Source organism: Chelon labrosus (assembly GCF_963514085.1).
Source record: "Chelon labrosus genome assembly, chromosome: 7".
NCBI lineage: Eukaryota > Metazoa > Chordata > Actinopteri > Mugiliformes > Mugilidae > Chelon > Chelon labrosus.
The window spans coordinates 9,619,626-9,730,639 of record NC_140343.1 but is presented as its reverse complement, the minus strand read 5'-3'; the positions used below and the strand labels follow the sequence as shown (position 1 = coordinate 9,730,639).

The 111,014-nt window shown below is 42.1% G+C and overlaps 3 protein-coding genes across 5 annotated transcripts; 2 read left to right on the top strand and 1 right to left on the bottom strand.

The window, feature by feature from the left end:
• Window positions 1-28,451: 28,451 nt before the first annotated feature.
• Window positions 28,452-36,638, top strand: ccdc17 (coiled-coil domain containing 17; the record flags this gene model as incomplete). Its single annotated transcript, XM_084548993.1, has 14 exons — window positions 28,452-28,649; window positions 29,718-29,849; window positions 30,516-30,639; window positions 31,371-31,509; window positions 32,188-32,301; window positions 32,424-32,557; window positions 32,890-33,012; window positions 34,131-34,303; window positions 34,456-34,541; window positions 34,676-34,891; window positions 35,141-35,276; window positions 35,925-36,011; window positions 36,153-36,263; window positions 36,410-36,638. 14 exons carry the CDS (start codon window positions 28,452-28,454, stop codon window positions 36,575-36,577), a joined length of 1,941 nt encoding a protein of 646 aa, XP_084405119.1. The 3' UTR covers window positions 36,578-36,638.
• Window positions 36,639-37,283: 645 nt separating this feature from the next.
• Window positions 37,284-42,372, bottom strand: nasp (nuclear autoantigenic sperm protein (histone-binding)). Of its 3 annotated transcripts, XM_084548356.1 has the most exons (15): window positions 42,114-42,367; window positions 41,682-41,738; window positions 41,489-41,602; window positions 41,274-41,354; window positions 41,050-41,156; window positions 40,469-40,870; window positions 40,142-40,206; window positions 39,991-40,061; window positions 39,802-39,875; window positions 39,536-39,724; window positions 39,208-39,371; window positions 38,986-39,075; window positions 38,821-38,895; window positions 38,159-38,290; window positions 37,284-37,501 (listed from the first exon to the last, which is right to left on the bottom strand). In XM_084548356.1, exons 1-15 carry the CDS (start codon window positions 42,149-42,151, stop codon window positions 37,463-37,465), a joined length of 1,698 nt encoding a protein of 565 aa, XP_084404482.1. In that variant the 5' UTR covers window positions 42,152-42,367; the 3' UTR covers window positions 37,284-37,462. The 3 variants fall into 3 exon arrangements, with proteins under 3 accessions (XP_084404482.1, XP_084404484.1, XP_084404483.1); XM_084548358.1 differs by lacking the exon at window positions 40,469-40,870 and having other exon boundaries at window positions 42,114-42,372; XM_084548357.1 differs by lacking the exon at window positions 38,159-38,290 and having other exon boundaries at window positions 42,114-42,363.
• A 2,974-nt stretch (window positions 42,373-45,346) lies between these two features.
• On the top strand, window positions 45,347-100,779 carry LOC311490839 (glypican-5-like; the record flags this gene model as incomplete). The annotated part of the gene is made up of 11 exons (XM_084548564.1): window positions 45,347-45,524; window positions 47,432-47,593; window positions 51,503-52,050; window positions 54,734-54,916; window positions 57,569-57,750; window positions 57,877-57,936; window positions 58,592-58,714; window positions 69,096-69,216; window positions 78,698-78,839; window positions 96,381-96,487; window positions 97,746-100,779. The coding sequence occupies 11 exons, from the start codon at window positions 45,347-45,349 to the stop codon at window positions 97,839-97,841; spliced, it is 1,902 nt and encodes a 633-aa protein (XP_084404690.1). The 3' UTR covers window positions 97,842-100,779.
• Window positions 100,780-111,014: the final 10,235 nt, after the last annotated feature.

Here is a 111,014-nt window from a genome sequence, read left to right as displayed (position 1 = left end):
TCATCTCGACGGGATTCGCTACACGCGTCTGAGATGCCACCTAGTGACTCTGATAGGACCGGCCCCGTCAAACTACGCCCTCCTTTTCCTGACTCAGCGAAGAGAGATGAGTAGGACAGGTTTCCATGGGAACAGCAGACGGAGAGAAAGAAACAGATAGATAGAGAGAAAGGAGGAGAGAGGAAGGACGGGGGGGGGACACAATGAAGCTTCCACACGTAACTTGGCCAACGCACGCCCACGCAAACACCCACTCAGAAATATACAAATACACACCGAACAAAGGACGTTACAAGGACACAAAGGTCACATTCTAACAGTTACTATGCATTTAATTGCTCGTTGGGAGTCTGTAACAACATTCAGGTGAGCTGTACTTTAATGAATGTTTAACTGATGGTTGTTTAGCTATCAAAGCAGTTTGCTCTGAAGGATTTAGAATCAGGAACATGACAAACAACCACTCATTAGTTAGAGATTTGACTGTGGATGGGTCAAATGAAGGCGCTGCTGTGCTGTTGTCATGTCAGGTCTATTGGGAAGGGTAACTGCACCAAAAATATGAGATAAATTCAATAAAAATCCTCAAAGGATATGAAGAATTTTGTTTGGAGAAACCAACCAACTTTTGTCCAAATTTGAACACAATCCACTGAAACGTAGCAAACGCCTCTGATTCTGTAGATGACTAAAAGCCAGATTTGTGCTTGTGCATCAGTGTAACAGCTAAGATCTGTCCAAAATGTATTTCCAGGTCACTTGTTTCTCAGCGGCCAGACAGCCACAGAAAAGTCCTCCCTCTTCCACCTACACACCATCTACCCAGAGGTACTCTCTCTTTTCTCTGCTGCAGTGATTTTTTTTAGTAAAAGTAACCGCGGTTCAACATTTCTTGGCTCCAACACGAGGCGCTCACTTCCAATCTTTTCTCGTTTCCTCAAAAACCATTATTGTTTCATTTCATCTTCTGTCGCTTTGCACCCGTTTGAGATAGCTTGTGATGTGTGTTTTCTGGGACAAGTTCAGTAGCAACCAAGCTAGTGGTTACGCAAGCTATCTGACGCTTATAGAAGAGTCCTCCGACCCGAAAAAACACACACACACACCTGTGTCACTGGTTTGTGCAGGTGGCTGCTACCACACCTACAGTAAGCACAAAGCTACAGTAGGACAAAGCCATGTGGATCAACTGGATACAACTCAGTCTCCTTGGTGCTGGTGATGTTTTACAAAAATATAATTAAAATTTGTGTTTGAAGTAGGTGGTGTCCTATTCATAGATCTTTCTTTTTACAATGGTGGGAATTTGGCTGCTGGGGGATATTGTTGCATGCGACCACTAAACCACTAAACTGTCCATTAATATGTTTGTGAATTTAGTTTTCTAATGTACTGTAGGTGCTAAGAACATTTTTTTTCCCAGCTGATTTTCATGATATCTAATTCATTTGGTTTGATTTTCAACAGCTTCTATATGCTTCCAGCAAAATAAAGGGCAGATGCTGTCTTTAACCTATTATCCTTCAAACAAAGTGTTTGTCAAAACCAACTCCCCTCATACCTTTACAACATCACAGTTGGAATAATTTTTTATAACTTTCCAAAGATCACACCCTTTTATACGCAAAAACTGGCCAGAAAATACACAGGATTTTAAATGGAACTCATTTTGTAGAATCTACACACAACAACATCATCATTCACCTTCTGTGTACAATAGCTTCAAAACATCCTATTTAACCCCAGTAAAAAAAAAAACATTGACACTTCCATTAATCTCCACCCATTTCTTTCCATCGACACTTCAACTTCCTCACACGTCAGCTCCCCTTTTCGCCTCCCGTCCTCTGCTTCCACAAAGTCGTAGTGACAGTTGGAAAAGCTGCTGACCAATACAACTCCTACCTTAGTGTGGGCCAATTAGAATTCAGAAGCCGGTGTATGAGGCGTCGATCTGTCCGTCAGTCACCCTGGAGATCACTGGTGGGTGGAGCTTATATCCCCGGGTGACGGCCTGTGGTTGGTCAGGTTCATCTCTGCCTCCCTGTAACCCCGCCCACTGGGCCTGTGCAAAGGCCTTATGGGTACCAAGTTCTGCTGAACATCTTTGTGTTTGCCGTTCAGTTGAGGTGTCTCTGAGCTGGTTCTTTTCGTCCTTGTATCGTCTTCATATAGTTTTCCTGTGTGAACGGAAAGAAAATGACAAAAATGCACAAAAAATTAGCCTACAGGTAAAATTAGGCGCCATCTTGGAATGTGACATCTAGTTTTCCTTCATACTTCGATGGCGTTGGTCGATGTTAAAAATTTCTTTGTCAGCTAATATTTATGGTATTTTCTTTAAGGACATTGGCCAAGTGTTGAGAAAACTACAGGTAAGCAACTAGCAATCTACATGCGATCTAGAAGCCACCATGGCTAACAATTTAAGAAGCCAACCAAAGCATAATGCAGGAAATGCAAAGGCATAATAAAAACATGAGGCTGTTGGGGATATCAACGTTTTCCTCAGACATGTTGTATAATTATCTAAAACAAACCCTTACACAACTAAATTACCACATATCTGGAGACAAATGAACTTTCAAAGCCTCTGCCAAAATGTCCAACTGACGGCAGCATTATCTCAGATACCGGCTAAAATGACAACTGTCCTAAGCTAATGTCAGCTAGTTAATTAAACGCTAACTACATGGTGTGCTTGAAAATATTTCCATTTCGGCTTGTATTTTCAAAACAGGAGCTTTCACTTTCGCAAAAGAAATCAAGGAGGACGATATTTGAGGTAGCGAGTTTGGCTGCAGTCAAACGCTAGTTTGATTTTGACATCTCAGTGGTCAAGCTGAAGTCCTGAATTGGATCTTTTTGGTAACGTAATATGTTATCTCAAAAAATAATGTAGTTACTGTAGGTAATGACATTATGTCTGGATTTGAAAGTAATGCTTCATTGGTGCAGTGGGTTGTGTAAGTAATAAGCTGGCTAGCTTGAAATTCTAATTTTAAAAGCTTATGCCGTCAAACACATTGTTAAATTCATTCCTTAGACTCTGCTGTTAAGTGTCGAGTAAAAGTATACGACTATAGTCCCATATGCGTGGGATGTCCATGGCGTATATAAGATAAGATAGCATAATCCTCGGATTTATCCCACAGTGGGGACATTTGCAGACAGTGGGGTATATAGAGTATATATGTGTATTACCCAACCTGATGATGTATTATGAGATGAGATGTTTTTAACAAGAAAAAAAAAAATCTTTTTTTTTTTTTTGATCACTTTGAAGAAACTGAACTGTCAAAACACTGAGAGGATGTATTAAAGCCCAATAATCCCAGGACTACAATGAAAGCCTTGTGTTTACTCCAAAGCCCGTTTCTCTTGTCACTTAAAATAAAAAAATAAAAACAATACTTTGTCTCTCATCTCCATTAACACAATCAGTTAAGCTAAAACATCTCGGTGTGACAACGCCGGGACGGTGTTCTGTCAGATCCGTGTAAAAACAAAGTGACTGTTTTGGCACTGAAGGAAGACAATAGCAGTTTCAGTCAAGAGTGAAATGAAGGGTTATAAACACTGATGCCCCTGCAGCTTCTGATTTCTTTCATCAGCCTTCTGCCTTCACACTGCTTTGGATAGGATAGGTCGGTATTGCGGATACTAATAACTCGGCCGATGCCACTAATCACTTAACTAAACAGTAGTAAATTTAATCAGTGTTCCTGTCTTCAGTTTATCAGGTTTTCTGCTATAATTTATTACTCAGGAATTGCAAAACTAATCAATTAAGCTAATAATCCTACTATAAAAGAGACTACACGTGCTTCCTCTAATCTGCTCTTCCTGGCCTGATTGCTGCCGCTAATATTTGTGACTTGCACATGTAATTTAGACTTTGAGACAAACATGGTACAATATGTCTCCTTCCAGAGATGCTGTCAGTCAGTATTTAAATCCTCATGTGTACTGGAGTCTGTTCTCCTTTTCTGGATAGAACAAATGTGCTGGATGAGGAACACATGAAGTACATTATAAGGAATTACATGATAATTTCCTTTAAAAACTGGAACATTTGTTTCCTGTAGCGCATCATGGTGATTAAACCTGAGGACTGCTTGTGCCCACCACACACAAACTTGTAAATGATTCTTCTTTGTTTACAGTGACTTCATTAACCCATAAACTAAACCTCCACCGACTATAAGTGCGCCGTTAAGTGCTGTTCCGCAAACTAAAATTAATTTTTCATTGGTGGCGTGATGAACAGTGAGTCGAACCAAAGAGATAATGGCGGCAGCCTGCGCGTGTGTCAGTCCAAACGACATCCAATAATGAAGGACGCTCGTTGTCATGGAGATGCCGCACAAAGGCCTGTGTCGAACGTATTATTATCATTAGAGAGAGAGAGAGGATTAGCCTAGATACCAGCGCACACAATCACAACCGTATTGTACTGTATATATTTAAATGTACTCCACCATACAGAGACGGGGGGGGGGGGGGGGGGGGGGGGGCTTCTGTGGATCATCCCACAGATACTTGATCAGTTTGGGATCTAGTTTGGAGGCCATGTCAACACCTTGTGCTGTTCTTCATGTTTTTTGAGTTGTTCCTAAACCATTTTTGCATCCTGCTGGGGATGGCTGCTGCCATCAAGGAGTGTCATTGCTATGGGGTAGGGTGCATGGTCTGGTCAAGGTGGGTTGTACATGTCTAAGTAACATCCACACGAAAACCAGGTCCAATAGTTTCCCAGCAGAACATTGTATTGTTACAAGATGGTCAATGTTATTTACTTCACCTGTCAGTGGTTTTAATGTTGTGGCAAGCGGAAACATTTAATGGAAAACCCATGCACAAGTTAAAGGACATCCCCAAAAAGCATGCAGTTCCAACGTGGAACATCTCTGCAGATATCTGGAGATTTTACACCAAAATATTAGACGAGAAAGTGTTCAGTGGTCTTCCCATCAGTTCTTTAAAATTCTCACGCAAAGTCTTTTTTTCTTCTCTAAATACTCCGAATGCTGACTCCACTGCCCACCCACAGTCTGTTGGCTGCTTCACCCTGTTCTTATATGTGATAGAAACGAAGCCTGTTGGATAAAAGTCTGCAGTTTTCTAATGATTTCGGGAGTGATTGTTGATAAAAATTGGTTTCTTTAAAAAAAAACAAAAACAATCATACACCATACTCTAATGTCTTTATTTCTACTTGATATAATATAATTGTCTTAGGGATGGACCGATATACAAGTATTTGGGACTGGTTTGATACTGCGCTCATGTAAAATGGTGCAGATACAACAAACCTACTCCACTTATACTCATAGAATCTAAAGTTGCAATACGTAACCAATGTTAGCTGCTCTAGTAGGTGGTGGTAGGTACAGGTTTTCATGCTGAAAAATAGAGTTTCTGCCTCAGATAGGTGTTGTTGATGTGGTGGCAGTTGGACATACCACACGTTCGTAGCATATACTGTAGTACTAATGCTATAGTCTCTCATCAAGCAGAACGGGGCTCTGGGAACATTTGATCCAACTATGAGTTCCCCGACAACCTCACTGCTCACCATTGGACACTTCTGGGAAAAGATATTGGATGTTCTGGCTCAGTTTGAGGAGTTGGCCAGGAAAGTGAGCTCCTTTGATGCAATAGATGTGATTCCTGCCTGCTGTGACCGTGCTTCAGAGAGTTCAGACTAAAGAAACCAGCCGGGATCACGGCTTCAAAACAAAGAAGAACACCTTAGCTGGAGCTGTCAAAAGTAAGTCCACTGCACTTCGACTATACAGCTTTAGGATGCTTATAATGTACAGTATTTCCGAAGAACTTTTCCATAAATGGAGTCTATCCCCGCTGTCATTGGGCGAGAGGCGGGGTACACCCTGGACAGGTCACACAGAGAGACGGACAACCATTCACACTCACACCTACGGCCAGTTTAGAATCACCAGTGAACCTAAAGAGCATGTCTTTGCATGGTGGGAGGAAGCCGGAGTACCCAGAGATAACCCACACAGACACAGGGGCATCCCATATTTTTTTTTTTTTTTTTTAATGTAAACGCCAAAAAAGTGTATTTGTCTGTCTGACTGGACTCTCCTCTGAACTCACTGACTTTTGTCTGTTTGTCCTCCCTCCCTCCCTCCCTCTCACGCCCTCTTTCTCTCCCTCCCTCCAGCCCGTCCATCCTGGCAAACAGAGAGGGAGCGAAGGGTGAATTAATAAAGGAGTGAAAGTGGAGCACAACTCCCTGAGGTCCGCCTTTTCTGGGACGCTCACACAGAGAAAGAGATACACACACACACACAAACACACAAACCATTAACGTAAGGCCTGCACGGCTTTGCTGCGGTGATAAAAATGAGGCGAGGTGAAAACACAGAGGGACAACAATCCATACATCCCATCGTCTGCATGCATATGGCAGCAAGTCGAGGAGGGAGGAGAAGGGGGAGTGAAGAGAGGAGGGGACCGAGGAAGAGAAATGAGGAGGAGGAGGAAGAGGAGGGAGGGCAAAAAGCCACGTGAGGAGGGATGCATGGAGAGTGTGGCCCAAGGCGGTGGTACTCACAGTGGTCCCACATTCTCTGTGAGTCCTCCACTGTCTTTCATTCTTTTCTTGTCATGTCTTCCTTACCTTCCTTTACCTTTTGTGTCATTTTATTTCTTCTCCACTCCTCAGCTTCCCTTTCATTTGTTTCCCACTTCTTTTTCATTTTTCACCCTCGTCTTTCCTCTCCAGTTCTTTCCCTGAGCCTCTCTGTAAGTTTTCCTCCTTTCTTCTATTAATTTCATCTCCTCTCCTTCATATTGCCTCCTTTCTTCTCCGTTCTACTTTATTCTACTCTTGTTTTCTGCCCCCCCCCCCCCCCACTTTCTCTAATTCTTTCACCATTTCTTTCTCATTTGCTCCTTTTATGTCCTTTTTTTCCTCCTTTCTTCTCCTCTCTTTGTCCATTTCTCCTTTTTCCTGCCTTTTCCTCGCTTCCCCTAATGCTACCGTAGAGTGTGACGTCTAGGTATCTTCCCAGGCCGACGAAAAAAAAAACAGCATCAGCAAAAACCAGGCGGTGAGTCACTTTTTCTGGTTCAGCTGAAAACGCAGAACAAGTGATTTGTATTGACAGGTTGCTTCACACTCAGGAAGCCAGGTATTGTTTATTAATGGCTTACAACAATAAAACCTGTTAACACTTAAACCTCTTTCGGTGAGGAAAACAAAGGGTCCCCGAGGAGTTTCGTTGTAATTTAAAGCGTTGTAGTGGGCACAGCCGAGCACTGGGGATCAAGCCAGCAACTCTTCCACTACTCCCTGGATCTGCCAGCCAGCGGGCTTCTCCTCCCTCTACTCCATCCATCTTTCCTTCCTGTCTGCCCATCACTTTCTTTTCATCTCTTCTTCCGTGCAATATGTTCACGACAACAAAGACGAAAAAAAAAAAAGAAGTAGTGAATGAATTAAATTAACTGAATGGAACGGCGAGTGCAACTAGCAAATGTATGAATGATTGACGACATTGTGGGTTACAAAAGCTGCAAAATTTAATTATTGTTTCCTTCTGTTTTTTTATATCTCCAAGAAGTGATAGGTGTATTTTCCCTTGAATAATCTGCTGTGAATTGCTGATAGATGTCGACACATGCTAATGTAGGCAAAGCTACATCAAGATGAAAGACAAAGCAGCTTTGTATTTTGAACTTTCACTTGTGCCACTGTGAAAGTCACCGGACACCAGAACCAAGTCCAATTAAAGGGACCACCTACCTCTTGAATAGGTTGGCACGTCTCACTAAGGCTGGTTATGTGACGGACAAACTCGATCCCCTAGTTACAAAAGCGACTGGTGGAAACCTTGTGAAGCGAGACACACATACAACAAACCCTGACTGTTACTGGGAACATGAACACACGGAGGGCATTTTAAAAAGTGAGTCACAGAGAGGGATTTAAAACGGACATGTGTGCTCAAAGATATGTTCACATAATGAAGCTCAAACGTAATGCCTGAGTGAACATGGGGCTCAAACTCCATTCCCTTGAACGTTTGAATACTATGTACAGTATAACCTGCATACTGTTGCCATGGCGACATGCCTTACTTATGAATAGTATGCAAACTGCGTATTAACTGTCTAACTAATTTTGACACCTTGGACGTCCAAAATGTACCAGATGTCATGCCGGACTGACCAACTCACACCAGAACCACATGGTTAGGCTACTACAGATATCTACAGCCATATTTGTCGGTCTGAAACTGTTTCAACACCATTAAATATCAGTGGGATGTTGTGTTGAACAAAACATTAACAAAAACTTATGATCATTACGGGGTAAGTCCGATCAGCAGATGAAGGCTGCATGATATGATCCAAAGCTACAGAACCAGTAAAGGTTTAAGGTCTGGTGTGTAGAGTTTCGATAAACCTATGGGCATATTTTTAACCAGCAATACACTACAAAGGAATGGACCCTGGAGTTGATCCCTTAATTGAACACAAGAGCCAGCCCAACAGCCACGCAACACGACAACCGTCAATGTGCTTGATACGGTGCAATAACAGGAAGTGACAGCACAATAGTCATCGCTCAGTTCAGCCGTGAACCCTGAGTAATTTAAGTGTGTGACTGAAATCCGGGGATTAACAATGATGATTAACAATGATGAACAGTACAATATGAGGATGACAGCAACCTAGCATGTGATAGATGGTTCTAGGACTGGCAGACTCAACGACAGACATGAGCAAATGGTCCAGCCTCTTCCTGGCTTTCTGAATATGCATAATATTGCTTTTTAAATATTGCCAGTCATAAGTTTAGGGATGTGTGTGTGTATACCATAGGGAGGTGAGCCCTTAAAATTAGTTTTCATTTGTGAATTTTTATTTTTAAAATTTTTTATTTTGCCTCTATTTAACCTGGTTTCATAACAAAGAAATGCTTTTTTCTAAGTTTTGAAGTTTGAGAGTTGAATGTAGGTTGTTCCATGCAGCGGAAGCAGAAAACCTAAAAGCTGTCTTTCCCAATTCAATTCCTTAGAAACCACAAAGTATAATAAACTCAAAAGAAGAAGAAATATTGTTTTTTTTGTGTAGAATGAACCCTTCATATCCTCATAGGGAGACATGTCCATTTTGCACTGCCAAGTTTCGACAGCAGCAGCCCAGAACAAACAAACGAAACAGTTACCACTGTAGAGATTTTTGCTTTTTTGAAGTTACCATAGCTTCTCCTACACGCTTGGAAAGACAGGGGTGAGGGAAGGCGAGGGATGGCTATTATTTAGTTGGTTGCAATCTACAATGTCACCACTATCCGTCCATCCGTTATCCATTATCTACAACCGCTTAACCTTAGAGGGCTCTTGAGTTTGGATTGAGTAGGAGAGGACGACACTGATGACAGGAATTTACGGATTAACTGAACTAAGCAGTTGCTGACAGTGGAGGCCGGAGAAAAGAACTCTGTGAACCGTGTGTCCTTCTCTGTGTGGACTGACCTAAAAGTTTAGCAGTTTTTAGATCCACCTGGATGTTCTTAGTGTCCATGCAGCGGGCACCTCCTGTTCTCCTTAATCTATGATCATTCCTAAGGGGATCTTCAGTTGTCAAGTTTTTGGGAAACAGATCTTAAGCTTTCGGACGTTTGGGAAACGAGGGTCAGGTTTGTGATGTTAAGTATTTCACCCTACCTTTTAAAACATGGACTTGCAACTGTAAAGAAACATAAAGTGCCTAACACTTTTTTTCAAGAGAGTTGATTTGAAATGCTGAAAATACTAGAGATTAAACACTCATTAAAAATATCAAGGTATGAGCTTTCCATCCAGAAACGGACTGAACGTGTGCCTCGACTCCACATAGTGGCAGAAAGCGGAAAAGTGGAAGAATCTGAATGCAATGCTGCCAAAGACAGGATGAAAGCTCATCTACAACATGAAAAAAAAAGCTCAAGAGAGTGTGAGATGATCTAACAGACTCAAATATTAAACTTTAAACCTCCGATAACTTCATCTCACGCACATGCACACAAGCAGAACTTAATAAAGAAAGACAAACACCGGCCAAAAAGCAGAAAGACAGAGATGTAATCGAAGGCAAAAGAGAGAAGGAAAACATGTGGATAGAAAGTGAAAGAAAGAAAAAAAAAGGAGTCTCAGCTACAAGCGGCGAGAGGGAGAAGGAAAGAGAGCCTCTTGCAGAAGCCCAGGGGGTATCCTGCTATCCCAGAATGCTTTGCTCTAACCTACTTTGGTATTTCTGTGTCTGTCTTTGTCTCTGCAGCGCTCTGAGTGGGCTAGCTACTCCATACGAGCCATATCCGAACGAGCGTGTGTTCTCCCGTCCTTCAGGAAGCCTCCCCGGTTTAACAGAAAAAAGCATGTGTGCAAAGTTTGTGCACCCACACACTTGCAACCATACAGTCAATGCATTTGACGTAGCTATTTCTATACATTCCTATTTTCACTTGTATGAGTGCAGCTCTGCATGTGTGTGTGTGTGTGTGTGCATTTCGCTATATGTAACTGTCATTAGAGTGAGTCAGTCCAGCTGTATATACTTATGTGTGTGTGTGTGTGTGTGTGTGTGTGAGTATCTACGGGTGAATGAGTGTGTGTACTGTAGAAGTATGTGTGCGAGGTTGTGTGAGTACGTGTTTGAGAGAAGTGAGGGCTGAGTGGGCAGCCTGACGACCAGCTCAGCAACACTGTGTTACCATGGAAACTAATGAGCGGAGAATGGAAGGGAGAAGTGCGATGGAGAGATCTATCTATCTATCTATCTATCTATCTATCTATCTATCTATCTAGTCATTGATTTTGCATTAGGTTGTAACAGGAGATATGTAAAAATGAGTTTGGAGTTTTCTTATTGTCTACTAAAACTGGATTAAGAGAACCAAACTCTCTTATTTTTATATCGTCATAAAGGACAAACACTTAATAAATACAAAATGCCATCTCAAACTCTGGGCCCCGATCTGATATAACATTGTTAGACGCACGACAAAGAGCCAAAACATCCACCCAGAGTCAGTCAAGACATTTATCCACTGTACGATTAGAAAGACCACTTCAACAGGTATGTGACTGCAGTCTAAATTTCATCTCATCAATTACAGATTGTGTTAAATATTAAAGGAGGTTTGTTAAAACATCTTGCTTTGCATTATAGTGTGCTGACTTCTGTAGAAGTGAGATTATCCTCCGCACAGCGTCAAAGCCATGTTAAATGTGAGGCCTCTGGACATTAATTCATTTCCTAAATGTTTTAATCTCCACTGCCTTGCAACATTTACGCCCATACTTAGTTTTATTAAATCTAAAATGAACGTTGGAGACGGAAATCTGGCCCCCGCGCTGTGATCGCTAATACAGGTGCAGGCGCACATGTGGCCTCCAATACTGGAACCAGGGCTCCACCGGCTGCATGCTCCAGAACACACACACACACACACACACACACACACACACACACCCGTACGCCTATCCTTGTGAGAACTCTCATTGACATAATGCATTCCCTCTCCTATTGCACAATCAAAATGCCTGAGCTCTCCACTCTTGCCGACCGAACAGGAAGTCAGTTTTCTGACAGGAGGCCATTGCACTGTAAATCCCTGTGGTGAGAGATGGCATACACATGGCAAACACACAACCCACACACAGTTTAAAGGCTTGATGGAACATGTTACGCTTCTCCTCAGTCCTTTACTAATGACTCGTTAACATACAAATTCACAATACAAGTTCTCCGTACACGCATGTGCAGTAAGTTTTAGTAAGGCCATGGTGTTGTCAGCATGTCTTCTGTCTTCCAACCCAAACCTGAGAGAAACTCCATAACGTTTCTTAAATAACTAAAAATGTGTGTATCCAGGTGTAAAGTACTTAGACTGACTCCAAAGTGCAAGTGAATATGCAAAATTAAAATGCAGCAAAGAAAAATGAATTCATTCATTTTGAACATTTCTTTTAAAAACTCTTGTTGGATTAAAGGAGCTCTACTTCCCTCTGGAGGAAGCCTACAAACAATGTGGTGGCAAAAAAGCAGCGAAGTAGACGACTGACGGCACAATTTAGTTTTGAAACTATTTTTTTTTGGGTAAAGGAAACCCATTCAACAATTTTTAAAACTTGTGCTTTGGGAGACATGTTCCCAAAGCACAGATTATTTAATACACTTAATACTGAATGGAGCAGACAGCAGATGGTACTCTACAGCAAGCTGGCCTCAGCTCATCTACCTCATGTCCTCCAGACTTTTTTCCTATTTCCCCCCCCTCACTTCGATTCTGTTTCATTTTTTGCATGATATTTTAAGTTTGTATATTAGCGTGTTTCTCCCATTCAAATGTCAAAACGTTGAGACAGAAGTAAGACAGAAGTAGTGTGATTTTCCTGTCCCTAAATCTCATAGGCAGAAGGTCAGCAAAGTAGGTTTCATAATCTTTAACTAAACCAAGAAGGCGATCTGTGATTTCCTGTTTCAAGTATGGACACATTTCCAGGCATATGTACAGTCGTTTCCATGTAAACTGTCTTTTGCATGTAATAAGCACAGGCTGTCGTCCACTGGCAACCCCAAACCACCCCGTTTAATTGGCTAATGTTTGGGAAGACTCTTCGAATGACTCACTCTCTCTCTCTCTCTCAAACGCAATCTCGCAAACAATGACGCGCACACATTTCCAGTGAAAGCTCAGTTAGCATTTATGCAGCAGCACTTACCAACATTTGACTGGTAAGAGCGAGACAGAAGGGAAAACACACAGAGGAGGCAGAAGACGTGACACATGTTAGTGACCTGCGCTACCTGGCCTCCATGGCGGACAGTCACCTCAATCAGAGCCCACTCTCCACTGTGGATCTCTGCGAGTGCGTGTCCATGGGCATCCTGTGTGTGTGGGCGGACAGTGAGGCTGAGCTGTCACATCGGGCAGAACATATCTGCATATTCATAACCGAGCATTTACAGCGTGCGAGCCTCCACACAAACACACTCAGGTGGACTTAACGAAATGACATTTAACCATTAACCATGTCAATATACCGAAAAAAAAACAAAAAACACAACAGCAACAGCAACAATAGTGCTGAGGGGAACAGCAGGAGGCAAGAGGTAACGATGAGACGGGCCGAAAGCAAGAGCAAAGAGGAAAGACAAAGGCGGAATAGAAGCAGAGAGAGTGAAAGAGGAAGAGAATGAGTGGTAGGCAAGAGACTCTGTGTGGGCTGACTTTTTCTCTCTCCCGGGTGCTATGGTAACCTACAGAGCTGCAGCTAATCATAGGAAAGGAAAGGAAAGGAAAGGAAAGGAAAGGAAAGAGGAGGGAAGAAGAGGGAAGAGGGGAAAGGATAGGAAAGGAAGGAAAGGAAATGGGGAAAAGGAGAAAAGGAGAAAAGGAGAAAAGGAAAGGAAAGGTGAAACTAGGAGGGAAGAGGGGAAGGAAAGGAAAGGAAGGAAAGAAAAGGAAAAACTAGGAAGGATGAAGGTAAAGAATAAGAAAGAAATGAAATGAAAGGAAAGGAAAGGAAAGGAGAAACTAGGGAAGAGGGGAAATGAAAGGAAAGGAAAGGAAGGAAAGGAAAGGAAAAACAAGGAAGGATGAGGGTAAAGAATAGGAAAGGAAAGGAGAAACTAGGAGGGAAAGGGGAAAGGAACGGAAAGGAGAGGAGAAACTAGTGAAGAGAGGAAAGGAAAGGAAAAACTAGGAATGAAGAGGGTAAAGAAAAGGAAAGTAAAGTAAAGGAGAAACTGGGAGGGAAGAGGGGAAAGGAAAGCAAAGCAAAGCAATGGAAAGGAAAGTAAAATACATTCAGCTGCATCTGAAACTACGACCTTCAACTGGTTATGAAAGCCTTAAATTTAAAGGCATTCGTTTTCTGATTAGAACTCCTGAGGATTGGGGACTGCAAATGTATTTCTAAATGAAAACATTTCCAACAGCCTCAAACCAAACCGAAACTCAAATAAACCATATTACTAATGCGGAAAGTTCTTACATTTGTTTTGGTAGAAACATTTGTCCCGATGTCTTTGGCGTTCCGTTGACTCTCATTTACGCACACACACCATAACGCACACCAACATCGAGGTCCACCAAAGGATCATTAACTCGTCCAATAGTTTAAGACCCGGAAAAGCTAATGCTAGGATGCTAACAAACTAACATGGTGGCATCTTGTCAAGGCATTCCTCTGCCACATAAGGGCAAATCAAACATGAATAAACTGTAATAATGGAGCAGTTTTAACATCTGATCAGTCATCTTTAGTTGCTCCACTCTTCTCTAAACAGCAGTCACTGTAAGTGGGTTTTGTGCTGTTGGAAGCTGGTATTAGACGCAGAGGCACACACGCATGCATAAGGTGTAGTTCCACCCCTGCAGCTATATTTTTATGTCTACAGTGAAGCATTTTGATGGCTTGTTCTTCTCTAAAATGTACCGACTCTGAGCGTTTGGTTGTCTCTTGTTATCTAACAGCAAACTGATAATTAATGTATATCCCTGCAAGCTTTTATCCTTTACTTCTTGATATCTTTTTTTTAAAAATGTATTAATTCAAACACACACAAAAACTAAAACTGTTTGCGAGCAGACTCCTGTTTTGTTTCTTGTGCTGACAGCTGCTGACGATATAAACAAGGAACTACAAGGCTGCAAACACAACAGCTCTTTGTATCAGGAATTAATCGCAACACGATTCAGCCTCATGGACTAAAGGTGAGCACTGTGACGGGCAGAGTTTTAAACAGTTTTAAAGGGGAATAAAAAAGAAGAGGAGATGATAGACTGTGCATCATTAATAGTTACTTAGTCTGTTCAGTATTGGAGATACCAAATCTACAACTCTACAACCATAATTGCTCACGAGTCTTCCACCACTCCCACACATGAGCAAGACATCCAGACTGAAGGAGTTACAAAACTACTGACAATCATCATCAGGCAGATCGTTGTGGTTTATCTCTTTCTGCTGCGTCTTTGTAGTGCTTTTTGTGTCTATTTCTTCTTGTGTTGTCTATTTCTAGCATAGACAAGATTGACGGTGGAACAGCTCCTCAAAATTGAAGCCAAAGCAAGTAGAGCTCCCCCTGGTGACTGGCTGCAGTATAGGTCATAAGCTCCACCTCCTCTATGTTAATGGATGGGACTTGGATGGGACTTGTTTCTCTGTGGTCGTTTTAATTGTCATTTTCTGTTACACTTTAGTCAGATATGTGTATCTATGACAGATGTATGTTTATCTTGCTGTTCTCTTCTCTTCTCTCTTTGCTGTTCTCTTCTCTCTTTCTTCTGTCTGTACCCGGCTGGCCTTAGGCAGATGGGTCCCTCCATATGAGCTGGGTTCTGCTTGAGGTTTCTTCCTGTTAAAAGGGAGTTTTTCCTTGCCACCGTTGCCTTCAGGCTTGCTCTGGGGGTTTCAGGCCGGGTTTTTGTAAAGCGTCTTGAGACGATTTGTATTGTTATTGACGCTATATAAATAAAATTGAATTGAATTGAAAATTGAATTGGGGGCCAAACTAAAACACTAAAATACATAATTTTTATCAAGGACGATTTCTGTCATTTTAGGCAGTTAATATAATGTTGATGAATGTTCAAGTGTCAATTGTTTCGTTTTAGTTAGTTATCTACTTCGGTGACTACCAGTTGACATGCCAACCGTAAAGCGGTCCTGTGTGACCGTGAGAGTTGTAAAAACAAAAATTAAAAAAAAAGTACAGTATACAGTGTACATTTCCTTGTAACTGGTGGAGGCAGAGCAGAGCGCAGTATTAATTAACGAAAACATGAGTGAGTCTGGCAGAACTGTGGTCGTACTACGCAAACTCTGGCTCCAAAGTCGCAAGATGGCGCTGCCCGCATACCCGGGAAAATTAGCGTCAGTTTGGCCAATGCCAGGAAGTGGCGACACATTGTCCATATTTATATACAGTCTATGATTTCTAATTGTTTTTGTAGTTGTTTTACTCCTTTTTGTATTTGTTTTGTATCAAGGGCTCAATGCACTGCAACTTTTCATGCATTTGACAACAGGTACACTGGCAAATACTTTGTGGTTTTATTCTTCTTTTGTGTCTGGTTTGTGTATTTCTGTCGTGCGTTTGTAGTAGTTTCATTGCTCTTTGTGGTAGTTTTTGCCACTTTGAAGTTGTTTTGTGTCTCTTTGTGCTTTTATTATGTGTCTCTTAAAAGTTTGTCTATTTTTGTGTTATCAGTGTGTGTACTGCGTAGTTGTTTAATTTCTCTTTGCGTGTATTTGTGTTTCTCTTGTTTCTTGTTTGGAGTCGTGTTAGATCTCTTTGCAGAAATGTTGTGGTTTGTTCCTTTTGCGCTTTGTTTTGTGTCTCTGTGTTTAGTTTCTGTCACTGTTTTGTGTCCATTTAGTCACTTCTGTGTCTCTTTAGTGGTGTGTTGTGTGTCTTTGTTTATCTCTTTGTTTGTGGTTCAGCTGAATTTGTGTTTCTGGGTCGTATTTTGTGTTTATGTGGTTATTTTTGTCATATAATTGTTTCTCTGTGGTCGTTTTAATTGTCATTTTCTGTTATGAAATGTTATGTCACACGGTGACCCAGGGGCTTCTTCGGTAACACAGACGTGCAATTGCAATTTCAATTGCAATGCAATTTTATTTATACAGCATCAATAACACGCATGCAAATTGTCAAGACACTCATGACTCTAAAAGGCCAACTCCATATCATCTTCTGACTCTGGTGGTGGTAGTGGTGTCCCTGTGAACTACACTCAGTCCAGGTAATTTCCCCCTAGCTATAATGGCACACAGAACCTGTTGGAAAGTGAAAAAATAACACATTTTCTGGTGTGGACAGGTGCTGAGATAATGAAGGCAACTGGTCCCAAAAGCTTGCAGTCGAGAAGAAGCAAGTACAAATTTGCTCAAAAGAGAGTGAGGTGGGAAAAAGACGAAGGAACTAAAGGATATAAAATGATTCTATATATGCGAGATTCATCGCTATTGAATATACTGGAAAATGCGGCTTTTTATTATTTTATGTCCAGAGCAGAAGATGTTAAACATTAGTCACACAGCGATTCTGTTACCTATGACTGTATTGATTCTTTAACCTGGAACAACAAAGACATCTGACAGACACTGGCTTTCTGAAGCTGGAGGACAATCAGACACATTGATTATGGGGCTGCTGTTTGTTGATCGCAGATTAACGTGCTCACATGTTGCTCTGCGATGGAAACAGCTGAAAGCTCATCATTTGAATGAGTCATTCTCTCCCAGCTCTCCTTAAGTTGCCTCATCATTTCTTTATGCTGTTTTCATGACTTGTGACAGAAGAATTAAATATCTCTCATTGTGGAAACCTGACAAGCTTTGTTTTTCTCGTCTGCCCCTCTCAGTCTGCATCCTCCTTTGTGACTCTCCCTCTCTCTCTCTTCCCCCCCATCTATGCTCATTTCTCACAGTTTCATAATCCTGCTGAGAATGATGCAATTATACAGTAACTGTATAGGCAGACAAGTGAACACCAGACTACTTTGGAAATATTGCATTCACACTCAGTCATTCACAAATGAAAAATCTCATATTTTAAGCAGTTTTTCTCTTTGTGTCGTATTTTTGGTCCATTTATGTTGGTCAGGAAGTAGTAACTGGACTTGACTGGGTTATAAATGTTTCGTTATTCTGGCTGGATGCTTGCTGATGGTCACAACACTACAGGGGGTTGTGAAAATTTTATTTTTTTATATATACACACATTTTCAGATTTGAATCTCTTTACATACACATTAACATAAATCCAACAAATTGTAGCGAAAGGATTAATGGAGGCAGAAGACGTTGTCTTTCAGTCAGAAATGCTCACATTCAGCGAACCACAGTAGCTCTCTCAAGCTGGGCACCAGTTCACCCACAGCACAAGACAAGCCTGGACCTGTCCCTCCAAGACTCCTGGACACAAAGAGGGGGAACCGCCCCATATCGCTGCTGTGCCCATCACGATGTCGCATGTTACATGCCGGCTCTGTCAGGTGATTGGCAGAGAGCCTATTCAGTCCCCACCTGACTAAGATCCGAGACAAAGGGCCGCACACTGCAATATTATTTGGAAAGAAGATACCTTTGTAAAAAAATGACAAAATAGAACAACTATATGAAAAAAACAACAACGTTTACTTCATTTTTGCAGCTCCTATCTACAACAGCCACCTAGTGAGGACAGTATATAATTATGCCAAGTGTATGGACATTGTTATGAGCCAAAATGGATCGTTTTGTGATTCAACAAAAAAACTACAAAAATGATTAAAAACATGAGTGTATGAACCTGTGTATTATTTGAATAGTACTGAATGCATGATAACAAGGTGCATTTATACATTGCACTAGGCCCAATTTATTAATTCATTCATTCATCTTCTGTAACCGTTTGTCCTGTGAAGGGGTGCTGGAGTCTACCCCAGCTGCAATCGGGCGAGAGGCGGGCTACACCCTGGACAGGTCAGTCACCAGTCTATCGCAGGGCTTACACAGAGAGACAGACAAACATTCAAACTCACATGCAGACCTACGGCCAATTTAGAATCACCAATTAACCTAACTAGCATGTCTTTGGACGGTGGTACCAGGAGAGAACCCACGCAGACACAGGGAGAATATGCAAACCACACAGAAAGGCCCAGTCGGCCCATGGATTCAAACCCGGAACCTTCTCGCTGTGAGGCATCAGTGCTAACCACCATTCCACTGTGCCGTCACCCAATTTATTATAAAACACAATTTCATACAATACATATAGCAGGAGGTCCCTGCTCCATCTCTCTATTGGCCTAAAAAACGTTGAAGACCCCTGGTCTAACAGGTCCAACAGCAGAGTCAGTGAAGCTCTGGCCTCTATTTGTTACATTCAGTCAATACATCTTATTTTAAATTTAACAAGACTTGTGACTTTTAATGTATTTCCATGATAACAATTAATAAATGACCCGTTTCCAATGCTACAATGGCTTGGTTCCAATATGAGATGAGTAGGAGAGCCACAGAGTCTCTGGTTTACTGCATGTCAGCTTTGTTAAATTATTTTATGAAGTTAGAATATCATCTTGGGGCTCAACAGCTTTAAAGCACAATATACAATGTCATTTTGATCCTTTTTTATACCTGGCCATGTTCCAAATTCCGTCCAGTGCTGAAAAGTTCAGTGTTTTAGCTTTTATTTTGCTCACAAAAACCTATACCTATCATCTAGCAGGGGACTACTGGTTGCATTGGTCTCTTAGAACTATTTCCTACGGTTATAGTCAAGATTGCTGCTTATCAAATGTCCAAGAGAAATGCTGGCTATCATAGAGAGGAGGGAGTGAAAGAGGGCAAGATTGCATTGTTTAAAAATGTGGGAAATGGCACGTATTTTCAGATTATCTCTCCATGGACACACTGATAGCGCTGCATTGTCCAAATGGAAACTGCCACAAAGTGTTGAATAAGGAGTTAAAAAAGAGAACTAGAAATCCACACAGAGTGCCGTTATCTGATGTGGGGAGACAGAAGAACTTGTTCCTGCCCTCACATTTCAATCAGTAAAAAACAGAGCTTCACAGAGGGTTTTTTTTATTTATCAGAAATCTTTAGTTTTACAAGAAAAAAGGATTCAGTTTCCCCTGAGAAAGGGAGTTTTTCGTTTTGTTCTGGGGGAAATGACCTTTACTTGAACATGTGTGGGATGATATCAACTGTCCAACGCATTTACATAAGAACATATTCTCTAGGCTATGGTAGTGACGCCTGCTGCTATTGTTCTGAAGAATCTGGACCTTTTTGGAAATTTGTGAAGCAACAAACAGAGATTAATCATCATGATTTCTTGTGTAAGGACTGCACTGATCTCAATGCATTTTTTCAAACTGGTTGATGCTGTCAGTGCCGGACTGTTTTTAATGTGCAGAAGAAACCAGACTTCAAACTAAATGTGCCAATTTCCACCATCAAGGAAGTCAATAGGAAAAATGGATCTCCGCTAATTTAATTAACACCTTCCTCAAGCAAACCAAGAAAATCTAATTCCTTCAGCTGTCCAAATATTAGACTTACCAGTATACTGTATATCTACACCAAACAGGCATAACATTATGACCATCTTCCTAATGTTGTGTAGGTCTCCCTTGTGCCTCCAAAACAGTTGTGACTCATCAGAGAATGGACATGGGCCTTCTGAGGGTGTCCTGTGGTGTCTGGCAACAGAATCTTGTTAGTGGGGGGCTTTGTATCCTACGGATTGAGGGGAGGGACCTATGGAGATCAGGCTTGTTCCAGCGCATCCCACAGATACTTGATCAGTTTAGGATCTAGTGAATTTTGAGGCCAGGTCAACACCTTGTGCTGTTTTTCATATTTTTTAAGTTGTTCCAAAACCGTTTTTGTGTCTGTGCCTGCACCAGGCTGCATCCTGCTGGGGATGGCTGCTGCCATCAAGGAGTGTCATTGCTATGGGGTGGGGGTGTCTGGTCTGGTCTAGCAGGGTGGTAAATGTCTAAGTAAAATCCAAAAGTTTCTCAGCAGAACACTGTATTGTCACAAGATGGTCAATGTTATTCACTTTGCTGTGGCTGGTCCGTGTATATCCCTACAGCAATTAAACCACTGATGTTTCACTAGGATGTTTGATAAGCAACAGATACCGCTCCAGCCTTCATGCTGACATTGTTTAGCAGCTACATTTGCTCATAAGATATTAAAAGTGAGCCCCACAGTGCAGTATGACTGTGATATGGTTTGGACAAAGGGCGCATCATCATGGCCAGATTGTCTTCAGAAAGACTGTGCAACCTTGAAAGCAGACAGGATAATCATCTGGATATAAATACTTGCACACAGACAGTAACACCAGAGGCCTGTTCCAGAAAGTCAGTTTGGCTTCACCCTGAATGGATGACCAAGTTATTTCAGATGACCAATTCCAGGATAGAAGCTTCTAAAAAGCTGGACAGAAAATTATACTACAATTCAACATGGCAGCATTTAAATAAAGAGCAGAGCCACTATCTTAACCCACAGTAGAAGAAATGTCAAGGTGTGACAACGGATGAGTGCTGTTTAAACAAAATTATATTTTATACTAATACCAATAAATTCCAAGAGGAATTTTGACTTCTTCTCTTCATGTACATTTCTGCAGATGAAGAAACACCGATATTCACTTTGATGCCAACTGTATAAATGTGGACATGAAATGTTGCAGCTTCTTCGGGTACAACAGAAATAGGAGGGGACAGAGAAGAGTTTGTCGGAGAAAAGATGCCAGAGAAAAGATTGGGTTCATGGAGTAAGTCACCACAGTGTTAGTGCCCCAGAGTTAAAGAATAAGAAATAAAAACGTAAGTGTTTCCCTCGCCTCAGGGTTAACAAACTGGGTTTTCACTTTTACTGGTTTTCTGGATATAGAATCCAAACCACACAGGATGATCTACTTGAAACAGAATCTACTGCATGTATGGAACATAAAAAAAGTATTTCTTCTAACATTGACACTTTATTGTAAGTGGAAGTACGAGTGATCCACAAGAAACTCTCCCTGACTTTGGACACAGTAATGTCTCAACTCATCTAAAACCAGAAGCACCTCTCCCATGACTCAGTCTGTCACTGCTTGAAAATCACACATGGCCAGGTACAGTATGAAAGTGAATACTTCCAGTCAAGCTGGAACCATCAATGAAACAATCCATCCCTCCATGTCATGCACAAACAGACTCTAAGATGAGTGGTGAAACATCTTCAAGACCAGAGCAGCAGGTCAAAACTATCATCTTTCCTCAGATATGATAGTAGGTCCAAAATAGAGTGTTCCTATCCACCAACGCTCCTCTTGTCCTTGAATTAACAAGTTCAACAACACCCAAGTGGCTTACCCTCAACTGAGGATTGGCAGCTGATACCATCATTTGGAACGGAACCAAAAGGCCTATACACCATGGCGATGTGTATATTTTTGCTTTTGTATTGTCTTTGAGAGGCCCAGCCCAAGTTGACGAGTTATCGGGGAAAAAAAACTTGGCTGACACGAAGTGGGCTGGTTCCAAGTAGGACTACTGGCTTTGACGCAATTGAGGCAAAGACCAGTGGTAGCGATTGATACAGATGGTTGAGATTTGATGCAAACATGTATTTCCCCAGACGTTTCCCAATGGGAAACACTTTCCATCACTTTGTATTACCACTAAATTCACCAAGCTGACAGCAGGCTTGGAACGTTGACTGAACAGAAATGTAAAAGCCCCGTCCATACACTCTCAATATCTTTATATTCTTCTCATTTCACTCAGAAACATTTGGGGTGATAAACAAACAAGGGGGTTACCAGAGCCTAGAACAACCACAAGCAATGGCTGATTAATCATAACATATATGGAGTTACATTCACCAGGTAACCAGAAACAGGGGCGACTGTAGCTCAGTAGGTAGACCAGGTTGCCAATGAACCATAAAGGGTTAGTGGTTCAATACATGGACCACATGCTGAAGTGTCCTTGAGCAAGAAACTGAACCCCACTGGTTGGTAAAGGGTAGATGCTTCACTGTGACTGTAAAGTGCTTTGAGTACCAATAGGTAGGTAAGCAAGAAGACAAAACCATATACAAAGACAGACTAAGCACATCTCCAAATGAATGACAGACTTGGGCTGTGACTGCCAGATGTCTAAAAAACTGTTTGCGAACAAAATCACAATATTCAAAATTATTTCAGAATTAAATATGAAAAGCCTGTTTAGCTTAGCTAATTATAAACAATGCAAGCTTGGGGGGCACAGCTAGCTTTGTACAACTTTCATTAGCAATATTTGGCTAGTAGCTTCCACCCATTTCAAACCTTTGCGGCTTCATAATTAATATGCAAAAATCAGATCAGCAGGAAGGCCAACCCTGTCACGGCGATAGCTAGCATTACATTCATGGATGTATTGCACTGTAGCATCTTTCCACCTTATTTTCTAAGGTATTACACAGACAAACATTATTTTAGCATGGATTGTCAGTGGAATATCAGTGCAGTATTGGTTGGGTTTTCAGAAGTTATTCCATTATCTCTCAACAATGGGCTTAAACATTGATTAGTATTTTGCACCTTCTGTTGGCTCTTTGGCACTTACATACAGTCACTGACACATTGTCATCCTGTGATCTGACAGGCTGGCTAAAACACGACGGATTTCAGCCAAACCTTTACCAATCAGGAGGTACAAGTCGGGAGAAATACTGAGATTTATCAGGGCTCAAACTGTAATTGAAGGAGTATTAACTGATGTTACTGTCTGGTAGGCTTTAAAAAAAATCTCTTAGCCGTGGGGCTTCTCCATGAATCTGTGAGCTAAGGTGGTTATCATGTAGTTTGTGATGTTGAGGGCACAAATCTGGCTTTTGTCCTGTCTCATCCACCTTTCTCTTTCTGCCATTCTCCTTTCACTGCCCAGCATACATTGTAATGAAGCAGAAACGATTTCCAGAGCTTTATATCTGCAGTAGACCGAACTGTGAAGATGAGATGTTTCCTCCTACGCAGGCAGGCAGGCAGACAGGCAGCAGCTCTAGAGACTTTAACACCTTCAACTGTAGCTACTGCAATGCTATGGGATATCTGATTAACTCTCAGTGATAACAAACAGGAAGCCTGCAGAAGACTGCATCTGCACTGATAGACTTATTCTTTGTATTTGTATCTGCGGGGAGGATCTGAACTCACTGTGTGGACCGATATCACACCTGCAGTCAAAAAGATAACACAATACAGCTTCATGAGAAATATCAGGTACCATTATCGCTAAAGGCTGCCGGTGATAAACTGAAAAACCTGTTAGGCTGCCATGTTAGTGGGATGACGAGATGGAATTTTATGAGCAGCGTGAGTCAGCTAACATCAAGATGGTTGGAATAAAAATGTCTCTATTCAGGAGGAGGAGGATGCGAACCAGAGGAAGTCTATCTGTAAAAGGGTTTTTAAATATTTTAAACTGAGGCTGCAAATTGACATATTATCAGGATTTTAGTACGGTGTAAATAAATTGTTTTTCCAAAGTTCATGATGAAAACTTCTCATGTTGGTGATGGATTAACTAAAGCATTATGTTTTGACAGTCGTCTGTTGTCGGTGGTGGAAACTGTAAAGGTGAAATAATAGCAAATACAGATTGAAAGTTACTGTTGCATGTAAATGTGTCAACAGTAAAAATGTCCAAAGACAAAATCTTTCAAATTTTTTAGGATAAATGTCTTACTAAATCTGCAGTTTGACAGTATTTAGGTGGAGGTAGATATACAACGTTTAAAATGCTAAAATCTGGAATCTGGAAGATCTCTGTTTGGTTCTCTTTGACGTAACCTATGACTGTAAACGGTATTTGCTGGTACGCTTTTGTACATCACTTCCGAGACACCCAAACCGTCACCTGTCATTTGAACATTAGTGCCACCTACTCTTTCTAGTTGAAACTGAGCATTGTGAGTGAGATTTACACTAAGTGCTGTTGCTTCGGCATCATACTTCAAACGATTGGAACTGAGGGGTTCATGTTGGAGTTCACTGCCACGTAGAAAAGAAAGAGTACACTTGAACAGGTGGGGTGTGTGACCATCGAACCCGACTGAGGTGGGATTGTCTGGAAATGCAGAAGGACATCAGGCTACCTTGGAAGTAAGGCATAGTCTGGTGCAGAAGCATTCCCAATAAAAAGCTTCAGAAAGTGACTTCCTGACGATGAAACTTTTCACAGCTGGTCTGAAACTGCCTTCAAGTGTTTGGTATCCTCAGGTGGCAGAGGAGCGAACTCTTGCCAGGAGAGCAGGCAAGCATGAAACACCACTGGTGCAGAGATGAGTCTTGAGGGCACTTAGGAGCCATCTGTAGCCTGACCCCAGGATACTAATGGAGATTTTAAGGAGTCCTGGTGACACTGAGGTCTGGCACCACACACATGCCGGGCACTTAAGACCAATTTGAACTCCATGTATGCCCTGTGTCTTGTTCTGATCGTTCAAATTCCAGCGGGGCATGCAGGATCAGGTGTCTTTTTGACCTTTCCACATGCGAAGGTCTGTTTAAAGTGACACTCCAGTGATACATATGCATAGATAAGTTGAGGAGTCTGCCCCATTAGAAGCTGCCTCTGTGTCTTTCTAGGTTACAGTAGGAAAGAAGACAGCCACACAGCATTTAAGATTTTCTGGACTAGTGGGACAGAATGATGCTGCACAGCACTGATACAAGAGTATAGATGAAGTGTTATGTAATTAATACTCCCCCTCCTATGCAGATACAGTAGACACGCATAGAAATCCCTGCCTCAGCTGTAACTGTATACCTGAAACGACTCACATAGCTCACATATGCGATGTCGTTTTAATCCCTGTGTCTTCTACATTCTCATATAGACCGGCAGCTCTTGACTCAGCTAAACCCTGTGCATAACTGTCAAACAGGCTTCATATGTAATGTAGGTTTCGTACAGTAACATCAAAGCCCTTCTACAGCCACGCAGCATGCAGAAAATCTGTCTCACCATCCCACACACTTAACATAAAGCCCAAAGACCCATCTCTTTACCTGCTATCCTATCATTCCCAGTGCTGGCAAGGACAGGTGCCTGGTAAAGCCAAGAAAGACAGAGAAAAGTGGTGTGGGGTTTCTCTTACCAACAAATCCCCCTTCTTCGTAAATCCTTCCTTTCCTCTCCGTTCAGCCGGCTTCCTCCAGCGCTCTGGCTTTCATCTTTCCAGTAACGGGAGCAGGAGGGGAAGAGACTTTAAATAATTATCATTCCTCTTGCTCTTGCGTTTTCTCTCCGTCTCTCCTCTCTTCCAGATTTCTCCACAGTCTCCGGGGGGAAGCAGGAGCATCAGTGATACACTGCCGTGCGCTCCGCTGCAGGAGGCTGAATGTCAATCAAACAGGTAACCTAGGGAACAGCTAAGCCCGCCCAGCAGCCTGCGCCGATTGGTCGGCGGACGAGAACCAGAAGTCACAAGTCCTCGCAGATCCACAGATGGGTACCGAGAGCTGTGGTGGGATCATGTACAGAGCCAAACAAACAGTAGTGGATTGCAGTACTTGTGAACTCTCTTTCTCCTCTCTTGGTCTCTCTCTCCCTCTCTCTCTCTCTCTTTCCCTCTTTCTCTGTATTGCTTTATTATGCAGTTGCTTAGCAACAGCCTGGTATGTGTGAGTATGTGTTGCAGGGCAGGAGGAGAGATGTGGGAGAGAGAAAGGAGTTCAAGTCCTCAACTCTGTCTTTCTCTCTCTCTCAGAAGTGTGGATGGATGTTGAATATTTCAGCTCTCAGCTGCAGTAGTCTGTCTCAGTATTATGGAGGACGAATTTGCTTGAGAGCAGCCAAGAGTATTACTGTATATACAGCTCTGGAAACTAGTTAACGGAGGAGGAGAGAGACAAAACTCATCATCAGAGCACTTTAGATTTTAAGGGCTGATTGGGATTTTTATGCCTAGTATATCAAATTTAAATGAAGAATAAATATCATGATAAGTCATTTTTAATCACTTTTAGTCATTCAACAATGTTTTTGCATCAAAAGATACAAGGTACAACCCTACGCTGTAATTTATACTTCTATGAAAAGCACTGATGATATGGAAGGCATAGTAGATTCATTATTATAGATATAGAGGCTAAGGATACTTATAGCTACTATGTGCATTCTGCCACCGATCAGCCACAACATTAAAAACACTGACGGGAGAAGTAAATATCATTGACCATCTTGTGACAATACAATGTTCTGCTGGAAAACTTTTGGACCTGGCATTCGTGTGGATGTTACTTGACATGCAGCACCCACCTAGACCAGACCAGGCACCCCCACCCCATAGCAATGACACTCCTTGATGGCAGCAGCCATCCCCAGCAGGATGCAGCCTGACACAGACAAACACACAAAAAATGTAACAGCACAAGGTGTTGACCTGGCCTCCAAATTCACTAGATCCCAAACTGATCAAGTATCTGTGGGATGATCCACAGAGGCCCCTCCCCTCAACGCATAGGACCCAAAGGCCCCCACTAACATCATTCTGTTACCAGACACCACAGGACACTCTCAGATGAGTCACAACTGTTTTGGAGGCACAAGGGAGACCTACCCGATATTAGGAAGGTGGTCATGATATTATGCCTGATTGTTGTGTGTAAGGAAAACCATGAAATGAAATATCCAACAAAGGTTCAAAAAAGGCAACTGGACCTGGATGACTGAGAACCTTCACAGGCATATTGCAACATGAAATGAATCTTCTGCCCTCTTGAATAAAAATAAACAGCAGTAGCGGTGTATTCTTCAAAAGGCTGTTTTATAGCGATAGGAACACAATTCTGGTGAAGAAATACTCAGCTCTTTATTTTTTCAGTGCATACAAGATATTACTAATTATGAAAGTCACTTACACATAATCTATTTGAATTATGTGTATTCTAAACTACTCAGTGTTTGCTTGGATAATTTACTAGTCATATAAATACACTCGCTGTGTAAAATAACTGCACTCAAGTCTGCACTGAAGCACTCAAAGCAGCATCACACTCTCTGATGGATTGTTTGTATGAGAGGAAAAAGAAGAAACTATTTAATCTTTAACTAGGATGTCTGCAGATTCTCAATCATCTAGGCCATGGTGCATCTAAAACAAAGCTAAAACAAAAGGCAGCTGAACTGTGGCACCAAAACGTTTCTGAGGAGAAATACTCCAATGAAAATACACAACAGTCCAGCCTGACTCCTGTATTTGCACTTATTTTAGAAGTGCATCTTCTCTGTAGTTTTGGTTCTGTGGAGAAGTGTATGTTGCACATGTGAAGCTACACTGCTTACAAATAATTTACTCAAGACAAAAATCTTAAATGAAATTTGCCTCACTGTCTACACAACTGCCAGTAGGGGGCACCATTTCACTGACTGAGCAGGGGGAAAAAATGAAAAGAAAGTTGAGGATTGACCATTAGGTTTGATGGTACCACCCTTCACAGGACAAGTGGTTACAGAAGATGAATGAATGAATGAAGAATATTTATATGTAGAAAATAAAAGCATATGTAGAGTTCAATGTGGCTGGAGTAGAAAGTGCAGAAAAAAAGTTTAGTTTCTAATACAGACTCAAACATCTTGACCTCCAGCTTTACAGCTTCATATATCAGCAAATTGACACAATTAGATTAACACAAAATGTGGTCAGGGAAGCGTAAAGTCTGGTATGTGGACAAGAACTCGCCACATCCTCACAACACAATCATTGGCATGGTGACAGTTGCCAACAAACATACAAGCCAGCAACTCAGGAGTTGAGTAGTTTCACACCCTTCAAATAAGATTGATTTAAGTGCAGTTCCTTTAGTTTTGCTTTCCATTTGGGGGCAGGTAGTTCATCTACAACCACCGGCTCTGATAACACATGGAGAAGGAGCTGATCTGCACAAACTGCAACATGTCGTTTCACTCTGCCCGGCTGCTGGAGAAACACAAAGCATTGTTCTGCATCGGGAGTGAGGTAGAGCACCTTCGGGCGCAAAGACGCGGCTCTGAGCCTCTCAGGAGGGACAAAGCTGGAGCCCTGGACCCGAGACAGACAAGAACCCCTGACCTGGTGCAGGTGAGTCAGTCAGCAGGTAAAGGGTAGTGTATTCTTCTAGATCCTGATTTCTGGAAAACCACACGAGTAGGATGAGCAAAATTCCCATCTGTACTCAACTAGAACTCAAGCTGATGCACACAAATCTTTATTTATTAAAGACTGAAATATATAGTTGTGAACTTACAAATGCGATATGTTCTTTTTGTTGCAAAGTTGATTTAACCAGACCCAGTTCTGTTGTTACGCTACACCGATCAGACATAACATTATGACCACCTTCCTAATATTTAAAGGGGCGAAACATCAGTGAGGGATGGCTCCCAGCTGAAGACCCTGCAGCTGGTACTTAGGCACTGGCGGAGGTGCATCAAGCAGAAATGCCGCACAGGTACCAACATCTGCCTGTGAATCTTTTTTTTTTTTTTGTAGGTCTCCCTTGTGCCTCCAAATAAGTTGTGACTCATCAGAGAATGGGCATGGCCCTTCTGAAGGTGTCTTGTGGTGTCTGGCAACAGAATGTTGTTAGCGAGGGCCTTTGAGGGGAGGGGCCTCTGTGGATCATCCCACAGATGATCAATTTGGGATCTAGTGAATTTGGAGGCCAGGTCAACACCTTGACCTTCAAGTTCCTTTTAAGTTCTTCCCAAACTGTTTTTGTGTGTGTGCATCACAAATGCAAAAGTCCAAAAGTTTCCCAGCAGAACACTGAACTGTCACAAGATGGTCAATGCTATTTACTTCTCCTGTCAGTGGTTTTAATGTTGTGGCTGTTCGGTGTATACTGTAGTAAACTAATTAGAACAAAGGGACAGAAAGAGACAAGAGATGAGAGGAGAAGATGCAATCTTGTAAAACTATACCTCTGTGTCTGACCTTAAAGATAATGTTAAAGCTGACTCAAAAACATTATAGGCTCCAGACAGACAGGTTTTACTGCTAGGCTAGAACTGGATTGCATTCAGTCATACAGGTGTGTCTGATAAACAACAAGTGACGGTTGAATATTTTGTCACTGGCAAAGATAAGGATGGCAGAAGTGTCATTCAGGGAAACAGATGCTGTGAACGTGTATCTTTGTGTGTGTAGCTGAGAGGTCAGCAGAGGAACATCAGCAGGTGGAGAAGAGACGTTGACGCTGAGCCAAAGTCACAGCGAGCGGAAGAGAAGGCGGCGAGCAGTCAGACAGACGGCCATGCTCTGCAACACCTCACCGACGAGGTAAAAAAAAAAAAAAAGAAAAACGTCACCCGCCCTGCTGCTCCACAGCTGTCGACATCCAACGCACAGATTCAAACGACCATTCACAAGAGCCCATCAGGGAAAAGGCCAGTGTCATTGTGTCGTTTCACCGAGCACAGCGGGCAATTTATGGTCTTTGATTAAATATTCATGTTTCCATATTTTTATGTCAGTCAAAACGCACTGAAAGAGCGTCTTCTAAAGCGAGTCAGACACACGTGCGTAAGTGGTTCAAATATATGTGTAAATGTTGCAATAACATAAAATACAGCACAGTGTCTCTCCTTATGCTTTTAGTTTCACAAGTTGAGGATGTCCATTGAAGAAAATCTGCCAGTGTGGTCAAAAAGGACGACTGAGGCTGAGGTTGGTATTGTTTCCTCCTCTAAATGTGCATCTTGTTCCTCTTATTCAGCCATTGATATTCTACTCTTTGGTTCTTTAAAATATGTTATGTTTTGTTATAAGTGCAGATGTTTCTTTTATACTATAATAATGGATAAAGGCGTAGCCAGCTGTGCAGGTGACTCCCAGGGCCAATACGTGTGAAGACGAGTGCTTTTCAACAGCAATATAAATTCTCTAAAATGTTTCAAAAGCGCCGACGTTGTGCATGAATCCATCTGTCATGTACGCGTTCTTTAGGCGAGTGGGCGTCAGCTGGGTCACGGCGAGAGACTGAATGAGATGAGGGAAATGGCGACGCTTCACGAGCACCAGCTGGCCCTGATACACGCTCGCAACCAGCAGCTGGAGCAGCAGAGAGACGGTGAGGGACGAACACTGGGATCTGCTTGAGGCCCTGTAGGCCGAATTTCTCCTTGAGCCTCAGACTGAAATTCTTTACTCTAAGAATATCTCCGATTTTTTAACACTTACTGTGTGTTTGTGCACTCTTGCTGTAGGGACAGAACCTGTCACACTGTGAATCATTCAAATTTGTAGTTCAGATTCATTTTAATAGTAAGGTTAGTGTACATCGATCAGCCACAACATTAAAACCACTGACAGGAGAAGTAAATAACATTCACCATCTTGTGACAGTTCAATGTTCTGCTGGGAAACTTTTGGACCTGGCATTCATTCATGTAAATGTTTCTTAGACATGTGCCACCCACCCAGACCAGACCAGACACCCCCACCTCATAGCAATGACACTCCTTGATGGCAGCAGCCATCCTGACACAGGCACACACACACAAAAACGCTTTAGGAACAACTAAAAAAACAAAAACATGAAGAACAGCACAAGGTGTTGACCTGGCCTCCAAATTCACTACGTACATCCCAACCTGATCAAGTATCTGTGGGATGATCCACAGAGGAGGCCTCTCCCCTCAACCCATAGGACCCAAAGGCCCCCACAAACTACATTCTGTCCACTCTCTGATGAGTCACAACTGTTTCAGAGGATGTTGTGCCTGACCGGTGTATGCCTCCGGACTAGGAATCAATGCAAGGTCTTCTGAGGTGATGGAAAAGCGACTGTGTTTGTGTCAGAGTTGGCCCACCAGGTGAGCATCCTGTCTGAGCAGAGCAACACAACTCCCCTGCAGAGTCTGCTGATGGAGCTCAGAGAGCAGGAGGAGAGGAACGAGGAGACGCTGCAACAACTCGCCGAGCATCTCCGAGCGCTACAGTAAAAACAAAAACACGATTGTTTCTGTTGTGGTCACATCGTGAAATGTTTTACATCAATTGCTCTTGTTTTGTACTTTTAAATTTGATTCAGTTTTTGGAGGGCGTTAAAGGATAGTTGCCCAGTGGTTTTCAAACAACAGTCAAGGCACTCATATGGGCTTTGAAACTTGCCTTAGATATTCCTCTTTTGACCATTTATCATAAAATGAATAAATTTACTGTTTATGGAGGGACATTAAAAATATGAAGCCTCACATAAGCTTCAAGTAAAACTTTTCATATTTTTTTGTATGAAAGAAAGACCGTGTGTTTTGCTACTGTTCATTTACAATGGAGGCCTATGAGGTCTCCACTGTAATCCCTTAACTGCCAGTATAAACAGAAGGAGTAAGGAGAACTTGTAAAACCGGTTTCAGGTTGATATGGACGGCTGACTTTTTTTTTTAGACAGACAGAAAAAAAAATCCTGAACAAAACTAACTTGGTTGGGTTAAAATAAAGATTCAACTGAATGGAGTAGTTTCTCTTACGTTATGGTAAAGTGACAGCACAGAGACTGAGCGCGGAGTCTGCTAACTGCTAACCTTACTGCAAACAGGAGGTTTATTTTATGTGTATATGCTGGATTGATTATATCTGAACTAATACAAATGTAATCTACTGTTTTTCTTTTTAGAGTGCACAAGGGCTCAGTAGCTGCTGATCGACCAGATCCACAAACGAAGGAAAAGTTTCATCGTAACTTTGAGCTCATTTCTTCTGCGGATGGCCCTCTCTCTACGCAGATTAAGTATGCATCTACATCCTTCAAGAGGAATTCATATTAAAAACTTTAAACTGGATAGAAAAACAAGACAGAGAACATAGTTTTTCCCAGTGATAAGATATTAAATACAGGTCTGTTTGTTGCAGAGCTCTGCGGCAGGCATACATTCACTCAGGTGGGTCTGATCCAGCCATTGTGGCCAAGATGATTGACCTGCAGGCCGAAGCCCAGAGCCTGGAGAGGAACCCGCCGGCAGCAGCCGTCAAGCCCCGAAAGAAGAGTAAGATTGCGAGCGATGACGAAAAGAAAATACACTGCACTCAGCACTGTCTAACCCTCTGTCAACACAGCTGTGCGCAGTGAAGCCTTTATTGTGTTTACTCAGCTTGATTTATCCTCTCCAAAAACTGAGCTCATCTCCTCCATGGTTATTAAGACTCTGGTCCAACATTTTCCTTTCAGTGACAACAACCAAAACATGCTGAAGGCAAAACACACACAGCGATTTGGAGAGTTGTATCTATGAGCAATGAGAGAGATGATGAAATAACTTTAGGCATAAATTACCTTTCTGGGACTGAGCCACATGATCGTTGTCGTCCTCATGTCCAGAGGTGAAGCCTCCTCAGACGGGGGCGAGCTGGGAGCTGCGGGTTTTGGAGCAGGAAAACCAAAGACTGGAGGAGGAGATCTTCAGGATCCAGCTGGCCAGAGAGAGACATCATGACTATGAAGGTTGGACAGCTCATAACTCTTCTTTTGTCCTGTTTCCAACAAATCTATTCGCATATAACAGTTTGAAATAGTTTCTTACAGTTAGCTGCTTCAAAAACGAGCAACTACGGCCCAAATTCCCTGCAGTGTTGAGACCATGCTAGCAGCTCTGTGATGCTTTACTTTGTGCTAAATGCTAAGGTCAGTAGAGTAATGTTTGCCAAGTTCCCCATCATAGTTTAGCAAAGTATCTTGTCCTTTTAGTACCTTTCCTGGCATACAATAATAATTAAAGTCCAAATAAAGTTTCACCGAGAGGACACAAGATGAAACTTTATTACAAGTCATCCTGACATTAAATAACATGAGCGTCCAACCAAATTACATGTTAATCAGTCCAACAAGACATTTCAGTCAGAACATCCTGGTGGCATTGTTGTAAAAATCAATAGTACACCAAAGACACTCAGATTTATCCTCTGGAGACAATCCCACGCTGTCAGCATAGATAAAAATAAGTGATTAAACTAAATGTTTTCTATTTACATTTTAGGTCTCCACTTTTGAGCTTAAATTGATTAAATGTGTGAACTCGTTTAAACTAAACCGATCAGCCACAACATTAAAACCGCTGACAGGTGAAGTAAATAACATTGACCATCTTGTGACAATACAATGTTCTGCTGGGAAACTTTTGGACCTGGCATTCATGTGGATGTTACTTAGACATGTAGCACCCACCTAGACCAGACCAGGCACCCCTACCCCATAGCAATGACACTTCTTGATGGCAGCAGCCATCCCCAGCAGGATGCAGCCTGACACACACGCACACATAAAAACGGTTTAGGAAAAACTCAAAAAAACCTGAAAATCAGCACAAGGTGTTGGCCTGGCCTCCAAATTCACTAAATCCCCAACTGAACAAGTATCTGTGGGATCATCCACAGAGGCCCCTCTCCTCAAAGACCCCCACTAACAACATCCTGTTACCAGACACCACAGGACACCCTCAGAAGGCCCATGTCCATTCTCAGATGAGTCACAACTGTTTTAGAGGCACAAGGGAGACCTACGCGATATTAGGAAGGTGGTCATAATGTTATGCCTGATTAGTGTATACTGTTTGGGTTCTCCAGCAGGAGCAAAGACTGAGCTTGACTTGATTAAGAGGGAGAACCTCCACCAGACTGCTGGCTTACAGGCAGAGATGGAGAGGAAGCAAGAAGGTTCCAGGCCCAGGAGACAGCCTCCTCCTCCTCCACCACCTCCGCTCCAAACTAAGACCCACATTCAAGCGCCGCTTTCTCTGGTACATAACTTATAATTGTACTCGGATATAAATATTTACAAGGCTCTTCACACAAACAAGTGGAGACAGAAGGTTTTAAGCTCCAGTTTAAACAGTAGTTGCTTTTAATCATGTTCTTAGAGACGGATACTACTCTTCTATGTGTTCCTCAGCTCCAGACCAGATCCTTCTCCTCTCAGCTGGGAGGATATGTTACGGAGACCCAGGACTCTCTTGGTCCTGCCCCATATGACCCTGCGTATGTTCAAATATAGTATGCATGTTACTTTCACATATTTATGTTTTGTTTACTATGTCCTGAGAGCACTTTATATACTTTTAATTATCTGCTCCCTTTCTTTTAATCGATTGTAACATCTTGTGATGTTGCAGAGCTGGTTTTGTGGTTTTCTATGATCTGGTGTTGGGAGTTGATGCCTCTCAGAAGTTGCTGCGTCTGGTCTCGGCTCTCTACTCCAATGGTCAGGAGGTGGGACCGCCTGCTCCGCTTCCCCCTGTCCAGTGCTTGCCAGGCGTATCCCTCCCTTACCCGCTCAGCCTCACCCCTGGAAACAGCGTCCACCTGTCAGTGAAACAGCCTGTACCCGGGTAAGGACGCAGTTTAGAGACTAAGGACAGCAGTGGAGAGGGTTAACCTAATTAAAATAGGTTAACTATGTGTCTTGAGAATGATTAGTGTTGCAGTTACAAGTAAACTACACAATGGTTTCAGTAGGATAGGAACACTGAGCTAAGGTTTATGAGAAGAGGAAGCTAGGGAATGAAGTCCCCATTACAATAAACCTACATCTGACGTTAACATGTTACATCTACTCTTTAAAACATTTCCACTTTCAGAATCCAGCCATCGCCCTCCCTCTCTCTGGTGGTGGAGGTGCAGACAGCAAGAGATGTGGATGTTTATAACCACGAGGTCTTCAAACTAGAGTCCTGCGGCTGGATGCAACTAGAACTCTTTGATGAATACAACCAGGTCTGTAGGGGTCTCATACATTACATTTTGCCAATGGGAAATATGGTGTATCAGGGTGTAAATGTTTATTTATAAATGCACGTTTGTAGATTTGCTCCTTTAAAGATAAAATACTTAAACTGGTTTCCCTGTAGGGGTAATTAGGGGCCTGATTCTAATATTGTGCAGGTCTCCCTTGTGCCTCTAAAACAGTTGTGACTCATCAGAGAATGGACATGGGCTTTCTGAGGGTGTCCTGTGGTGTCTGGTAACAGGATGTTGATAGTGGGGGCCTTTGAGGGGAGGGGCCTCTGTGGATCATCCCGCAGATACTTGATCAGTTTGGGATTTAGTGAATTTGGAGGCCAGGTCAACACCTTGACCTTCAATTTACTTTTAAGTTCTTCCCAAACTGTTCTTGTGTGTGCGCCTGTGTCAGGCTGCATCCTGCTGGGAATGGCTGCTGCCATCAAGGAGTGTCACTGCTATGGGGAGGGGGTGTCTGGTCTGGTCTAAGTGGGAGCTACATGTCTAAGTAACACGAATCAATGCCAGGTCCAAAAGTTTCCCAGCAGAACACAAGATGGTCAATGTTATTAACTTCTCCTGTCAGTGGTCATAATGTTGTGGCTGATCTGTGTTAACACATTAATTTCTATCTAATGACAGCTTCGTAGCGGCCACTGGAGGGTGCCAGTGCGCAGTCTGCCCATTAGACCCTCAACAAGCATTGCCCAGCTCAACTCCATACCACAGGTATGAAGACCCCAACAGATGTTTTGAGCTTCTAGATGCAGCAATCAGTGCATTTATATATTTGGTTTGAGAGCATTTTTGGATGAGGTAGATGATGAGAGAGGTTCTAACGGACACACCTGACATCTCTCTAAATTTGAGGTGGGGAACATGGAGCTGTGGGTGCGTTTGGTGAACGGCCGAGATAGAGACGTGCAGACCCTGGTAAAGCCTAACCACTGGGGCAGCGGCCACTATAAATATCCAGCTGCAGTAAGTTCATGAGTCTATAGTCTGTAGTCTATAGTCTATAATGTTGAATGCTGAAATGTTTTAATTTAGACTGCATGGCAGAACAGCAGCAATTATAACCAATTTTCTGTGATGTTTTTACTATTATTTGATTTATTACAATACAGGTGTCCTTTCTGCCTTCAATCATTCAAGACAACGCTGCGGTGCCAGTTTCGGCTTCACAACCCACAGGAGTGGATAAACTCTCCTCGCCGCTGCCCATCACCGACCACAAAGACCCTTCACCCACCGACGAAGCCAGGGCAGAAAACAAGTCTACGCTCATGTTGTAGCAGACATCTCAACTGCTGGCTTTTTCAAATGCTGGTAACAAGCATACAAATGGGATGCACCGAATATTCGGCCACCGAAAATGTTTGGCCAGAAATGGCCCAAAAGTGCATTTTCGGTTTTCGGCCGAAATACTTTTATCGCCGAAACAGCACAGGCATGTCTGCCGTGTGGACATATTTCAATATATAAAGTATTATATAAATATATTAAGACCCACTGATAGCGATTTGCAAAACGTGTGATGCTGAAATTTCAAGAAGCGTGCATCTGCAAAGTCAGGTTTAATTTATCACTCTCCATTTCCGGTTTTCAGTTTCGGCCAAGAATTTTCATTTCGGTGCATCCCTAATACAAATATTAACGTTACGGTGTCTACGTTCCTTGTTTCACAGTAAAAACATTTCTCAATAAGGTACCATCGTTGAAACAAATCTAATACATTTCTTGCTTTCAGACCGCATGGAAGAAACCCAGCCTCAGGGAGAACATGCAAACTCCATACAAAGAACCAAATCCTTCTTTTCAGGGAGGCAATAGTGTTAACATGTAACTTATTTAGCATCATCATTTGGTGGTTGTCTATGAACTCATTCCAAACTCAATATAGAGCCAAGTTGTTAGAATGAATAAAATATTGTCTTGCTGAATGTTTGGCCCTCGTCGACATTGTACCCTCCTCCCCAGAAACAGAGAAGAAACTGATGGTACATTTTTACATCTGCAAATTCTTTATTTTTTTTGTTTTTGTTTTTTTACTACAAGTATACAAAACTTGACAGACAAAATCTATGAAAATGGATCTTATTTACAGAAACAAAAGTGTTGAGAGGAGCTGGATTGGCATGCGGTGCTGGTTTCAGAGATCTGGAAAGAGACAAAGACCGTCATGCCGAGGACTCGACAGAGGCCGACTGAGTGGCAGGCTGCAGGGAACAAAGAAAGGAGAAGTTAGTTGTGTTTGAAAAGATTCAATATGCAATAACTAGTAAAGATTCAGGAATAGGTTTTATTTAGAACCACCACTTGAGGTGCCAGGCCATTTTCTGATGGCATATTGAAAAAGGTCTACTCAATGACACCACTTCATATTAGCAATTTAACAAGAATATACTTGCCACTTGTTCCCTTCTGTAACATTTAAATCATATACAGAAAGTACTGTATTCATTATCCAGACAGCAAGTAGTTCAAGATCAACCACAGCAACAGTTCATTCTGCACACAGTATTGTGCAACTTGAGAAATCGTGCCAACGTGTTCTGATAATCGTCCCAAAGCCAAGACAAATCTAGTCACCTTCTTTTCTGAAGCTTTAGCTGCACAGAAGGTACCAGATGCAAATTCAATAACATCTGAGGTCAACATTAAAGCATTTCTAATGAAGCCTTCACATTGTTCCTTCATGTATAGTTACTGAAATACACCCTAATGGATGAAGACGTGACTGTACGCCACCAGAAACAATAGATCATCTCCGAGCATCCCGCCCGTCTCCATTAGCAGCCTCACAAGCACAATCTTATAATCAGAGAGTCCTGTGGATATATTATCAGTAAGTAAGAGATGAGCCTATCACTCGCCTCCTGTGATTTTCCCTCCTGGACTCCATTGCCGTTGCTGGCACTAGAGTCACCGCTGCCATTAACTGTGGTTTCCTGTTTCGCTTGTTTAGCATCAGTGTCCGTTACTGGGCTCTCCTCCTCTGGTTTCCTCTGTGTAGAAACAAAACCAGGACAAAAAAGGGGGGAGGAAGAGAAAACTGAAGGATTGCTCTACACGACTGTATTCACTACAAACGACCTTTCAGGTAAGGGAGTTTGACATCGGTGGATCGGTGACCCGTTAGGTCAAGATGACACAATTTAATGAATCATGCAAACAAGTCGGCCCAGATTGAAATCCCACAACGCCATCACCTACACACACACAAACACATGCAATAACTCCAGCTCGAGAGTCACACTTCAGAAGCCACAACAAAAGACTGACATTCGCAGGAAAGCCACAATGACCTCCTACACCCACAGCAAGCAAGCACACAAAGCAGTAGGGGACCATCTTAAATTATAGTTCCAGCTGTGAAGGTTTTGTTCCTTGAGAAACTGAAATGATTGGCTTATTCCCATGAGAAGCAAAGAAAACTGGATTTTGGTTTTAGAGGTATTATGTGGGCTGCAATCAAGATAAAGAAAAATGAATCAACACCAACGGGAAAACGGCAACGGAGATCAGCGAGCCTCACCTTTTTCCTGACGAGGTGAGAAATGTTCGAGACAGTTTTGGAAGACGAAGCGCTGTCAAATGTTTTTACGGGACTCTGAAGAAGAGAAAAGTACAGATTGCTGCACGTTTGGTTTTAAGTCATGTTAATCAGCGAGTCATGGCTTTATCAACCACACGCTTTTACCTGACTGCTTGTCGCAAATGCCGAGGAGGACGATGACGATGAAGGGCCGCCATTTTCACACGGGAATGCTGATGAAGTTGAGGCTCCACCCTGTAAGATGTAACTTAAGGAGTCAGGGTTGCATTGATTAACTCCTTAATTATTAAACAAGTACATAAAAACACACCCATGTTTTCAAAAGACTTGTCTAAACCCTAGATGCTGCCATTGTGTGTTACCCACTAGTGTCTGCTGGATGGCCTGGGAGGCAGTGCTGGCTGTTCTCTGGCTTTCCTTGGCATCTTCAACTTTTTCCCTGATGTCAGGCAGAAGCAGCTTCAGCTCTTCCATCTCATTTTTCTCTTCTGCAGCCCCATCTGCTGCATTTATCGCCTCCTGCAGCATGGCTGTACATGGGCGTCACCCAGATTAAAAACATTTGCATGACACGTAAGCGTAAAGCTGATAAAAACTTTTCAAGCGACTTCATTTTGAATCCATTTGTCTCAGATGAATGGGCATTTATAGTTTTGAGCACAACAAGCACACATTTCTGAAAAAGCAATCTCACCCAGACGGGTCTCGATGACTTTTATGGAGCTGTTGTAATGCTGGATGGCCTGGCTGTACTGATCCATGTAGCAAAGTGTAGTAGCAACGTGGTAGTGGGTCTCGGCCAGCAGACGACTGTGGGGAGGCAGGTGCTTGAGCTGCAGGGCGAGGCACTCCTGGAAGTCGTCCAAGGCCTGGGGGTAGTTACCTAGAAAGAGGAATACAGGAGCAGTCAGATTTGGATAGGGGCGAAACAAGACGAAAGTAGTGCACCCCGGAACTTACCCGATTCAGCACTGACTTCTCCAAGTTTCAGATATGCCTGTGCTGCCATCAGCTGGTCGTCTTTGTTTTCCTTTCTGTGGGGTAAAGAGGAATTTAAATCATGCGCCGACATCAAACCGTCTCACACAGACTTAGGGTTCAGTAAAAACCTGCCCACTTGATTTTACCATTAACCTCATGGTGCAATACCTTTTGTAGATTACTTTAGCCACCTCGAGCATTTCCCATGCCAGCTGCAGATTCCCAACTTCCTCCTCTTCCTGAAAGGTGGAGAAGTTGTCAAAAAAAACCCGAATATTTTAACCAATCATGTCACAGACTTCCATATCAGGAGACTCACCTTATCTTGTCCATTTGTTTCACCATCCTCATCGTCATCATCATCATCGTCGTCGTCATCATCATCTGTTGAAGCAAAAATAAGTAGTTATGCACAGGTAAGTACTTTCCTGTATTTTATACAAACTGAAATCAAAAGCACCCAAGAAAAAAAAAAAAAAAAAAACATAAAAACCTTGCCCAAAAGTGCTCTCTGAACTCAATCCTTTATTTTTCTCCTTCACCTTTTGTGACACCATTACTGTGGCCCGTTGTGTAAAAAGAAAACATCAAGTTTGCGCTCAACCCATCTACACCAAAAGGTGCTCTGTATCCCAAAATCTACTACCCTCTGGTTCCACTTTGTCTTGCTCAGCCTCAGGTTTAGATTCGTCTTTTCCGTCTTCTGGTTTTGCCTCAGCCACCTTGTCGGTCTTCTCCTCCGAACCTTCAACCTTCTTTTCTATCACAGCTTCTTTTCCGGGGGATCCTTCCCCAACAGCGTTTGCGGGACCACCCGGGCTCGTGCTCTTCTCAACTCCGTTCACTTTAGCTTCCTGGACTGAACTGTTCTCTTCCCCATTTGCAACAGAACTTGAAGGTTGCTCCGATCCATTCGCACTTTGCTTGACTGGAGACGTCGCCTCACCATTTTCTTTTTTCACCTCTGTGCCGCTCTCCGCATCCTCAGCCTTTTCCTTCTCTGCCATTGCATCATACACCTGCTTTCGTAGCTCATCTCTAGTTTTTTCTGCACCAGAGAATTTATCCCTCAATGGATACTGAAGACTATTAAATTCTGAAGCTCCGTAAAAACTTAATACATTTTGAAATATATCAATAAAACAGATTTTGTACTAAAAATCTGAACGTGTTCCCTACATCACACAAAAATAAAAAAATGAAAGAATACAGTAATAAGATACTGACCATCAAGGTTGTTTGCACTTTCAATATTTGAGTTGCTGGGCTGCTCCTCTTCCTCAGATTCTTCTGGGACTCCCTCCAGGGCATTACCAAGGACGCTGTTCTCCATCCTAACAAAAACCAGAAAAAAAAAACAAGGTTATGCAAAACAAATATCAAATTATCGGCCGCCTCGTGGGCACTTAAGTCTTTATTGAACAGTAGCAAGACCTAGTGACTTAACAAACCTGGCAAGCTCAAGCAGGGACTTCCCACATAAGAAAAAGGCCTCGCCACACTCATCTGCAGTGTCGCCATACTTTGCAGCCCTGCAATAACACAAGTGTTGGGTGGAGAAGATTTTGATAAGATAAATGATACTTATATACGAGCCAGTTAAAATGAAACAGATTATTGTTTTCAGTGCATAATGGGTTACAGCTCCTTTCCTGTGGGGACTCACAGCATGCCACAGGCGTCCTGGAAGACACCGACAGCAGAAACAACATCCCCCATGACTAGATGCCTGTTCCCTGTGCCGATCAGTTTCTTTGCTTCCTCCATCACGTCAACTGAGCTACAAAGTGAAACAAACAAAATATTATAATGAGTCCATGGTGAATTAGTCAACAGATGAAGACTATACTGACACTCACCTGTCTGCTGCAGCTGCTGCAGCTGATGAGGAGGAGCACGGCTTCTCCTCCTCCGCGCTGCAAGAGTTCAAAGCGGAGTTCAGTCAACGCCAACTCAACAGAAGTCCAACCACAACAGAAACTGATAACTTTTTACTGCTTGCTCAACCGAGAGTCGTGCTAAGCTAAGCTATGTTGTTTGGTTGTAACCCGGCTAGCTTAGCAGAGGATCGTGATGCCAGCAGCGTCTGCAGCCGCCACTTAACACCATCAACCGTTTGATTAATTACAGAGAGCGTCGCTAGCTGTGCGTACGTATATTGGCGATATTTTACAACCAACAAATACCACACAAGGTCGCCAACGTTAGCACTGTTATCTAGCTAAAGGCTAGCTAGCTGTATTTCTCCTGTGTACGTAATTGTACTGTGAACAATTGAAAGCGGTTCTTACCTCCCAGAGCTCGACGCGGCGGCTGTTTCCTCCGGCATTTTTTTTGTTTTGTTCAGAAGGACAGTAAAGACGACGGTCCGGTGTGCTGTGAATGGGGTGCAGATGAGTGTCCTGGCCTGGGATGGTCTTTGTTGGCGCGCTTAAATAGAGAAAAGAAGGCTTTCTATTTCCGCCTAACTTGGTACGCGGGAGACTGGGCTTAAAGGGACCGCAGCACGAATCCTGATGCGTTTCAGGTCCGTAACAAAAAAAAATAAGCAGCACATTCAATGTAAATTCAAAGCAGCATTTCAAACACAATGATCAGCACAACATCATTCTGCTGCCTTTGCGATCTGCGCAATAGAGTTTTTTTTTTTTTTTTTTTCCTTTTTCCTTCAATTAAAAAATACTCAGTGGATCCAAATGAGGTTGAAATGACTCACAAGACAATTGATTTATTTGTAACTATCATGTGAATAATCCTTTTTAAGGGTATCCATAACGTCACCATCAATCAGCACTTTCCGGTTTATGGCTTAAGAAAATAACAAGAAACGAAAAACAAGTGCCCCGTGTGAGGCTCGAACTCACGACCTTCAGATTATGAGACTGACGCGCTGCCTACTGCGCCAACGAGGCCTCTGACGCCCATCTTCTTCTTCTTCTTCTATAAGGTTTATTGGCAGTTTGCATGCTTAGTGCACTACCGCCATCTTCCGGGCTGAGGCGTGATCCAATGGGATGCTATTTTATACCCAGTTTTAACAACAAAAAAAAAGTTTTTTTGTGTGTTTTTTTTTATATTCTACTTGCTAGTTGGGTATCTTTAAGGGAAGCTATAACAGCCCTAACTGTGGACTGTGTGCAGGCTGTACTCAATAAGTTTCCCATTGTTAGGTCTTTCTTTACCACTCTCTTCATCTTTTCCCTCTCTCTGGGATATTGTGTGCAGTCTAGAAGTATGTGTTTTACGTTTTCTATTGCTCCACAGTGTGTGCATACTCCAGTCTGGTGTTTCCCTATAATATGTAATCCATTGTTTAAACTTGTGTGTCCCATCCTCAATCTGGTTAACCATGTTTCCTCCTGCCTTTCCAATCCACTGATTTTACTAGCTGTTACCTCTTTGTGTGTGTTATACAGGTGTCTGCCTTTTTCCCTCCTTATCACATCTCTCTTGCCACATTCTGTTGATTTTGTCCTTAATAATACTTTTCATTTATGACCTGCTTAATGCAATATCCAGCTCAACCACTTCTGAAGGAGCAGCTTCCTTTGCCAGTGTGTCTGCCTTCTCGTTCCCCTCCACTCCCCTATGTGCAGGGACCCATAACAATCCTATGCTTATGCTCTGTTGGTTTATTTTAAAAATGAGTTGATTAATTTCATCTAATAGACCCTGTCTACATGTAGACTTTCCACTCTGAATGCATGCAAGTGAGGACATTGAATCTGAACAAATTACCGCCTTATTTCGTTTTCTCTGACACGCTTTTATATAGTCACAGCTTTTATTACCGCAATTGGACATAATTCGTATAAAATTGTTAGTAATGTGCATCCAGGTGCAGGGGACCCGCCAAACCTGATTATACGGTTATTATTACCGAATGTGATTGGTCAAATCATGAGAGGCGTGGCGAAAGATGATTGATTCTAACAACTCTTAATAGCCGGACGGCCTCTGATTGGTCTGATCTTTGTAGAATTTTGTGAGGTGACGGCCTACGATGCAATATTTGCGATAAAGACATCGCCTCGCCTTAGTGTGTTGGTCACGGGTTCGAGCCCTACATGGGACATATACTACACTGTAGCAACACAGGACTACAAGACATCGGTCCTCAGGCCACAACGCCTCCCTGTAAGAAACCAACTGTGATTATATATATATATATATGGGCCTTTCTGTGTGGAGTTTGCATGTTCTCCCTGTGGGTACTCCGGCTTCCTCCCACTGCCCAAAGACATGCTCATTAGGTTAATTGGTGATTCTAAATTGGCCGTAGGTGTGCATGTGAATGGTTGTCTGTCTCTCTGTGTTAGCTTTGCGATAGACTGGTGACCTGTCCAGGGTGTACCCCATAGACATATATAGTGTACCCCGCCTCTCGCCCGATGACAGCTGGCTGGACAGCTAGCCCCCCCGTAACAGATGGCATCTGTCTGTTATAGCTATGCTAGTTAGCCACCTGGCTAGTTAGCAAAGAACAGGCTGCTTGGACACGGCGTTTTCGAAGCACCTAAGGTAAATTTAATCGGGCACAGGTAATGAAGAAAGTTTTAGCTGAATATAATATATATATATATCATGGCCAACATTCGTCAAGACTAATTGTTCAGCCACAACTAAATTAACCTGACACGTTTGTAAAAATGCACAAAGGTCGTCTTAAAAACACTCACCGTAGTTGTGGAGGTATTTTCGGGACTTCTTAAGAGACTGCAACGGAGAAAGTAAAATTTAGAAAAAAAAATAAAAAAAATCCTTAATTTGTCGGTTTTCTTTTATGGCGCCATCTTGTGCTGAAAAGCTGGAACTGAAAAAAGTTTTTAGTGTAATTTAACTGGCGGTTTATTTAAAGTCTAGAAATATGTACGGAATAAATGATGATAGTGTTTTTTAACGCAAATAAATAAATAAATATAACACTCATGAAAGCCTCATACATTTAGGTAACAAACTGAAGTTGCAACAAGTCATTTCAGCTGATGTTTGACAAGTTTGTTAAAGTCTCATTGACCAGAGGTTGATCAGCAGGGGGCGCACATGTTCCAGTAAAAGTCTGAGTCGCTTTATTCACATCAATCAGCAAAGTTGAAAATATCTTAATTTGCAGGAGGATTTGTTGTGTACTATATATGTTTGACGACATAAGAAAAAAAGTATTTTCATAATTCTGCAACTTGCTGGACTCTGAGTAAAATGCGTTTATTTTATATATATATATATATATATTGTCTTGCCAAGACATTGTTGCTGTTTCCAATTCTGTTTTAAATGGGTCAGATGTATTTCGAAAGTATTTTGAGTGCACATGTTAATTAAGTAATTGAGGAAAGGGGAGGGAGCCACAGAGAGAGAGGGGGGAGAGGGAGAGAGAGAAGGGCGCTGAGCCTGACAGCGGCTCCAGACCCTCCAGACGGGCTTTCCAGCGGGCTGCTGCAGATGAACCTTACAGTCACACTGCACCGTGGGACTTTTGGAAATTCACGTTAACCGTCCAGACTCTCCCGACTGACATGTTGCGATGTTCCGTGCAGCCTTGCAAAACGCGGACTTGTTTTGGGTAACTTTCCTGTGCCTTGTTCTTGTGCCGGAGACTGGCTGTGGATCAGCCGATGCAGACAGCTGTCATGAGGTGAAGACAGCCTACATGATGCGCCAAATAGGCCCGGTGGAGCTGGTGCCAGACAGGCCGGGAACAGGTCAGTCAGTCCCTCTGGAAATATTTGAAAGAAATACATGTACATAATTTAATAGTAGTCAAGTTTATTAAATTAAAATTAAAGGAAAATGAAGGTGGAAACTACTTCAAACTAAACTTCAGCACAAGCAGACACTTTTTATACCTTTTATCTATAGGTATCCACTTATTTCTTTGCAGAACAGTATTTAACAGACACAAGTCGTTTTCTTAGTTGCAGTTTTATATATGGAATTATAATTTCAATTATGCATTTCTAATGAAAATATAAGAATGCAGTTTGAACCCTTAGACTGGCTGCTTTTTTTCTGATACTTTAAGTACATTTATAATGATTATACTTGTGCATTTTTACTCATGTAAGGGCTCGTACGTAAGATCACTTCCAACCACTCTTGTGTTAATCAAACTTCAGTTTATCGTCTATTAATCTGATATTCTCAAAAATATTTGAAACGTTGCTAGCGGGGTTTTTGACCATGAGCTTTGTCGGTGCAGAGATAAATTCCTAATGCCGACACTCACATTTGTCCTACAAATACTCTTTATATTAGTCTAATATGCTGTAGATCTCTTGAACACACACTCAGCTATAAGTGGTGGAATAAATAAAGGTTTCTAAATGCAAAGGGCCCCATTCAAATTGTGTCTGGCTTATGAAAGCCCCTGTTCGCTGTATTGCATGTGTTGCATGTGTGCATCCTCTTCTGAAGTGCTGAGTGGGAGATCGGCCTTAACGCTGACTAAATTCTCCACCCAAAATGAAAACAGAGAAATCTTTAGGAGGCAGAGGAGTGGATTTTAGAGATCTAGACTTAAGCTTTAATTTCTTCCCTTAAAAGCTCTAATTGTAACATTTAAGTAATGTTGTTAATCATCACATTTAACCAGGAAATGCTTTTACTTCATTCACTCCCAACTTCACAGCAGACTGAATCAACCAAATAAGACATTGTAGAATTTCTCCAGTGTTACCGCAGCACTGACCATCTCGTGATTGCTAACAGCTTCTTAATAATACACTGTAGTGACCTGAGGAATCTCTGGCACAGAAGTCTGCAAATTATGGATATTTACCACCGCAAGAGCTATGCACAATCTTTGCACAACATATCTGCACAACAAGAATCTCTTGTTCTTGCATTCAGTCATCTATAAATGAATTAGCCTGGAAGATAAGGAATGACTGGCTCCTCTCTCATTGACAAAGACATCAACACATCTCCCTATAAGCGACTGGATAAAGGCTCCACGCCTTAATTTAATAATTTGTAGATGGTTCTTCCTTAAAATAATTTAATTTGTTTTATAATCAAAAGAGGATTTTAGCTTTGGATTCTCACCTGTTATCATTTTTCTTTTAGTTTAATAAAAACTTTTGTGCATGACAAGAACAGAGGCCTCGCCATTTGCTGAATCATGCAGACTCCATTAGAGTCAAGGAGGTTGCTTCTAGACATAAATCTTCCTTCACGAGTGGAGCTTGTGAGCTGATGTCTCATTGTGTGGCTTCCTGCTGTTGCAAAAATCAAGCGTGGAACGTGGCGTGCGATTACCAGTAAACAGCAGCCATCTCAGTAATGTACTCCGTTGTCAGTCAGTGCTAATATGAATAGCCCAAAGTTTGACACAGGACTAGTGTGTGTGTGAGTGAGTTCCACATAACTTAACAATCCATTCCTCTCGTCTTTCTCTCCCCTCTTGATCTCAGTCGGCTGCGTGACAGCTAGGCTTACAATAGTCTACCAAAGCACACAACAGGAATAATTCTTCTGAAGTGGTCGGCGATAAAATCTGGAAAACAGCCCTCAGAAACTATTGCTACATCCAAAGTGAAGAAGTAGTTTGCTCAATATTTATGTTAACAAAGACAATACTAAGAATGTGTTGTTTCCCTTTGTCTTCCAGACGAGTCTCTTCAAGTGTGCGTGCACCCCGGGCCGAGCTGCTGCACCAGTAAGATGGAGGACAGCTACATGGCGGCTGTTCGCAGTGAGACGCAGCAGAAGATGAGGTCCTACAGCTTCGAACTCAAGTACCTGATCGCCGGACACACAAAGGCCTACCACGGTAAAAGGGAGAAACTGGGATGGGGAAGACAGGGGATGTAGACGTGAAAATACAGTAAATGCAGTTATTTTATTTATGTTTTGTATTAAAGAGACTGGCGTGATGCAGCTGACAAAAAGTTTTCGAAGAGAATCTAAGAATGGTGAATGTGGTTGGATGAAGGTGTGGATTCAGAACTCAAAGGCAAAAAATGTATTTCAATTGTCTTTTAAAGTAAAAAGACAAATTATTTTGTCACATGTAATCAAGCAAAATTAAGTAATGTTTTTTTTTTCCTTTTTTGTTTATTTTTTAAATAAATATTTGGGCTTTGGGATCATAATGTGTAGACCCCATGGCCGGACTGGAAATATTTTAATTGGATTTAATTTATTATGAGGACTTATTTGACATTTCGAGGACTTGGAAACTCAGAGTAAACATCAGTTCCAGTCCTTCCAATCTTTGCCTCTGTTTCAGTTGTTAGTACGTTTTATCACTTAACGGACCAGTAATGTCAAGACCCTAAACCTAAAGTGACTTTAATAGCAGTAGTGATTTCAGTGTTTTACCAGTCTTGTCAAGGGCCTCTAGCCCCTCTGTCATTCTCACTTTGTGTGCTCATCATGAAACGGCTAGTTTGTGTCAGGGTGGCGGTGTGAGGCCAGTTTATTTTGTGAGGCGCCACGGTGGCTCGCCAAACAAACAACTGATGTTCGATTGAGTCTTTGAGAGACGCAAACTCTCAGAGGGAGCAGCGGAAAACTTTGTTACAACTCTCCGCTCTCTTTCTCTGTCTGTCTGCCTCCGTCGCTGCGATAATCAGGTTTTGTTCTTGACCAATGAGAGAGCGAGGGACGAAGAATGTTTACATTCAGTACGTATCCGCAGCAAAGTGTTGTTGCCGTGGGCAACAGCCGGTCTCTAACGGGCTGCTCTGAATAGAAGGAAGAATACTCTGCTTGTCCACTTGTCTCTCATCGCTATTCACCAGTCTGTGTGAGCATGTGTGTGAGAGACCTTGTGTTTGTATGTGTCTACGTGCATGTGTGTGTGTGTGTGTGTGTGTGCGCGCGCTGATGTAGTGTGGAGATTATGAGAATGGTAGAGTTGATGAAACCCAGCAGACAGACATGGCAAACATGCACCTCGCTGTTTTTTTTTTTCTGTCTCTATCTCCCCCCGGCTACATCTGAATACACTCGGACTCACTTTCAGCTGCTATTAATGCCCAAAGGATGGCTAAACCGTCCGTGCATGGGTAAACGAGATGCCAACCATCCTGAACGAGCAGCAAGGAAGATAAGTTTAGATTCAAAAACTCACCCAAGTCACAAAACAAATATTTTCTCATTAAACCTGCGTGATATTTGGAGATGCAGATAGTTTTATGCGCTTGTGGTGGACATAACACTGCAGCCGTCTCAGCACTGTGGACATGAACAAGGTTTGTAGAAAAGAAAGCTTTCATTGGACGAACAAGGTGACAAGTAATGTTGAACCCTTTATTCAGTGATTCATGAACCCACAGTGTATTTTCTAGATTCATGCTTACAGTTTAAGTGCCAATGGGTGTTTTTCAGCCAGATAAAACAGTTGAATCATTATTCTCAGTATTCAGTTTGCAGTGGTGCATCACATGAACATCACAGAAAATGTGAATTTAAAATAGAATTGTGTTTTACTAGCAGTTAAAACTATGATTAAACCATTTTCAGCACTAGATCTTCAGCTTAAATCATAGTTCAGTTCAAAAGCATTTGCAGATTAAAAGCAAATTTAGAACTGCTGTCCAAAAATACCACAAAAAGCTTTTGCCTTTAAATCACAGAACTTGGATGGATAAAACCAATCCTTGCAGGTAAATGAAGGAAATTATGGATTTCTTTGTGAATTTGGTTAACCATCTTGTGTGACTGAATAAATTTGGCAGGACAGAGGTGTTTCTGAGTCTGTCCCGGAAGACAGATACCACTCATGTCGGTGTGTTTGCAGGACGTAGTCTAATACTGTTACCACCTCCAAAACTCACTGAACTCCTTTTTGTTTTATTTGCTTTATCTGCTCTTCATCTAGGACAAATGCAAGATTATGACCTATAAACATCACAGCTGCACAAAGAGTTTAGAGGAAACGCTGCCATACATCATACAACTTGGATAAACAAAGCCAAAACATCTTTATTGGGCAAATGAGAGAATATTTCATGAGCTCAATTAATTTTGCAGGGCAGCAGAGTTCCTCAACAGCTGAGCTGAGTCTCAGAGGGTCCCCCCTCCTAAGTGCAGTGATTATAACCCACTGGAGAAACTGAGACATGCCCAGAGCGGTAGTAGTCAGGCTCTATTTACACCCTGTGGATTACACTGGTGTGTGTGTGTGAGTGTGTTTCTCCTGGCACCCTGGGACCCTCTTGCCCTCTCTTCCATGTCGCAGCTGTCGTCCAATCACGGAGGCTAGAGGGCTAATCACATGACCCCATGCGAGTAGACTTGGCCGTGTCACTTGATGCCGTGTGTTGTGTTTGAGTTGCTATTGCCAGGACATGGGTATGCAAACACATAAAAGCGCTCGAGCCAAAAGAGCCCTGCCGCTGCTCGACCACCTCCGACAAGCAAGGAGCTCTTTGATACCCAGTCAGCTGAAACGTTGCCTTATATAATCAGCGAGTTATTTAGTGTGTTGTTGTGAACGTGAAAAGTCAGGAGACTGCGGTCGTGATAGCTGAATACAAAGACACACAAACATGCACACAGACGGAGTGACTAGGTAAATGGCTTTCTCTCAGATGTCTGTGTGTGTGTGTGTGTGTGTGAGGATGCCTTTAGTCTGACATCACCCGTTTCAAACATAGAGACCCACACAGCACAGGCACACGGCCTCTGTAAAGGAGAGGCTGCTGTCCACTTTATTAGGCCTCGTCTGACATCGGAAGCACAGCGGATCATGAGATTGGGCTTCTCATTATCACCTGACTATAGATAACAGAGCAGGGAAAACGAGCTCGGGGATGAATTAAGTTTGAACTATTTTGGCCTGTGTGAGGCTGGATAAAGTCAGTTCAAGGTTGGAGAGACAGAGATAGTGTAACAAGGAAAACGGATGTGTGCGCAGACAGGGAAAGGCCACAACTATGTAGGAATGACAGAACGTGTGTAAGTCACTGTACACATGTAACAAACTGTGTGTGTATGCAATTTACACACACTACATATGCTATGAACTACACCGATCAGTCATAACATTATGACCACCTTCCTAATATTGTGTAGGTCTCCCTTGGGCCTCCAAAACAGCTGGGACTCATCAGATAACAGACATGGACATTCTGAGGGTGTCCTGTGGTGTCTGTCAACAGAATGTTAGTGGGGGCCTTTGGGTCCAATGGGTTGAGGGGAGGGGCCTCTGTGGATCATCCCACACATACTTGATCAGTTTGGGATCTAGTTAATTTGGAGGCCAGGTCAACACCTTGTGCTGTTCTCCTGCTGGGGATGGCTGCTGCCATCAAGGAGTGTCATTGCTATGGGGTTGGGGCGCCTGGTCTGGTCTAGGTGGGTGCTACAAGTCTAAGTAACATCCGCATGAATGAATGCCAGGTCCAAAGGTTTTTTAGCAAAACATTGTATTTTCACAAGATGGTGAATGTTATTCACTTTTCCTGTCAGTGGTCTTAATGTTATGCCTGATCGGTGTAAATCGGCATGAAATGGGAATACAAGGGATCCTTTAATTCCTTTCCAAGGAAGTAACAATTCATTCAGGCCTTGGTTGATTGCGTTTCCACACAATAGAAAAACAGTGCTTCAACACAAACGTCCTGTTACTGCTTAAACATTTCTACTTGCATGACTAGTGTTTAGATGTCACAGGTGCACATGGTAAACAAACAATAAGACTTTATTCTCTCCGTCTTCTCTCTTGTTCCAGAGACCTTTGAGTCACTCGTGTCCTTTACATCTAATCTGACCAGCACCCTGTTCGACAGCGCCTACTCCTCTCTGGCATCCGACTGTCGCCCGGTTGTGTTTCAGCTCTTCAGTGACATCAGACGGCACCTTTCTGGAGACTCTAACTCCTCCCTGGACAGCGCTGTGCGGCAATTCTACAACGATCTCTTCCCGCTGGTCTACCGCCGCCTGCTCAACCCCGGGTTTGGCCACACGTCAACCCAGTCCCTCTCCTCCTTTTCGACCCATCAAGACGACTGCCTGCGGATGACACGGCAGGACGTCAGCCCGTTTGGACTCCATCCTCGGCTCCTCGTCGCCAGCCTGTCCCGCGCGCTCGGGCACGGTCGGGCGCTGAGTCGCCTGCTGCGACTGGCTGGGGAGGTTGTGAATGCTACAGAGAAGGCCACGTTATCCAGAGAGTGCAGTCGGGGGTTAGTGAGGATGCAGTACTGTTCCCACTGCAGAGGGCTGACGCTGATACGGCCCTGTACTGGACTGTGTGTCAACATTATGAGAGGATGTCTGGTAAGCAAACAGCAACAATGTCAGTTCATTAGGTACACTAGTGGAAAGGAATGCATTCTTATATAAGAGTCCTGCACTAAATCCCCCTTCAAAATTGTTGCTCTCTGTTATTTTAAATAAATGCTGAATACCACAACCTCCATGAAGTTCATATTTAGTGGGTAACCGTTATATTAGAATTGGTTTTTACCATAGACTGCATAAATATGGACAACGTCTCGTCACTTCCTTGCATTGGCAAAACTGACGCTATTTTCCCGGGAGTACGGACAGCGCCGTATTGCAACTTTGGAGCCAGAGTCTGTGCAGAACGCTCTGCTCTACCTCCACCAGTTACAAAGACATGTTGGATTATTTACTGTACTTATTTTTAAATTAATTTTTTTACAGCTCTAACAGTCCCACAGCACCACTGGCAACTTGTAGTCTCTGTTATACCACATCCTGCTTCTATAGCGTCAAATAACTAAAACTAAACTTATCCAAAGTATTGACACATGAACATTCATCAACGTTATATTAACTAACTAAAATAAAGAGACCATCCTTGAAAAAAATGACTTGGCGTGTATTTTAGTGTTTTAGTTTGGCCCAAGTCCCAAACACTAACATGGAGGAGGTAGAGCTTATGACCTATACTGCAGCCAGACACATTCAAGATTCAAGATTTCTTTATTGTCAATTTTTCAATACGTTCACAACATACAGAAAAATCGAAAAAACGTTTCTCTCTCTTCTCACATAATAATAAAAAAGAAAAACCTAAATAGACCTAAAGTGGATGAAGTGGCAGTGAAACAGTTACTATGTAAACATTCTGTGTGTGTACATATATATATATATATATATATACATATATATATATATATATAGTGAATAAATGGGGAAACATGGGGGAGCTCTACTTGCTTTGTCTCACTTTTGAGGAACAGTTCAGCTGTCCATCTTTAGACTGTCTATGGTTTTTACCAGTCTAACTAATGAACAGTCTAGAGAGACTATATTTGCATTGGTCTTACACTTTCTAAACTGACGCTGATGCATCTAAGTATTAGCCTCTGACTTCACAGGATGCTGACTGAGTGTATCTGGGTGTCTACTCTGTCATTACGTTATCCGAGATTTAAAATTGGAAGGAGTACTGTGGTATTTTGGGTTAAGGCTAGTTGCAGGAATTTATTTAGTTTTGTTCTACGAGAAGAGAGACACCACTCACGTCTGTGCCTAAGGTATGGAGGTAGAGGCAGGAGATAGCTTAGCAGGAGGAAAAGATTAACCTTTCTCACCCCAAAGTGACAAAATAAAACCTACACCACCTCCAGACCAGAGATGCACATCTGGATGGACTGCAAAATAGTTTTGTTTGGTATAAAATAATTAAAGCATGTAGCTTCTGATCAGCTTTATTGTCCCAAGTATGTACATACAAGGAATTATTTCTCTTATCCATCCATTAGCACACACACAAAGGATAGTGAGCACACTCTGTGTTATACTGAGGACAACTCAAACACTCATAGGACCCAAGCGCAACACACAGGAGTTTAGGCTCAAAAACAGGAGTTGAACAGGAGCAGGAGCCGAGTTCCAAAAAGAAAGTGGTCTGTAGAAGCTAGCCGGTGAGTACAAGAGCTTGGGCTTCACATTAGGAATTGCACTTCCAAGCTTGACAAAAAAAAAGGGGACTGCTGGTTCGTATGTAACTACCACAGAAACTAAAGAAACTGGCGACGAGTGGGAGAGTGGAAAGTCCTTGAGTTTCCAGAGTTCCAGGCTTAATTGGATGATGAGAAGCAGGCGAGCTAAGAGCCCAGGGTGTAACGACCAGCAGCCACACTAAATCTGCACACCTGAGGCACAAAGGAATGGAATGAATTAAGCTGTAGCTTACAGAGGGGATTCAAACCAGCGACCCTTTTGGTTCCAAATCCACTTCTGTAGCCACTGGTCGATAGCTTGCTTGGACTAAACTGCGATAATCCCCCAGTGTCCCCTCTCTGTCCTTGATGGACAGACATAAGATTGCTTTTTTTTTGCCATCACTGCCAGAAAGCAAATAAGATTAGCCTGCAATATATTGAACTCCTCTCAGAATTATCTAACCAGTAAATCTCCTGCTACCTCAAGTAAAAAAGTAAAAAAAAAAAATGGAGATGTTTCTGCTTCTCGAAATTACTTGTAATCTCTTGTCAGATTTAGCATTTGCAAATTCATCCTTTGTCGCTCCTCTGTGGACCGTGTTTTACATGCATGGGAGGCTTCAGACTACTTGTCTCCCTCTGTCTGAGGCAAAGCAGTTAATAGATTTGAAGTAACGCTCCCATCCCTCACACCGCTGAATTATTCACAGCGTTTCATCACCAGTAAATCATTACCACGTTAAGTTTTAGACACGGAAATATCAAGATCATTGCCAAGAGAACAATGCATCTTAGTGGACCCACTGGTCGCAATGGAGAGACGTCTTCACAGCACAAAACTGCACGATGGCACTGTTAGTCCCGCCTGAGAGTTTCTTGGAAGCAAAGAAAGTGAGATGGAAAAACAACAGCTTTCTACATGTTTATTCTCCTCAGTGAAGAGGCGCAAGGAAAACACATACAGCAATGCTAAGACTCTGCTCTCTGTCTTTCCTTCGTCACTTCATTCTCTATAACTTCCAATCTTTTCCTTTCTGTTGTAGGTGGGTGTGTCTGAGCTGGGTGTCCCCTGGGGGAGCTTGGTGGTGTTGCTCCAACGGCTAGCAGCTACTTTAGCAACCAGCAGCAACCACAACAGCATGGAGTTAGCCCTGCTAGCGGTCCGGAACCACGTGAACGACGCCATACTGCACGCTCAGCTGCACGGGCCACGAATCACAGCCACGGTAAGCGGAAGTGATAACGGAATGGATGTGAGGGGTCTATAGTTTGCTTTATGCTCCTTCGACTGAAAGAAATGTTGGATTGTGGCAATGATGCCCTTCCTTACTCATATGCCCCAATAATAAAGCCATTTGAATTTTGGACACAGAGTGAGGAAGACCTTGGGTTTCATTCAGCCTGGCAGTTGGATCTCCTTACAAAAAGCCTTGTACCTAGATGTGCTAAAAACAGCCTCATTCTTCAGAGAATCTGGGGTTCCCCTCAGTCTGTGTGTGCGCGAGTGTGAATACAGATCCAGTGCCAGACAAAGACTGCGGTTGGCGGGACAACCGATACCCAGAATGCAGCTTGGTTTCAGAGTGATGAGAAAGTTTCTGTGGCTAATCTGTGGACAAACAGATGACACACAAACACCAGCACGCATGCACACACTGTTGGAGGAAGGAATAGAGTCGCCGTCCAACTTTGAGAGAACATTGTGGACTTAGTAGAGTAGATTCCTGAGAGGTAAACAAACACACACAAGCATAATTGCACCGCTAATTGCGGCTAATAAGAAAATACCACTTCATTAAATATTTGATCAAGCCTCTTATTCATCAGGCACATCACCAAAGGCTAACCCCCAGCCCTTCTACTGTGTATGTGAGCTATGTGCTGCATTTAAAGTGGAAAAATCTGTGATTTCTGTAAAGAAGCAAGAACCGCTTGAGAAACTGAGGACTTGTGTGCAGGATAAATGGTGTGAGGGTTGTCTTTATGCCAGCAGCTATTACATGGCTAGTATTGTATTTCCCTTGTGAAGGCTTCGTGTCTGTTTTTCGGTGGAAAAATGTTGTCAGACATGCAAGATTCAGTGCGCAGATGTGTTGTTGAAATCTACAGTCCATGTTGCATGTTTGTCACACCTAAATGTTTCATATCATCTAACAAATTTAAATATAAGACAAGTTAACACAAATTGCGTTTTTTAAATGAAGATTTTTATTATTAAGGGAAAAGAAATCCAAACCTACATGGCCCTGTGTGAAAAAAAGTTAGTTGTTAAAACATAACTTAACTGTGGTTTATCACACCTGAGTTCAGTTTCTCGAGCCACACCCAGGTCTGATTACTGCCACACCCGTTCTCAATCGAGAAATCACTTCAATTGGACCTGCCTGACAAAGTGAAGTAGACCAAAAGATCCTCAAAAGCTGGACATCATGCCGAGATCCAAAGAAATTCAGGAACCAATGAGGAAGAAAGTAATTGAGATCTGTCAGTCTGGAAAAGGTTATAAAGCCATTTCCAAAGCTTAGGGACTCCAGCGAACCACAGTGTGAGTCATCATCCACAAATGGTGAAAACATGGAACAGTGGTGAACCTTCCCAGGAGTGGCCAGCCGACCAAAATTACCCCAAGAGCGCCGAGACGACTCATCTGAGAGGTCACAAAAGACCCCACAACAACATACAAAGAACTGCAGGCCTCTCTTGCCTCAGTTAAGGTCAGTGTCCATGACTCCACCATAAGAAAGAGGCTGAGTTCCAAAACGAAAACCACTGCCGAGCAAAAAGAACATAAAAGCTCGTCTCAGTTTTGCCAGAAAACTTCTTGATGATCTCCAAGACTTTTGGGAAAATACTTTGGAAGGTGTGTGTCCCATTACATCTGTTGTAAAAGTAACACCGCATTTCAGAAAAAGATCATAGCAACAGTAAAATATGGTGCTAGTGTGATGGTCTGGGGCTGTTTTGCTGCTTCAGGACCTTGAAGACTTGCTGTGATAAATGGAACTATGAACTCTGCTCGCTACCAAAAACATCCTGAAGGAGAATGTCCAGCCTCTTGGGTCCTGCAGCACGTAAATGATCCAAAACACACCAGCAAGTCCACCTCTGAATGACTGAAGAAAAACAAAATGAAGACTTTGGAGTGGCCTAGTCAAAGTCCTGACCTGAATCCTATTGAGATGCTGTGGCATGACCTTAAAAAGGCGGTTCATTCTCGAAAAACCCTCCAATGTGGCTGAATCGCAACAATTCTGCAAAAGATGAGTGGACCAAAAGTCCTCCACTGCGCTGTAGAAGACTCATTGCAAGTTATCGCAAACGCTTGATTGCAGTTGTTGCTGCTATGGGAGGCCCGACCAGTTGTTAGGTTTAGGTGGCAATCACTTTTTCACACTGCTGTAAATGAAAGCTGAGTTTGAAGATGGGTGTGATAGGACGATGCAGACGCAGGTATAATCGCATTGCAAGATCTTTAGGGAATGTTTATGTCGTCACAAGCAATAAACTACCAGCTCCGAGAAGCAGCAATCAGACGGCATGACCTTCAACAATCTGAGTGACAGACTCGAACACCACTATGCAATAAAGAGTTAACAAAAACTAGTCAGTAATCAAGCAAAGAAATCGCCATGGGATAGATTAATGGAATATTTGTCTTCAACTTCTACAGGGGGTAATTCAAACTTGACTGAAACTACAGAAAAAATTACCCATGCCTTATATTAAAGTATCTATTTCCAACACATCTAGTCACATAAATGTTCAGACTCAACACCATCTGGTGGTGTAGATGATCAGATTCTTGATCTGATGGACTGTGCGTTAAAAATGAAAGTATCCACATCATCGTCTTTACAAAATAACTGTCTCTTCTACAGGTAGAGAAGGTGTGCGGTCCCCAAGCAGCCGGTCCCGTGATGACAAGCACACGACCCGCCGCCTCGCATACCACAACCTCTGTGACACCTGCGACGTCAGCGACCTCGGTCAGGTCGTCTCTGACTTCTCCTCCCTCTGTCGGTCCGTCCTCTCATAGGCGTTTGCAGCTTCAGTCCTGGAGGTGAGTTACATCCATGATAAAACTCTTACTAGAGAAAATAATATTTTAGTTGATATAAAAGTTGCGTTTTACACGTAAAAGCAGAAGAAAATTAAGTAAGACTTTTTTTTTTTTTTTTTTTTGCAGGTCATTCCCTCTTAAAGGCTCGAGAGGAGATAAGAGTCGGAGCCTGAAAAAACTGTCCAGGTGAGAGTGAGACTTAGACCTTGGCTTTATTGATCCACTAAGGAAATTGCTTGGTAGTAGTTCAGTTGTACATAAAAAAACATTTGTGAAAACTGCTAGTAAAACGAAAAATTGTGTAAAATAAATTGGTATAAGCCAAAAATGTACAAGATCTGCATGTGATCAAATCTACAAGACACAGAAATAGCACCACATATACACTATATACATAGGAAGGATAAATGATGAGGTGTAAAAATATGGACGGAGGAGCATTAACATGAATAACATGGAGTGATCTGTTAGAGAAGGGTGAGTTGTTGTAGAGCTGGACTGAGAGTTAAAATGTTTTTGATGTGGTACCTTAAAGAAGAATCAGTTTTGAGAGCATTGTTTTTATCTAGCTTAATGCTCCTCTACCTACATGCAAGACTTCATATCAAATTTTCACTTTGCAGTTGGATAAATAAATGCTTGAGGCGTGTTTTCCTTCCTCCTGTTGCTTTCAGTAACTTAACAGAATCTATCAGAAGGGATTTCACATTGAATTGGACATGACAAGTCTAAATTAAGACAAATAAATCAATATGGTCCGCTGCACTCAATCTTATTAACAACAACTCAAGCATTCAGCAGTGAACAACTCTCCCTCTCTCTCTGCTCTCTGTGTTTTCAGGGAGTTTGAAGGCTCTATCCAGCGGTACCAGTGGTTCTTCTCAGAGCTGCCGGAGATGCTTTGTGAGAGTGAGATGGAGGTGGAGCAGCACACGTGCTGGAGCGGCCAAGACGTCGTAGAGAGGTCTGTACGCGCAGCATCACTTGCATCAGAATACGACTCAAATGGAATTATAATTTCTGGGATCAAATCACAATTATAGCTGTTTATTCAGTTTGGGTCCAATGTGTGTTTGAGCTGAACATTTCAGTTGTTTTAAAAAAGCTTACAAATTAAAAAAATATATGCTGGGCCCTTTTCCCTGATTTGACGTGTCAGAGCTGGGTTAATACAACTGTATCTGATAAAATTACTCATAACCCTGTTGGCCCGTGTCGAGAGTAATAGGACGGGACTGTAAGTAATTTTATCAATTGCACCTTTGTTGCCCCTGCCTTGACATGTCATTATGGTTGCTGTCACTCTTGCTCTCTCAGACGTTGAAGTGCTGCTCATTATTAATGTTCTTTGGACTATCATTACTCTCCAGAGGCTACAGTATGTTGCAGCCATACTGAATACACAGGAGCAGCTGTGTTTAGTCAAATGTATTGCATCATTTACCCACAAGTTGCTCTAAATTATAGTCCAGTGGTTGTGTGAGAAAGACGCATCAAAATAAAATGAGCTGTATTTTCAACTAGGGGTTATGACTAGTCGACTTCACTGCTATGCCATGACGCTTTAAGCAGGAAGTCAACTAGTCGCCGATCACGTGACTAGTCGACGTCGACTTGACTTTCACCACATATTAGTCGACTTTAAAAAAATCAAAGTATAAAGTATCTATCTATCTATCTATGATTGTAATATCTAATCAGATGGCATCATCAGAGCCAGTTGAACAGACCATAGAAAAGCCCTTAGAAAGTGAGTTTATTACTTTCTACCAGCCAGCAAACTGCAGTGATAAAAATGTCATTAAAGATAATATTTTTTAAGTTTAAAGAAAAGAGTAAAAGTGTAGTGTGTCTGTGTGTGTGTGTCTGTGTGTGTGTGTGTGTGTGTGTGTCTGCGGTTCGTAATAGTTGCCAGGGTAAGTGGTTGGGGGGGTGACGGGGTTGTGAAGGTTAGAGAGTTCGTTTCCAGAGTCTTTCTCATGGTGATTACATTGGCAGCTTAAACTGGTAACAAGACAAATGGCCGCGCACAAACGCACATTCACACGCGTGCACCCTCTCCGACGCGCACATTCCAAGCGACGCACATACCGACGTGCACCCCGCAACACGCACAGAATATGGGATGATTGTGCTTATCGCTTGCACACGCACTTAAACGCCGTCCGTCCGTCTCAGTGGGGAATCGGTTGCTGTGACGGAGAGGGCTTGTTATTAATCGTCTACCGGCCATATGAAACAGGCCGTGTAGCCTTGCAAGGACGTCCTACTGAAACACACTTGTAACCGTTAGTGCTGCAGTGAAGGCCAGTAAACCTTATGTTTTATGGGTCTGCCAAGTCTTTGCCTGATTTTATAAGAAAACTAGAGCTTGACTCTATTTAAAGATATGGTTTAGTTTAAAACGAGGATTAATACGCAGATAACAAACAATTTCTACATACTCAAATTCAGTTATTATTACCATTTCAATCCTGTAGTGTACACCGATCAGCCACAACATTAAAACCACTGACAGGAGAAGTAAATAACATTGACCATCTTGTGACATTTCATTGTTCTGCTGGGAAACTTTTGGACCTGGCATTAATTCATGTGGATGTGACATGTAGCACCCACCTAGACCAGACCAGGCACAGCACCCCATAGCAATGACACTCCTTGATGGCAGCAGCCATCCCCAGCAGGATGCAGCCTGACGCAGGCACACACAAAAAACAAAACATGAAAAACTCCCTCCCCTCAACCCATAGGACCCCCCATTAACAACACTCTGTTGCCAGACACCACAGGACACCCTCAGAAGGCCCGTGTCCATTTTCTGATGAGTCACATCTGTTTTGGAGGCACAAGGGAGACCTACACAAGATTAGGAAGGTGGTCATAATGTTATGCCTGATCTGTGTACTTTGTACTGTTACTGGCAAATACATTTTCTCCAGCCTTGTAATACGAGGTGAAAACTTACCAAGGCCCTTTTGCAATCAGGGGAAAAAAACTGCAGTTTTGCCAAGATATCACGAGCCTTGGAAAAAGTTTCTTAAGAAAAGATAAAAAGGATAAAATTGGTATAGAAGAAGAAGAGTCTTCCGATGAAAGGCAGTTTTCCAGCTATGTTAATAATCTGTAATCACTGCGGTTTCTGAAGGTTTCAGCCGCCAGTCTTAAAAATTGGTTTCATCCCTTTCATCTTTCTTCTAACATTTAAGCCACAGCTCTGATCATGTAGATGTTGAGAAACGTGACGTTCCTCCATGTACATCCTCCCCTGTCGACGCCACACTATAAATAACCACATTCTTTGTAAATTTGCCTGTGATTGATCAGAAATCTAATATTCAGAAATCCCCTGTCACCGCCTGCACAGCGTCTGGTACAGGGTGAAGTTTAACTCGGAGGGCTAGAAGAGATGTTGCCCTTGGCCTGTGTTGGAGCGCAGCCAGTCTGTGCCTCTCTGACCTCTTTACATCTTCTTCTCTCTTTCATCTATCCATCCACCCATTCATTCATTAATTCAGCCATCCATTCATCTCTCCATCCTTCTTTTCAGACCTCCATTCATCCTCCTCCGCCCTCTGACCCACTTCACTTACAAATGTCTGTGTTTGGTGGGAGTGTGTTTATGTGAGGGGAAAGAGAGAAAGGCGGTAAATGATGAGAAAGTCTGAGAGTGGACGGTGGAGGAGAGCAGATTATCAGCTTTATCCTGGGTTACAAGATGGCATGGCAATGAAGACGGTTACACCTCTAAGAAAAAAAAAAAAAAAAAAAAGAGTCTACACGCTGGAGTGGCATAGTTGTAAAACATAAACTACTGGAAATTATTAGTGCAAAATAGACCCAGAGCTAAGTGCCGCAGAAGCTAAGATGATCTCTGGGCCCACTTGGCAGCAGACTATCCTCCAATCACTCCTGGCCATTGATCCATATCCACCTACACACACCCACCCACACAGGAGAGCAACTCGGAGGAGAAAGACACTAATTAAATACAACAGAGTGACGTTAAAAAAAAAAAAAAAGACTCACACTCAAACAAAGCTATGATCTGGATAGTAACGAACATCACACTTTGATACAGGACAAATAATTTTTTTGTAATGAACATTTTATTGAGCTTTAACATACAAATAATATAGACAGGGAGAGATCAATTCGCTCAATCGAGGAGCCATCAAGACCAGAAATTTTACTCCCTAAATTTTTGTAAATGAGTTGAGTATAAAAACAAATGAAACAAAAAGGAAAAACAACACATAAACCACCACACTGATACTTCTTAATTGATAAGCGCTATAAATCATTAACAGCACTGCATTATCAAGGCAACCATTAACTTACAGACTGGCTGTCAGTAAAATGGCTCCAAGTAAACATATATTGATCCAGTTTGTCCAGTAGGGAGTACGTCACCCTCTCATAAGCAGCTAGCTGTGCCGTTGTTGTAGTCCATTCTTCATAAGGAGGTGGGTATTTTTTCCTCCAGTGTCTTGGTAGTATCTGTTTAGCTGTTGTGAGAGCCAAAATAATCCATATTTTCTGATGATACGAAAAGTCATCGTCCTGAAGTTCAGTGGTTGATCCCAAGATGGACAGTTTTGCAGAGATTTGGAACATTTTGTGCAGGACTTCAAATATCCTTAAGTACTGGACATGTCCAGAGTATATGTAGTATAGAGGCACCATTCCCGTCACATCTCCAGCAAGAGTCATACAGGACAAATAAAAAAAAAAAAATGCTTTTCTTGGGGCTAACCCACTCCTGGATTTCATTGCAGACATTTTTTGCTTGTCAAAGCAGGAAAGACACAAATTTTTAAGTGCCCCGATGTCGGAAAATACCAAAACCTTTTTTACGGCAGACATTTGAAAATGTCTGCCGTAAAATCTGGTTTGCATCTTGATCATTCTGATTTTAGTATTGTAGTTTGTGACTCATTCTCAGTAGCACACCTTTACCTTTAAATTCAACACCTTTGTAGCTGTGCGGTGCTTTGAAAAAGCTCAAAAGCTCATGAAAATAGGCCTTTACAGTTGCACATGATCTGGATGAATGCAAGACAGGAAGAGTGTAAAATACAATATGTTGTGATGATATGTTTCTTTTTCTATTTCAACATAAATCCAACTTAGAGACTGGTACATGTGCGTCCTCTGTTAAAACATATAGGAGCGTCATAGCCGACTGTCTCCAGCAGAGGGCAGCATAAGATCACCATCCTATGTGACCAGATATAAATTCCTTAGCTCTTTCCACAAAATACCTGCCACACCCGATGTTTTGAATATATTTTTTAAATGCATTATAATCAGGAATTGCAATTTTTAAGGCTTCTCAATCAGAAATAGCCTGACGGTCGAAGAAGATAATATATATAAAAAAGAAACCAGCTCCACACCTTTTCCAAACCACATACATACCACTCCCATCTGATACAACAAGTACAAGTATATGCCTCAGGTGTCAGTATAGTGCGCTATTATGTGTATACACAACATGAATGTATGTGAGCGGGTGAGATAGAGGTATTTAAATGACTCTGCAGGAATGCAGCTAGATTTACAACTGACTGTTGTCACTCTTATAATTACACATACCCCTCATATCAGATCACTATCTCGGGTAATTTCATTTTCACCGCGCTTGTGTGTGCACGCGTGCGAGCGAGCGTGTGTCAGACCACATATGCCTCAAACGTTTGCTGCAGGGACGAGACGGCAGAAGCTGCATCTGTGTGCGTGTTACCGTTGGCAACCCCGCAGTAACCGAGGGCAACAGCAGAGCGGCATTGTCACTGCGACGCCTGTGATTTATGTGTGTCGCTCTCCGGATCTTATTAGGTGTCACTCACGGTCACACTTTTCTCTGTGTCGTCCGCGGTATTATCACCTGGTGTCAAACGCTCGGAGCAGCCCGACAGTTTCTAACCCGGCCAATAGCTCATTCCCATCACTGACAGCTTCCAATACGTCCAGCAGGGAAGCGTTTTATTGGATGTGAGAAAATGCTTTAGATGTTGCAGAGGCCCGAAGAGGATTTTGCCAGATGGCTATTACAAGAAAAAGAAATCTGTAGCTCGCTTATTTAACCCTGAATGTGAATTTGCTGGTTAATTCAGCTTGATTCTTTTACTGGAACCTAACAACACTGAAAGTCAAATATAATAAAACAGAGCCCTGTCACCTCCAATCTCAGTAAAAGTGCTAATGTTACCTTTCAGCGCAGTTTTGCTGCTGCTGCTGCTGCTGCTGCTGCTGGCTGTGGGATTTAAAAATGCCATCTCTTGCAAAAAAGACAAATAGGTGCACACACGCTACAGCTCTGTCTGGCTTTCTGTCCCCTTTTCAGCATTTCTCTTCTTGTTGTTGCGCTTTATGGTTCACCTGTGCATTAATAATGAATCGTTCTGTTACGTCTTGCGTATTCAGATTCATATAAATTGGCTCCTGCGGTCCTTGAGATTCCAGTGACGCGATCGCACCAATTTGCAAGCCGCCCTACCTGACACTTACCGTGGAATTGCTAATCAATAGCAGCTGAAGGCATTCCTCATCCCAGTCTTAACGGCCAGCCGCAGCCTCATCTCAGATTAGATTATTTAACAACCTCCCTGGATATTCCTAGATATATTGACGGCTTTTCGTAGTCTTTATTTTTGTCTTCGGGGGGGAAGCAAGTGGTTTCAGAGCTATTGATCAGACAGGCAACCGTGTGTGACGTTTGCACAGCTCCAGTTGAATTGCATCCTCTTTCTTCGCCTTCCCAACCTGTTCGCCATTCATGTCACTGCTGTTGTCTCTTCCATGTTTAATTGTCGACTGCATTTCCATGCAGAGGTTTACCCATGGGTATATAATGTAACTACAGTTAAATCCATGCTGCTCTCAATACCCATAGAGAGATATATCACGCTCATTTACATATTTCCACTTTGCATATTAATATCGAGAAGGTCACACAATATAAAACCTCCAATATCTGTCTCTCTGACGAATTTTCTTTTTAAATATCAAACCTTTTTTTTATTAAGCTGCGACAAAAGTATTTGAGTTGCTGGAAAAAGTAAGGCTGAAGTTGTTTTCTTCTCAGTTCAGTGCAGCCTCCACCTTCAGGCCTTTAGATTCTATCTACCGTTAAGCTCTTAGATTCATTAGAGGAGATAATTACAAAACTTGCCAATGCATTTTTCATGATTAGGTCTATTGGTCTCTGTTTAATGAGAGACAAAACAACTCTTGGTGTTTATCTACTCACAAATTGTTGGAGAATGCGATATTAGTCTTTTTATGCTCTGGTAAAAATGACATATAAGTTGTTGGCGCACCGCTCTCACATGTGGTCTTGGTATGCAAAGCCACGTCATGTCTCTAGTGGTCTCAAACATACCTGTAATTATTTAATTTTGTCTCTGAGTGTGTTCTATATTTCATTGTAATCCTGTACAGAATGTAAAAGAGCGAAGGGGCTCAACCAACCTTGCATACGTAAAGGTCAAATTAGCTTCCTGTCACTCTCGGCTGCATTGTTGCTAATGATGAAGAGAGGCTTATTCCCAGGCTTTAACGATGGGAAGGGAAATTATATTTTTGAGGTGCCGACAGTAACAGATGCACTGGATGTGTGGTTTTGACACTGATCTCTAAAATCTTCGGTGGAGTTGGAGGAATCTTGGGATTTCCCCCTTGGGGAAAGTCTGTGGTTTTTAATTGAGCTTTTATTTCTTTTTCTTTTTCATCCTCACTCATCACCCTCCTCCATTCCTGGCCGTCTCTCCTTCCTCTTCGCTCTCACATTTTTCCCCTTCTGCTGCCTTTGATTTTAAAAGTCATTTCGGGGGGTGTTGCTGTTGCCTTTTATCATGTGTGGTAATACTTTTACACGTAGACCCGTATCCTGTTATTATACCAAGTCCCTCTGTTTGGGGCATGTCGGTACATCTACCGTCGATTCCGGCTTCTTGTCCCGCTACTCTCTCTCATCTTGGCCTTTTAGTAAAAAGCAGAACTTGATTCATATGATCTGTTGCCGTTCGCTGGTGCGACTTGGCGGTAAGGGTAAGCAGTTTCCATGGTGACAGCGTTTGAAATGTCTCGTCTGTTTATGTGGCAGTGCAGAAAAAAAGATTCACCATGAGATGTGGTCTGCCTCGTGAAGTGATATTAACCTCTTTTAGATCCACAGGGCTGATCTCTTTGTTTCATGTAGTGTGACTTCCTGTTAAGATCAAAGTTATATAAAGGCGGCTATCTGTTGATCATACCAAGTAGAGAGTCTGTAGAGTATTACGCTCATTCGTTCATTCATCTTCTGTAACCGCTTGTTCCTGTTAAGGGTCGTGGGGTCTGCTGGAGCCTATCCCAGCTGTCATCGGGTGAGAGGCGGGGTACACCCTGGACAGATCGCCAGTCTATCGCAGGGCTAACACAGAGAGACAGACAACTATTCATTCGCATGCACACCTATGGCCAATTTAGAATCTATTACTTTCGTAGAAAGACTAAATAAAATGCCGACTGTATAATAAACTGCTCGCTAAACAGTTAGGGTCTGTGAAAAACTTTAAAAATCTGAATCACCAATTTATGTGCTCAGTGTTACAGTTGCACAGACTATTGCTCCTTTCCCGTGGACATTATGTTTAACTATTTACAGTGCAGTTTGTTGGACTACGAGCAAAAACAACCAATCCGTAATAACGCGTCTCATTATTGTTGTCCCACACAAATTCAAGCCTACTGAACATGTTAACAAGTGTCATTCGTATAATAGGGGTTGTACCAATTAGGCGACTAGTCGACTTCACTGCTGCGCCTTGACGCTTTAAGCAGGAAGTCGACTAGTCGCCGATCACGTGACAATAACAACATGAACGCCTCTGAGAAGACAGGTGAGGAAATAATTCACTAAAGATGAAGCCCATTCTACCGTGATATGCAGAGTCAGTCACAAAATACAACTAAAGTACCACTGAAATGCACACTCATCTGAAAAGGCTTTTGCTAACGCCAGCAGAGGAACGCTCCAAATCCTCTCGACAGCAGTCAGTTAACAACTTCACCAAACGTCCTGCTCTAACAGAGAGAAGGAGGCTGTAAAACAGATCTACCACTAAGGAGGTATACCACTTTTTTTAATTTCTCGACTGCATTATCCTATCTTACAACACGCTGTGAAGTACTATTAAATGCTATTGACGGTGCTGATTTATAGGCTAAATATCAGTACCGATAAGCTCATGTGTTTATGTTAAGTTACGTTCTGTTAGTTGACATTGTTGCTGTGGTTGTAGAGCATTTTCATGTGTGACATCGTCGACTAGTTGATGTTGCCTCGACTTTCACCACATATTAGTCGACTTTAAAACATCTGCAGTCCTTCAACCCCTACCGTATAATGTTTAATCTATTCAGCTCCCTTCCTATTAATGTTATAATAGTGGATAGTGTCATGTGTTCTCTCCCGCACTGCATCATATTATTTTCCCTTCTCTAATGACCTAATTTTCCCACGAGAATCTCTACTCTCATCCTTTCATCAATTAAACATGCAGTTCGCAATGTGTTGATGTTACATGTGACTGGCTATGTATTTAATGTGGACTTGCTCAAAGCTGGTTTGGAAAACCATATATCACAGAGACAGTTTTATCATAGATTTCTAATGTCAGGCGTAATGAAGCCAAGCACAGATTCAGCAGAAATCACTTTGTTAGACCTCGGGGAGTGAATGTTGTGTTGCTTTTACTGAGACTTTTGCAAAGAAATCACCTTTTATCAGGAAGATTATGTGCATTAAACATGATCTGTGTGAGAATAAAAATATAAAACAACAAACTGAGAAACCTAATTAAAGGCTTTAGGCACTGTGTGAAGTTTTCAAGTGGGATCTGATTCCAAACCAGCTGGGTCAGCTTGGTTCCAGAGGATGGGGTCTTTACCACCGCATCACTTGGCATTTAAACACATTTAAAACTCATCCATGTCTTTGCTCTTCGGTTCCCACAATCCCTTTCCCTCGTTGACTCAGCCAGAGTGTGTTTGTGTCGTCGAGGGTGTGGACTCAGCGGTTACTGTGTCGGTGGCTGATTGTATTAGTTAGCAAAGCTGGTTTGGAACATGGAAAAATGTGACTCATGAAGTTTCTTCTCTTTTGCTGTTTTTTTTTTCTCCCATTTCATCTTCCTTTTGATCCACCCACCCCCACACCCCCCAAACAGACCAAATGCTGAGATACTTGCTAACAGCCCACTACAGAAAGAACCATCAATATGCGAGATGATCAAAGATCACACTCTGCGCTCAGTGATGAAATATCGGGCTGCTCCACCCAAAATTAATCATTTAAAAATGTCCAGAACAAAGTGCTTATATTCAAGCAAAGCCAGAAAATGTGGCTGTTAAAATGTATTATTAAACTAAAATTAAATAATCCATTTTAAAGAGATTTTTAATATTTGATTCTTGCACTCTAACCCTAAACCAGCTGTGCAGCAGCCTGTTCAGACAAAACCACATGGAAGTGCTTTATATACACATGGATGGTTGTAACTACAGCAGTGCACAGTGTTTTAGGATCTCATTGTGTGTTTTCCATGTAAAAGTTTAATTTACAAGATCGTTAGTGAGTGACTAAAGGGTTCTACCTCTGGAAATAAATATCAGAGGCGGTGTACACCCTGGACAGGTCGTCAGACTATCGCAGGGCTAACACAGAGTGACAGACAAGTATTAATATTGTGAAGCCTTACTGAAAATAATTAATATCAGTAGATTAATAGTTCGTCTGTTTTCAGTAAATTATTTCTAGCTTTTGACAAGGTGATTACGATTAGGATTAGCGTCCCAAAAGCTCACTTAACTGGCTAATGTGACTTGTCGGCTTGAATTTACAGAAAGTTTGTTCTTCGTTGTTTTTGTTTTTTTTAGATTGGAGTGAACACATTTTGTGTCTGTGAACCTCCACTATTCATGTTGTGGGAACATAAATCTGTTCATACTACATGAAAGCTCTCCCACATAATGTGAATCATTACATTTTGAGATGTATGATTTAAGATTTGGTTTGGGTTAAAGTTGGGGTAAATACGTGGGTTAGGCAAGTAGCTGTTTGGGTGAGGGTTAGGGCAGCTCAGTGTAATGTGATCTGACAGGATAGGATCATGACTGTGAATGTGTGTGCGTGTGTGTCTTAGCACATGAAATTAATTCCTACACCCTGGCTGAACACACTGGTATCGTGACTGTGGGAGAACTGGGGCAGGAGTGCAACATACACACACGCACACTCACTAACAAACTGGGACAAGAAGTACTGTGTGTCTTTCTCATGTTCTTTCTTTCTCCAGTTATGCAGGTCGAGTGGTTGGCAGCACATTAAAAGCCCAGAGGGAGAATCCAGAGATGACTGTCCGTAAAACGGATCCTGTCCTGAAGGGGGCGAAACAGAGGGTGGAGCAGCTGACACAGGTAGCTGCACCTTATTCTAAAAAAAGAAAACCTTGCAATATCTTCCATTGCTTTTTGTGAGATACGGCATGTGCAGACTTTTTTCAGTAATGGCCAAACTGTCATGTAAATGGTATGAATGTTCATGGTCCTCACATTAGTTCATTATGATTCGGTAGCTTGCAATCAACATTTCACTCCGAACCTTTAGAAAAATTGTCAAGTTATCCTGAAAAAAATAATCAGAATCTTTATAAAATCTGTAAGATATATGTCCTTACATCCAAAACTTCTTTCTTATGCTAATTTTCCGCACGTTTTACATGTTGGAAATGGTTTAAATCATCATTTTGTCGATGACCCTCAATGTGCAAAACTAAAGCAGCGTATTTTATGTAGTATTTTTGCATTTGGATAGGTTTAGAGTGGCAAAAATGAGCTAATTAGCCAACCTAAAATCTGTTTTATAATCCAGTTCTGGATTTTCAAATGGGAAGATTGCTGCTTTCCTTTGTCGTACATATGATAGATTAATTAATTTAATCAGATGAGGATTAAAACATTTAAGTTATAGCAGGCATTTTCATATTTGAACTAATTTATTGTTGTATTTGTCTGTGTTATGAACCTGTATACTGGTTCACTGATAATGAACCAGTATACAAGTCATAATGAGCATGAGTAATAATCTGCATTCTGCAGAGATGACACTACCGGCCTTCAAAGCGTAGTAGAATTATTCATCTCCACACCTTAATTCAAATGATTTGATCTTCGTTACTCTCAAACCACCTGGTGTTTCTCTGAAGTGTGATGTAGGTGTGATGCACAGTTGCTAAAACCAGCCATGGGGGCCCCTGCAGGACGGGATGCCCCCCCTGTTCATCTCGCTCTCAATCATCTGTTGTCACCTCGTGTATGAAGCACTCCTTAATCCAATAAACTTAAATGTCAGCACTCTGAACAGATGTAGATAATAAAATGCAATAATAAATTAATGAATTCAACAATTAAAGTGGATTTATGCAGCGCTTTCAAAGCTGTGCACGGTATGGTAATGTGGTGGTATTATTTGCACGGATGATTCATGAAATCATATGAATACGATCCCACAATATGATACATGAATGTTAATCACGGTGATGAGTCATAACGATGATTCATTATTTTTGCTGAAGGCCATGTGGCTCTGGATCCTTTAGAGACGGGCTGACAGGCCAACAAAAACAAAAATTGTGGGAGAAATAGATCATTTGCTGGCCATGAAAGGATTAGCTGGAAATATTCTGTGTTGATGTGATTATCAACAAACGCCATAAAAAGACCAAAATCAACAACATGTTGGGCTCTCTTCCTCTCTCTCAGATCTCATCTGGTATTCAGCCCCAAACCTTTTGTACATAAAATGCAAATCTTTAAAGACAGGAATATGAATGTAAATTTTCAAGAGCAGGGAATAACTGTAAGACTTAGATAGACTTTATTGATCCATGACGGAAATTGCCTGGTTACAGTAGCTCAGCTGCACATAAAAAAAAAAAAAAGAAAGAAAGAAAAACACTAGTAAAAAGAAATTTAGGTGTAAGATTGTTCAAATAATAATAGTAATAAAATAAGTAAAAAACAATAGCATAAGCAAAGATAAACAAGATTTGCTTATGTACAAATCTACTACAAATAGAAGTAAATATACACTTTATACATACCGTTGGGATAAATGATAAGGTGCAAACATATGGATGGAGAAGCATTAACATAAATAGCATGGCGTCATATGTAACAGAAAGTTGTTGTACAGCTGGATTGAGTATGGTATCAATAAAGCATTCCCTTACTCACTATTGACCTCTGCAAATAGAAGTAACTGTACATACTCCAGTAATAAAGCTCACTAGGTGTATTTACATGGACTTGAGTATCTGCATTGGGTTTTTTAAAGTGTCTTTACGTGTGCACATGTAAACATCATACACCTTTCATTTCAGAAGCCTGGAGAAGCTTTATCTCAGTTTTGGGAAACCCGCTATGCAACCTGAAACGCTCATGTTGCATGTTTAAATATTTCTGGCACCTATCTCCACAGGCGTGGTTCTAGACGAGGGACGCAGCATAAACCCCAAGTTTTGTCTTTTGGCGATTAAATAATTAAATAATTAAATAAGCGTCAACATGCAGACATGTTAGAATTTGTAGCGATCAGATTTTAGGCTGACGCGGAGCAAGCCCGGTCACGGTTTAGAAGAAACATTTGAACAAGGGCAAACATCAAAACTAAAGCGGCCTGAACAACTACAAAAAGCTGTTGATGGTGATGTTGATATTTTTTACTTTTTCTTTTCCAAGCATGGCAATATACACAGATGACCACCTTCCTAATATTGTGTAGGTCTCCCTTGTGCCTCCAAAACAGTTGTGACTCATCAGAGAATGGACATGGGCCTTCTGAGGGTGTCCTGTGGTGTCTGGCACAAGGATGTTGTTAGTGAGGGCCTCTGGGCCCCATGGGTTGAGGGGAGGGGCCTCTGTGGATCATCCCGCAGATACTTGATCAGTTTGGGATCTAATGAATTTGGAGGCCAGGTCAACACCTTGTGCTGTTCTTCATGTTTTTTGAGTTGCTCCGAAACCGGTTTTGTGTCTGTGTCAGGCTGCATCCTGCTGGGGATGGCTGCTGCCATCAAGGAGTGTCATTGCTATGGGGTGTGGCTGCCTGGTCTGCCCTAGGTGGGTGGTACATGTCTAATCCTAACGAATGCCAGGTCCACAAGTTTCCTAGCAGAACACTGAATTGTCACAAGATGGTCAAAGTTATTTACTCCTCTTGTCAGTGGTTTTAATGTTGTGGCTGATATATATAGAACAAATAAAGTACAGCTTCTTTTGTCTCCTTCAGATCAGTGTATGTGCATATCAGGCTCCTAAACAAATAAGACGCAGTAAACACTAACGAGTATATGAGTATTTATTACGTGTCATAGGATATGAAGAACTAGTACTAGTGTGTGACTTATCCTTTTATGTAATATTCCCTTTTAACCATAACCATGAAATGATGGAGACAGTGATACGATACCAGACTGTGTGTGCCTCTCAGATGCGGCGATACTGGGTCACGCTGTATCTGCAGAGGCCACATACCCGGGGGCTTCAAAGTAACACGCACCTGCTCAGAAATGTTCAGAGATAGCACGCGGAGATGACCAGAGCTGCATCGGCCAGCGTGAGCTCTGCTTGTTGCTTTCTGATGCTCGAGGAGATTGTTGAGAACGCGGAATGAGGTGTGAAAAAAAAAAAAAAAAAGGCCTCAGTTATATCCTACCTCCCAGTAACACACATCTAGAAAAGATATTGCTGCTAAGCCTTCTGCTTGTAGCGATCCCCGGCTAATTAACACTGCGAGGCGACAAAAGAACGTTCGGCTGCAGATCAGTGATGAAACAAAGTGGAATTTCATACTGCTACTCGTGTCATGTAGTGATTAGATTTAATTTCACACCGATTAGGGATACTAATGACACATTTTTATGTAATAGCAATTGTTTTCACTGACGATTTGCTCGTTGCGTAATTATAAGACCAAGAGTGATAACTGTTTGTCAAGAAAACCTTAAATTTTAGTGTTATTAATAAGTGTTAATAATATGAAAAAAGGTTTATTTTCCTCTTTCTGCTGCTGAAGCTCTTTCTGTGCTCAGTCTAAATTTGGTGGTGAGTCCATTAATCATGTTGCATTTACGTGGAGGAAATGCCAAGTCAGCACCCCTCCATGCCATACACACAAACACACACCCACACACACACATGCACTGTATAATCATTTATGGATGAGATTTGCTTTCTCTGGCCCATTAATTCAGCCTAAGTCATACATGTCCTGGTCGCCCACGATTTAAGGAACATTTAAGCTTCCGCAAACCTCCTGCTGCGATGCCACGCAGATGCAACACACATGAGAGTGTTTTTGCATTTGTAGTACACGCCCCTCTGTGTTGCACACTGGGAAACAAACACAAGCACATCAGTGCAATGTGGCCAACAGCTGAAGTTTTCAGGTATGCTGCACGGGACGCCATAAATATTCACGTTCTATCCTTGAAAATGCATCCACACACACAACTGATAGTTTAGCTGGCTACCAGTGGTTACAGCAAATATACCGACCTAGCGTACTCTAAGGTGAAGCACCGTTTCATACGACACACCCATTACACTCCGGTATGTAACTCACATTTGTATTACCACTAGTTCAGTAAACCCTTTATGGAGAAGACAATCAAGAGTCTGTGTACCTGGCCGAAACTTAGCCTTAGAGATAGAGTAAGGAGCTCAGACATACGGGAGGAGCTCAGAGTAGAACCGCTGCTCCTCCCCGTCGAGAGGAGTCAGTTGAGGTGGCTAGGGCATCTGGTAAGGATGCCTCCCGGACGCCGGGAGAGGTGGTTCGGGCATGTCCCACCGGAGGAGGAGACCACGGGGCTGTCCCAGGACATGATGGAGGGATTATATCTCTCGTCCGGCCTGGGAACGCCTGGGGGTTCCTCCGGAGGAGCTGGTGGAAGTGTCTGGGGAGAGGGCTGTCTGGACTTCCCTGCTGAAGCTGCTGCCAAAGAGACTAGTTCATAACTTAAACACTTTCATTAAACAACTGTGTCACAACTTTCACTACTTGTCACTATTTATGCTACACAGGGTGCAAGCCCGCTCCCACGCCCCACCCCAAAGGACCCCTAAGCTGCCCAATGTGCCCACATGAGCTTTACTCATTGCTACCCAAAATTACCACACTAAAATAATGTAGTTGCCATGCAAATAAACATACAGCTCACTAAAACTATGCTTCGTAATAATTCAGAATTCAAACAAAAATATATGAAAATAATGCTCAGTGTGTAACATTCAGTACGGGTCCCACATCTGGATTGATAATGGTAGCAGGTCATGGACTGGAGGGAAAAGTCTGATATAGTGCAGCTCATCTACATTGTGATCTATTTCCATTCCTATAGGTTCTGCAGTTTGATAAATTGGCAGTATACAACTCGCACAAGTAAACTCTATGTGGAGGTATACACTTGTGACCCGTTATTGTCCTTTGAACAAGTTTAGAGTCACATTTGGAGATCCACATCCTGGGCTCTGTTTCTTTTATGCTACCTGTCCTAGTGCTCTGTCTGTGGGGGGAAGCCATTCATCTGAGGCCCACATGTATTAATGCAGGCAATTTATTAATTATTATTCATGCCTGTCATTTGTGCCATTTACACACTCCCACAACGAGGATGAGAGGAGGAAGAAAAAAAAATATTAAAGAGGACAAAGAAGCCTACTTGGAATTTTAATTTCTTCATCAGCCATGTTTTTTTTAAGCCCCGTCTTTTCCTCTGTCTCTTCTTATCGCTCACTGTCCCAGTTGGTGTAACATGTTAATCAGACCTCTGCAGCAGCGGCTTGTGTTTCACACGGGCTTTGCCGTCTAATGGGATTCAATTAGTGTAGCCACTCGTTTATCCTCGCAATTAAAAAATTGCATGTACACGCTCAGCCAATCAAGATGAGCCTAATGAACCCCTTGGGGGCCACCCTGTGCAGAAAGGGCAGCGGTCTCCCTGCAGCTCATCCCCTTTTTCATATTAAGTGACAGCAGATGACAGCATGGGCGAGGGCGACTTCGTTAAGAGACTCTTTCCACTTTGCTCATCCTGTTGTAACTTGGTCAGTGACATTATCCACAGGAATTACATTTGTCAGCACGCGTTTTACATCTAATGACATCGGTCATACTGATTTTACAGCGTAAATCAGAGTTGGTCTCATCAGCTGTACATTTTAATCTTCACTTCATTAAAAAAGAAAGTCCCTTGTTCAGTTTAAAGAGAAGGAAACTAATACAACTGTCTGAACCAAAAGGTTGCCTCTGAAGACACCACAAAGACTAAAGCCAACTAACATCCAGCACCTACATGAGTATTTGTTAACTAAACTGAAACGCGAAGCAGAGTGATCTCTCTCACAAACTGGCTCTGCTGCTGAGGAGCTGCTGACCGGGGTCCGACTAGACCCCAATGTGTCAGACACACCACAGAAACTGGGGCCACAGATGCTCACCGGCAGCCCAACATTGGTCGATGACCACCATCCGTTGACTTGGCGTGTCACAGCCCACAGCCCATAGAGTTGCTTGGTCAGCAGTACAAGGCATCAGACATCTGCTTCACACAGTTTTGTTAGCCTGTAAAGACGTGAAGCAGAACTACAGCCTTTTGTGCAGGGTGTAATTGTTAGTGATTGAAATTTTTGCTAAAAACAACAAAAATCAACGACTGTTTCTTATCACCTTTGTTTAGTTTGAAATTGTAGAGAAGATTAATTTTTTAAGAGTACGGTTAGTGTACTTCGATCAGCCACAACAATAAAACCACTAACAGGAGAAGTGAATAACATCAACGATGTTGTGACAATATAATGTTCTTCTGGGAAACTTTTGGACCTGGCATTGGTGTGGATGTTACTTAGACATGTAGCACCCACCTAGACCAGACCAAGCACCCCCACCCCAAAATAATGACACTCCTTAATGGTAGCAGCCATCCCCAGCAGGATGCAGCCTGACACACACAAAAACGGTTTAGGACCAACTCAAAACAAAAAACATGAACAGCACAAGGTGTTGACCTGGCCTCCAAATTCACTAGATCCCAAACTGATCAAGTATCTGTGGGATGATCCACAGAAGCCCCTCCACTCAACCCCACTCAACTAACAACATTCTGTTTTGGAGGAAGAAGGGAGACCTGCACAATATTAGGAAGGTGCTCATAATGTTATGCCTGATGGGTGCACATCTACTTTGACATTATTTATATTTAATTTAAATTTTGGGTTCCAGCCTCTTGTATTTTGGTAATATGCAAACAAATAATTAAGATGAATCATCCTCACCCCAACCTTCTGTGTTTTTCTCCTATCATTAATTAGACTGGACAGACTATTTGGAGGTTGTCGACCTTGGATCATTTTATTTTTTTGGCCTGTCGAAGAGTTTTGCTGCCCAAAATCAGCTTCGACTCCAGACTTTCCACATGACTAAGAACACGGCCCTGGTGGAAACATTGCTGTAATGTGTTTTTGTCCTCCTCCATCCCTCATTTGCAGTCCGATGACATGATGGTGAATCACAGAGTCTAGTCTGTCTCCCTGTCCCCTCGGACATGCTGTCACATAATAACCTTGCTTTTCTCCTTGTTTCTCTGGTTGCTGCACACCTACTGTACGGTGGAGGCCAGATGTCCTGTGGTGTGTATCCAGCTTTCATCTGTCCAGCAGGGACGCTCACCCTAGAACACAGGGAGTCTCACCTCAATTGCTTTTAAAATCCCACGCTTTTTGGGTTACAAGCATGTGCTATAGCTCACTATTTACCTACTCAGTCAGTGTGTATAAGCCATGTATTTAAGTGTTAAATTTTCATATTTGGCAGAGCAAAGCCATCTTTAAATACCGGGACAGACAAATATTAGATTTTGTCTTTTTACTAAGAAGCAAGCAAGTCGGGAAAATTCTGTTAAGTATAGAAATGAAGTTTTAAAAAGATGTTTAAAGTCCCAAGAGTTTGGTCTTTTTTAGAATTTTATTTTCCCAGATAGATTTCTCCAGCGTAAGGTAAAATAAATCATGACGATAGATGTTAGATGAGGTCTTTGCGGTGTCACATTTGCAGCATACATATATATAAAAATGTAATCTTAGTGAAAAATAAAATGTCAGCGCTTTATATATTTTTTTGTGCCGTAAAGCTGGTGTCTATTCGCCTTATCTCCACCCTCAGCTGGAATTTATATATTACCCACCTTAACTCTGTACTCTAACTCCCTCTATACACATTCATCATACAGTGAGCCAGTTACATATATATCTTCCTGTATGGGTGAAAACATTATAACTAAAATTTTTATTTATTTTTTTTGTAGCTTCTTACTTGGAGCGTACGTTTCTAACTTCATTCCTATTGCATTAATCAAATTATATAACCACTGGTTGAGTGTAAACACATCTTTCCCTTAATAGCTGAGCTTAAGGGGACATGCGGTTTTTATTTGGCATCGCAGTTATGCAACATGCCACAGCATCCACACTGTGTCTTAACTGAGCACTAGACAATATGGATTCATGCTGAGGCAGCCTGACCTCAATTACCCTTTAATATCCACTCTGACCTGTGTGTGTTTCCTGATGTTCCCATGTGTGTTTGCACATTTATGGTTTCTTTAAAAATATTACAGAAACCCCTAAAGTTTTTTTAACGTCGTAATTGATGCATGGTCATTGCCTCTCACATACTTGATCCTTGACTTCGCTATTAACTGTGTGTGATTTGTAAGTAGACGTTCTTTTCACACACTGTAACTCATTGTGATGCTAGCTAACAACCTAAAATGGGGAGTTTAGAGCCATTAGAGCTTTACTTAGGCACGGCAAGACTTGGAGCTAAATGCTAACCTCAGCATTCAAATGGCAGTGGAGATGCTTATGCTACTAGTATTCGGCTAATAATCACAATAATAGTAACCACCTCCATCGAACAATCGAAACAGACCGACCTGATCAGAAGGAATTTTCATTCATATTGAGAGGGATGGAGTAAACCTTGTATAATTGGTCTAATAGGAACATATCTGAGCCTAATCAGGTAACTTGAAGAAACAAGGAGGTTGCAAAAGAAGATCAAACAAGTGCATTCAAAAAGATGTAAGAGCTAACACGTCTGAAACGTCCAAATCAAAGAGCACAATATGCTCCAGTTTCAGTTGCTTATTTTGGTTCTTTTCTCGTTTGAGATGTGTTATTTTTTTTCCATCTTTTTTTTTTTTTTTTTTGGTCCACACTTATGTTGGTTTAGCACTCCATTGAAGATTTATTTATTGTTGAAGTGCAACCTCTTCTTGTAGCATTTTTCAAGCGTTTGAAAAGATAAACGAAGCCAGAATCAACGTGGGTAGGGACACTGAAAACGTGGGTCTGTCCTGGACATCGAATTCTACTGAATGAATTCCCTGTTATTATTATTTGTGCTATATTAGATCTGACACAGGGGGCAGATCTAATATAGCACACACTTTGCGCACACACTTTACGCATGCAATGAAAATCAATTCAGTTGTGATTGATTTAGAGCGTGTGAACACATTTCAGTTGGGTTGAAGAAATGTTGTCCATGTAAACGCAGCTGCTGGAGGTGATATTTATCATGTTGACAATTTTACTGAAACCATTTGCAGATATTTAAATATATGACAAATAGAACATGTGGCCTGTTGCGCTAGGTGGTAATTATGGAGATAAGTGATTACAGGTTGTTATGTTGGTTATGTAAGTGTGTCCCAAACTTAATTGCAATCCATCCAAAAGTCCGGTAATTGCTAATTAATATCTTGTAAACTTTCTAATGCTTGACAGTCTGTGTGCGTGAGCGTCTTGAAAATTTGCTCGTGTTTGTTTTGTTTAGGAGCTGTTAGTGGAGCTTGGCTGGGCGAGCAAAACGAGAGGAAGGGGTGAAGAAGAGGAGGGCGGCAGCGCACAGACGGACGGTGGAAGCGGAGACGATTGCGACGACGAAGACGGCTGTGAAGCTTCTGGTGAGGAGAGCGGTGAGTCACACGAGCACGCAAAGAAAAGAGAGGAACCAAACATTAGCAAACATACGTCTGTGAAGGTTCTCAGTCATCCAGGACATGGCGTATCCAAAAAGAAAAAAAGGCAACTGCACTTGTAGAGTTTCCTCTGCAAGTACTACAAGTGCTACTCTTTTTTTTTTTTTAAACACTTTTCGGATATTAGCAAACATACTCCCACACAGGCGAGGTGATGCACGCTTGCACGCTTGTCTTTTCCTTCTGCAAATATACAGTTTCCAGTTCCTGCATAGACACACGCAGTAAATAAAAGACAACACGCAAAGTTCATCGGCTTGTTGGAGGCTTTAATATGCTGCAGCCTCCACGTATCTTGTGCCAGCAGGGAAATGCCCAGAGGGAGGGATAGTACTGAGAGATGGATACAGCTGTCCTCCCTCTCCCTTGCTCTCTAGCTCGCTCTCTCTCCTCTCCTCTCACTTTTTCCATCTCCTTTCCTGCTGCTCTCTGCACTTTATTTCCTTCTCGGCCTGTATAAACCACAAACAAGCAGGTCACCCCACAAACAGAGGTGGAAAAGTAATCTAATTATTCATTTATCTCTTGACTTATTCACTGCGCTTACGCTTATGCATAATACATAGGCGTCACAGGGATACCTGGGGACCCCCTCGGAGCCTTGAGGCTGTCCCACAGAATGAATGCAGTTAAAACTTTCTGCGCGTTAAACTGTTAAGGTTATTAGTCAAGTGTAATGTGTTCTGTCCTTGACCTGAAAAATATTTTAGTGCAGCGTGTCCCACTGCTTGAGAAATTGTTTGCGGTCGAACTGCACTGCTCTTTCCAGTCAGAGCTCTGTTTTGAATGGTTGTGTCATCGCTGGATTGTCAAATGCGCTTTTTCTGGAAGTAGGCAGGAGGGAAAAGATTCAAAACAGGTTTGACGCATTGATGCCTGAATAGGGACAAATATAAATAAATAGATGACTTTCATTCGGGTGGACTGAGAGCCGGTAACATAGAGCTGAATTGTGATAGATGCACGGAAATGTGTTGCAAGAGAAGTTGCCAGGATGTCAGAAAGGTTAGAGGGGCCATATGTTTTGAGGAAACAATAATGTATGTCTTTATTTTAAAATTATAACGAACTTAATTTACGCTGCACAAAGTGAATTAAGCCAGGTTTAAAGATGACGGTTGAAAGTTCTGACGTTTGTGCATGACTGCGTCAAGGTGTAAACTGACGGAGATCAGCAAAAACATGATCTTCTGTGGATAAAAAGTTACTCTTTAAAAAAACTTGAAGGTAAATTATGGATGGCATGACCTCAGTGTCTTAAGCAATGCTCTCTGTTTTTGTGTAATGTCTGTTTATAAGTGCATTGTCTCCCTAGTGTTTTGTGCTGTCTGTATCTTGTTGTTGGACGGTTTGCACTGTTTTCTGTTGTCTGCATAAGCTTGCACACACACACTTGTATTGTACTTAGTCCTATGTCTTCATGTAGCTCCATGGTCCTGGAGGAACGTCCTTCTCGTCTCACTATGCACTGCACCTGCTATATGTTTGAAATGACACTGGAAACCTCTTTGAGCTTTGATCTTAAATAGCAGTACCTGTCCTGCACGTTACCCTTTTCCAACAGAGCTACACATATCAAATTAGACAGAAGGGCACAAACAAAGACACAGAACAGATGTTAAAGTAGACTCATGGTGAGAAGGTAATTCCTAAAACAGGTTAAAGTGGTGCCTTTTTATAATGAGTGCAAACAAATCCAGTATTTGGTGAAGTAACGTCGTCAGCTCCGACCGGAAGCCTGCAGGACAAACAGTCCTCACATGCTGCAGCCTCGGCGTCATTTGTACGCTGTGGAAAGCTTTACTGTCCATGTCTATGTTTAGCTGGAAAAACACATACGTTGATTAACTGGGAAGACCCCGACCACCTTTTGGTGACGCAACTTTCCATGACACCCAAGTTGTTTGTGACTGTCATATTGGGCCCCAGGCACTGGTTTTTGGGTCGCATCAATAAAGTCATACCAGCAGCGTTTGACACGTTTGACACGTTTGACACGTTTGACACGTTTGATGTTTTTTTGTTTTTTTTCTGCAGCTTCATTAGATGGAAACGGAGCAGAGGTTTTGTCGTCATAATTAAGCAAACCGGTACTGCTCCAGTACCAGCTCTCTGCCAGGAATCAGAGGTTGTGTCACCTTCATGGTCTCAACAATGTGGTTTTGTCATCTCTGTCCCTGAAGGCAGGTGCAGCAGGGTCAGAGGTCAATGTTGCATTCATTATCTCTGTACTGTCCTTGTCATTGCTGGAGTCATGAGTGTGTGTAGCTTGGTGCTTAATGATATTGCGCTGTAGGTGAATGGTTGGGCTGCAAACCCCAGCTGGACCACAGGACTTTATCTATTGAGCTAAGAAGAATAAACCCAGATAGCTATTCTTGTGGGTTATTTGTGCAGTGCTTACCTTGAACATGCCTGTCTGTGCTGCATCTTTCCATAAGATGTGAGTATTTTTGAGCTGCATAAGGTTCATGTTAGGGCTTTAGTCATGTGATTTATTTAAAAATCTTCCTTTCCTGTCTCTGTGGTATTTTTTTTTGTGTATAAGCATGACATGACTGTGTTCCTTGTAGATGCTCCGCCAACACCAACCAAAGAAAAAGAGCTAATGTTCGGCATTATTTTGTTTTTAGTTGTGAGCATAGTAGAGAGTAAAATATAGCTTTGATTGGGCCTTCACAACCATTTGGGTTTAGGCGTGTAGGATCTTAGGTTGACTGAACATTTTGTCTTGTCCCAGAACAGCACACGATGGCTACCCACTACACTTTGGGCATTCATTTCAACTGTATATCCCCTATTGCGACAAATATCTGCAATGAAAAAGGCCTGTAAAGTGGTGACAAAATAAAAGTCCCAAGCCATTGCCGCCAGTTGGTGAAATACCATTTTTGTCTGTGAAACAGTGTAATAAAAGATAAGAACTGTGTGATCACTTTGGAAGATGTAGTTTGTGGTGCTATTAGTCTGAATATAAAACACAAACATGATCTGTTATTTAGCCTAGCCCATGAACTAAAACGGAGTTGTCAAAATAAGTGTCGGTGCACAGCAGTGGTTATAAGGTTTCTGTGAGTTGTGGGTGTGATGGAGGCTGCAGCTCTGGGGAAGAATCTGTTCCTCAGTCTGTTAGTTTGTGTTCTGATAGTCCTGTATCTTTTCCCTGATGGCACGGGGACAAACAGACTGTGGCCTGGGTGGGCTGGTTCTTCACCGACGCTCTTGCTCTCTCGTGTAGGCGGCTAGCGTACACAGTGTCCAGATCTGGGAGGGCAGTTACCGCTAGCCTCCGAGCATGTTCATTTTGAAAACCGCAGGCCACAATCCTTCCGATGACAGGGAAATCATGAACATGTTCAGGAATAGCTGGGTTTTTTTGTGCATGTTGGTTCCTTGTCGTGGCTCTGCTGGAACACTTAATGGAGCTGAGCCTTTCCGATCAGCCACAATATTATGACCTAATATTGTGTAGGTCTCCCTTGTGCCTTCAAAACAGTTGTGACTCATCAGAGAATGGACATGGGCCTTCTGAGGGTGTTGTTGGTGGGGGCCTTTGGGTCCTATGGGTTGAGGGGAGGGGCCTCAGTGGATGAGTCTGGTTGCAGTGCATCCTACAGATACTTGATCAGTTTGGGATCTAAAGATTTTGGAGGCCAGGTCAACACATTGTGCTGTTTTTCACCATTTTTGTGTAGTAGTGTCATTACTATTGGGTGGGGGTGCCTGGTCTGGTCTAGGTGGGTGGTACATGTCTAAGTAACATCCACATGAATGTCAGGTCCAAACGTTTCCTAGCAAAACATTGTATTGTCACCAGATGGTCAATGTTATTCACTATTTGTCTCCTGCCAGTGGTTTTAATGTTGTGGCAGGTAACTGGAGTTATTTTTTATCTATTATTGTTCATCCACAGCAGCCACATCTGTGCAATCTCCAGCAGTAAAACTGTAACGGCTTACCGGATCACCTTAATGGAGCTGAGCCATCGTGAAGTTTATTTGCCTAGTGTGGCAAATGTCAGCCATGAACATGAAAGGTCTGTGAAATGGTGACAAAAATAAAGTCACAAGCTACAGACATCATTAAGTGAAATAGTATTTTTGTCTGTAAACAACAACAAAACGAAGAACAACAACTTAAACATTTGAATATAGAAAATTATAGTTGGTCTAAGCTCCTAATTCCATATCATTATACATTTCAGGATCATTGTAAAGCATTTATATCGACATGGTGGTTATGAATAGAGAGTTGTTAGTTTTCTTACACAGCATCGCCTCCTTATTTAATAGCTTTAGGAATAACGTATTTGTTGGTACATTCGTCATACCCTTTCCTCTAACCTTGATGTGTCACATCTGTGGAAACTCGCACCTCCTGCTGGGCCTGAAACCAGTACACTGGCTATTTACAGAGCAAATTGCTGGTTATGATTTACTGAGCTGCTGGCTGGCGGTGTGTTGGGATCACGTCTCTCAAGCCACAATGAATTCCTGGTGAGAGAACCACAATAAAGAGTGACAAAAGAGGATTTCTTCTGCATATAAACAAGCCTCGCATGCGCCGGAGCTAAACGAGCGACGCAGGAAGTCCTCACAAATCACATGGATAGGACTTTTTTTTTTTTACGCATTTGCAGTTAGTGTATGTCTGTGCTGTAGATTAAATCAAGAGTATGTATAAATAAAACACCGTCAGATGAATAAATGCATGCCGCTCTGTTTTTTAAATAGATATGACTCCCTCTCTCTTTCTCTCTCTCTCTCTGTCTTTTTTAAATTCTGCCAACAAACCATTCGTCCAAATCCGAGTCACTGAAATGTGGGGCTTATTATTTCACTGGAGAGGAAGAGCACAGAAACAAAACTCGCTAGCGTGAGAAAGAGAGTGTGTGGATGCGCAAATGAATCTTTACGGGCCCTTCATGTTTGTGCACCAGCATGTGTGTAAGATTTAAGCGTGTTTTTGTCTGAGCAGACGACACATCTGAGCCCGCTGTGTCACTGTGTGTGATCCAGTATGTTTTATGGAGGCTGGTTCTCCGTCTGACTGACTGACTGAAACGGATCCAGTGGTGTGTGTCGCTTCTTGACTTATGATGTCTTTCTCAATATCAACCTGCTGTTTACTGTAACAGACATGCGACTGAGCTCAGATTCTCTCTAATCTCGTTCCGCAGATACGAACTGAGTACAATGAAGACTGCACTCTGTCTGTCTTGAAATTAATTGTCATGACATTTGAGCTTTATTGAATCCTGTAGAAGGTCTGAGAGAGAAGTGTAGGATGAGAGGGGGAGGAGCGGCGGAAATCGAGCACCCCTGCGTTTCACTCTTACTCTATGTGGGCCATTTAACAGCGAGAAGTTATTTTGGCCGCGCTGAGACGGTACGCAGTCTATTATTATTTGATTTAAGTCGATTTTCCACATCAAGGCAAAGTTGAGCTCAGCCCAGAGAGGGAGAATCATTTGACAAACATTTGTTCACAGAGCGGTAACAAAAGGGACAAAGGCAGGCATCCAAGCGTAGGAGCAGCTGAAGGCTTAAGTGAGAGCTATTTGTTCCATTTTATGTATTAATTTATCTTTAAGAGAAAAAAAAAAACAGTGAGAGTGCAAAATATTCCCACACATCTGCTTTGAAATAATAGTTAAACTGAAGGATTTTACTCAACACGTTGCATGAGTGTACATAGACAGAAAAGTGTTTCTCTCAGCTTTTTAGATGTTTATTAGTGCTATCAGTTATTTGTTAGTGGGACTATTTTCGTTCCTTATTCGCTGTTTTACTTATCAGGTTAAACTGATTGATTTTCTCTCCTCAAACGAGTGCAGTCCCTTCTTCAGCTGCCCCTCGCCGATCTCTTTGGCTCCCCAGACATGTCCTATAACGTCAATAATGTAAATGTAATCACTGCTTCTCTTCTCTCCTCTCCTCTTCTCTTCTCGAACAAATGAAACGCTGTGTCACCTAATTGCCGCGCCGTGATGTGGTGTTGGATACCACAACCTCCAGGTATCCATGAGTCACGTTGCAACCACTAATGCCAGTCTGGAAAGCACCAAACCTCTTCCCTTGGAGGGTGGTTCATGTTTTCTTTTTTTCTTTCTTTATTTTTTTTCCGAGGTCGAGGTTGGGTAATATATTCAGGAACTCCTTGGCGTCTATACCAGCTACAAGATGTATTTGTGTGTGAGCGTGCATGTACGAGAATGTGTACTCGCAAGGGGCACTCAATCCCTGTAACCATGGTTACCAGGTGGTCTGTCCTCCCATGGGTCCCCATTTGATGACAATGAAGAAAGAGGAAGAGAGAGAGAAAGGGAGGAGGTGTGGAGGATTTTTTGTACCATCCCTCTCGACCAAGTAACAAATTTGTGCTTTGTCCTATTTCCGCATGATTTAATCAGTGGTAAATGTTTAATTTCCAGGTAAAATTCTGTCTGTATTCTGCTCCTGCTATAAACGAGCAATAAATAATAGACGTGGAGCAGGATATGGTACGCTGCAGAGCTATTTTCCCTTTTATTGTCCTGCTTCCATGTATCTTCCCTCCATCATCTCAGCCTTGCTCTGCAAACCTCTCCCCCACTTCCCTGGGGCCAGATCCACAAAGCCTTTGGAAGCCATTTCATCTTAAAGGGAAAGGCCAGCGTATACCGCTGCTGAAAAACGTCACCCTTCCTCCGGAGGACAGTTTGATATGCGTTCGTGAGCATCCGCTGCTTTTTAAAGGGAGCCAGGAAAAACAATAAAAAGTCTGGCGAGGCTTCTAATCTGCGCCCGTGACTATAAAAGTTTCCCGGGCGAGCTTTCGGATTGGATTGATCAGTGCAATAAAATGAAACGGCTTTCTTTGTACATGCGTACACGGGAGAACATTAGAGTGTAAGACATGAAATGAATGCAATGAGTGTCCTACTGATTCAGCAGCTTTACCCTGGAAATCCAAACCAGAGCAGCTTCTTTTTATCTTGCTTTTTCCCCCATGTGCTAAAAGCACCAGACCTTATGTGCAACTAATTAGTCATGCATTAGTAAATAAACATAATGCTGCACTGATTTAGTTTTTTAAAATAATGAAATCTGTTTTAACTCAAACTAGCTAAAATGTTCTCTCTGAATATAAAGTATCTGCAAAATATTCACCATCTTAAAAAGTTTTTCCTACACAGAAAAGGTCTAAAGCATGAGATCATACGCTGTAGGTTCACTTTTTAATATTTAACCAGAACCTCAAATGTTCCTCGACTTCAGAAGTCTAAAATCTAGTCTAGTTTGTCATATTGTACAGCGATCCTGTTAAAACCACAGATCGGTTTACCGCTGGCGATATATCTGAAGAACAGGAAATGTCAGTATACACAGTGTATATGCGCTGTCTTGTTAAATGCAGCTTCTCCCAACAGTTCACGACACGTCCTTGGCAGAATCAGTTCTTCTCGTAAAAAGGCTTCTGAGCAGAGTAGCAACTTTTATAGAGGTGGTGGCTTTCAGCGCTTGCCTTTGTCCTGCTCGCTCGCATAAGTATTTATTTATTTATTTAAATTGTTCAAAAGTCTTTGGGTTTGCCCTTAAGTGCAAGATCGTCTGACTCAAAAGTACAGAAGCAACTTTTTTTAGGTTGTTCCAAAATCGTTTTTGTGTGTGTTCCTGTATCAGGCTGCATCCTGCTGGGGATGGCTGCTACCATCAAGGAGTGTCATTGCTATGGGGTGGGGGTGCCTGGTCTGGTCTAGGTGGGTGCTACATGTCTAAGTAACATCCACATGAATGCCAGGTGCAAAAGTTTCCAAGCAGAACGTTGAATTGTCACAAGATGGTCAAAGTTATTTACTTCTCTTGTCAGTGGTTTTAATGTTGTGGCTGATTGGTGTATATATAGATTAAATAAAGTGCAACCTTCCTCTTTTTACCCCAAAAAATCAACAATTTAGATAAATGGACTCTGAAATGGACTATGAAAATGGTGTGCAGCACACAGTGATTTAAAGAGTATGTTCGTCTGTAGATGACTGAAAAGTAAAATACTAATCTGATGCGTATGTACTGTTATTACACAATAAGGTAGTATTGTTGTTATATGTGTATCTTAAAATGGTTTACACGGTTTGAACCACGATGAAGGACGAAGTAATTAAACAAATCACAGAGGAAGGATTGTCGCTCGTCTGTATTCGGAGGGTGGGGGTGGGGTTAACAGTCTGAGATGCCCCTTGAGATTTGTCTGTGGTATGAATTTTCCTAATTTGAAAATAACATTGTAAAGGAACATAATCCATGCGGCAGTCATCTCGTCAAAACAAATAATCACACCAAATAAATAGCATATAAATTTAAATAATTGAGATTCCTGTTCTGTATAATCCATCTGGTATTCCTCTTTAAACTGTTGTCTTTTCTTCCATTCCTTTGTTTTTTTTATTATTTATGTAGCTCTGGACCCACAGCTTGAGGTGTATTGATTTTAACTGGCATGTACACACATAAACACAGAGAATCAAATCAAGAGCATGTGCACAAGAGGATGATGATAGAGGGTGCAGGGAGAAGGGGAATCAATCATAAATGATAGCCTCTCACGCTGTGCGTTTGTGTGTGTGTTCTGCATGAGAAGATGGTTAATAAGCTGTAGAGTTAAACGATAGACCCTCTGGGTAGGAGGTGTGGCTCATTACAGAATTACGGCTTCATTTTGCACACTCTCGCTCTTATTCAAAGCTAATATCTGTTTTTTTCAACATGCACAAATAGAAATAAAAGAAATTTAAACCTGAGATGCAGCATATGGTAGAAAATGTACTTAATAACTCTGTGCATGCTTGACTCCCTGCAATTACACTTTCTATCAAGCATCTCCTGTATTTGCAGCCATGTCCTGTTCCCTGCTTCCTTGTCTTCCTGCATGACTCACAGCTCGTCTCTCCACCCGAGTGAGCTCGCTCATGCAAATCTGATTAGACATCATTTGTGTATCAGTCCTCCTCTCTGCAGTGTTGTTGTTTTCCCATACTTGACCTTTTAGGGAAAAAAACAAAACAAAACGCTGCCCTTGCTTTGTTAAGCTGCACCACCCGCAACACCCTCATCGGCTCGTGTTGATGTACAGCCTTCAAAGAAGTCACTCCGCTCTGTTCATCCTTTCATCCACCTCCAATCACGGTCCGTCTTTTCCCTCGCTGCATTCGTGCGCCAGGTTTTATGATTCTGCTAGAGGCTGCGATTAACCTCGGTGAGTGCGACCTTGGTGAGGTGCTCCACTGCGAGTCGAAGCGTTAACTGCTGTTATAATTTGTTTGAAAACAAGCCCATGCCGTTAACTGGGAAATTACCTTTTAGTACACGTTGTTAACGTTCAGTTAATTTAAGACAATTGAAGGGGAAGATGATGGAGATGCCAACTACAAATGTCTTTAGTGCACAATCAAGTTGCTCAATCAATTCCTGGATCAGTCAGTTTGTTTATTCGCTTATGAGGTTTTAACGTAGGCAACAATTATCCATCCAATATTCCAGCATGCTGCAGATTATTTTCTTGATTACAGCACTTTATTAAGCAATATGTTACAGTAAGTGCTGAAATATGTTTTCACTTATTTTGTGAAATATCTCAACATCTACTTGATAAACTGGCTCCACATTTGGTACAAACATTTATAGTTCCCAGGTGATGTGTGCCGTGAGCTGGCTCAAGTAGCAGGAAGACACACCAGTATATCAATTAAACAACTTTATTTATTCACCAAATTAACATGCCAAATTAAGAATCAACATATGTTGTTAAGTGTAGGAGACATACGGATAACCTTAAAGAGCAAAACCAAACAGGAATATGAAGTGCCTGGGAAGAAGATCAGAGAAAGACTGATTGACCTTTGTAACGTTGGCACACTGGGCACCACAGGTTCTCCAGATCACAACAATCGGCTACCTGCAGACAAACAGAGGTTACGCCCATAACATACCCAAAAATGACACTAGAGGTCATCACAATGTGTCTTAAGCTTAGTGGGCTGCTTGTACGTCGGTGTGTCGGCCTCGGTCTGCAGTTTGTCTGTGTTTCTGTGTGCACACGAGGTAGTTTCAGCAAATAAATGTTGAACAACAGTGTGGGACGTCTGCTGAAATCACTGCAACGCGCAAAAGGAAAAAAGGGTGTCTGAGGAGGACGCTGAATCTTCTGTGTCGCCACTGAGACACGTGGACGAGACGATACATTTCAGACAAATTACAATCGCTGCGGTCTGTCTCGCCGCAAAGTGTTTCTGGGGTGGGGCACGTCGGGCTTTGATGGCGTTGGTGATTCCCTGATTTATGGACCACCGTGAAATGTGGCCACAGTCGGGTCAGAATCAGTCTGACACTTTGGAGCTGGACAAATTGATCTTCTTTATCCGTTAGTTGTCTGTAATCCAGTAAATCAGGCTAAATGCATTGCTTGAAAATATCGTGGCTATATACCCATGAGGGAAGCATGGATTTATTATCTGTAGTCTATTATTATCTGTACTGCACTGACCTAGACAATTTAACGCATATAAATGTACATAAAAATAGCACATAAATAGCACAGCAGTGAATTATATCTCATTATAGTGTGGTCAAAGTGTATAGCGTGCTCCCAACAAGATATCAGAGTAACACTGCTTACGTTGCGCAGTTTAACATAAATAGTGTGTCTTTAAAGTAGTCATTGTCGCCGGTTTGTGTATTTACTCTGAAGTCCAAAGCAGATGGCATACATTTTTCTTTCTGCACGTTTTTTTTCTTTTGCTATAATTATATAATTTGATTTTGATAAGTACTTGCTGAGGTTATAATCTACAGCTACCCTCTACCGTGCTCTTTCTGCTGTCTGCATGTTTGTTTGTGTGTGTGTGTGTGTGTGTGTGTGTGTTCTCCCTGGGGAACTGAGGCTGAAGTAATGAAATGCTCATTACTGATTCAGCTGGAAATGCTTGGGATACATTTACACGCCTACACACACACACACACACACACACACACCAGCTACAGACGCTTTTCAAGGTCACCTCATCATTTGCCTGCGTGGGTGTGTGTGTGTGTGTGTGTGTATACAAGCTGAGGAGCAACAAGATTGGGCATAATTGGGGCCTAAATTGACAGTTCTGTACTAGACACCGCAGGCATCTGAAATCAGACACGGTCATTAATGCACACCGTCTTTCACACACTCTGTTTCACACATACTCACCTTTGCTGTCAGTTGTTGCTGTTCACTTTTCAGCCTTCACTCATCAGATCATGCTCCCCCAACAAAAGCCATACCCTCCACACATACGGACAAACTCACACGTGTGATCTACCCCCACAAAAAAAAAAAAAAAAAACTAAGTAGAGCGAGACAAGATGGTGCAAAAATTTTGCTGCTCCTCTTTGTCTAACACATCCAAATGCATTCTTTCGATTCTGCTTTACACACAGTTTGGGCTGATCAAAGCATAGCCAACGTGTTTCTGTGACACATGCTGTGTTTATGGACGCACACATGCAGCACATTTACAGCACTGTCTGGTGTTATTAGGAAGAAGCTGTGTTTTGTTGCAGATGACTGGCAACAAAGGAGAATTGAACACAGTTATGCTGATGTCTGGGTATTGGCTTTTCTTGAAATAGATGCTGTGGTTGTTACACATCAGACAGGAATGCTGAAGTATGAGCGTTACGAAAGACCGGAGAATAACGGATACAACGGATTTTTCCATGATGTAGATGTAGAATCTGGATTGGGCCGGGTATACCTACTGATTTCCTGAATTGATTTGATTTTAACTCACAATGTACTGATTTGATTCATCATCAATTTGTTTAGAGAGACGATTTCAGAGATTTCTGGTCTTTCCACAATATTTTACCTCTAGTTTCACCTCTTGCACATGGCTTTACATTTGTGCAGCTCTTCTTTCTCATCATACTTTATAAATACAATCAGCTTTAAGATCTGTTTCGCTTCTCCCTCACGCGTGGGCTAAACTTGTTGCACGAACCTGCAAGCCTTGTTGTGCGAAACCAGTCTCGCGAAAAACCACAAGACGATTCATGAAACGCCGTCCATTCAAATAAACCGTTCCGAGGATTTCATGATTTCGATAATCGTGTCAAGATTGATTTGAATCGTAAATTAGATTTTTAAAAGGTAGCGTTATAACAAAATCTAACAAGTTTCAGGGTCTGCCAGCCTTTTCTGTCTTTTCACGAATATAGTGAAACCAGATGATGCTCAACTTGTGGTGCTCAAAGTTGCAAATACATTAATAAATTATGAAAGTTAAAATTCGAAAAACTCCACGGCAACATGACCTGGTTACTCGAGAAGCCTTCGCAAACTTGGTGAAGAATTAAATGCATCGTCTAGCCGCACCAGTAAAAACCACCACTTCCGTCTCAGGTCTCACTGCATCTCTTTCACTTCTTTCTTCTGTGTGTACTCTGGTTTCCTCTGTTTGGTCCAACATTGCCTGCCTGTGAAGATAAGTTCTAACCAATACTATCGCAGAGCAAGCTAACATTACAGCTCAGCCAAGGACACAGAAAGCAATCAAAGTGGTGAAACTACTCATAACAGCATCTGTAGATGTTCATTTAGTCGTTTCAAGTTGAGACAGAGAATTTTTTATTTTTTTTTTATCAGGGGGTACTTTGTAAATAGTCTTTGACTTTTGGACAAAGAGAAATAAGAACAAGGAAATATGTACACATTGCAGAGAAATAATTTTGAATGTATTTTGAGGTTTATGGTAGTTTTCTTTCTTTAGTAAAGGTTTTGTGAATCATTACTGGTGCCTTGTCTTGGAGTCTTTCCATGTACACATTAAGATTCGAGTACTCCTCTTTCACAGAGTGGGATGGGTGCACACAGCCAGACAAATTTTAAAAAGAAAGACTTCAACGCTGAATAATTCTGGGAAAAATTATTCCGACTTATTGCCCTTTGTCTGTTTGCCCTGTTAGCTATGTGGCTAACATATCAATCATGTGCCGTAGGCAGTGTATCTCACAGGGGGTTTCGAGGAGTGTTGTGTTGAGTGCGAGGAGGTACAATCCAAATGCAGACACAAGGGGAAGCAGGAGCAGAAAACAGAAGAACTTTAATGAAACTTATAAAAATTTTGAACGAAAAGTGCTGCACAAAAACTCAGCAAACAAAGAAGCACCAGGATTAGATTGGAGACACTAGGAAAAACGAGGCTAAGTTGCTAAACAGAGGTAACTTTACGTCAACAGGGGGTAACTCCACAGATGACTTGACCTAGGACAAAGGGAGGACTATATATTCACACACATGGACTGAGGGGTCGACCAGACAAAAGTGAAACTATTGAGGGAGGAACACACAAGGAGAACCTAATCATATTCAGAGGAAAAAACACAGGAAGTCAAGCAGAACACGAAACACCAAAGAAGAAGCTTACGAAATAAAAACAGGAAACCAAACAGGGTCACAGAAAACATTTAAAACTCAAAACTATGACATGTCGACTAAAAAACAAAGAGCTGAGTCTGGGTTTTTCCAACTCTATGACTCTGACGCAGGCCAACCGACCTAAAAAAAAAAATGGCCACCTTTCAGCAACTTTTCAAGTTTTCTTTCCGGTTGCCTCACAATTCATGTTGCTGCGACATAAAACTGTTTACTGGGTCTCATTGTGGGGAGCCACTTCCCTTTCTGGTGACATAAAGCAAACCCTGATAACACAAATCATCCCGTTTTTGGTCGTGGTTTATGCTGGGGTAAGTCTGGAGGAAATGAATCTAAGTCAACATGTCCTCTGAAGTAACGTGGCTGCGTTTTTGTTTGTGTGTGTTTGGGAGAAGCGCTTGCCAGCCGGTCTTGTGGGTCACTACAGCTCTGATCTATATTCCTGCTCCACCTGCTTGGGGCGCTTGCTGTCACCCCTGGGGGAACGCTTTGCTCGAATCCAATTCCAGATATATCTTATTAATTTGGAAGCGTATCTAAATTACAAGTCAGTGGCGAGGAGGGTATATTTATTTGCTGGGAATAGAGGGGAGGATGAATCACTATCCGAATATTTCCACCAGCTCTCCTCCTCTTTAGCCACTCCAGTACATCGTGACCATTTGTGTCCCTCCTTGTAAACTGTCAGCTCAGCTCCGGCGGGGATGCAAACTGTGCATGAACGAATGAGGCTGAAACTTCTGGCTGATGGGAAATAGCGTTGACCCAAATGCTACAATCTAGCGCTGAAATGCAACGACAGGATCCCTCAAATGTCACCGCTGAATTCTTATTATCACCCACAAACACACGCGCACACACACCTCCCCACTCATTACTCTTTGCAGGAAAGGTTAAACTACCCCATGAGTGGGTCCTGTGGCATTGTTCATCACTCATCCCTGGCCGTGTGTGTGTCTGTGTGTGTGTGTGTGTGTGTGTGCATGCATTTCTAGCCGGTCTGCCATATGTGACATGTTCGGGATTGTTGCTAAGAGACAAACATGCCCAAGGGCGTGTGGGAGGAGCCTGCGTGTATCGACATGCTTCAGGACAGACACACACATACAAGGACATGCATATGCACATACAAAGCAGTGACGTTGATTTAACCCCTTAACACCTAAGCCTCCAAGTGTCCGCCTGGACTTTTTGGCTTATTTTTGACTATTAAAAGGTCAGAAAATGTCCCGTGAGGAAGTCCTTTTGGCTATTTTTACAGTTCTTTTTGATTTACTGCATGTTATAAGATTGTAATAATCTTCCGGAAAGGTGCAAGTGAAATTACTGCTACTGCTTTTTACACTTCACTAAATGATTCATTGTTTGATGAGATCTGCCTGGTTAAAACGATGACTGCAAGTGATTCCAATGCGCATCAAGTCAATGTATAGTCTTCACTAGTTTTACCACAATGCTTTTAAAGTATGAAGAGGAAAATTTGACATTTTACATGAAATTGTCTAAAACAAAGGCAAATACATTTGATAGAGTTTACTTAAAGACGTTATACCACTCATCCCAGTACCTCCTTCCTTTCTAAATGACTGGTGGGGAATTTCAGTTTGTGGTTGGTGCACACTTGAAACTCAGGTGATTAAGGTGTGTTAACAACCCAATACTTACTTGAAATGAGCAAATGTTCGTATTATCTTGTTTGAAATCTCATTTTTCCCACGACCAGAAACTGTCCAGACTCAACCCTGGACAAAGATGTTCAGTCAGTGCTGTGAGTGGCTGATTAATAGTGTCTCAGTCAACCTCGCTTGTTTAGATTGCCATTTCGAGTGGTCACCGCCCACGGATGTTTCCAAAATAAAAACTCCCCACCAGTCATCCAGAACTGAAAGAGCTACTGAGATGACGGTGCGTCAGCTATGTATTTTAAGAAAACCCACCTTTGTTTCTGCCCAAATCTAAAGGCATATTGAGAATCCTCAAAATGTAGTTGTTTTATCTATATTTTAATATAAGTTTAAGCTGTTCAGTTTATGACAAATTTTAGTGTATAAATTAACTCGCCTCACTCATATCAGCCCTCCATTACCTTTGTCTCCATATAGAGGCCTGACAGTTGAGGGTTCCCAGTTCTTCACTCTTCTGGATCTCACATATTGGAGTTGGTTCTTTTTTTAAAAAAGAAAATCTGTTCTACTCTGATCAGGCATAACATTATGACCACCTTCATAATATTCTGTAGGTCTCCCTTGTGCCTCCAAAACAGTTGTGACTTATCAGAGAATGGACATGGGCCTTCTGAGGGTGTCCTGTGGTGTCTGGCAACACAACATTGTTATTGGGGGGCCTTTGGGTCCTGTGGGTTGAGGGGAGGGGCCTCTGTGGATCATCCTACAGGTACTTGATCAGTTTGGGTTCTAGTGAATTTGGAGGCCAGGTCAACACCTTGTGCTGTTTTTCGTGTTTTTTTGAGTTGTTGATAAACTGTTTTTGTGAGTGTGTCTGTGTCAGGCTGCATCCTGCTGGGGATGGCTGCTGCCATCAAGGAGTGTCATTGCTATGGGGTGGGGGTGCCTGATCTGGTCTAGGTGGGTGGTACATGTCTAAGTAACATCCAAACGTTTCTCAGCAGAACATTACAATTGTTTCAAGATGGCCAATGTTATTCATTTCTCCTGTCAGTGGTTTTAATGTTGTGGCTGATTGGTGTATATAGTAATCTGTGGTTACTCATTTCAAAATCTGTAACATAAAATCACTTTCCATGCTAAACTAGTTAATCTTCAGTCATCATTTTGTTTCCTCATTTGTCTTGCACTATGCAAGGAATGCACTCAGAACAAGCTCATTGTCAGCACAAAGGTGGGTCAGTTAACAGATACCGAGCTAATCCTGAAACGTGAATTCCTCCTACTGCACTTGTTATTGTGGAGAATCGATAGTAATGCGACCCAGTTCTGTTCCCGAAACAGGTTCAAACCAGATGTGACTCGCGGAACAGTTCCGATGGGAACAGATGACAAACGCAGGCACGCACATCTGCACGCCTGTGAACCCGGTGTCCCATATTGCTCCGCGCTGGCTGCTATTTGTCAAGAGAGCACACAATAAAGGACAGATGCCTAATTGGGAACCGCTCTGCTGCGCGTAAATCATAGAAATCACAGTCGAAAACAAAAACACACCACTCGCATTCTGATATTTTTTGTCGGGGGGGATTATCGTTGTCTGTGCTTTGAATTTCTCATGTTTTGTGTATACATGTGCGTGTTTATATGCAGGATTTCATACGTATTGCGCTTTCTTCCGGTTTCTTTGCGTCTCTAACGTTATGAGGTGTAATATTTGTGCGAGTGTGTGAACATTAACAAACTCACCTCATTCCTCAGCGACTGAAAGAGGCTCTTTGTCTATTGTGCTGTAGGACAATGTGTATTGTAGGAGGCAGAATCAGATTTCTACCCAAGCAGGTGTGTGTCTCTGTGTGTGTGTGTGTGTGTGTGTGCGTTTAGCCGGCGGCACAGTCTGTCTCCCTGCTGTCCTAATCCACTCACTTACCTGGAGTTTCTCCCAGGAGGAGCCTGGAGTCCTGCCAAAACACACACACACACACACACACACACACACAGACACACACACATATGCATATGAAAGCATTAAGGCAGCTGGTTAAGTCCGGCCGCACACCCATTTAATGAAGCAACATTTTGCACATCTATGTGTGTGTGTGTGTGTGTGTGTGTATGTGTGTAAGGTAACAGCACTGGGGACGCTGCGGGTGGGTGGGGTGAAATCCATAAATCTTTCAGGTCCAAACAACAACAAAACAGCCATAAATAATGCAGGATTTTGTGCAATCATGACACCAAAAACAGAAACAGAAACGACTTCCACAAACCTCGTCTTTTAATTTATGGAAGACTTTACATGATTGTCACGGCCCGAATGTGTTTTGGTTCATTTGTGCGGTCTCAAATGAAGCCTCACTGCTTATATTTAACGCTGTTGTGTTTATTTATTATTATCACATCTGTTCAGGTGATGAGACAGGTGATGCATCCAGTGGTCGAAGTCCGGGCAAGAAGGCCGTGGCTCCTCCTCCCCGTCAACGCCCGGTCTCTCCTCATCACCTCTCACCTCCGCAGGTAAAGTGAAACAGTAAATACCGCAGCGTTCCCTCGGTCGATTGATTAGCAGCAGCTGGTTTAGACTCACGGCGCAATGAAAGTGTTGGGGAATGTCTTGAAGCAGGTGTGTGCTTAAGAATGCATGACACAGCACAACAGAGGCAGATCCCACACATCAGCACATGCGAGTGCAGAGAGAGAGAGAGAGAGAGAGAGAGAGAGAGAGAGAGTGAGAGTGGGGATTATTTGGAAAGATCTGTTCTCGTCAACCGTATCGATTTTTTTTGCCGACTTTCATGCGCCGGTGCGTCAGTGTAGCGGCTGATTCTGCAGAGTTGAATCTCTGACCGTTTTCCGATACTTTCGGTTTATTTTTCATCTCCACTTTTTTTTTACTCCAACATTATGATGAGCTGCTCAGATTAATTACCGAGAACCCGGACGTACAGGGTGATCGATCAGCTCATCATCACATGCTGAGCTCAACATGACAGATCCTGATGCAACTTGATATCAGTGATGTTCCTAAATGACAGTTTAAATATTCGTCTCGCTTATTAAATATTGTATGAACCATTTGCTGCTTTCCCTGAAGCTTCATGCAAATGTATAGTAGTTATTTCTACAGTTCATAGTTATTTTTATATGAGACGCTTAAAAAATATATTTTCTATGCATATAAATATGTATACACCGATCCGGCATAACATTATGACCACCTTCCTAATGTTGTGTAGGTCTCCCTTGTGCCTCCAAAACAGTTGTGACTCATCAGAGGACAGACATGGGCCTTCTGAGGGTGTCCTGTGGAGTCTGTTGTTAGTGGGGGCCCTTGGCTCCTATAGGTTGAGGGGAGGGGCCTCTGTGGATCAGGCTTGTTCCAGTGCATCCCACAGATACTTGATCAGTTTGGGATCTAGTGAATTTGGAGGCCAGGTCAACACCTTGTGCCGTTCTTCATGTTTTTTTAGTTGTTCCTAAACAGTTTCCATCCTGCCGGGGATGGCTGCTGCCATCAAGGAATGTCATTGCTATGGGGTGGGCGTGAGTGGTCTGGTCTAGGTGGGTGCTACATGTCTACGTAACATCCACACGAATGATCCAAGGTCCAAACGTTTTTGTCACAAGATGGTCAGTGTTATTTACTTCTCCTGTCAGTAGTTTTAATGTTGTGGCTGATTGCTTACAGCGTATGCACGCAGGCATTACTTCACATAAACGTACAGTACCAGTATTAGTAGTTATATTTCCTTGTTAATCGCATATTTTCTCTCAGGTGCCCGTTCGCGGCTCAGCCCACGCGGCGACTGTTGACCCTTTGACCCTGGTGACCCTGCTGCTTCTGCTGCTGTCACCATGGGAACCACGCTGACCACGAAGAGACAGATTCGGAGATGGACAGAGACAGAAAGGCAGCCACATGCTGTGTGTTTTGCGGTGACGTTAAATACTTTTCTGTAAGCACAGCTCGACCGCTCTGATTGTGTTGGGGTTTGGTGTGGCCTAGCTGGCGGGACAAGCTGTTAATTTGACAGCTGCAGGTGCGCAGCAGTATGACTTTTTGTATTACCTGTACTGACCTCTACATGTGTTTATTTGTGTTTAACTCTGATAGGATAGACTGCACAGCACTACTGACTTTTTTTTTTGACGAAAGATGTAAATACAAATATATATATATTATATATTTATACGGAAAATGTCTATAGATAACAACGAATTGATGTGTATATAGAGATTAATATAGAACAGAGCAGACTTGGACGTTAAGGGATGTTTGGTTAGGTTTGACCTTTACATGATGTATTCCCACTGAGATTTGAGAAGATGCAGCTATAGTTCAAGCTGAAGACCTTCACTGGTAACACTCCAGTGTATTTCTAATAAAGGCACACCAGCGAGAATATATTAATATGAAAGAAACTGCCTGGGCATGTTCTTAAAAGGCAAAGCAGCCAATTATATGATTGTTCGCACCATATGGTCATGCTGCGTAATGAAGGTTTTGACAGTTTGTGCAGACTTAAGCCAAACCAGCACTTTTCCCCTCAAAAAACCATTGTTCACACAAGATGGGGTATTTAATATTTCTGTAGGAAGCACACAGAGAGTTTTAACCGTGTAACACTTAAATGAAAAATGAATTCCTCCAAAAATTGCTCTCTAATAGCGGAGTTGTCTCCCAGGAAAACTGCCCTCTGGTCATTTGTCTTTTCTAGGCAGAGAAGCTTGCAGTGTGCAAAATTATATAAAGGACTATAGGGAAGGCATAGCTGCGTTCAGCTCAGCCTCAATTACACTTCCTCAACAGGAAGCTCTGTTAAAATTTATATCCTGAACAGTTAAAAGGATAAAAAGACAAGAAAAGAGGCCGAATCTACCAGCTGCATGAACAGTGAATAATTTGACATCTCAGTGTCTTGTGCAGAAACTGTCATGTGCTTTCAAAAGCCTGGCTGGTCTCCAAGTGTGTTTTAATTAAACCTGCTGTCTCCTACAATGAGGTAATGTATAAGACATCCAACTAAACACTTAAAGGTTTTTGTTTTTTTTTCTTAGTCTGTTAACAGCTCGTCTCCAGTGAAGACAAGCGATGGTGTACCAAGAGAGCTATCGAGCCACGGCTGAGCCCCGATCCAAACACATGAATTAAATGTAATTCATATTAATTAGCATTGTCAAGTTCTCTTGGCTCTCTGTTGAGTCTCAAAACCCCACAACTCCACACAACAGCAGGACAGACAACAGGAATACTGATTAAATACATACAAATGAACCAACTGAAGGACACTGTATGCATTTCTGTCAGTGGGACATTTCCTCTCAGATGTGCTGCATGTATTAACCAGCTCAGACGTATAAGAACTGGACTATTTTTAGGTTTGATGCTGTAGATTGAATCGCAGTAAAACTTTTACAAATGTGTCTGCCTTCATCACCTGACAGAGTTTTATTCATGAGGGAATGTGACTGACGGATGAGGCAACTTAAGACATACCATTAAGAGCTTAAGTGAGTGAGTTATCTGGGCAGCGAGCCCAAATAGCATCTTAAGCAGCAGGGTGCTTTTACAACCCTAATCTTCAAAGGAATGAAGATCCCTGTTTAAACGTATATATAATGAAAGGAGATTTTGCATTCAAGCCAACCCTTCCGTCTGTCGCAGCTCCTGCCAGGCGACCGTGTACGTAAGCAAACCCCCAAAACACACAAATGCACAAACATACCTGTTTAGACGTCCTAAGCAGGAAGCATGTAACATGCATCTTTGTGTATTTTTGTTGTTTCTCAAACTGTGGTAACAGAGGTTTGATGAGGATTTTAAATGTAAAAAAATATATATTTTTTGATATATTTTGTATGCTTATAAACTTTATTTGTGTCATAAAATAATCAGCATCTACAGCTCTTGATGGTAATAATGCAAATTCAGCTTTCTGGGTGATAGAGGTGTTAAAAGTGGTGGTACAAGCCATCATTCTGTGGTCGCTCGCTTGCTACTATGTGTGCATCACGTGTTGAGGTGTCGGGAAGTCTTTTGTAGTGACGGATGTGTGAACCTCATCACTGTATCTCTAGAAGAGTTTAAAATTTTCGTAACAAATTGACGTAGCGCAGAAATTACGTTCTGCTCCTTCCCCGCTGTGCAGCCACAAGGGTTCTGTTCTTTTTCAGGCACACCGGTGTGTCTGGAGCGAGCTGCCATTGTTGAGTAACGTCAATAAATCTGCTTTATTAGAGTTTAATAGACCCATTAGTAAATCTAACATTACAACATGCCGGGCAGGATGCACCAAACAACCTGTGGTTTCTCACATCCTGAAAACCTGTATTCTAATGTCAACTAAACCCCCTGTCTCTGATGCGGAACTTACTAGTGTAATACACTGTGTCCTGCTACTCTGTTTTGTCATTAATCACCAGTTTGATATCCTTAATAATAAACTATGTTTTCAAATATGTATTGAAACTTTGTCCTTTATACAGCCTGCTGTGGGCGTCTTAGTGGAAGATGCAGTGGGATCCACGAGCAGAACTGGAACAGAAGTGTAAAGTCGAAAACATGATGTCACTCAATGGAATGCATTCATTTCTTAAGTGTAAACAGTTGCACTGTAGCTTACATTAACCCCTTAAGACCTGGAACTACTGGCAACGACCAAAAAGTTGCACCTGAACACACCGCAGAGACTACACCCAACGGCTAGCTGGCGCACATCTCTGTACCAGCAGGTGGCAGCACTCTGCCTTTATCATTCAAAGTGGGAAATCGGAAGAGCTACCATTAGCCAGGAGGCTAATAGTAGAGCTAATACAGAGCTGACCTCTACTGTATCATGCTGATCAGTTGCTCATCCTGACGCAAATTTGCTGGAAAGCTGCAGAGAGCGGTCCAACTAGTGCCAATGGTGCACATCACCAAAACTAGGGCCACAGACGCTGGTAGACTTGCAACTGTTGACTTGGCGTGTCAATTTCTGTTCCCACCTGAAAGCACTATGTACAACTGCAACTTCAAAACATTCCTGGCCCTAATGAATACTCTGGATAAATTTTGAATAAACTCTGCCTATCCTTAACTGCACCCTACAGTTTAAAAAATCAGTGAACACATGTAGAGGTCAGCATAGGTAATACAAAATCAATAAGTGTTAACTGAGGCTCTTCCTAAAATTCTCAACTACAACCAAATTTGGTGCAAAACAAATGAAGCGAGGCAAACGTCTCATCCATTTAATCATCGTCATTAATCTTCATTGAACGCGCCGCGCTCGGCAAAGGCTTCGAAAAACGGCGGCACAGGTTGAGATTTGATAACAGCTGCAGTTCGGTCCCAGTACAGGAAGCACACAAGGGCGTTAAAGGTTAACATTTATTCATTTTAATCGAAAATAATATGATAGAAAAAATATATATATACGGGACAGAGGTGCTGCGACATTTGTGCTCAGCTAACCGAGTACAGAGTTTACGATGTGGTTTTCCCCTCTGGTTTCCCCTGCAGTAGCTTCAAAACCCCCTCACTGTTCACACTTACTGTACGCTTTTATCAAATGTTGCATGACATTTAGAAAGTGTGAAATGCTCAAATTGAAGACGCTTTGTTGTTGCATCATTTTACTAAATGGAAAAGAAAAAAAGGCCTAATTCCTTTGCTTTACTGCTTTCTTTTTTTTTTTTTTTGCAAAATGTGGAATCATGTTTTGCATCTTTGTGATCTCCACTACGATATGAAATAATAAAGTTCTGCAGGTTTGGTTTGAGAGAAATACCCACAGACAGGCTCTAGTTGCAGGGCTGAAGTATATTTCCATATTGCTGACAAGTCTACTACTTATCTCAACTTAAAATTAACGTGTTTTTCAGTTTGCATCTTCCGCATCTGGATTACTAAAATTGATTTACACATCCCGGAGATTGGAGCCATCAGATTCTTATCTATGTTATATGGGAACGTGGCTTGCAGGTCTTTGGCCTCTGGCCCTGGGAGAGATTACTGTGATTGGATTGGCATGGTCAGGAAGTTGGCACAGATTGCCTTGCTGGCACGGGAAACTGCCAGGGGATGATGGGAAATAAAGACATCACTGAATGCGAATTGCCACGGAGATGAAGACACAGAGGGAGGGGGAGAAAGCACAAAGGAGAGAGACTGTGAGGAAGAGGAGGGAGTAGGAGTATTCCCATCCCTCATCTTGATGATGGCACATCGAGTCCCACCCATATATTCTATTTCGAGACATTGTTAAATTACTTTTTTTAGTTTGATATTATGGATTTTTAGGTTCTGTTTCTTTCCCTTAGTGATTTAAGTGCTACTTTGATTAATTACACGATGCTTTTAACTAAAAAAAAAGGACATCAGCACATCCCAGAACACAAGAACACATAGAATAGACAGGAGGCAAACAGGGTTAAGAGGTGTTGCAGATAGTGAAACAAACGTGAGAGTTCAGGGCAGGATGGAGGCGCTCGATGGCAGGATGTTCTTTCAACACGCTGATGAGGTTTCTCCGCTGAATAATATCCTCCATCCGTGCGAGCGCTAATGAAATCAGAGCTCTGATTATTTTGACCCCCGTCCAAGGGTTAGGATTGAGGTCTGCGCCATAAATCATGTTTATCCCCTTCAAGCCACACATCCAGCCTTTGAGACACACATCATATTTGAGCAGTAATTGCCGGCATGTCCCAGCGATCTGCACGATTTTACTGCCGTCGTGAAAATGTGACTTGAGGCTTTCTAGTTATTAAGAATCTTAAACGCACAAAACAACACAACAAGATTTTAGAATTGTTTTCCAAAGTGCCAAGAAAGTTCAAATTAGTGAATGCATGACTTCACTAGGGCAGTCTAGAAATGGACCCTAGAATTGACCCAAATAAATTTACAGTGTTTTCTACTTTCCTATCCTGAAGAGCTTCGCTGCCTACTGCTGTGGTGAGTTAAAACTAAAACATCTGATCCATGAGAATGTGAACAGTCTATTGTTCCTGAATGCTTCTGGGTGCATGAAACATCCCTGTATATCAGTAACTGCTGATGGGATCTAAATGCCTGGTGTTGTGGCGCTGTAGTCTAAATTTGGATTGGGTGTTTAGGACTCATTTAACCCTGAAAGCTGATCATCTTCACAGTGGTTGGCCGCCTCCTTATCCGCAGTCTATAATGCCAACATCAGGGCAGCTCCGCTGAAGCTATCGAGGATTAAGTGTCTCGCTGAAGGGCACTTTAACTTCAGTTTCTGTGTGAGAACAGAGCACTGAATCATCCAACTTACGTTGACACGCCTGCATTGTTTCAGTCCCTACAGTAACCAAAACCACCCACTGCAATACCAGCAAGGTAAGAGCTTACAAACAAGTTATGGGCAAAATTAAGTTTTAATGCTCTGTATGAAAAAGTGGAGGATCAAGGAATTCTTCCAACACGATGCAAGGACGTAAGAATGGCCTGATAGCTGTTGGATTGAAGCAGGAGGCCAAGTGTTTGTTCACCAGTGTAAATCATTACAACAACAAAAAAGGACTTAGAAGACATAACAAAAGAAACCATCACTAATGCGCTTTGGTGGCCTGAGGTCTGGGTCGCAGCCCAGCTGATCAATCATTCCCCCCTGTCTATGTGCACGGCCTCCCTTTTATAGGCTTCTACTAATTACACTTCAAGCCTTACCACTGAACAGGTGGACTCCCTCCGCAGATCCACCATACAATGTCAAGGTACATCACATAAATGAACAAATGCATACACTCACAATACCATTGCTTTATCAACCTAATTTAAACAGCTTTACATACCTAACATTCACTCATAGCAGTTCTTTACAGCCTTCAAATATTTGCTGTCTCCCTCTCTAATTACGCTAATAGTCTCTCCCGAGACCTTTGGTAAGGCATTCAGGTCCCTGGCAGACTCTTTTATATTAAACACCTGAGGAGACACAGCAAAGGTAAGAAACATTGTTCAACATAAAATGTCCCACTATACCGACAGATTGCACCACGAAAAACATTACCCAATCTTTTCAACCAATGTGTCTCTCTTCACAGGGAGAGGACCCCCCAAGAAATACACACCCAAAGCACATTATATAATAAGTTCAATCTTTCTGTGATGTAGTTATTTATTTTATCTTATATCGATGAAATGCTAAAACCCTTTATCAATGTGATTTATGGTAATCAGTCCAAGTGATGAAGAGGACAACAGGAAGGAGTACAACACAGCTCTCCAGAAGTGAAGACATGTTGATCACCGGCTTCCAGTACACTTTATAAATCCAGCCCCATTCACGTTAGCATGTGGGACAAAAGACAAACTTCACTTCAATTTTTTACAACTATGGTTTTTAATTCTTCAGATCTTTGTTCAAGAATTTGTTTTGGTTTGGTTATTTGACTGACTCTTTAATTGAGTCATTTAACGTTGTGACAAAATGCAGTAAACTGTACTTTGGGAAGTTAAGTTTGTCTTCTGAAGATTTACTTCTTATAGCCAGCAAGCTAACAGCACAACTGTTATTTTGAAAATAAAAAGGTGCCTGTAAACACATCCTTCTTGTGGCATTCACGCTCAAAGGTGAAAAATGTCTGAGTCCACAAGTTGTAATGAGTTTTATGAAACCATGGAAGTTAATTTTTTGGTGGATGGTGTGACAATACGTTGTAATGTAATCGTATAAAGTTACCCGCTTGTTAGCCTGCTAAAGTGTTAGCCTTGGTAGCTTGGAGACGTCGAGCAGCTTATGGAATTATAATTTCGTCATATAAAGTTTTCCTTTTTAACTGTATTGTCTCAAAAAAGTATTATCCTACAATACATTACCACTTGTTAGCCTGCTAAACTGTTAGCCTTCGTGGCTTCTAGACACCAACAGTTGCCTAGCAACAGTGTGCTCATGACTTAAGTGTCCTCCCCTTCCCGGGAGTTCTGCACTTGAGTTCCTTGTTAACTTGTTCTTGTTCTTGCCATGTTGAGAAAATTAACAGATTTCTCTCCTCTTGCAGAGTACGTAACAAGCTTTCATGACGATGATACCACTTGAAAGCCAAGCATTTTGTGTCCTCAACTTCCCATGTCGTAATCATTTGCTCACAAGTAGCATCAGAAGGCAGCTTTAGCCAACATTTCCGAAGTTGACTGTAAGTTAATCCACTGTAAGTATTGTCTTTTTCATTGTAAGTTTATATTTCTGAGGAAAGTGTTACAAAAGCAATTCACAACTGCCTAATCTTTTTTATGCTACTTTCTTGCTAACTGAGGCTAACAGTTGGCTAGCAGTGGTGTTCTCACCACTTATGGCTGAATGGCAAGCATTTTCTGCACTGGACTTCCTATGTCATAAACACTTCCACTTTTCCATTTGCCAACGGTTAGCTAGATTATTATTCATTCATCTTCCGTAACCGCTTGTCCTGTGAAGAGTCGCGGGGGGGCTGGAGGCTATCCCAGCTGACATCGGGCGAGAGGCAGGGTACACCCTGGACAGGTTGCCAGTAATTATTCTTATCTTGAAGCAACGAGTGCTCTCATTTGGACCAGATGGGCGCTTTGACCTCTGTAACATATCTCCTCTGCCCAGTCATGAATGGAAATGGAAAAATGTCTTCGTGGAAACCACTGTTCTGACTCAGAAAGCTTCATTCAGTTCAAAGATTCAGATTAGTTTGTTGCTTCATGTGATGTTATTAGCTCGACAGCATGATTGGAAAGATTTGTCCGTACATGTAGATGACTGGTTGACAACCGACAATCACTGCCAACTCCTGAGACAAATCTTTAGCATGACTACAAATCACCAACTTCTTGTCTTTTCTCCTGCATTGATAGTGATTGACGTTGGCCTTCACAATTTTCAGGTTGAAGCAGGTTCCCATTTAACTGGACCCCAGCCAATCACTCACTCCCATGTTGCTATGTGTTTACAGGCTATGGCCTGGAGATCTTATCTTAAATGACTGATAGCTTGGATTGACAGTGTCAGGTAAGCTGTTAACGTTTCATCATCCTTTTGATTTAATGTTAGTGCCCGTACAGTACCGTATGTTTAGGTTTGTGTCAGACACATCAGCAGACTTCTTGGTTTAGTTAGAGCCCTGCTACTGAAGATGCCTCCAAGACAGACTGACATGTAAGTCAAGAGTGCCATTGGTTTAAAATCTGCTGAGACGGATCTGTCTCTCTGACTTACAGACTTGAGAGGAGACGGAGTGGAGCAGAAAAATACTTCACTGCAGCACACACACACACTCGCAGGTCGCTGTACGCAGGTCGCAGCAGGCTAAGCTGCTTTGTCTTCCATTATTTTTCTCCCTGACATCTCCATGCTCCGATGCATCGCTGGCATGCACTTAAATATACAGAGCCTTATGATGCATCTGCATGATACTATAAGACTGTGTGTCTGAGAGTGTGCGGAGGTGTAGAGGAGGGGATAGATTGAAAAATGGCAAGTATTAAAGTATTAAAACTTTTCTCCTCTAGAGTGTGCGGGCTTAGCGGAGGCCAGATAAAAGAGGGCAAGGAGTTCAAATGAGGAGAAAACAGCTGAGTTTTAAAGAGATCAAGAACCGAACTAAGCTGATGAATGGGGTTTAAAATTTTGTGGATAATATAGATGTGTGCACCCTGGTTTTACCAGCCTCAAAGTCTTGCACCAGGGAGAAAAAAAAAAAAAAAAGCAAAGATGCGAAACTTGATAGAGTCTCAGGGAATGTTTCTGCTAAGACTCCTTTATTTATGTTATGTAAACTGTGAACAAATAGTGCAAACAGACTGGTTTCCTAGAGTATCTGACAACATTTTGACATCACCGCTCCGGTGGCCTTAGAAATCCACGCTGAAATCCTGCACCAGTGTGATGCCAAAAAGAAAGTCGAGATGACGCTTGTGCTCCTCTGCAGACAGTATGTACACTGATGCCGCGAATTAACAACCTAATTATTAGTTTATATTATACACATTTAAGTGTTCATTTTTGAAAAACACCTGGTTGCATACACGCTTTTCCAAAACAGGAAGATGCCATTCATTAAGGGGATCTGAAGACGGGTACGTGGCATGTTACTCAGCCTGTCTTTCTAACTGGTACAAAACGGCGTCTATCTCCCAAGGGCTTAGTCAGCTGGTGTGTGCCAATATCTTTTAACGCATTAATCCTCACAGCATTTAGCCTGCCAAGGCAATAAATCATTGGCTGGATTAACACTTGGCCAGATGTTACACTAGGTGTGTGTGGAACTGAACTTGGGTATGTGTTGGATTATGGGAAAGTGTAGCGGCGGTTCTTTTTCCTTCGAATGAGGTGGCCCGTGAAGGTGTGTCCTTGGCCTGGAAATTGTCTTCAACCAGCTGACAAACTGGATTTTAGTGAAAGTTTTGACAAGTAATTTTAATTCAAGATGATACAGACGCGCTTAGTTTTCATTCGTCCATCAACATCCTGAGCTTCGACATGCTCAGACTGTTAGTGCCTTAGTTTTTGCATCTTTTTGTATTTAGGTAGTAGGGGGTGAACCACTTAGGAGTTTTTAAAGTCTACTAATATGTGGTGAAAGTCAAGTTGACATCGACTAGTTGATGACGTCAAACGTAAAACCACAGTAGAAAGAAGTGCTTTGCAACAATGAAATTTATATTGTTGACCTGAATACATATTGCAGTGTTTCACTCAAGCTATGGAGGTTTTTCTGCAAGGTAACTGGAGCTTGAACATGGGCTACTGTGGGCCGTAGCCCACGTCAACACCATAAACACCGTCAGTCTGACACTTCTAACATGTGGCTGTCGCTCGGCAAAAAAACAAAACAAAACAAAAACACGCTCTACAACCACAGCAACAATGTCAACTAATAGAACAGAACTGAACATAAACACATGAGCTTGTCAGTACTGTACACTGCAGATATGTGTGTCTATATAAATCGGCGGATGTCTTTTTAGATGAGTGTGCATTGCAGTAGTACTTTTGTTGTATTTCAGGACTGACTTACATATTCTGCGTGTGACTTCTTCTCCTCACCTGTCTTCTCGGATGCGTCCTTGTTGTTGTTGTCACGTGAACGGCGACTAGTCGACTTCCTGCTTAAAGCATCATGGCACAGCAGTAAAGTCGACTAGTGGACGAGTCGGTACAAAACCCTGTTGCGTAGTTCATATAGAAATGAATGATGAGTGCCTTAACCAAATACCAGCTAAGTACAAGGGGTACTAGTTGATTTCAGGTGTCTGCACAGTAGGCCTTTTTCTCATCATCCTTAATTGAAACTTTCTTGTAAGACAAGTCTGCATATCTTCTGATAAAATAAACAATGTGACCTCTCTGCCGGGGTCATCTTAAAATTCTGTTCACTTACCGTACTATACCTGCTGATTACAGCTGATAAAATGCACCTAATTACAGAACTTTACTGGGTTCAGACAACTGACTGAAGATAAGGATGAATGAAGTCTCCGTGACATAACCCAGAGGGTTCCTGAAGAGCGGCTCTGAAGGTCAATGTGGTGGCTCTGGCCGTCGCCATCTAGGTAATGGCCTGACTCCGTGGTTAATACAAAAACGGGAAGTAGAGCTGAGATGGATGGATGACACCGAGGCAGTCAGCTAGCAACCTGAGATGGCAACCACCTGACCCTCAAAGCAACCACGCCCTTAATCAACCCATAGACTCACTCCTGCACAGTTGTCATCATTTGGGAAATTAGCTATAGAGACCCACAGCTTAAAAGAAAAAAAAATAAATGAAGTGTCTCTGGCTGCAAACATGGCTGCAAACTCACTTTTTAGTGCCAGAGGTTACTGCGGGTTTCACACACTGCTTAATGGTTTCATTTCCACTCCACAGTAGTGAGATAACATGAAACGAGGAAAGAAATAGATTAGATCTTCCACCAATAATCACTCAGACCGAAATTGAATCAGATGTGCGAGATGTTGGTGTATCTTAACCTATCTGTCACCATCTTATTCTGCTTGCTGTTACACCCTCCTACTCTTCTGCACTGGATTTTTTAACCTCGCAGCAGAAATTTTCTGAGGTATTCATGAGGTTGGCCCCTGCTAAAGGCTCTGGCTCTTGGAGGCCAGTCTTGTTCAAAAGTAGAAAATGTCTTTGTAAACCCGCAACAGTTTCTAAATTGTTGAAGACAGCCCCAGACAAGGCTTTTCACATACTGTACTTCTGATTTCATATTCAAGCGCTGGCTCTTGCTGTGGACTGATCTAATGCTGCTGCAGGGACACCGAGTCCATAACCGTCCTCTGCACATTCTCCCACGTACGCTGCCCTTTTAATCTCTTCATAGTCCGTTAAAATACATCATGTTATTAATTAACATGCTGTCACCCCGAGTCTGACCTGCGTAGCGGCAGCGTCACTCACACACATTTCAACTTAACACTTCTCTGCCCCATCCAATTTAAAAGCAATGAGATCTAATTTAAACCCTTTTGTGCTTCAAAGTCCAACAGATTGCCGTTCATTTCGGCCGCACTGCTGAGGTGTCAGGCAGATTTTCAAGTTGCCAGTGACCTTTCCCAGCTGGTCTCTAGACCCAGCGCTGCTGGTGCTGCTGTTGCTGGGGAGGATGTTGAATGCTGAAGATTGGAGAGCGTCTGACAGCTCATCGTTCACGTCCACCAGACTGAGCAAGAGGAAGGCACTGAGTCTCTACCGGCCGCTGACCTCCCTGCAGAGATGCACAGTGTATTTAGGTCCGCTGTATGAGTCAGTAATGTTTGCCTTTCCTGTTTGCATTCTACTTTTTTTCCACGCATTCACTCGGAGAAGAAAATCTACTCGTAAATCTCAATTCCTCACCTCAATTTCAGCGTTTAGCCACAGGCCAGCTGAAGAATAATTCAGCTAAGTCCCTTTAGCTTTGAAACTCCCTTCCAGGGGATCTGAAGTTGAAAGAAATCAACTCGTAAATCAAAACCAGATCTTTGAAAAGAGATTTTATTAATGCCACACATATTTTTCCACTTGTAGCCTGTTTTATTTTGTTAACTCTTTTCATCTTGTTTTATTCAGTTTTACTGTCCAACTAAAACACTTTGTAAATCCATCTTGAGCGTGCTGTCTAGAAGAGTAAATATTTTTTTGAATTGTAATTATTTGCCGATGTCTTAGAGGTTATAACAGAATAGACATCTGATCTCTCTTTGGCCATTTGAGGTCAGAACAACAAACCGGAGAGCAAAACTAAACCGTTTCTTTGTGTGCACATCATCAAACCCTAACCCCGTCCAACTAAAACAAAACGTTCATTTAAGTTTATGCAAATGGATATTTTCACCTCTATCGTTTATAATAATTCCAGCCCTATAAATAGTACATCAAAACACGTTAAGCAGAGTTATACAATTGGTCTCTGTTTACACTATTGTTTTGAATTAATCCGAGTAAATATTATAGAGTTCTGATTGCGGACTCCTGGGGTGCGAAGAAAAGCAGGCACCGGTTCAAAAAAAAGAGAAATCTTTCAAGCAAGAAAAAGGCAAGGTCTGCACACTGCTGCAGCCTGGTAATGTTTTATTAATAGCCCGCTTACTGTGCAACACATCAATGCAAAAAAAAAAAAAAAAAAAATCTTCAAGACACATTCTGGGCTCAGATAGGACCCTATCTCTACATCCGCTGTGTAAACATGCTGCACGTGTGTCTGTACAGAGGCCGTCGTGTGCAGGTGATGGTGTCAGAAAAGAATGTGGGGTGAAGTGTCATTAAACAACCAGGCGCACATCAGTCACATGTGTGATGGACCGGGCCAGAGACAACCCTGAAAGAATGTAAATAATACACACAATTTAAAAAAAAATAAATAAATAGATTAAAAAAAAAAAAGTCAAAAAAAATCCTGAACATATGAAATTAATTTAAGAAAAGAAAAGAAAAAAAATAATATATATTTTTTTAAAAATATTATTTATTTTTTTTTAAATAAAATTTTAAAAATATTTAATTAACCCCATATGAATGAAGATCAAATCAATTCATTATATATATTAAATAATATATATTTGTATTTTTTTAGTATTTC

Excerpts from the sequence above, each read along its gene's own strand:
- nasp (XM_084548356.1), bottom strand. The coding sequence starts at position 42,151 with ATGCCGGAGGAAACAGCCGCCGCGTCGAGCTCTGGGAG. Across the intron at positions 40,062-40,141 it reads AAACAAATGGACAAGATAAG|GAAGAGGAGGAAGTTGGGAA; the intron begins GTGAGTCTCCTG and ends TCCACCTTTCAG. Across the intron at positions 39,372-39,535 it reads AGTCATCGAGACCCGTCTGG|CCATGCTGCAGGAGGCGATA; the intron begins GTGAGATTGCTT and ends GCCCATGTACAG.